Consider the following 143,485-nt stretch of genomic DNA (forward strand, 5'->3'; position numbering starts at 1 on the left):
CTTGAGATGTGAGGCAGGGTCACAACTGGCCACTTGGTTCTCTAGTGGAGTTGGCAAGTTGTAAAAAGACACTTGGGACACGTGGCAGGCGAAACTTCTGTGAGCACCAGTGCGCCACATGTCAGCCTTGAGTATTTTATGCCAACCCTCAGTGCCCTGGCCGCAAGGACTGATTATTGCTGTTAATGTGCTGGCACATCAGGATCTTTGTTTGTTTTGCAGTGGCAGGTGACTGTTATTTTTGAAAGGGGAAGCTTGTGCTTAAAATGTGCAAATTGACCATGTAAAGCCCTAAAGTACTGGTGACACACTTATGTCTCCATATTTTCCTTTGAAGCTGTTCTGAAGTGATTTATGGAATTCTAAATGCAAATGACGAGCCCGTTGGGCCAAGCCATCTTGACGGTGCCCGCTTGGCTGCGTTAAATGAAGCCACATGTAGTGTGAGTCATTATTCAGGCTGTACAGAAAAAGGGGTAACTTGGCCAATGTGAACGTCCAACAATTGTACTGGCGTTGCCCGGCATTGGAATGGTGGAGCCTTCTCACAGGCCAGAGTACTGCAGTGTCTGCCTACCAGGCCAGCACGGCACCTTTTGCAGCCAGCAGGACCACCGTTGCTGGTGGGCTGCGGCAGTTGTCACACTTCTTGCGCACAAGTAAGCGTCATTTGCTGGCACCATGCCGAAGAAGTTTGTGCTCCTTGCTGGCTCACCTAACCACTGTGCTGCTTCATGCGTGCTTGTGTGCTGACATTTTAATTTTACCAATGGGCGCACAATTGTAATGCTATTGCACTTCGAAAGCCTGCCACCGCTTACTAGCATGCCAATACATGCTATCGCTCACTGCTGTCTTTATCCGTGTCTTTGCGCAAATATTTGCGTGCCATCAATGTTGAAAGAGAAAAACCGCCAAAAAGTTTTTTAAAAGCTGTCTCAAGCTATGTGCGATGTGCTCGAAAAGATTGCCTCTGACTGTAGCCCTTTACAGCTCATTTTTATTTTGATTGTACATATTTTTTTTAACTATTTGTAGCTTACGAGGGAACTAGTGTTAGTAGGAAACTGTTCTGCTTGACAGGGTGGTTTCAAAATAAACAGCGGAAGCAGCACTGAACAATGCTTGATGAAGCGTGCTCATGTAAAAGAAAAAAGGGAACTGAGCTTCCAGTCAGCTGAGCTCACTAAGGATTGCCAGGAGTGTCCTGCGCGGTTTGCTTAGTACTTTCTGCCACCAGAGTGGATATTCACATTGCACTTGTGTTTCGATAACATCAGGATGGTCGATTGCTAATGGGCTTTTACACAGCTTTGTAAAGCAGGCAAAGTATACAATAAATTCTGGCAGCTCAACACGAGTGTGTTTACAAAGAGTTGACAGGCTCAGATATGCACTACTTTATTGCTGCTTCATTACTTCGACAAGGCAAACATTCAGTTTTCAAATCGTGCTTTCATTCAATTCTGCCAAAATTGTCTCTTCAGACACTTCTCTAACATTTAAAAAAATGCCACAAGGTAAAAGCTTGATAGTTCTTTTATCCTCCTTTACTTGCACTCTACATTTTATGCAAGGGAAAGCAACTTCACTTTATGAGTAGCACTTGGCCATAGTTAAAGGGGCCATGCAGACAAAATACAGGTTTGGTTTATTCGAAATATTCGGTGCATTAGTGCCCCCAGTGCTTGTCCGGGACCGAACGATGCTTTATTCACTGAGAAATTAAACAATTTAGGCCATAATTTTGATTCTCTCGTTGAATAGTGTTTTGTGACGTCTGCGATGACGTATCTAGAGCAAGTACTGAAGTGAACGTAAGTAGGCAGACTAGAGCTGGAGTGAACATCCGAACCTTTGTTTGCTGTCAGTCTTCCTAGATGGCGCCACCTTACCGTTCAAGTCCACTCTCCACCCTCGCTTTGTTTTTGACTGGATTTGTCTCTGGATAATGTCTGTTACGGTGCATAGTACTCGTTTCGTGAAACATTGGGCATGCTCGACAAATGGAGTCGCAGAAGACAGTGTTTGTTATGCCAGTCGGCCAGTGTAAGCTCAACGCACTGGACGGCTGTGCAGCTATAACCGGCATAGTGGGCACAGTACGCACTGGTGCTTCTATGTTTACGTGTGCGTTCGTAACTTCCATTCTTTACCCCACCATTCTTACTGCTATAAATAGAATATGCATTAAATTTAAGTGCAAAAGGTCGTTCTGCAAGCTATAACCCCTGTTTAATTTTCGTTGGATTTTGCCAGCTGCAGCCAATCGCACAGCTGCCCATAATACGTCATAGGTTCTAGTGCGGGAAATGAGCTAGTGGGTTGCATGGCAATTGTAATTTTTCCTAACTATATAGCTTATTTGAGTGAAGTTTTCGCTAAATAAGTGGTGTCAGTGTTGTTCTAACGAGGCAATCTTTCGAAGGAAGCAAACTTGAATTTTGTCTGCATTGCTCTTTAAGACTTTATGTGCTGATGCTGTTGGTTTGGCTAAGCGACCCATCAGTAAAGCCTATAGCCAATTGTATTACGTTAATGTGACTTCAAATTCACACTGCTGTGTGTGGAAAGTTGTAGAGCTGAGCTGTGTGTAACACAGTTCAGTGACTCCAAAGACCTTGTTTTTTCTTTTTTTTTTTCTGTTCATTTTTTTTTCCCCTCATTGCTGCGGTCCGCACAAATGTAGTGCATTAGGAAGAGAATTTAATGTACAAAGTAAATGTCAGATGTGGAGAGCAGTTTATGCATGGCATAGCTGGGTTTTGCTTTCATGAAAAGAAAGGGGGTCGATGTTGGGGCTGGGGTTTCTCCTATGCCTATGTCACTGTGCGCAAGTGTAAAGAGGTGGTGGTAGTGACAGGGTTATAATACTCTGCTTTACAGGGCTCTAAGCATAGGAGGGCCCAGTTCCGCCAGATACGCACAGGTAAATCAGATTGGCTGTAATTCGTGTTGATAACCTTGCACGGAAAGCACAACATGGCCTACTACAGCACCAGCACACCAGGTGCAACCTCCTGTAGATGACAAAGGTCAATTTGGATTGAGGTGTGGTACCCGCTGTATGTTTTGGTACGCATGTAACTCGATGCTGTGTCACAGCATGCAATTCATTTTGTTCTGAAGTGCTCTTTTCATTCCTTCCAATATTCCAAGTTTTCAGTTAGGGCTTCAGGCGCCTAAACACGTTCAGAAAATCGAATTGCCTGCAGTATCAATCAGCATAGTGCAGTGTTAAGCCAGAAGGTCTCTTGAGCATTATTCCCAACCTCTCATGCCCAACAGTGAACATTTTTCATCTACATTTGCAAATTCTAGCAACAAACCCTAAGGCATTGTTACCACTTGCCAGTTTTTCACCACAGTTTCAGGGCTGCTTAATTTCTCTAGCTGTAGTGATAAAATGTGAAGTTAATTTAGTTACAATAGTGCTAAATGAGCAAAATTATTTTATTTAAATTAAGTACTAAAACAAAATTGCAGTGAAAGAAAGCAAGGGTTCCTTGACAGTGATGACTAACTATTAGACACTGCCATGGTTTGATGTCAGACACTGCTCAGCATCTATGCAGCAAATGTTCAGTTTGAATTGGTGAGCTAAAATTTTAGTAAGTTTTCTACAAGTACAGTTACCTACCTATAAAAATGTATAAGTGTGGGTAAATGTCAATGTTAAGAGAGGGTTCTACCAACAATTGTTAAGAGCTGGTTGTGTAGAACGTTAACAAAATAAGCTTCGAAGTAGTTGATGACAGTGCAGGTACCAAAACAAATTACAATATGCTTGTTTCACAGCAAGCCACTATGGTGAAGTACATCTGCAACGAAGTGTGCAATGAAGCACTTAGTTAATTTTGAGGGTTAAGGTAATGACAATACAGGAGTGCACTTTGTACAGGGTTCACAGTGTCCTGCAGATTTTTGTGAAAATTTTGGGCTGTTTTCCAGTTATTGGTTCACTCTAGTCAGATCCAACTGTTTTAACCTATAAAATGAGATTGCAGAGTAGTACTAGCTGGTGTCTTTTACCACAAGCACACACGGAGGAACTAACTGTGCCATGGTGTTTGTTGTTGAATCCAATATTCTGTTCTAACTAGCATTACTATAAGTGGCTTTGGCGACACCCTCGTCTAGCTTAGCTTGGAGATTATATGATTTGAGGCAAGTATGCGTCATCACCAGCGCTCATTTCATGTCCATCCAAAACGCAACAGCAAGGAGTCACAGGGCCAGCACCAAAATTATGTGGAACAGCGGTCTAACATCAAGCTTCAAGCGTGTGCCAACATTTCAGTGAATGAGTTGTTAAAATGTTGGCACTAGTTGAGGGCTGATCCCTTGTATTTCTCTCACTTTTGAGGTAGTCAGATGACAAAATTGTGCACAGCAGGTGGCATTAGATGTTACCTTAGGGTCGTAATGCTTCCTTGCAAAAACTGAAAAACTGAGCGACGCAAAGGCTTTCTTAGGGACCATAGGAGCGGAACCTATGCAATCCTGTTGCTCATTTGTCCCATGCCCAACAGCCTAAGAGATCGCAAGATGTTCACTTACAAATGCTTCACGTTGAGTATCCTAAGAGGGGTGTACCCATGAGGCTGAAGGCTATGAGGGAAAGGACCTCTGGTTAGGCATTTAAAGGTAACACAGGACCTAAATACCCGTTTGTTTAATGTATAAATGCATTGAAGGTGTGGGTCTTCACTGCTCTTAAATTTAGTTTCCGAACAGTAGGCATCTCATTGTCCTGCCCAGAAAAATCAGTGTAGAGACGCAGGTGAGCTCTGCCTTGGTTCAGAAAGGTCCGTGTTTCGTATCTCTGCGGGCTGCCTGATGCCTTGTTGTTACATGTCCCCCTTCGTGGCACGCATAATGGGAACATATGCCTGCACTCACTGTTGCACAATGACGGCTGATTAGAAGAAAGAAGAAAAAACACTTGCTGAAAAAGTTCTGCACCAGGTAGGCATTGGAAGATGTGCAGCCTTTCAGTGCACAGAACACGCCTCGCTTGTTGCTTATTACGCCATTTGCTTATGTGACGAGTGATGTATGGCGAGACAAAATAATCGCGTTCTCCTCGAAACTGTTCGCTGCTCAGAACATCAATATTGCTGTGGCAAATATGCAAGGCTTGACGTTGCACAAGGCATAGTGACTTCACAAATAACAGATAAATTAGATATGGTCAACAGTGTGGGAAAAGGGGCAAGGTTGTTTAGCATCTTAAATATTAAATCGCTTGTCAAAGTGGATACAGAAGTCTTGGGAAAGAACACAAAGGGGCAGTCTCGATGATGTGTGGACAATACAACTCAATATCAACTGTACTTGAGAGAGAGAGCTCACCAAGGATGCTTTTGTCAGAGATCGTGATTAGAAGTATCCCATACATGCCAAACTACACTTTTTTTTTTTTCCCCCATCTCTTGGTCAGAGGTTAACGCAAATCAAGATGGGTGACGGGAACTTGACAAAAGAGCCCAGCCGATTCACTCAGATTGCACCAGCTATAAAATTATATTTTAGCATCGTGTTATGCCATTCATGCACTGATATTGAAAAGCTCGCGGTATTCCAAAGAGGGAAGAGGGTGTTTTTAATGTTTTGCAGGGTAACACAGTTTGAGGAACACTGTGGTAGTCCAGACACTTGGGTGCACACTGTTCCTTCAGCTCTTCTTTGTGGCCGTTCAAATTTTGAAGCTTTCTAGTGTGCACTGTCGCGTTTTCGTAATTCATGCTGTTCTGGTCAGGTCTGCTTCACAATGCAAACGTAACAGCCGATTGCTGGTGCTTGTATCATCCACACATTGTTTGTTTAAACTGGCCTTCCTGATTCTTTTATAGGGGTTTAGTACCTACTTAGTGCTGTAAGTGAGTGTACAGATTCTAGATCTGGTCGTTTGTACCTATACATTGTCAGCTGTACAGTGGCTGGTGTGTATGCCTATATGACAGTGTTTCGTTCAGTTTGCTTTTGCCCTCTTTTCACATTTCTCGTGAGAAAGTTGTCAGGAGATTGTCCGAGAGCAAAGTATGTTACAGATTCGACAACACCATGCAAAACTGTGTGGCTAGGAAGGGCATCACTGTCAATAAGTGTGTGCTGGCTGAAAAACAGCATCGTGGGCATAGCCCTCATTCGGAGATGCTTCATGCAGTCATTTATTACATATTTTTTTCGTGCTTTGGTTGCAGTTGATACTGATCTCTCCGGAGTAAAAAGGAAAAAAAAGTAATGCAGAAGCGTGAAGGTCCTGTCTACATGATGTCACTGTATTTTTTATGCTCTTTTGGTGTGATGTGTATTAATTAGTTTGTGCAGACACGTGTTACTAAAGTTTCCACTTTTCTATTGTGCACACTGAATATCTCAAACCTGCCATTTGCTTCCTTGCATGCTTACTGAAAAAAAAAAAAAAGAAAAATGAACTTGAAGTGGGTTTGGAGTAGCCAGAAGTCTGTCACAGAAGGACACCTGTTGGACGGAGTTGTGTTTTCTGTGGCTTTGATGCGATGTGGGTGTGACTGCAGAGAATTAGTGTGTGTGTGTGTGTATGTGTGTGTGTGTGCATGTAGCAATGCGCAACTGTGAAACTGCTTAGGAACAAAAAGATTTTAGCCTTATTTTTGTATCGTGAGAAAGTGGCAGCTGTGTTGATGAACAACATAGGTAGCATAAACTTACTAAATACCACTGATAAGAGAGATACAGGGTGTTATGACGATAATTGGAACACTAAATTTTTTTCAAACTTCACACTCGAAGGTTGCATTCTGTGGTCAATTTTGCTTGACACCGGGAACAACGACGGTACTTACCTGTTTATTCTGAAAATAAATAAAAACGATTTTCACCTATGGGAAAATGGCGGCCGATTTGGACATGCAAGCCAGTGCAAGCTGATCATGGAACAACGGCGCCACCTGGGGTATGCAGAGCGAAAGAGACGATGGGTATTCACACTCTTTCTACAACAAGAAGGAGCCAAATGAGGTAGCAGACAGTCAGAAAATATGAAACCAGGTTTTCTGATCGTCTGCTACCTCATTTGGCTCCTTTCACGGTAGGAAGGAGTGAAATGAGGTAGCAGACAATCAGAAAATGTGAAACCAGGCGAGGAAACAAATCCACCAGTTATAGGCAACAATGAACAGTGGGGGTATTTTATTGTGATTGGTTTCAGCTGTTATGCAACTGTTTGTGATCATCGTAAACTTGGGATGAAATAGGTTTTATAATCATCTGCAGCCTCATTTGGCTCCTTCCTATTGTGAATCCCCATCGCATGTTTCGCTCTGCATACCCCAGGTGGCGCCATCGTTCCAAGATCAGCTTGCACTGGCTCGCACGTCCAAATTGGCCGCCATTTTCCCATTGGTGAAAATAGTTTTTATTTATTTTCAGAATAAACAGGGAAGTACCGTCGGTGTTCCCAGTGTCAAACAAAATAGACCACAAAATGCGACCTTCGTATGAAGTTTGAGCGCGAACCAAGCAGTGGTTTGCTCTGGAAAAAAATTTTAAGTGTTCCAATTATCGAAGTAACATCCTGTGTATTAGCCTTAAAGAAATGTTTTTAATACTGCTGGGGAAATTATATGGTTGGAAGAACATGTCTTTTTTTTTGACACTGTCTCTCGCTCGAACTGGCTAAAAGGAATTTATTTATAGTTAATGCCTTGAATGTGTAAAGAGAAATTTAGATTCAACTTAATTAAGCACTGCAAGTTTTCAACTTGTAACTTTTGTAAAGCATGGGCACTTGTTAGCTCTTGAGCCATGCTGGTGTAATGTTTGCAGTGTTTTCTTGGTGGCTTGCCCCTTCCCTCCTTCTTTTTTTCATCATTGATTGGTGGTAACATTGCAGCAAGCCAGTGCTGAAGTTAGCAAGGTAAAAATATATCTATACATTTGCCATTTGTATGTGCACACTTGTGAAGCAAAGTTGCACTGTATTCTTGCTGGAATTGCATTCTTGCAACTAGTGTTTTCAGCTGAGTTAAATGTGGTGTGGAGGAATGAAAGTCCTTCACTCTGGTTTCCCACAACCGGCAGTGGTTGGGGGCTGCCTTCATCCGAAACATCGCACCGTTACAGTTCGGCTACCTACTTAATAAATCTCCCCAAACAAGCCTATGCGTTTTTCACGTCAATTTGTGTGCACATAGCACTTTGCTTTATTTTGCTCAGACCAAGTGTCGTGATACAACAGTTATGAAATTGATGCTGTGAAACTGGGCCACCCAACCTGCTGGTTGGGTGGCCCAGTTTCACAGCATCAATTTCCTTTTTTGAGAATGAGAAGGTGTATTGAGAAAAACAAAAAGAAAACCCCAGACACCCTTATTGTTCAGGGCCACCAAAGTTGCCTAAAGTTTACATGAGCACAAGAATTCTGGTGACAAAAAACACGTCCACTGCTCATGATGCACGCTAGCAAGCAATCTACCAACGCAATTACGACCGAGTGTATTTAGTAATTTTTATTTGGTTTTACCCGCCGCCACGGCTCAGTGGCTAAGGTGTTGTGCCCAAGGATGCAGCTTCAATCCTGGCCATGGAAGCCGGTTTTAAGATGGAGGCAAAAAGCTAAAACGCCTGTGTGTCGAGATTTTGGCGCACTTTAACCCTTTGAGGGTCGTATGTTTCGCCAAATGCTACCCCCCAGGGTCGATTTTTTTTGTTGCTGGTATAAATTCTTCAGACAAATCTATTTCGAGAAAAAAATTGTAATTTTTTTAGGGTGATCATAAGGTGACAAAATATTGTTTGTGTTGTTACATACACATGGTTTATTAATGAATTACAAAAAAATTGTTAAGAAAGTTTCGCAGGCACAAGAAGCGCACGAAGCGCATGAGTTTCACGGACGCAAGAAGCGGGAAGCGCACAGAAGACGAAACCGAAACCAGCCGCCACGCACCTACATGTGACCCGATGTGCAAGCAATAGCAGGCACACTGCTGTAGTAAAGCATAAAAAAAGAAAAGATCCAGCGGCGCAACAAAAAAATTTCACGTATTTCCGCAGTGTGGCAGCACATACCAACCCAGAAAAATGATTGAAAAAGGCGCGCTTTTTAAAAATACTAGCGATGATGTACATGTACATCATTGACCATTTTGAAGGTGTTTGCCGGGGACGTACATGCACGTCATTAACCCTAAAAGGGTTAAAGATTCCCAGACTGTCAATCATAGCCCTCCACTACGGCAGGCTTCGTAGCCCAGGTGAAGCTTTGGCACTTAAAACCGTGTAATTTAAATTTATTGTTTTTTTCACCTCGCTTTTTCTCTTCTATTTAATAATCCTGTAAAGTCTGTAAGGACTTTCTTTAGACAGAAAGCACCATAATAAGACGTCTGCAGAGAAATGGGGGTGCTGCATCTTAGGCAGTCCGGGACTCCCAGATAGTCTGCGTAGTCCAAAAGAGCAGAAGCTACAGATTGCGGTTTGGACAGTCTGCAGTGAATGCGGCACTGATAATCGCAGAGGCTGCAGCCCCTCACACCCTTATACAGCAGCCATCTATACTTAAGCTGTTGCACTTTATTGTTGTTTTCCCAGAAAGGAATGGAAGGTTAAGACTGCTAGAAGATTTAAGCCCTGCTTTATTTTGTTGCGCTGTTTTGATAGCTTCAATTCCTTTCATGACTGCAGTGGTTTACTGACACAAATTTAGGTAGTCTGGCTGTCTTCTTTTTTTTTCTTTTCGGATTCCTGTTGCCGTTGCCATCTTGTCTTAGCAGCTTAAGTGGCTGCAGTTGACATAAAAGCAATTAAGCCAGATTACCCTACTTCTACTTGGGAACCTAGGCGCTCTTATGCAATATGTTGTCTTTCTATATCCGTTGGGGGGGCTTTTTTTCTGATACCTTAGTTCATCTTTCCCAGCGATAATCAAAATTAGTCATCTGCCATTTTCTTATATAACTCCTTCATGAATAAATATCAATGCACCCTTTTCCCTGCAATGCACCCTTTTCCCTGCGTGATAACGTGTGAAATGTGTATATTTGAGCCCATATCTCAAGATGCATTTAGGTGTGTTTGGTCGCCCGTGTGTACGAGATTTCGGCGCACGATAAAGATCCCCAGGTGGTCAAAATTAATCCGGAGCCCTCCACTACGGCGCGCCTCATCGCCTGCGTTGCGTCGGCGCGTTAAACCCTATAATCAATCAAATCAAATCAGGTGTGTTTGGTCACCTGGAGCTGCCTGAGTGGTGGCTGCACAAGAAGTTAAGAAGTTTGGAGGCTCGTAAGCATCCGTGAATCTGCACATGGCATAACTGAAATCTTGTCAATTTTAACGTCTGTGCAGGTACATTTCAGTTTTGAACAAGCCATTGTGTGCCAGACAATGTGCCTGTGCACATTGTCTGGCACACACTTCGGGCAAAAAAAAATCCCCTCTTGAAACAATATTTTGGTTTGACCGAAGTACCTATGAGGTCTGCGAGGGACTCATCATGGGTTCAGGAGGAAATACTAGTGTGGCGTCTTTTTTTATTTTCCATTTGAACTATGGTTTATCCATGATTGAATGAAGGATAGTTCTTCACATGTTACTTGCCAGTGCCAACTATAATAAACCGTCTCAGGTTAGGAGGCTGAGGTGATATCCGAGTGAAGGTGTCTGCAGGGTATGTGCACGGGCCCTGTGCAAGGGTCAGCATGATTTGTTTGTCTGGAAATGCATTAGCCACGTGTGGCTATTGCACTCTAGATTACCTTAGTCAAACTTAAAGCAAGTTTCTCCCTTTTTGTGGATTCCGAAGTCTGCAGGGTCAGCTGTGTATGGAGATTTGCATACCAGGTGAACACATGATTGAATTGAAATTTGTACTCGGCATCCTCCTCCTAATGCACGATGCATGACCGGCACTACAAAATGAGGACACCGAGTGTGCTGGTCGTTCATCGTGAATCTCCACCAGCTCACCCATATTGCAGTTTTCTTGGTCTACCTCCTAGTTTAAAACAGAACCACCTTAACATGTGGGAATTTTCGTTTTTTGCTGCCATCAAAATCCACCACCTCGTGCTCGGTAGAGCCATGCGGTGGGGCAAGCCTCGGAGGAGGACAAAAGCAGGGTCTCTCCTTTCTTGCGCTGTCTGTAGAAACTGTGTGGGGCAGGTATGGGCAGTGTCATTTGTGGGACCATTTTTATCTGCTTCGAAGTGGGGACAGTTCATTCCAGAGCCATGTGTTCCAGAAGTTCGCGGCTTGAGTGGGATGCAGCTTCAAACACGTCTAGGCATAACTGCAACCCTTACCACTGAAGGCTAAGCTTATTACAAAGCAAGGTGCTTGTAACTGTACTTTATTCCTTTTGGCATCGTGAACCACTGAACACCTCTCATTCTTTACGGCTGTCAGACTTGCTGCCTGACATTGGTGGGCTATGTCTTGGGATTTTGTGGTATAACTCTTGCTCTATCAGGCAGAAAGCATGTTCCAGTCCTCACTGTCCCTCAGCACTCAATTCAAAATCTCTTAGCTGCATTCCCATACAATGGCCGTGCCACTTGTGGGACATTTTTTGCCTTTCAAGCTAGGACCACGTCTTGGAACGAGGTCTGATACTCTGTGACGTGGCAAGCATGAGCCCAATTGAGCGCACACGTCCCCTGCTGTTGGAGCAGTTGGGAAAATATGCACCCAATTGTTTTGAGGGAGGTGAAAATTACTGTGCGTTACACTCAAGTTCACCTTTGCACAAGCATGCATCTCCACTGTTTATCCCCCCCCTCTTTTTTTTTTTTTTGGTTGGAGTGGCCACTTGCTCGGCATTTCGAGGCAGCTCCAATCTTTCTGGTTGCTGATCTCAACTAATCCCATCATATGGACGACACAGTGGGCCCGTTCGATTGTCAGTTTAGAACACCATGCAGTTGCCCGAATCATCAATCCTGGCAGTCATTTTTCTGTGCAAGTTCCTGGGGAAAAAGAAAAAAAAGGCCAGCCAATTAACTATCACAATCATGTAAATAGGTTAGGAGGTCTTCTTCATGTCCAGGTGAGTTGTGGTGTAGGTTCGGCCACGCATGGTTACACAGGCTGGAGGCTTAGTACTGTGTCACAAATCAGGCTCTATGTTAACAACGGAAATGGTAAAGGTTGATTCAGCTGCTGCTTTGGTTCAGAAGTGTGCTTCAGCGGGCTTTCACTAGAGGGAAACTTTGTAGGCATCAATCCGGTGAGGTTTTCAGTCTTGCACTTTTAGCGCTGTAGGTTTGATACAGCAAAGACAAAATCTTCCATAAACACAATCTCTTTGGTGAAACAACTTTGGAAAGCTTTTAGAGGCCAAAGTGAAGACAATGCTCTGAGCTTCTAAATATTTCTGATGGCATGCTAAGAGCCAAAATACTACCGCTTGTAAATTGTTTTAGCTGCCAAGCTGCACTAAAAGACTGCAATGAAGAAATGTTTTAAATACTGAAGAAATGTTTTAAATACTGCTTATGCACCTGTCCTGTTCCTAAATATGCAGTTTTACAATACTATTTACCTAACTACATCTGTTTTATGGCAGAGCATACCTATATGTAAACGGTATTTCTTTTTTATCGTATGGATGTAGCTGCAAGACATATTGCTTTTTCGTGTGTTATTTTCAGTGCAATGCAAGATTAAGCTGTAAAATGTAAATACATGTTGAAAAAATTTATGGTGGTGCCCCAAGGTAGACAGTTTGTCTAACAAAGTGAAGTGCCAGCCTGTCCTCTGCTTTTGAAGAGGAATGCACTTAGGATAGTAAATTACACCGAAAGCGCAGCAAAGGTGCACTGAGTGATAGTGTGCATGTGAGTGAATGTTGTGGCTTGCCGTTTTCAAAATGTCCATTAATGCGCCACAGTTGTGATGACAGTGATCATGATGTGCACTATTTTTATACTGGCATATTGGTATGCGTTCACCCAAAAGGTGTGCTTCACACACTTACGGGTTCATAGTTTCTGTTTATATGCATTCTTTGTTTGGTTTTGAAGGTACTAAGCTGGCAGTATTTGCCACCTATCCACGCGGCTTTCGGCTCATGCTGGAGTCTTCAGATGAGCTCTTTGAGCATATTTATTGCCTACGAAGCTTTTCCGACAAATGAGGCTTCATAAACAACTGAGGTTCTAACCTTGCACTTTTGTCTTGTCTTTTTGCTGACATAAAACATTCATGAGAGGCTATCAATGATGGCTGTCAATGATACGTTGCAATTAGTTGCGGGTAATGGCAGAACCACTCCTTTTTTAATGCTGGAACCGGTAGTAGGCTGTTTATCAAAGAGATTCAGTCTGCGCTGGGGGCTGACTTTTTACATTGTTTATGCTACTGCTCTTGTTAGTGGGGCATGACACTCCTGCTCGCAGTAGTTGCGAGTGGGATGAAATTCCACTGCTTCCCAAACCAAAGGACATCATCGTCTTCCTCACCATACACCATTGTTGTTGTAATGCTTACAGCATGGCATATTGCTGACCAGGATGCAAAGGCATGCCAATTTTAGCACGAGCTTTTAGCGCGAGAGTGCGCGAGATGTGTGCCGCTCGTAAAAAACCTGTCCTGTGTGCAAAGCCAACCTGAGTGAAAGGATGCCAAGGAATCAAGAAAGAGGAGCACGTGCAACGCCTGGCACGCACAGTGTGGTTTGCCTGCTTTTACACGTCAACTGTGTACCATGAATAGCCACACTATGATGGCTCTCTTGTGCAGATGAAGAGGCCATCATAACAGAAGGCCAAAACATCAAAAAGAGTTACACTAGGCGCTAACAGCTGTACTGTTCCTTTGCTCTCTATTTACAACCGTCTCCAGTGGATGCTGCCAAATTCTGTATACAGCCATTGCACCACTCCATAGTAAACTAATCCAGGATGAAAGAAATTGCATCTTTCATACACAGTACTTTATTACAGGCATGTAGGGTTTAGGTATAACCAGTCCTTTAACTCTGATATAACCAAGGTTCGCACGGCCTGTTTTACGTTTGGGCAAAATAGAAGAGTTGGTATTAGGAAGGGTGCCCAGCTGTAAAAACCTTGCCGAATGTACAAACTGCAAGTTCTTTGTGTGTCTGCAGTCATGAAAAAGGCTCCTCCTCATCTGAAGTTGGTATGCCTGGGTGACTGCACCAAGAGCCGTTGCAGCTTGAGAAGGTGCGCCTGCAGGCTTCCCAAATGAGGCCACCACAGGTATCAGGGCTAGGAACACTGGTGGGAGGCCTGACAAAAAGGAGGAAGGGCGACATCCTGTGTGCGCAAGAAAGAAGGTGGGAGGGAAGGCGTGCAAGTCTTTTTTGCAGTCGTAGAAATGCAGTTGGAATCGTTATATCATCCAAGCGAAGAATTTGGTTAAGAAGTGCGGCTCGCAGAAGTGTGGAAAGTGCAACAGTGGCTATGTACAAAGAGAATGGCGACATTCAAAGCTGAAAGAACTTTACAGGGGAAAACCCTTCGCACACATCGCGAATATTTTAGAAAGAACCTTCAGGGCAAGACTAAGCGCAGAAGTAAGAGCCAGGAAGTAGGTTGAAACAATTAAAACTTAATGGGGCAGTTAGGTGTGCTACCGATGCAGTCTTCAGCCAGCAACAATTAAAGGGAAGTTACGAGAACACAGCCAAGCTTCACCAACAGGTAAAAGAGCTTTATGAGAGTCCCAAGAAGTTTGGAGGAGTCTTCGAAAAAAAAAAAGTGCACTCGAGAAGCATGTTCAGTTATCAAGAAATGTATGCACTGAAATCTAATGACTGGTTTAGACCTGCTTTGGCGAAATGCAGCGTTTTTAGATGACAGTAGTACTCAAGGCTCAGTTCTGTGTCCATTCTCTGCTAACACAGTGATTAACGTTCTCTCCGAGCAGACTGGGGGGAAAAAGTCTCTTGGTGCATACTGCACACTAGTGACATTGTCCTTTCTGCAACATTCAATATACAGGGCAGAGCCAGAACATGAGGAAACAAGGGGCAATTTCGGAAGGAACAGGTTTAAAAATTGGAAGCAAAGTGGGAAACACGGCATGTGATACAGAAAACAAGAAATGCAAATGCATGGATGGTTTCGCTACCAAGAGGTCAATGCATTTCAAGACTCCCATGAAATGGGAAATGTAGAAGTCACAGCAGAATCCAGGTGGTATGGAAAAACTTCCAAGAAGCTTCCCAAGTGCTCTAACAAGAAATGATCAGGCTGAAAGGTCATGCACAGGACAAATAATGGTAACGCTAGTGATGCTGTACATAACTGAACCTCGCCCAATGGCGAAAGGGTTAAAAGGACAAAAAAAGGGGCCACTCGGAACGACGCAGACAGACTTCCATTGGAACGACTGCGTCTGAGGTACTGTGAAGGCCACGGGCATTGAAGGTTAAGTTCAAGGAGGAAGGTGGCTGGTTTGGTCACATAATGAGGAGAAATGCAGCCCTACCAAGAAAGTAAATTGAATGGAACGGAAATAGCGACCCCATGCAAGAAATTGGGTCAGACGGCTGCACGTAGACAAAGTGGCATTGGCCAATGAGCTAGGTTCATCGGACATCTGCAGATGCGCTTTGGGGCAATGTGGGTCTCTATGCCATGCTTAGGACTAGTATTGGCGGCCAGGGGCACCCCCTCCCACCGGCCTGCCCTATCAGCCTGCTAGCACCCTCCTCCCCCTCTGGACACCCTTCTCTCCCAAACTGAGGCAACGTGCGACGCAGCTTTTCTCTCCTCAGGGCTTTTCTGCGAAGGTCTGGCACCAAGCAGGTCGGACAAGGAAGCTCGTGTTCCTCGGCCCCGAGACGAGGCGAGTCCCCCACTACGGGACAGATAGAGTCCGGCGAGCACGGGCAGCTTAACGAGCTTGTAGAGACATCGTCTCCTGTCCAAGTTTGGGACAGCCTGTCCAGCGAGTGTTCCACATTTTGACCGAGTAATAAAGCCTAGTTTGCCGACATCGCCTGCCTCCGAGCGCATCCTTCGCACATTCCAGTGAGTCGATCAAACCCCCAGCAGCATCCTCAATGACGCTGCATTAGGGATTGCGGCTTTGGTTCTCGTGCTCTAGCTTGCTAGCCGGGTAGTACAGTTTAATTATAGCCACGACCACAATAATGCAAGTCGTAAGTTAGCTAACTGATACCTTCGCGTATTTGGTGCATACATTTATAATGTAGATATGTTGTCTTGAATAAAATAAGCTGCATTGCTGACAATAAATAGTAGAATAATAGAATTCACCTTGTGACTCTTGAGGTTTGAGCATTTTATTGCACTTTATTGTCATTTTAAAAGATCAATTATCTGAACATGCTGGTGTACAAAATGGATTCTGAAAAACTGGTTTGATTGAAGAAAAATTTCATTTGTCAACCATGCTGTGTTTCAGTGTGCATGTAGTGTTACAAACATTTACATTTTGTTCTTATATGTTTGGTTGGCTGCATACAAGATGCGAGGCTCACTGTCACGCAACAAACCCATAGTATTGAAGAATGCAAAAGAACTCAATGGTTGGCAAGCTTTTACGATATAGTGGAATCCAAATCATTCTTTGCCACTTCATTCACATCTGTTAATTACTAGGATTGGTGTCCACGCTCCATCACAGACTCGCATGAGCATTTAAACCTTCTAAAATTAAAGCGCTGTGTCACTTAAACAAATTTTAACTTGTTGTTCAGTTAAAACTAACAAGATTGCAGTGTAACAAAAATTGATTCACTAAAATACACTTTCTTTAAAAGGATCCCGAGGCACACCTTGCGAATGCTATGAAGCACATAAGGTCCGCCGCAGAGCGCAATTTGCGTAATCTCCTCCTGCAAGGATTTTGCTGATACGATTAGTGTTAATGGAGTGACCATACATCAAACGAATGCACATTTCTGGCCATCTCTCCTGCCCCATTTGTAGTGCTGTGGCAGGTACCGCTGTGCTGGTCACTGCCCTGATCCTGTGAATTTCGGCAAAAGCACTGCAGGGACGATGGAGTTTGAAATAATTAAGTGCAGGAAAGACGTTGTATACTTTGCAGCATGACAGCGAGCTTTCTGTTGTTCATGAAAAAGCAATACCATTCGGCTCAGATCTTCTTAAGCACGTAACTTCATAATTGCACGAGTTTATGGACCACGTTCAAAACGCTTTTCGGTAGCTTTATAAAGAAATACTGGTCTGTTTTTTGTGTTTGCACTGGTAGCAACCAAATAAGTTGAACTGAAACGCAGCAATGGGGACATGTTTTGATGTAAATTCTATTTGTGCTATTTTCTCAAAAAGCTGCTTCTTACGCATAAATACAAAACAACAATGGCTAAAACACGTGAAGTTTGCACAATACACAGCTCAAGCATGGCAAAGGTGCAGCGTTCAGGGTATACAAATGTGAGGAGAAAACTTCTGTTCCAACAGTGCACTTTTGCACTAACAATGAGCACCATAGAAATGCCACAGAAGCATTTTGATGGCTTGCCTTATAATGAATTTCAATGGCTAAGTTAAGGCTACCACTGGAACAGAGGTAAAATGTTACACTCCCTGCACACAGCTAAAATAGAAACAATGCACCATTCATATCAAGCGCACTGATTCATAACATGGTGTGCAGCCACATTAGTTCAAACAGTAGTGCATAAAAAATTACATCTAGGCCATAAAACGACGCGTGACGTGCAGTGCAAGTAGGGTTGCCACCTTTTCCAAAAAGAAAACTGGCTGGTGGGGGTAAGGAACATCAGTCACAGTTGAGCTTGCATTGTGCTATAATTAGAAAAAAGAAATAGGGAATAAATTGAACAAATGATGACAAAACTTCAACTCTTCAGTTGTTCTTAAATTGCACTATTATCTTCTGGCTAGGGTTGCCACTTTTTTTTCAAATAAGAAAAGCTGCAGTGGAGGAACGGAAAGAATGGATGAAATTTCGACAATCTGTAAGGGTGGAGGAGGGGGTTTGACATAAAACGTGTCGAACTGGCTCCTTACGCCATTTTTTTTTTGTTCTAGTGTGGATGGAGAAGTCTACAACACAACCCATCGTGTGTTCACAGTGAAAGATGACTACAAAAAGCCATCAAAGGAGGTGGTGACTGTATAACGCAGTGGTGAGACTGGCACAGTAGAGTACGTGTTAAACGTAATTCTGGGTAGTAGCAGCTCCAGTGCACTGTTATTTGAAGTCTTCAGCCACTGACAATAAACCAACAAATGCCTGCCAGTTTCAGGGTTCAACCGGCAATTGACAGTATGAACACAAAACCGGGCTTGCCAGTCACAATCCGGCCAGGGGGGCAACCCTACATACAGGATCTCACAAACACAGGATCTCACAAACATGTCATAATCATGAAACTGCAGTAAATTTCATTGATAAGAGTAAATTATAAAAAAAAAAATATTATTTTATGCTCTTTGCAGCCTCACTATTTCTTATTTGTGAATGTTGTTAAACCCACATAAGCACTACACTTGATGTACTGAAGACTTCGAAAAATCAAGTCTGTCTACTTCAAATGCTGTGTCAACTGCAATTTTTAGGTACATCATTGGGTCATTGTTGTGGTTTACAAGACACACTGGGAGGTTTGATGTTTTTGTGAATTTAGCTATTTTCAGCCTCTCAAAAACTGGACAAAATTCCGCTCCCATCTTTTATAGGTATACTAAACCTTTCAAAAATGGTTCAGCGATTGTGAATGCATGGAGCTAGGGTGAAGCTTTAAAATCATAAAATTAAAAAAAGTGTAAAGAGGTCTCATTTCGCGACCTCTCACACATATCAACCTCTACATATTTAAGCTTTCACACATATATTAACAATATTTTGCATAATGCCCTTATAAAAAGGTGCTGCATTTTGCACCAAATATCTATTATGCTACAGCAAGCACATGCTGAACAAGCGTCTTGTACAGTTCCAGTGGTTGTACGGCTGGAACATAAAGGTTTGAAAAAAAAAACAAGAAAACTACACTAGACCGATTGCATCACACAAACAGACAACTAGCTGCACAACCGCTTAACACACTTCCAGCGGGACTCATTATAATCAGGACCACGACAGCAGGCCTACAACACTTGTCTTGCAGGATTGGAGTTAAAGCGACCTTCAGCTCGAATTCACACGTCATACGTTGTGCATTTTGGTGCAGAGGGCACTGAGGAACGTGATAGAAAGCTGGAGGCTGCCACCTGGTGCAATCTTCACTCCTTGCTCCACACTCAACTTCAGTGCTTCATCCAAGAATGCTGGCCGGCTCTCCTTTGGGATCCGCACCACAAATGGCATGGCCCAGCTCAGGAATTCTGCAAAACATGAAATTCAACATCAGCACTGCGTATCGTATGGTGCTTGTTGTGGCAGTTATCAAATCTGTTGCCATATAAGCCAGCTGTGACAGGACCAGGGGCGGACTTAATTCCCCCGGTGTCTAAACAAAGAATGAATAGCACACATGCACGCACACGCACACACAAAAGAAATTAGGGTGCAAAAACAAGAAAGAAAACAATGTAAATGATTGACAAAGATTTCTGTTTCGCATCATTTGCCAGCTAAAGACGGACTTTCTGGTTTTAGTTAAGATTTTGCCTGCAGCTGCCACGCATTCAACATGTCGTTTGACAATGGTTATCTTGTAAGGCATGCATGGTTAACGAATCCTAGATTATAAACTGACCTTTAGGCAGGCTGACTCCCACAAAGTTGGCCCACTTGTAGCAGGAAAGAATTTTTCTCTTTTAAACGTAAAGTTCACCTAGTACCATGATAAAATTTCCATAGCAGTCGCTGCATCCGGTACAACATGTGCGCGGCACGCAACGCCTTTCTTTAGGAAAACAAAACCTGCGGCATATTTTGCATAAAAATGTCGTGAGGGCTATGCCAATGTAACTGCTTTTTTTCATGGTTGGACTGCATGGCCTGGTGAAAACTAAGCGCAAATAGGGGTGTGTGAAACAAGCTAGCACTAAAATAGAACACTTAAAACTAAAAAAGCAAATAATGAGTTTTTCAGAAAACGTACAGGAGTCGCAAACTTTTATGCGCAAACTTTCTCCTCGCAAACTTTTATGACGCACTTCCCTGAAGGTGGTTGTGCTTGAATGAGATGGCCTACCTTGGAACTGGGTACTGCTGGTGAAGGTAACCTCAGTGGTGCTGAGTTCAAGTTTGTTCACCTCCATTCCAACTTTGCGTGCTTCTTTTTGAAAGGCTTCCTGGGGATCCTGCCAGTGGCACTGTGGGGGAACCAGGCGCATTGCATCCTGGCAAAGTGATGGCGCAGTTAACATGTGTGTGACAGTATTGGCACCTTTTCCACCAAGAGTGCAAATGCGCACCTTGCAGAAAGATACTATGCCAACAGAACTGTTCTTTGGCACGTTGATGTTACAGCACTGAGTCATTAGAAGGATTAAGCACCTGCTCTACTCCAGGCAGAGTTCGCAGAGTTGACATTGAAAGCCAAAGTAACACAAGTTTTTTCCTCGCAATGGCCCTCAACTTAAGGAGTGTATTGGTTTGGGCGAGTTGGTAGATCTGGCGTATTGAAGCGCAGCAAAGACGAGGACAGGAACACAGACGACAACACACAGAGCGCTAACTTCCAACTTTAATGACGAAAAACCCAACCACCACATATATAGTGCTCCAAGCACCGACACCCCCTTACACGCGAAATTTTGGAGGCGAAAACCATCGCCGATTTGGGGGATAAATCCATTTCGAAGCCGTCAGTTGCTCTCGGGGCAAAAGAGTTAGAATTTTTAAGGTCAAACCCGTGAAGTCTTGTGCAGAGCGTTTCTCTTTCGCGCATGCGTCTTCTGGTTGCCCTCGCGTCAATTTGGCAACTTCCCATTTCTAAAGTTCTTTCGTTCTTTTTTATCGGTTTTTATCGGTGTACTTGCGTTGTATACTTTTATCGTCTTTTGACAATGTTAAACTTCTCCGCAGTTTTATTTGTGTTGTTGTGATATTGACTACATCCTGGTTGGTTCAAATGAAGCATGTTGGCTGATAGTGAGCACTATATATGTGGTGGTTGGGTTTTTTGTCATTAAAGTTGGAAGTTAGCGCTCTGTGTGTCGTCGTCTGTGTTCCTGTCCTCGTCTTTGCTGCGCTTTAATACGCCTCAACTTAACCCGAACTTTTGGTGACAAAAGTTAAAAAAAAAATAAATAAAACTTTATAGTTCAAACTTGGTCTAACACAACTTCGTGAATACCACTCTCTAATAAACGATTTCTTGTTCTTGTCTTCCACAGCTTCAGTAAAACCAGAATCCCTCAATGCTTTTCTGGTCACGAAACTACGCCGTAACGCCTAGTAACGCTATGGGAGGAGGGTTGCTATGTCGCCGAAGCCGACGCGTTGCGGCGCTGGGAGCACAGAGGGGCTACCTTGCGCGTCTGATTGCCACATGCCGCGGGTTCCACACTACGGCAGCGAAGCAGGCTTTCAGTGCTACGCACAAGACACCGTTTTCATGTCATTTCTGCTCAAGGGACCGGCGACGGTTGCCGTGGCGCGGGCAAAGGCGGCCGCTCAGCTGATAAGCAGCTTCCCCGCAGTCGCGCTGTGCCGGAGCTGTTGGCACACGCCTCCGGCGGAACCGCGGCGGCTCCTACACGCGTGACGGATGGCTTTCTCGCACGACACTCTAGAACTCAATATGGCGGATGATGGACGCGCACGCAACTCTACTCCCCTAGGGGAAGACGAGACCTGCGTGCTGCCTGCTGCGTCGACGAAGCTAGGCCCCCACGGAATCCGGCGGCGTCGGCAGGTTGTTTTAGCAGTTTCAAGAAATTAGTCGATCGCAACTTTTAGATAACCAACTGATAGCAACTCTCAGCGCTGGCCATCGACCCTCGGGCGGCCTCTAAAGTATTGCTCCGAAATTATGCTCGGTGCCGACGAAATTCCTGCCTTTGTCAACACGGCGTGTGCATTACCAGAGTCTCTCAAAAGCATTGAGGGGCTCTGGCATAACAAAAGGAGCTGTCAGTCCCTCGTCACAAAAATATCCGCCGTCGTGGTCAGTACTGTAGACCCGCAACGAATTCGAACCGCACTGCGTACCTTGGACGGTACAACTTCCCCAGGCGCCGCGGAGCGCCTTTCCATATTTATTCATTTCTGGCCCCACGAATGACGCCGCATCGAGCGTAACCCCACCGACCAGGACGCACCCGCGCTTTGCACGCTCGGTAATTATTAGAGACCTTCTACCGGCGTCACAAGGTACCCTCGTCGCCGCTTGGACCAAACGCCGCAAAAGGACCTTGATAACCTTTCCCCGGCTGGGATTACTTTTCTCGGCTATGCGTTCATTAGTGCACACTCTACACACGACGTCCGAGATGTTGTTCAGAAAATGTTTCGCCTTCCTTGATCGCTCTCCTGTTATTTTTGCCCATGTTTTATTTATTTCCCTTCCTGTTTGTTGTCTTTTTTAAATCTTATATTCATGTACCCAGTGCATCACCAGAAGGCCCAGGCCCAGCGCTGTTGGTGAGCGGTTCAAATAAATACCTAAGTAGCGTGCCCGGTCCGGCGATGAAGTACACAGTGGCTGTGGAGGCCCTGAGGTTAATCTATGGACGGCGACGTTTGGTTACAATACAAAACTTGCCAATTAATGAACATGCATAATTTACAAGAAATCACAGAAGTACTTAAACGCACTCAGTTAAAGATATTTAACTCACAAGGGTCTCCCGGCATCTGGGCATTTCCAAAAAAAAAAAACGCAAAGGCATTTTCAAGTGAGGAGGTCCTACTAACACCACACTCTAGGCCCCTGATTGGCCACAACAACATTCACCGAATGTTTGTGCACAAATGATCACGTGATCCACACTCTCACTCATTAACATCGATGAGACAGGTACAATAAAACTGATAAAACCGGCTAACTAAAATCAACTCCGAGCGCTCGCCATCAACCCTCGGGCGGGCTCTCTAAAAGTATCGTTCACACGACGCCCGCCGAGCGCCAACAAAATACCCACGTTTGTCAACGCGGCGCGCGCATTACAAATTGAGCTGCCAGTCCCTCGTCACCTACATCCGCCGTCGTGGCGACACTCTAGCCCCATAACGAATCGCAAACTCATTTCGTACCTTGGACTCGTGACACGGCGGCGCGCCATTCCCTATCCATCTCTGGCTCCACGATTGACCTCGCAGCGAGCGTCACCCTACCGATCAGGACGCACCCGCGCCTCGCACGCACTGATGCGGTAATTACCACCGACACTACACAAAAAGACAGACACCATTGTATGTCAAACTAAATACGAGTGATCGCACACAGTTGTCTGCGCTGTTAACAACTGCCTCGAACGGGCAGCAGCTTCAGCAGTGCGCTTTGCGCGCGGGTGGCGCGGGCAGCGCGGGCGCGGAATTTGCCCCCTCCCTGACAGCGGCGAACCTCGCGGCAGCTTTTGTCCCTGCATCAAACTGCGGCCGGAGTTTCGTGACCAGAAAAGCATTGAGAGACTCTGGTAAAACTAACATTTCATTAAAACAATGTGCAACAGAAAATTCACACAAAACTTTCACCAGTTGCTTGTAACAAATGTGACATGGTGCTCTTATTGCAGCCAGGTGATGCAGACTACAGCAGAACAAATGAAAGAAAGCAATTGATTGTAGAGGTAAATTCCACCATTCTTTTCCTCACCTCTGGCCTAAAGAATGCATCCTTGAATAAAGAACAGGTTCAGAAGGGAACCAGCAAACAGACGCACTTGTCTGTTGTTCGCATGAGAATAGTTTTGTTACAAACAGCATTCTAGACAGTTCAGCCTAAGTAATTATTCCATGGGCGAATATTCAAAACTTAGAGTACTTCGCAAATAGAGTTTGCTATTCGGTTCGCAGCGCAGCTTTACTATCCAAAGTATTCAAAGTCTTTGAATATCAAAGTTTACAAATAACAGAGCAGTAAAAGTTGGCTCTGCCGCACAACATGTGAACAGCGAGCGCCTGTGAGTTGGCTTTTTTCGCACGATATCGAAGCTGTGCAAAGGAGCCTGACATGGGGAAGCCCTGCACGAAGCAAGTGCATGTCACTCCGGTGTATGTGCAAGTGCATGTCACTCCGATGCTAAGTAAAATGCTGCTTGTTTAATATTTATAAGGGAAAAAGAAGCTTCCTGTCAATAGAGCAGCATGAGTGAGAAAGAGGAATCAAGTGTTATTACTTGTTGGCATTGCTTGCAGTGAGGTCATACCACTAACCAGCACGTCTCTTTTCAATGACTGGAGGGACCACATCCAGTCAAATCTGTGTCCTGTATTCACAGCATGTTGAGGAATGTATGCAGAATTTTTCTTGCAGTGCTCTGCCATCTGATTTGATTTCCAGCAAGTTTTTACCATCTGTATTCGATTCACAGCCCCAATTTGATATTTGAACACCTCTAATTTTAACTTATCGCTTGAGGAAGCATGGTATACTGCTGGCCACTATTTGAAGACCTAATTCCAAAATTTGCCTGTCTGAGCACTTCTCAACGCTAGAGATATGTGTTTAGAATAACCTCATGCTACAATTAGCCAACCCAACCACAATTTCTGATCCAGTTATTATTGTTTCTATGTTGTCATATAATTTTCTTAAAGGGATACAGGATCCATTCATAAACATAGTGCAGTTGCTTTATCACGTTAAAGATTACAGTGTGCAGGTTATATTCTGGGATATTTCGACTTATTTATGTGAACTTTTCAAAAAAAAAAAAAAAATCCAATCCCCTTTATTTGACGACGACGATGGTTGAAATGAGAAAATCAAATGGCGAAGTGCTCAAGTCAAAGCCGCTGCAATCAAAGTCAAAGCATCAACGATAAAAGTGCAAACCACTTGAGAGTCAAAGTCCAAACTCAGACGGCAGCAACTGAATCCCTCACGAGAATGCTGAGTGCCCCATCCAACCATAGTTGTCATTCAAAGTTAATGTATATTCAAATTCACTTTACATTCCAAACTGCGTGGACCGTGTCAGAATGCAGCAATCAGTAGACATCGGCTTCATAATGCAAGGGACCCAGGTTCGATTCCGACCACGGGAAGCGTTTTCTAGGGATGAAGCCCCCTAGGGGCTCGGGCTGTCCACGTCTCATGTCGTCATCGTTGTAACCATCGTCTCATGTAGTCACGGTACTAAAACACCGGGACACTCGTTTACGCCTCGCACTAGAACGCTTCGTCCTTCAAAGACACGAGACTTTTACGGCAAAGCTGTATACCTTTACCCCCAACGGTTTCATCTCCATGGGCAAAAACACCAAGGCTCCAAGAATACACTTATACACTGCATGCTTCACTCCTCCTCAGGTTTCACATTAACGGAGATAGCCCGGGATTTTTCTTGTGCCATCAGCATCACCACCATCATCACCATGTGCCCTCCCATTGTGTAAAGTTGGCTTTCCTGCAGTGCGTTTTAGGTAATGACACTGCCATCAGTGAGACCAAGAAAGCTTCGATTCGAAAGAAAGGGCATTCAAAAGTGCCATTTCTCTCTAACACTCCTTCTCTCTGATTTGGCACACTCTTGAACTATGCTTGAGCAAAGTTAACATTAATTAAAGGATACGCAAACACTAACGTTTTGACTGAAGACTGAAATACCACAAGCATTGTGCGGAAGTTGCTCGTGAGGTGACTGCGAAGAGCACCGGGCATTCTCACTTCTCTAGAGTTTTAAAAATAATAAACTACAGCTCCAGACTTTTACTAAATCCTAGAATAACTAATTAAATGAGTGCAAGTGCAAAATACATCCACAAATAGGAGCTCAGAAAATTCACTATGGGTTCCTTTTAACTTGAGGGTTACTGCATAACATGTACACTAGTGTATTTTTTAGGCAAGCTGAAAAATTAGCCCACAAGCACAAGATTGAATATAAACTTCTGTTACATTTCTTCCAGCAGTAACCACAACTTTTAAAGGGACAGGTGACCACTTTCGTGGAGTGCATGTCCTCCAGCTCATATGAAAATCAGCATTTTTAACCACAAGGAATTTATAAATACAATAAATTGGTGGAAATAACTTTAATTTGGCACTAAACTTTCTGGTATCTGAAAGGTGCTGCCATGTAGTGCCTAACGTGACACTATTGTTCATAGAAAACAGCTCTGTTTCGGTTTTAATGCATGATTCAAAAACTGTATAAAGAAATCGAAAAGACCACTTATTATTGTTTCATTTGGGGACGAGCTTTTAAATACCTCTTTTCATGTCATGTACAGTTAAAAGTACGTTGCCACGTAGCTCGCTGTCACTGACAAGTTTTTGAATACCTCTTTTCATGTCGTACACAGTAAAAGTGTGTTGCCACGCAGCTCACTGTCAAAGTTGCCAGCATTTTTTTGGCAGCATACTTATGGTTGGTATATCTAAGAATTACACTTTCAAACGTTCTAGGTCTTCATCAGGAAAACTGTTTTGGCTCAAAATGTTTTAAGTGATGCCCTTTCATTTAGGATAGAGAGCATATACTCCACAAAAATCAGTTGGCTGACCCTTTTAAAACTTTTGCATCTCTTAGTGGACTATTATTTCCCATGTGTGATCTAAAATAAATACAATAGTACAGTACACTATGACACTAACAGCACTTCAACTGATGACCATAGAGAATATGTGATGACAGGAAAATGTAAGCAAGGCCAGACGTACCAGCATGTATGCCTTCCATCGGGCACTGTCTGCGAGCTGCTTGAGTACGTCAAAAAGACAACAGCGCACGGGCAGAATCAAAACGCAGCAACCACGAATATCGAGCAGCAGGGATGCCTGGCGTAGCCCACTGCCCTCACTGCAGGGCATGGCTCCACCATAGTAGAACAGCTTGCTGAATGCTCCCCGGAGCTCTACTGGCACACTCGATCTGAAAGGCCCCCAAGTTGGCACTGACTGCAGAAGCGAGGCACTGGAAGCATTGGGTCAAAAAATGAAAGCACCTGTGCAGTGCACCAGCTGCGTGCTAGTTGGTGTTCACGCACCAAAACAAACTAGTAGGCAGCCAGAACCAAACGAAGCCATTGTATCAAGGCAAAAATATTAGATACTCGGTAGGTCGAAAAGCCAGCATCCCTGGCACACGGAATGGCCAAAAGATTGCACACAATATGGCCGACAGCTCAGAGAATAAATAGAGCAAGTGAGTTTAAAAGAGAGTTGGGCAAATTTGGGGCTGGGTGGAATTCGAACCAAGACATTCAGAATGCAAGACTGGCACACACCCCCAAGACCACCACAGCTTGGTGAATCTAATGGTGGACTTCGTGAATGTGTTGTGGCTTTTGACGTCGAAATGTGTGTTAGAGACACGTACTGATGCCTACATGAGAATTTGAGCATGCTAATTACAGAAGTAGCAACGAGGCAAGCAGCCAGGTACGTTGGGTGATGCCAATGCAGGTATGTGTCCCGTCATAGTTAACATAGAGGAAAAAAAGCGGAAAGGGCAAAGGATGATGATGATAATATTAAAAGACAAATTCTGCAATCGAACACTTATGCTTTCACAATCACTATGTCATAAGGAGCACCCAAGGTGTCCTTGTAATTTTTTTTACTGGTTACTTTATCGTAACGGCTCTGTTCCTGTGATATTATCCAGTGTGTACGAAGTGCACAAACAATATCTGCTGCAGCATCAAATTGTGAAATTTACTCCGCCACAACCTTAAACATTTTTAATGTGTTTGCACAACTTATTTTACATCATGAAACAGCTACCTTTGCACAATCACTATAAAAAGGCTGCATATACCGTAGGGACTTTTGCAGCAGTGTGAGGTATTTTATGGTGGGGGGGTACATTGGTCCTGACAACCGAAAACTTGCCAAACAATCAATTTTCTGTGTTAATTTTATTTGCAGTCTGCAGGCCCCTAAAAATGTACCTGCAAAACATTTCAGCTGTATATTTATTATTCACTAAGCCGTCATACTTTGAAGTACCCTAAATGACAATTTTTGTATGTGTCTAAACGTCATGCCTTATTTCCTTGAAGTTGTTTTTTTACCCCTGATGTCAGTTATTGCCCATAATATTTTACGATGTACTGATCCCATTTGCACAATTACCACTGCATTTTTATGAACTGAATAAAGCAATAGAAAATCATGCAGCCCTCCGTCTATCCGTCTAACGACGACAATGGTTGAATGCAAAGCTTTCTCGTGAGGTATTCTGTAATTGGCATCTGGGCTTGAACTTTGACTCCCATGCAGTTTGGATTTTGATCGTAGCGACTTTGACTTCGCCCTTCACCATTTGATTTCGCACAGAGAAAGCTTCGCGTTCAACCACTGTTGTCGTTGGACAGAAGGGTGCATGTTTTTTCTGTCTAATTTTGCAGGCCCATGCAACTCTCTCCAAATCCAAACTGCTTCGACCGTGCCAGAATGACGCAATCAGATAGACGTCGGCTTCATGACGCAAGGGACCCAGGTTCAATTGCAACCACAGGAAGCGTTTTTTTCTTCTTTCCCTTCATCCACAACCATCGTCATCGTCAGAGAAAGTTGGCTTTCCTGCGGTGCGCTTTTCATGTAACATACGCCATCAGTAAGACATGGAGAGCTTCATATAACATTTTTTAGCTAATGCAAAATTTTGTGCAATCCATGTTACAAAAATGTTAGTATCTGCTGACCTGACATTTGATATCGTAGTAACTTTTACAGTAACAATGGTAAAATAATTGCTGCGGCTTCATTGCACTCTCTTGTCTTTCCAGAGCACAAAGGAATGCAAAGTATTCTAGTGTTTAGTAGGTTGATAATAAAAAATTTAGGCCAGAAGGCGCAACTGTGAACTTGGGCCACACAGGTGAGAACTGACTGCATATTTGTGCCGCTTAGAATGTTAAAATAAACTGAACTGTGTAAATCTCAAGAGTATACGTTTAAAAATAGCAAGCATCTCCTGAAGGCCAGTGTACCCCCTTAAATGTCATTTATTATACGCACAGAGCGTTCAACCAAACATTCTTCAACCAAGTATGCGGGTCGGCAGCAGGCACTTCAGTTTACTCCGTTGGCAGGGTACGAGGCCTACCACATGGCATAATAAAGGCTTGAGAGTAAATATTCAGAATGGGCACAGGTCCAACTTGTAATACCCGTTAGCACTGGTAGATAGAAATTCCTACAAAGTTTTTATTTTTCACCAGGTAACTCCATTGAACACATCCAAGAAAGAATACAAAAAAAGAGCTTCACTTTAATATTTAGACTGATAGCCTATGGCTAGTGTCCACTCCAATACAGAAATGCTTTATTGCATAGCAAAACAAGGCAAAATGCCATAATGCAAGGTATAAACCGATACCACACTACCAAAGCAAACCATACACATTGAATGGACGTGTAAAACAGTCTACATATAAACTCGAAATTTCTCGCAAGTTTAATTTGATTGCCAGTACATTCCAGATTTTGCACTGACAAGCTCAGTCAACCTTTCGGCATAAACATTTTTAGCAACAGGTTGGTTGAAATTACCATTTGTAGCCTGTCTCATGTTATCATCATCATCATCATTTATTGTACCCTTAAAGGCCCCTTGCGGGGTATTACATAAGGGGGGGGGGGGGGGCGAAATAATAGTACACACATAGCAGGAATTCAGACAGTAATACAGGAACAATTCCGACATACATTCGTGTAAAGAAAGTGAAGACGTACTGAGAGTCAGTGGCAGGGGGAGATTTAGATGACTGTCTAGTGTACCTGGTGGAGAGGTCTGGGACGTGGCGATATGTGATATCCCGGTGGTGACAGTGCGCTTGAGCGTACACAATGGCCTCCGGGGCTCGGTCAATGGCCAGCAGGTGGGCAAAGTGGCTCTCGCACATGGGCTGCAGCACTTTCCGGCTTATCAAGCCCAGGCCGCACCCTAGCTCCAGCACTTGCTCCTGGGGGACACAGGGTGCGACCTGTCAACACTGCGCCCTTCACAAGCCAGGAAGCACAGCTGCCAGCACTGCATACCTGGGCTCGTTGTTCTGCCCAGTGCAAAAAGGCAAATGCGCACCATTCTGTTTGCACCGTGACCACGCACAAAGACAAGCTATAGCGCAGCTGCACGGGTCAAAACGTTACTAATGAACATTCATATACCTACAGCTTGACAACATGCAGAAGGCAGGGTCGAACTAAAGTACTAGACAAATTTGCAGCGCAAGAGATGCCAACCTTCAACTCCATTTCTATGGAGTGGTGCAACTTGCCAAGTTTATAAACAATAGTTGGTTTACACATCAGATTGTGGATAGGCATGAAAGGCACATGCGCTCGAAACTTGTTTGATTACTAACCTGAGAGAGCCACGTCATCTCCGAGGCATAGTTGCTGTACTCATTCTTGATGTACTCCAGCGGCAAGGGAAACGATGCTACTCGATCCATTGCAGCACTTCCTGCAAGGACGCAAAATAATAAAAATACTGTTTTTATTTAAAAATGGGGAGAAGGACACAGAAATCCATGTTTGAAGATTCTGTTTTTTAAGTCGTTGCTTAACTGCTTATGTATGCTTTTTACCGAGAGATAAAAAATTGCACAGAAAAGCAAATTGCATAGTTAAATTTCTACAATATGCAACAAAGCTCTTTCAATTTGCAAAAAGAAAAACAATGACACATGGACAGCGCAGCAAGCTTTATGTGTTCTGTAAACTCCATAAACTTCCACTGTCAAAGCTCATACTGCCTGAGACATTTGCCAATGCGAGATGACGTTATTTATTTATAGAAACCAGTGTATTTACCCTTGCGGTGAAGCTACAAAAGGTTGCGAAGACTAGCACATAGTTTGAATAAGCAGCTATAGGCGTCTGCCTTTCTGTGCTTACTATTGAGAAATATCAGAGGGGTGCTTTTCTTCACTGTTTCTCCATTGCTTTTCGTTCTCCAGTGACATTTCCTTACTAATCATTGAAGTGCCACACAAAAACAGGTATTACTACCCCATACATTTTCCTGCACTATAATTAGTGACATCACAAATTGTAAACGGTGCAACTTAAGATTAGCAGACTGTGCTTCAGCATTTCTCAGAAAGAAAAAGAAAGAACAGTAAAACAGGGACGAGATGAAAAATAAATTTCATGCAGGTTGTCAAATTTGGTCAAAATCTTCTGCTTGTTGTATAAGCACGGTCAAAATTCATGCAGGTGCAGATGAGAGCCAATATCTTTTTTTTGCCTGTTAGGCACAGTGCACTTGAAAAAGGACGCAGAAGAGAAACATGTGGACACACCTTTGCTCCGTGCCCTGTTTCAAATATGCTATGCTTTATTGAGAGTGCTGGAATCCCAACTAGCCCACAAGTGCACACTAGGCCTGTGCTATGAAAACTTTATTATAATTACTATTAATGCAAAAGCACGAGTTGAGTCGATAGGTAAAAAACACGGCATCCCCGGCACACAGGCAGCACACAATGGCTCAAGGAATAAAAAACAGGGTAACTGAGTCGAAAAGCAAATTGGATAAATTTTGGTCTGTGTGGGATTTGAACCGGGGGCCGTCAAAATGCGAGCTGAGCATGCGTCCCCAGCACCGACACAGTTCGGCGACTTAAGATGCATTAAGGTGGACGTGGCGAATGGACTGTGGCCTTCGACTTAAAAACGTGTGTTAGAGAGATGCACTGAGTGATTTAAGCAAAACTAGTTACAGAAGCAGCAATCAGGAAAGTAGCGAAGTATGTTCCCGCTAAATGTCCTCTTCGCTTGGTGATGCCAGCGTGCATGTCTCAAGCCATTGTAACTGATAGAAGAAAAAGATGCAAAGGGAAAATGATAAAGGTAAACCTAGTGAATGCATTGCAGTCTTCGACTTGGAAAGGCGTGTGAGGGACATGTGCTGAGGCCTACAGGAGTGGTTTAAGCATGATAATTTCAGAAGTAGCAATAAGGGGAGCAGCGAAGAACATTCTCACTAAATGCTCTCTTTGCTTGGTGATGCCAATAATGGGTATGGGGCAGTCATAGTAACACAGAGAAAAAGAAAAGGATGGAAAGGGAAAAGGATGAAGATAATAATAATGAGAGGAAACATTTGGCAATTGCATATCAACACTTTCTCAGTCACTGCGTCATAAGGAGTGCTTAGGTACCATCATAATTATTTTAATTCCTTTTGCTAGGAGTGCTCACTTTCTCGGACCCAAAATCCTTTGCGGCCTATATTTTTCAACATAAGGTTTGGATGAGGTTCTAGTGAAACTGAACAGAGCATTTCTCCACACTGTGATAAGCTTTGCATTACGAGATTTTGCTCTCAAATAATCTCAAATTAATGTTGGATTGGTTGCTGGCACACATATATATGTCGCATATTCTAACGGCAGTTTCGGGGAAATAAAAATTGTTAGTTTGTTAAGGAGCAAATATCAGCCCATATGCATGCACAAAAGCCAACATTTACTACAGCGAAGCCAAACTAGGGATAATAAGGAAAACCTCTGATGTCTTAACTTCAAGGTCAGAACGCGTAATAGGAAGCTTCCCATACAAAAACAAAAATGTTTTCCTTTTCCGCGATGTTGACGAATTCCGACCGATCATGATCACTGCAAGATGCTTGTACTGGCAGCTATAATGCGTAAACCCTGCGCTGTTGAACCGATGACCGGAGGGCGCACGTTATATATTTCTCATCGCGGCCACGTGTGTTTGGCGCGCGGCAGATGTAGCTATAAGCCACCGTACTCACGCCGTGCGGTTCCAGTGTAGAATGGAACTTCTATGCAATGCCAATTCACAGAGTCACCTTGAATCACAGGAGCGAAGTCGATACGACATAACGTGAAATGCGATTGTAATATACGAAAAGAACACGCGACATTAGGACGATCATTTACGTCTAGAATCGGCCAACGCGGCAATCGAAAGCACATGTTGTGCAACTTCCACGAAGAAAAACGTACCTGCAGAACTGAACCGAACCGCAGGATTCTTCTTTCGGCGCCACAGACGCAAGCAGCGACGCTTCCGAGAGCCTCTTCTGCGCCTTGACTAGCGATCACTTCCTCAAGTTCATTACAAACGCGCACATACGCAGCGCTTCCTTCACGCAGGCGTCGGTAATCGCACGATCCGCAACTGTCGCGACGCAGGCTTCGCTCGCGGCGCCTTAATGATTTCGACCGCAACGTTTCTTGCGAACGGACCCCCTCGAAACGCTTATCGCACTCGACAAAGCGAAGGGTCGCGCTCCGTGCAAATACACTGTCGCCGAGCGACTGAGGCACAGGTAACACCCGCATTTTAATCTTAAACAATCCCCAAAATGAACGTGAGAAGCTTGACACTTTATCTTGTGATGCGACGAGGAGCGTCTATGCGGAGTAAAACGGGAAATTATCTCGGGCGATGTGGAGTGCGCGACTTCAAGGTTGATCGCTGGTCACCCCAAAGGAGTCGCAAAAGCCATGGCAACGAAAAGGCCCTCGCAGTAAAAAAGTATCGGAAAATCTAGGTAACTTAGTAAACCACCAGACCATTGATTTAAATTTTAAGCAGTAAATTTTGCCCAATAAAATACAAAATAACAATCTAAAAACGAAGAATCGGTCCTAAATAAATAACTGCGCGGCTGCTACGGCGCTCGTGCGAAGAGCGTCATGGCAGCCTCGCGTCGGCAGGTATTGCATACCGGCCGAACGCCGATCAAGATCGTCAAGTGGAAGATCGAAGCTGGCAGCCGGATTTCGCACGGCACAGGGCTCTTGCTGTACAAGAAAATTGGCGAAGATTCTGATGCAAGCGAACTGTGCAAGCTCAAATCCGAGTGCGACGGCACCGTCGACGTTCTGATCGCCCAAGAAGGAGCCGTGGTAAATTCGGGGTACGCTCAACTTTGAGTTTTTTTTTTATTCTAGTTTCTTTTTTTGTCGTCTGCACACGCGTGCAGCAATATGTAGCACTCGATTGTTTTTTCCAGAATGTCTGTTGACTGCACAAGCACTGTTCCAAACGTGTAGCGCGTGCGCGCGCGCGGGCTCTTTCGAACGTTGATTGGAGTCGTGATGTAATGGTCAAACGCCAAGCTAAACCATAGTCATATTCAGCACGAACGGACCAAGCGAGAGGATTTTCGCCCCACTGTTCGTATAGATTCTCGCGGATTTTGCCCGTCCATGTGATGTTTCTGTGTTGTTTTGCTCTGAACGCTGCCTACGCATTGAGGATTCGAACACTGACGTGCGCGTGTCAGAACGTGGATTTCACAGAGACGCCGTTTGACCTTCGTCTGTTCCAGTGACCCCCTGTTGGAGTTGGCCCTATGTAGGCACCCTGTTGTCATGAAAGATCTGTGCGCCGAGTGTGGAGCAGATTTAAGACAGTAAGTGAGACACCACCGTGTTCGATGTCAGCGCGTGCACGGTCAGACGACGTGTCCTTTCTGTACAGGTCTGGCGAAGCCGTTCCGACGCAGGCAAACATGGCCTCTGTCAGCATGATCCATAATGTACCTGAACTTCGTGTGACTCAAGAGGTGAGGTTCTCCAAGCGGCGTGATAAGTGTTGGCTGTTTCCACTGCCATCTGCACTCCAGTGATGGAAGTGCGTTGTGCACGCCTTAGCGAAGTGGTGCCGTGCCTCTTTAAGAGGATGGCTTGCAGTACCATGCTGTGGAAAATGGTTACAGCCAGTTTTAATGGGCTCAATAAAAGTTTTTGTAAAGGAAGAATTTGATGCATCGTTATATGCTGGGGGGTGAGTCTGCACTCTCTAGGAACTCAATAGTAGTTCTAAATGCATTAGCATTAAGAATTACTTTGGGGTTCCCAAATAGGGTGAGGGCATGCCTGGAGAGGTGTATTTTGTTTGAATGTATGCAAAAACTTGGTAAATGCTGCCGCATTTACTTAAACAGCTTGGTTCAGAGAATGCATAGACTAAGGTTTCTCGGCTTACAAATGTAGCGGTTCACAACACAGGTTCAATGCCCACAATACTATCTTAGTCGTGACCAAACAGATGGAGTTACTAAGTTAGAATTGTCTTCACGATGCGATTCAGCACAATTTGATGCTCTAGTGGTGGTGATGTCCTGGTCGGCTTTGGGTCCATGTTGTGCAATGCATCTTGGATGGAATCAGCGCAGACAACAGGGGACGCCGAGAAGAGCACACAGGACAGGTGCTAATCCAGCGCCTGTCCTGTGTGCTCTTCTCGGCGTCCCCTGTTGTCTGCGCTGGTTCCATCCAAGATGCACTTCCAACTTGCAACACTTGTGCAATGTGGCTAACACTAGTTTCTTGCAGTGCTAACTGCCACAAATTGGTCTTACGGGTTGCTGCACACATGCATGCAATGCACCAATGCAGAGCTCAAACTACTGGCCTCAAGAAATCTGAAATGAGCGCGATGTTTCCGTTTTCCCCACCCTAGGAGAGTCTTGCTGGAGGCCAGCTGCATGCTGCTAGCCACCTGGCATTTGCTGCTTCCTCTCGTTCAGTTACCACGCTCCTCAATTCTGCTCTTGCATGCAGGTGGCATCGCTTCTTACCTCTGGTTTTTCTGCATGTGGGCTTGAAAGCAAGTCAAGGAGGCAAGCGGGGATAAATTGGATTTTCTAAATTTCACCACCTACGACTCACTGGTTTGATTCCAGCATCAAATTTTTTCTTTTTCATTCTTTAATTGGATGAATGGCCAACCCTGTTGGAGCACAGCTAGCGGCCACAATCACCGTTGGCTGCGGAAAATGTTCCTCACACTGCTCTCGCTGTAAGGAAAGTCACTGGAGACTACTCAAGAATGTCCTCTTTGAGAACTGCATGGTTCAGTGTAACAATCGTGCACATTTGTACAGCATTTTGAAGGGAATGATTCCGCACTGCTTGTAGTGCGGAATAATTTGAGATATATATGTTCCCTGTAATTCAGTGCGACATTTGTCATGGCAGCCTCTAATCCTGCATGAAACTCCTGTGAGAGACTAGATCTGCTTATTGCACTGCTGGTGCTGTTTTGGTGCTGTCTAAATCTGACTTGGCTCATCAAGTGTCCTTTGCTCTGGTGCTTCGACCTTTGTTTTCCAGCAAGCCCGAAAACTTGGCAAAGCGGATGAAGAAAGGTTGCGATCACTGCGCAAGCTCGTGCTTCTTGTGGATCTTGACCAAACGTTGATCCACACAACGAGCGACGATGTGCCAGCAGACTTAAAGGTATTTTTCTCCCCCTTTTCTGCCCCTCCTGCATTAAAGCTATGCTCCCTGTAGATTTGCTTACTAGACTGGCTTTGTAGGATTGTGTTTGTGATGCTTGTTAATGGGAAAATGAATGCACTACCAATTAGGTAGCTTGCTTTCTGCACATGCAACCTGCTATGTGTTCCGATGTTTTTGTGCCCTCGCTTCCCTATTGAAGAAGATAGCCATTTTTTTTGTGTGGGCGGCCATGACTATTGATTCCTGTTTGTTTGAACATTCTTTTATGTGGTGCTGCAATGGCCAGCTAATTCCTGACAACTGTGGGTGTGTGTCAGGGTGTGTCTACAAGTAGGAATATCCAAAACATTTTTATATTGAAGTGTATAACGCGGTACTTGATTCAGCTTCGAATCGGATATCACCAATAGAAAATTTTGAAGTTCGAAAATACAAAGGGACAGTTCTTTCAGTGAACGCAGATACATAAAATTGTGCTTTGTTAAAAACTAGGAATGCTCCGCTAAAACACATGCAAAATGTACGCTGCTTTGCAGTGATTCAGAGCTAGTTGGGCACTGGATGTATTGCACTTGGGCACCCATGATCAACCGCTGCAAGAATGCAGCGGGGTTCTCTGCTATTTGTAACTTAGTGATATAAGGATGCAAATGTGCAGCTAGAAGCGGCAAATGTAGTAGATATTTCCCAGCAAGGACAAGCAAAAAATACAAATTAACTGAATTTATTCAATGGAGAAGTTTAAATTAGGCGGCTTTAAAATACATTGAAAACATAGCGGGTCAACCAAAATTTCAAAATTTGTTTGAATTAACCAAAAGTTTGAATTGTCGCGAGTCTACTGTATATGAGACATAAGAAATACGGTGAACTTGTTTAGCTTTGGGCTCCTAGACATCGAGATAAAGCTTCCTTGACAAGAAGGCGTTGACACTGGGCGTTGACACAATGTTTATCACACACTTGTGCCAATTTCGGTCTCAACTTTTTTATACATTTACATTAGGCATGAAAAGTATTTTGTTGGACTCATATTTAAGATGCTTGTTAACCATGGTGACATTCGCAGCGTAAATACTTTTTAAAAATATAATTTATGCGTTGTTAGTGCTGGGACAGGGAGTCGCAAGAAAGTTCAAAAAGGGATGATACTACCACGCCATGACAATATGCGGATGAGGGCTCAAAAGTGCAAGTCAATATTGCAGGCCTCGCACTGCCCAAAATATATCACAGAGCTAATCTCTCTTTATCCTCTATATCAAAGTGGGTGCGAATCACAAACGTCACTGTTCTACACAACAAAGGAGATGCTAATGAAATTTATAATTTCATATTTATTTGTTTTACCAGTATTTTCCAAGTGCTAAAAAAAAATTATACATCACCGTCTTTGTAGTTTATTTGAACAACATGATGTAATTCCGCCTGCTCAAATTTGTTTTCGAAAAACATAGATCTACTGAACTTGCCCTACTTGAGCAGAAAGAGTATCTTATACAGCTTTGAGAGGGAAATGTTTGGTCTTGCTTTGAGTATGATGGCATTTGATTGTATTCAACATTTAATATTACTTAAAAAGCTTGAGATACACGGCATTCAAGGTCGTGCATTAGAATATTAGGTCATACTTACGACATAGGCACCATTTGTTCAAATGAGCATGCACTGTTCTGACCTAAAACCAATCCAAAAGTTATTCCATAGGGCAGTATCCTCAGACCTTTCTTTTTTATCATCATCATCAACGACAACGGCCCACCTGGGTCCACTGCGGGATGAAGGCCTCTCCCATTGACCTCCAACCGCTCCTTTCCTACGCTGCTCGATTCCATTACTTGCCTCAGAACTTCCTTATTGCGTTCCGTTATCAAGTTATTGCCTTCCCTTTCCAGACCGATCTCTCGGTATCCATTTTTTTAACCTGGTGGTCCACTGGTTGTCACTTCGTCGCTCTACTTGGCCAGCCCTAGTCCATTTCTTGTTTGAAATATGATATCTTCTGCTCTAGTTTGTTCTCTGATCCAGGGAGATCGTTTCCTCTCCTTTATCGTTGCTGCTGTGTATCACTCTTCGTTCCATTGCCCGCTGAGCCGACCTACGTTTGCTCCCCATTGTTTCGTAAGGCGCCAAGTTTCTGCTCCATATGTCACCACCGACAGGATGCGTTGGTTGTGTATTCTTTTTCTGAGTGATAGAGGTAGTTATTTTTCGTTATTTGGCAGTGCCTGCCAAGTGCACCCGAGCCCATACCTATTCTGCGCTGGATTTCTTTCTCGGGGTTGGGGTCAGCACTGACCACCTGTCCGAGGTAGTTAAATTCTTCTACTGGCTGTAGCGTTTCGTTACATATGCTGAAGAGGGCTCCCGCGGTATGCCTATTTATCATTACTTTAGATTTATTCAATGTTTACATGAATCATTTAGTGAGCATAACAAGGATGCCAAGTATGTTTTATGTGCTGATGACACTGGTATATTCTCCTCGGCATTCAACTATTGTGAAATAAACAGTAAAGCTAATATATTCCTTTAAAAAATTCACAAATGGTTGACACTGAATAAGCTTGAAATAAATGTAAATAAATCAAATATGGTCCTTTTTATTCCGAAATCTAAACACATTGCTTCTCCTTGAGCCTTACGTGTCGGGATAAAAATATTGTAGTACGGTAGAAACCGGAATAAAAGTCGAGACTTTTTCCAGACAAAATGTTGAAAACTCCCCTCACGCTTCATACAGCAGGTATTGGCCAATGTTTTCCTTTCACTTAAAGCGAAGGAATCGACCTATACTTCCACTCGACCTATATTCCGGTTTATACGTTACTCACGAAATACGCTCTGAGATAGTCGCATTGATATTGCGATCTTGTTGTCAAGCTTCTGGGTATGGTGTGCAGACACCGTGCCATATAACGGTTCAGTGTAAAAACTATTATTTATAATACACTCTTACTCACCTCTCTCACTGCTTTTTAGTTTAGGGTACATCGACTCATGCTAATTTACAGAAGCTATCTGTTCTCGAGAAAAAGTTTGTCCCTACACTTTTTAATCCACCATACTATTGCCATGCACTGGAGTTATTTTTACAAGCAAACATAATACAAGTGCCCTACTTATATCGTTATTTGTTGATTTAAGTCTGGACATGAAAAAAGAACTACATTAAAACAAATTTCTTGTGTGCATTGTTCGATTTAACTGAAATCTAAATCCATTTCACTTCTCGTCATAGAAAACTATGGAAGGTTGTCACTCCATGCTTATTGTTTTCAAGGGAGAGTTTATCGTTTTCTATACCAACATTGCTAAGCTATTATGATAAACCCAATATTTATTTACATTATATCAGTTTTCAAGAACTTAGGGAGTCCTATATCTTCCACCTCTACACAGGTAATGAAAATTGTTTGAATACCTTGCGCAATTTTTTTTTGTTTACACTATCGCTGTGGTTGTACTGGTTATGTTTGTACATTGCAAAACGTGTGCATTTGTTTTATGTTTCAACATGGAAGGGTTTGTCAGGCATGTTTGAAGTATTCTTTTTCTTAATTGTATACGTACACCCTCCCAAATATTTAATATTATGGGAGCGACGCCTGATCAGAATGTCATCTCCTTATTGCAGTATCAGTGGTGAAATAAGCGAGTACATAAGTGCGCATAGAACCATCTGCTGTATGATTCATCTGCTACGCTGTTTTCGTTAGAGCATTACACCCCCTGCTGTTATTTGGGAGGCCATTTCACTAGCCCGCAAAGGTAGCTAAGCAGCACAAGCGTTCCTGACGCACGTGCTGGGCAAGTGATGCAAAAGAAAAATCAAATGCGCATTGGAGATGCGCATAACCCCAATTTGTTGTAAACAAAGTCGTCCAGATACTGTGGCAGGGGGCATGTCACTCACGAGGAAACAGCGTAGCAAAAGATGCTCACAGAGGAGAGTATGCGCTTGCATGTACTCTCACGCGCACATACTTTTTGCGTCACGCGCACATACTTTTTGTGCGTGTGTGTACTCTTACCTATTTCACCGCTGCACATGCCGATTTCATTCTATTATGTTGTGTAATCAGTTCTGGTGCATGTTCCTGTGTCTATTGCCATGTAGAGGGGCTGTGGACTTCTGTCAAGCTGCTTCTTGCAGCAGCGTTTACTTAGTCTCCTCCATCATTTGATGGGGAATAAAGCATTATTATTGTTGTTGTTATTGTGGTGGTGATAATGATAGGGATGATTATGATGATGCCTCCTCGATTATCAGTCCCGTATTGTCGGCGGAGTGCCCGGAACACGGTCTGGTGCTTGATTTTCCCATGCATTTATATGAGACTTCCGGGACTGTCCGTGGACTATCCAGGGCTGGTAAATCGAAAAGGGCCAGTAATGAGGTGGCAGGATAGCTTCTGTATGTTTGTTTTATGCCATAGAAAAGTTCTGCTAACCCTTTTAATTGAGCCTTTTATTTTTCTACTGGTTGGTTACTGAAGCATTCTTGAAATATTGTGAATTTCGGTATTGGAAATCACAGCTATTCGAACAATGTCATTCTTCGCTTTGAAACCAAAAATCACTATTTGCACACCCCTCCTGATGAGCCATTTGTATTCTTCGTTTTTTAACAATGCCCTTCCTATTTAAGACGGCAAAGAAAAAAAATGCATCAAATAAGGGCTTAATCTTTTCTGTTGAATTATCAATATCAGTTTAAATATTTTTTATAAGGCAACATTTATGTAACAAGCAGTTTATTTAAAAACAGTGGGAATGGACCCGGTCGGGAAATCTAGACAAAGAAATTCTGAAATGTGTATTTAACAGTACAGTGCATATTTTAAGAAAAAGAAAGAGGTACAAGTCTGAAAAGTATGTCTGAGGACAATTTTTTTTTTGCTATATTAGGTAGTTGGCTAACTAAACTTATATGTAACCTTCCACCACTGTTTGCCTCCATGCCCAGCTGCAGCATTTAAACCCCAAATTTGAGAAAATGGAATTTGCAAGGTGCAAAGGGGGTTGGGGGTGGGGCAGCCATAGTGATTGTGTGTGTGTGTTAAAGGGGCGGACAGCCGATTTCTGTGGAGTGCATGTCCTTCAAGTCATACGAAAGCCAGCGCACTGTACCCTGGGGTAACCGCAAGGGATTTCTAAATAAACAGGTGGAAATAATTTTAATTTGCACTAAAATTTCTGAAGTCTGAAAGGTGGCGACATGCAGTGTCTAAACGTGACACTACCTGACGTGTCCAAACAATTCCATCGATTTCAACGTGCGATTCCAAAACTGCATGAAAGAATAGGAAAGGTTGCACATTATTGTTGTTCTAGCTGGGGACAAGTTTTGAAACACCTCTTTCACGCTCACGTGCAGTTAAAAGTATGTTGCAGCGCAGCTCACTTGCATGGTTGCCAGGATTCCTTTTGGCGAGACAAATATGCGTAGTAGATCTGAAAATTCCCATTTCAAAAGTTCGAGGGCGCTATTAGCAAAAGCATTTCGGGTTAAGGTGTTTTAAGTGGTGCCCTTTCCTTTGGGATAAAGAAAATATACTTGATAAAAATCGGTTGTCTGCTCATTTAACAGTGCATGCTGTCTGTTGTTGCGTCAAGATTGAAAAATTGGTCGCGAGTAAACTGTACATAATACTCTGTTGATAGGCAACTATCATGAAACCACTGGCCATAGACATTCAACTATTGCAGAAATAGCAGTACCATTGTTAACCATCGGTCTGTCACAAGACGAGTACCGTATTTTCCGGTCTATAAGTCGCACCTTTGTATAAGTCGCATCCCCCTCAAAATGTCAGTTTTTCCGAAAAAAACGTATATAAGTCGCACTGGTGTATAAGACGCACCGGTATATAAGACGCACTTGTTAATTAGGTAAACTCACAGTGAATTAGATCGTTAGAAAGTACAGCGAAAGTACATGGTTGCGGCAGCCGCCGCCTATGAACGCATCCCCCGGTAAGGAGGGCTAGACACGGGCATATAACACCCAAAGTCTACACTGAACCAACTTCTCAAAAATGGTTTATTGATACACAGATGGCATGTACTTACGGACAGCGTTTATGCAAAACCATGGAAGTCTTTTTCCTCAGACTCACTAACAAATAATTCAGTATGTCTCCAGTGGGAGTTCCGCGGGCACATCACTGTCGTCCTCCGGCTATCTAATGTCTTCTTCGCCAACATCATTACCACTCGCGGACCGGCTACAACTGTTTTGGTAGAAATGGAGTACCAAGAGTCGGAGACCCATTTGGCCACCTCTCCAAACGTTGCGCGTCTCTTGCGTGATGTTAAGGTGGCTAGAATTCTAGCCACCTTAGTGATGTCATAAATCAGCGCAATAAAGGTGTCATGGCGGACGGAAGTGACGCGACTGGAAGCGGCCCGAAAATCGAAACTTATCAGTCAGCTGTCATTTTAAAAATTAGCAGCACGTTTACCTCCTTCAGAGTAACTCTCTGTAATAATTCATAAGCTGCATTTTGTTTTTGCAACCCAGTGTGATGTTACTTTGAATTTATTCTGAACTGTAGTTACTGTGCATGGCATGAAGTGGCGTGCGGTTGTCGCAGGCCATTATCATTGTTTTTGACTAGATAAAGCTGCAAATTCTTAGGTGTAACGTCCCGAAGCGACATATGGGCTATCAGAAACGCCGTAGCAGTGGACTTGGGATTAATTTACACCATAGAGCTGTGTCTCAACGTGCGCTGGCCACGCGCGGCCGCCGCGAACTGGAATTATTCCATACATAAGTCGCACCGGTGGATAAGACGCACCAATGAATATTTCTGAAAAAAACCGCGACTTATACACCGGAAAATACGGTACAGTACTTCATCCGAAGCCACCCAAAACGACTGATATAATACAGTGAAAAGGTTATTCTGGTAGGCAGCAAAAGATATTTTATTGTCAATAATGCTACTCAATTGACTATTGTAAAGCTATCAGTAGTCCATCATGTTTGTCACTAAGAATGGTTTTTCATCACTTGTGCATTGAGTGTAATTTTGTCTTAATTTAATTGCCTGATGAGATGCGATAACTACTAACTTTTTTGTACAAAGTCAAGAAAGGGGATTTCTGAAGTACGAATGTGTAGGGACTTGTTGAAAGAAATGGCAAGTGCTACTATGGTCCTAAAATTTTTATGAAAAAACAGTTTTATGTCACTGAAAAGAAACCCCATGAAAAATGCAGAAAAGCTTAGAATTGCAGCCGCCGTAGCACATTGATAACAGTGGCACCCATGCACTTGTGATGCATAGTGTTATGACAAAAAAATATGCATCGGCTCACGTCAGGATTCTATTTTAAGGCATCTTCTCGCACTGAGCTACTTCTAAGGTACTTCTTGCACTGAGATTGTCAGTGTGAGCTGGGACGCTAACTGTGCACACTGGGTGTGCCCAGGACGTGCACCACTTCCAGCTGTATGGGCCGCAGTCCCCCTGGTACCACACACGGGTGCGACCCCGGACGCGGGCCTTCCTGGAGGAGGTGTCCAAGCTGTACGAGCTTCACATCTGCACCTTCGGGGCCCGGGCCTACGCCCATGCCATTGCCGCCCTGCTGGACCCCGATGGAAGCCTCTTCTCGTACCGCATCCTGTCGCGGGATGAGTGCTTCAACCCAAACTCCAAGACAGGCAACCTCAGGTGCCGCTTTCGTCAGTGGTAGAAAAAAAAAAAAAATTGATATGCTAGTGTACTTCAAAGGTTAGCAAAGCAAAATGAGGCACATACAACCTAATATAATGATTCGATTTCACTATCTAGATTGAGAGCGCACAGCTTTCAAATTGGGATGTTATCTTGCATATAACCTTGTTTTACGGCCTGGGTCACTGGGATGAAAATTTTAACGGGACAGTTGAATGTAAGGGTGTGAATCGGTTTATACAGTAAATTTTCTTCCCCCCAAAATTGCAAACTGATTTCTTGTAGTGTTTCCCACTTGTAAGTTTCTTCAAAACGGAAAAGGAATGTCCTAATCTTTGTCTTTGCGACAAAGCGTTCTTTCGTATTTTTGCTTATTGCATTAATAAATAAAAATTATTATAACTTACGTTTTGGTATGCGTTCAAAAATGAAGTGTGTTAAGGCAAAAAGTGTAGCAAAAAGCCTTCATTAAACTTAAAATGCTACCAAATGTTCATAATTTCCAGCTTGTCGCTGGTAGGCACTGATGTTTCTGTTACTTGCGAGGTATTGGCCTCACCTTCATCAAAGAATAATGATCACAAGCAAACAATAAAAAATAAACTGGTTGAGTGAGTGAAGGTCTTCCATAGCTCCAGGCCGCACCTAGAGCGATGCAGACCATAGTTGTTTCTATCACAGTAAAGAATTGCTTACTCATGTGGAACTGGTGCTGAAAAACTTTGCTTTGAAGGTTTCTCTAAACCGTATTCTATGGCAAATTTAGTCTTGTGTAACTGACCGTTTGGTGTGATAAATGTTACATTTAAAATGTATATGGACTGAATAAAATTGTGGTCACGAGCGATGACTCACTCGGTGTAATGTGTCCCTCAGCGTCAGCTGTTAGGGTCCTGCAAAATGGATTTCTTAATACTGCAGCTTTGCCTGGTGGCGTAATCGCCACCATTCCGCCGCTCCAGTTCCAATCGATTGTGCAGTGTTCTTACTTGGCTAGTTTCGTGGTGCTTCCTTGCTGAAACAAGAAGGTGGCTAGTCGAATAGTGGAGCTTTTCTCTGCATGCCTGGACAGTGTGCGCCTCTGTATATTGAGTAACGCTCCTTTTTTGCCAATCACATTCTATTTCAGGGCGCTGTTTCCTTGTGGAGATTCTATGGTCTGCATCATTGATGACCGGGAGGACGTGTGGAATTATGCTCCCAACTTAGTGCCGGTGAAGCCGTACCTGTATTTCAACAAAACTGGTGATATAAATGCACCGCCTTGTGGCTGCCCCGAGCCCCGTTTCTTTCCTACTGAGGTAAGCATTGTAGTGATATTCTGTGAACGTCCCTTGGGCATGTGTACATGGGGCACATAAATAAGGCGTGCAGCTAGGTGGCCCTTACAGATCACAGAAAAGTAAAACGCAACAACAAAGCAAAGCAGTTGCATTTATGAAAAGCATTGGTGAAAGGTTTATTGGTGAGTCTCTAAGAATGCGCGACATCTCATCCCTCTCCCTCATAAACTCGAGGGTCAGCGGGATGTGCACACCTTGCTCCGGCTTCAAAAGCTGTTCCTCGCATGCCCCTTGCACACCGTGCCAACTGTGCTTTATTTCCCAAACATATCAGTGGTCACATTTGCTGTAGCCGCTGCATCAGCTGCCTCTCACCATTTCACGATGAGGAGCATTGAGGTGTCGGGCGACGGGCGAAAAAGGGGGCGAGCCATGCTTCGACTTGTCTCCCTAGTAGCCAGGACGGCAGCTGTGGGAATGCAGTGCCACCGCAGCCATTGCCACTGCTTGCTAGGCTGATGTCACACCTCTCCACATGCACTCTGTGGCTCTCTGTTCTTCTGTCACTATCTGTTCAAGTGAAAATTTTTCCTGGAGTGCCCATCGATTGCTCAAGCAATGAAAAATGAGAGGCATTTCACTGATGGGTGCGGCTGTAGTGCAAGAGCAATTGGACACGCGTGTCCTGGCCAATGCATTTGACAGCAGCGAGCAGAGACAGCCGAACAAAGCAAAAGAAAGACAAGAAGGAGAGGAAAGAACCGAAAAAAAGAGGCGGGCATGTCTCCATTGCTGCCAGCTCCATCGCTCGCACATGCTACTGCACCTGGGCATCGCCCAGCAGTGAAGACGAGCCCTCCCTCTCTTTCTCCACTCTCCCGTCCCTCTCTCTCTCTCTATTTCTCTTTGTGCATTTCGTGCCAACTGCAAAATTTAGCCAAATTCTGGTGCTCGTGATACACTGGAATATCGGTGCTGGGGTATTTATTGAAAATATATTTGTATTGTATGAAATTTGTACGATCAAGAACAGGCTAAACAAGCATAAGTATGCAGAGAGAAGGCGTATTGATTTCTTCTACCTGCAGCTGTAGAGGTCCGTAAGCTTTCTGTGCACTTTTTGCTTCCCTTGAGATTGCCGAGCAAACATTCTGAAAGGCTTAGGAAATGCACCCCCAATTTCCTCACTTATTAACTGCAGAATAAATGCCCTTTGCTACACAAGGGAAGCCTTACACAGTAGCAGTATTTCCCCTTGCGGTATTGATTACAGCAGACATTCCAGGGTTTATTATTCGATGGAGGGACGAAATAAGAATTGGAGGCGAAGAATGGACTTGGACATCGCAAGAGACCAGGGGGAGAGGCCTTCATCCTGCAGTGTACCCAAGTAGGCTGTAGACGATGGTGATAACATGTGGAGTTGCACAACTTTCGTTGCAAGTCTGCCTTTGCCAATCCAAGGTCGTTGACGGTGGTGAGATAACAGACAGCGTGCGGGCGAAAGCAGTGCGAGGAAAACGTCGGCAAGCAAACGGAGCAGAGTGTTCGGTTTAAACAAGGGTTCTGGCTGTATTTTTGATTAATAATATTGATGAGGTAATCAAAGTTTACTATTTACTCTTAATGTGTGACAAAGTAGTAGCAAAAGCTATGCCATCTTGGTGAAAGGTGGTCAAAATGCCCTGAATGACGTCGTCACAACTAAACAAAAAACTTCCAATTGTTTTCAAATTTTAATTTAGCATACTTCCGGGTTAATCAGTGCATTGAAATATGCTAGGGTCATCGTCTTGTCCTCGGCGGCATACATACTGCAATATGTTTTAGGAAATTTGCACTCCAACTCACTTTTTGAGCCATTATAATGGGGAAGAAAACGAAATTTGGCATGGTCATAGAGTTGTCTTAGCAGTCAAACCTGCTATGTAATTTTTTTTTTTTTCAAATACATGTACCAGAACATGAGTGAGACATTTTCCCAGACCATATTTATTACCATAGGAGCTCTTGCTGATTCGTATCATCCATCCTGGCTCAAGGATGCATTCGCAACTCTCCAAATTTGGCCCATTGTACGCAGTGCACTTCAGCTGGGAAATTTTTCAAAATTGGTTCGTCCCCGAATACTATCAAGCTCCATCATACCCACACCAGGAATATTTTACCGAGTAATATTGACGTGCAAAGGCCGCCAATAACTTTGCTTGGTGCTCTTTCGCCTTCGCTGCCTTTGCACTGCAAAAATGCACATACTACTATACTAAAATCGTGTTGTCCAAAAGTTCGATTTAGCCAGCAGCGTATCATCGAGATTCTAGTGTCGTCTACCTTCGACCCACAAGTGAAGTAGTGACGAGCAGTGTGGTGCACTGGTCCTCGTTGAATGCCTGTTGAATGCCGTTGAATTGCAGTGTGCGAGCAAAAGAAAGGTGCCATTCTTGGAAGGATATGTGAAGCACAAAGTCCTGACGCCCGGCAGCTGATTTTAGAGCATTGAGCAACACATACAACAGTGCTTGTTGTATGTGTTGATACTTTTCTGCATATGGCTCCAGACCTACCAAAGCGCACGTGATACCGAAGCTGCCCTCCGAACAGTAGTGAAGTGCCTGCAGTTGATAAAATGAAGGTTCACTGGAGAGCGCCACTGAGCTACCATGGGTCTTATTGCAGGAGGACATTGGGGAAGCCAGCAAAGAACCAGCACCGAAGAATGGTGGTCCTGACCAGGAACCAAAGGCAGCTGGAGGAGATGCGCCTGCTACAGAGTCCGAGAAAGCTTTGCAAGATGAAGCTGTACCAAAGGAAGCATCGGATAAAGCCGCCACACCGGCAGAAGAAACTGCTCAAGCAGATACTGTGCCAGAAGATGGTGCTCGGAAAGACAAAACAGGGGGCCCAGACAGCTGTGCTGGAACTAGTTCCAGTGCCCTGCCGGAACACTCTAAAGGGGGCACCAAGTTGAGCGAGGCAAAAGGTTCCGAGCCCAAAAAGTCTGCACAGATTTGGCCCGAAGAGGACTGTGATGACTACCTGCTCTACCTGGAGGAGATATTGCGCACCATCCACTATGCTTACTACACCATGTATGACCAGTACCAACAGGAGGCAGGCCACGTCCCTGACCTCAAGCATATCGTTCCATACGTCCGCCGCAAAGTCCTCAAGGGAACCCACCTGGTCTTCTCTGGAGTGGTCCCCACCACGGAGGTGAGTGGTGGTCTTGACTGAGCCTCTCTGCAGAGAGCAGCAGCGAGCCTGCTTTCGGGTGCACCATGCCAGGAAAGCAAAAGAAGCAGCGAGCCAACCTGAGCGGGTGAGTTTTTCTGCTCTATGCAGCCTCCTGAAACGAGCCGAGCGTGGCAAGTTGCCAAAAGTCTGGGTGCCTTGGTTTCGCGGGACCTCGGCCCTGGTGTGACCCATCTGGTGGCAGCACGATATGGCACGGCCAAGGTACGTTGTGGCTGCGGCTCCTGACACAAGGGGGGGTAAGGGAAGCAGGGAACTGTAAGCGCTGCAAATTGGCAACAAAGAGTGCTGCGTGTATTTCACTTGCGCATTAATGCCCATGTGTAGCAGCTGGTAAATGCATTGCCTTATTAATATTTTGCAAAAATATTTTTGTGATTGCTATTATAAAATTATAACTTAACACCCAGCCTCATTGCGTGCAATGCTCTGAAGTGCAAAATAATGACTGTCCTAGGCAACAGTTTGTCGCTTGTTAGCGAGCTTTTATTGCACAAGAAAGTTGGTGCTATCATGAGCCCTACAATGGGGAACACGTGGCAGAGCGTCTGACATAGCAGTGCCCAGTGGGGGCTGCCAAATGTAGCTCCCGTAATTACCTCTTGTGGTGCTCATGATGGTTTTAGAGAAATTTGTGTGCCACAAGACAAGCAGTGGCCAACGTATTACATGGGAAATTTTATTTTTTGCATATATATGAGGTGATCCCCTCTTGCTCCCTGCATGTTCAGTCAGTAATTTTGTATTGACAGCATAAATTTAGTAATCGGACCATAACAGCTAGCAATATCACAGCCATGGTATCAAGGGTAGGATCGTAATAGGAACTTAGGCAAAAAAAAAGTGGGAGGTGGGAGCCACAATGATCACCGTGTAGGCAGCCCAGCAGCGGCTTCTTGAGGGGAGGGCTAGAGTGTCATTGTCTGGGCCGTGACGAATTCTAGTGTCAGGTCCGGGTGCACCCGCCCTACTCACTGGCTGAGTGGCTAAGGCATTGTGCTGCTTGAGCCCAAGAACGCGCATTCGACCCCAGTCGCAGTGGCTGTTTTTTTTAATGGGAGCAAAAAAATTGACTTATGTAGAATAAACTTTACATTAGTAAATAGACAGTCCAGCTGTCAAGCTTGAGAAATTTTATGCAGCTCTGTTGTGAGAACGCCCGTGTGTGAAATCTTAGCACACGTCAGGTATCCCCAGGCGGTCTAAATTAATTCGGGGCCCTTCACTACGGCGTTTCTCATAATTCAGGTGTAGCTTTCGTGCTTAAGACCCCAAAAATTAAATTCCTACTCAATGCCTCCTCAATCACGAGCTGGTTTTTTTTCTTCTTGTCCTCCTGCAAACTTGCATTAGACATTGATGGATGTAGGTCGTTGAACATTTTTAGTGCTTCTTGCTTGAGGGATGGTTGAGCCTTGCTGGTGCTGAAATTGGGACTTAAACCACCCACGCCAAGTCACCGTTGGGCTGATTGTTGCATTGATGCAAGTACAAACTTCTGCTCCCTAACAGTGACACGACGTAGGCGAACTTTCTGTTTTATGGTGGGTTTTTAAGTGTGAATGCACTTTATAAGCGACCCTGAATTCCGGTGACCGCCGTCCGTCCACATAGCAACAGCTGCGGGTGCGCGCTCCTCGTCTTCCTTGGCAACGGGGGGAGATGGGCGCGCGCTGCCTGGCCGCTGACAAGGCACATACCCACGTGGGGGATTGGCCAGGAATCTCCTCGTCTTCCTTGGCAACGGGGGGAGATAGGCGCGCGCTGCCTGGCCGCTGACATGGCACATACCCACGTGGGGGATTGTCCAGGAATCGGGCGTGAGAAGGGCTAATGCACCCGCTTAAAGGAGTACTGACACGAAATTTCAAAGCTGAGATCCGCTCTAGCAATCAAGTACAACGACAATACAAATAGGTGTCTGTGCATGGCACATACCCACGTGGGGGATTGGCCAGGAATCGGGCGTGAGAAGGGCTAATGCACCCGCTTAAAGGAGTACTGACACGAAATTTCAAAGCTGAGATCCGCTCTAGCAATCAAGTACAACGACAACACAAATAGGTGTCTGTGAATAAATGCATCTTTCTTTCTTTGTAGTTGTGTGTGTGTGTGATCTCTCTTTCGCGAACATTACCGAACCGCGCAAATTCAACTCCTGCATTCGCACTTTCACATTCTTCCCCTCGGGGAAATGCGGGGAAATTTTTGTTTTGTTCGTTTCTTTTAACTTAACAGATGTTTATTAGATTATTTGGAGAAGTTGCTGTTGCTGATGGTTTGTTTGCTGCAAAACATAGGCATGGCTATTATTGGTCAGGAAAGTCGCAATGAAAAAGCCTGAGATAAATTATGTCTTCAACTTCTGGATGCACAGGAGCCTTCCTTATGCATACCTATTTTGGTAACTATTCATAAGCACTGCTTTCATGTTTATTTTCTTTGCATACCTGCCAGGTTTCCCGAATTTTCCGGGAGACTCCCGAATTTTCATGGTTTTGTACGATTGTACGACCGAAACAAAAATCTCCCGAAAATGCACCCGTCTTCGGCTTAATCCTTTTCCCAGTATGGCCACAATGCGCCGGAGGTATACCTGACAATCCAACCCGACACCATTTGGCATCGTTATCAGTGAAGTGCTTAAAAAGTGTAGTCGGCCATGTGCAGACGGTGAACCTGTTCGTCCCATTGTTAGTTTACTGTTTATAGAAACGCAGCATCGCCGCAACTTTCATTTACGCACGAGCACGGCCATTCTGAAGGTTTAGCAAGTCTCCAGTGGTGTAGCTTGTTGTTAGTTTAGACGAAACAGCAAAACAGTTCAGTTCCTGCTGTTTTGTATTGCGCTTGCAGTATGTACTATTTCCAGAACTTTCTGAAAAGGGCGGGTTAGCAATGTCGAACATTTAAGTGGTGTACCTTGTTGGTAGTTTGGGCGAAGAAACAGTTCATTTCTTGCTATCTTGTAAGTAAATAAAAAAATGTGTGTAAAGTTACCCATTCTGTTGTTGCATTCTGTTGTTGCCCCCCCCCCGGTAAGATCTCCCTAATGCCATCCCGGCAAATCTGGCAGGTATGTCTTTGTATATGAGTGGTTTTAAAAATGCAAAATCACCTTAGCATTGGAAACAGAAAAACTGTGACGTACAGGGACATTAGAACATTTGACTTGTGACACTTGTTATTGGAGTCCATAATAAGTAAACTTTGATTGCTCTAATGCAGACTTTGGTGGTTGTGCCACCTCTGTTTATGCTAAGTGAAGCAAGTGACCGTCACACACTGAGCGAGATGTATCGTACATGTTTTGTCTTAGTGTAGCGTGAAAGTTGTCGAGGAATGAATCCATTGTAGACAGGTTAAAATTCAATCAAAACAAGGCCACATAACTTCCAATGCTATGGGGAAATTTGCTTTTAGTTAAGCTTTTAAAATTTTAACTGAGAGTATAAATGTTACTGTCTATGCATACAAAATGGACATGGCCTTGTCTTTCATGTGTCCTTGCAAGGCTATTGAGCCAGAGGGAAGTGTGGCATTAGTGTCTACATGAGCCATGCTTCGAGTGGATAAGTGTTCCATTTTTACTTGGCATGGCTCGTGACCACACCTGAAAGTTGTCTGCAGCTGCAAAATAACACTATTGCTAAAGTTGTTTTCTCAGTATGAAAGCATAGAGCTCTTTAGATACTTGTCACAGAATTTTTTAAAAGCTTTAAGCAAGACGACCGAGAGAAAAAAAAAAAAAAAGCCAGCACAGAGAGGCTCGTGCAGCTCGGGGTGCACAACACTTTAGAGGAAATCATCGAAGCGCAGCACACGGCTCAGACTGCCAGGTTGTCGTCTTCACCCGCTGGTGGGGAAATTCTGGCTGTTCTGGGCTGTAATCCATCCCTAGAGGAGGAGCGCAAGGTTGGCCTTACTAAGGAGCAGAGAGCTGTTATAACCATCTCCCCGTTTCCCCGCAACATGCACCCGCAGCACAGTGCAGGCAGGCGAAGGGCCAGAGGCGAGGTCCTACTAAAACAAGTTCGCGACGACCCGCACTCCGCGTGCTTTGTGGACGCCGCGCAGTACGGCCGATCGGCAATTTTCTCGGCAGTTATGGTAGATCACAGTGGCACCGTTCTCAATTCTGCATCTTTCAGGGACACCACCCCGGCTAGAGCCAAGCAGTCCGCGGTGGCTCTTGCTTTACTTGACGACAACCGGCATCGAATTTACACCGATTCCCGCGCAGCCGTTAGGGCCTTTGCATCAGGTTCCGTTTTGGCCGAGGTAGCTCGCATCCTAGGAAACAAGGTTATTTCCTCACACATCATCACATGGTTTCCCGCTCACCTAGGGTCGCACTTGTCCTGTTTAACTAACCTCAATGAGGTCGCCCACACCCGCGTGCGCGAGATAACCCACCGCGCCAGGTCGGACGGAGGCGATTCCTCGGGGATTGGTTGGGAGGTCTTCACAGACACTTTATTCACGTTCAACGAGATTATTTAGCAGTATAAGCTGGGCAGGCGAACGTTTCCTCTTTTGCACGAGAAACTCCCCAGGCCGCAGGCAGCCACGCTCAAAATGTTGCAGACCAGGTCTTATCCTAGTCTATCCACTATCAGCTTCTACACGGACACTTTTGAACCGGACTGCCCGGATTGTGGCGAACGTAGCAATTAAGATCATATGCTCTGGCGGTGTCCCTCACTTCGGGGCCCTCAACGCATGACCGAGGAAGAGTGGCGCTCCGACTTGGAGAGCCCCAATCTACTACACCAGCTAATGGCCGTCCAGAGGGCCCACGACGCGGCGGTGAGGCTCGGCCTCCCCGTCCCCATGTGGGAGCGGCCTGCAGCGCTGCCGCCCTGAACGGCGGCAGTGCTCCTCAGGACCTTCAATAAAGTTTATTGTCTGTCTGTCTGTCTGTTGCCCTGTTGTTGGCAGGGTGTCGGAACGAAATGTTTTTCGTTCCGGTTTCTGTTTCATTCCATAAATAAAAGTTCCATTTCGGTTCAGTTCAGGAATGAAAAAAATAATGGTTTGTAATGGTTCATAACGATTTGTGTTTGCACGCAAGAAATTGAGATTTGACCCTCCGCGGTGGCTCACTCGCTGTGGCATTGTGCTGCAAAACACAAGGTCGTGGGTTCAATCCCGGCCGTGGTGCCTGCTTTTCTGATGGATGCGAAAAGTGAAAATGCCATTGTGTCTAGATTTAGTTGCACATTAAAGATGTCCAGGTGGTCAAAATTAATCTGGAGCCCTCCACTACGGCGCACCTCATTGCCTAGGTGCAGCTTCGGCACATTCAACCCCACAGTCAATCAAAATAAAAATTGAGATTTATGAAATTGTGCTAAAAAATAGAGAATTGTGAAATTATGTTAAAAAACATTAAGGGATGCTTGTTAATTTTTTGGAAAAATTTTCATTGAATAGCTCAGCTGCACAAAAAAAAAAATCTGAAGGCGCCTAAGCACTCCTTGTCGTGTATGTACCTCTTGATGCTGCCAATGATGCTCCAAAGTTTCCACCCTGGCCTCCAGAAACTACATGCTGGCAGACCTCTACCTGGTACCCAGGTTTGACTGAGACGCTGTCGAAGAAAAATCTTCGAGTGCTATTTTTTGGGGTGCCCCATTGTTAGGTGCAAACACTCCAAGCCTCCAGAAAACCATTGTGCTGCGTGAATATGCTCAATTCTTGAGTATGCCACCTTGGTCTGGGACCCCAACACTGAAGCTGTTCAGTTTCAGTTTCAGCTTATTAGCGATTCCAAAAATTAGGGATTAGTGATTCTCATGAATTTGAGGCAATTCAAAATCCTGCTGTGTGCTTTGTTGCTAACACGTACAAGTTTAAAACGCTGTGTCTCATGGGACACTCTAAAACTGCGGCGCACCTTTTCTCTGTGTTTAATCTTGGGACATTGTATTAGAGGAGGTAGCAATGGATTAACATCAGTGCCTTCAGCCCCCACATACACATCCAGATGAAGGGATAACAGCAAGAAAATTGGTGAATACTTGTGGTGCACGTCAGCATATTAAAGATGTGAATGCCCTGCCTGACACTGTTCTTTCTGCCACTTATGAAAGGGTTTCCGCTGTGCTCTGGCAGCACTTGCGTACAAGCGCAACATCACTTGTAGCTGCTATACGGGCACAAGTTACGGGCACAAGTTACGTACAGCAATAGTTGATGTAGTGTATCACTCCACCGAAGTCACGAGCCCGGATGTCGACACGCCCACATGTTTTGAATAGGCAATATTGCTTAGCCCTTTGAGGGTCGAATTTTTTTGAAAAAAACTTTCCCTGGTGGTCAAATTAGTTTATTGCGGATTTGGAATGTACAAAATGTCTAAAAACTAGATTAAATGGTAAAAAATTATCAGGAACAGTATTTTGGGGTCAGCATCACTTAGAACTGAAAAATGTTCAATAGTATTTCAGGGTGTGGTATTCCTTGAAACATGGGTCTACGCACAGTGCCTTATCGCAGTCTGCACGCATAAAGCACGTGTCTGAAAATGAGCTGTCTTCTTCCGAAGAAAGACTGTCTTCCGATTCAGACTCGGTGAAAGGAGCAAACTCAGAGTTAGAAGAGTCAACGCGGTCGGTGTCATCAGAACGGGCAGTTCATTGGGCCATATCGCCGCTTTGCCATGCATCTGAAGAACTCGAAGGCAACTCGGTAAACGAGGAGAGCGAGAGTAACTCGTGCGCGCCGGTGATAAACAAGCTAATAGCAGCGCCAATATAGATAGAAATCAACTTCCGCCGCCCCCGCAACGGAGTCTCCGAGTAGGTTACTTCAGTTCCAAGCAAGGAGGGCAAGAATACCTAGTGAGCGTGGGTAATAAACAAGATAAGAGCAGCGCCAATATAGATCGAAATCAACTTCCGCCGCCCCTGATAGCGAGCGCCGATCAAGTTTTGCGCGCCTCCGATGCTATCACGTGGCGAAACTGAAACCACGAAACACGTTGACACGTACAGACGCCGTAACGCGCCGAAGCCAGAGAGTTCTGTTTTTCACCGCAAGAAGGTAGCACAATCAAATTTCAAACACTTCTTGCAAGTCCCAGGAGGTGGCAGCACCTCCCAGGGAGCATGCATCGTTAATATGGCGCGAAATTTCAAACGGATGCTCGAAATCGTACCCGTACGGCAAAGACCTTGTGGGACGGAAAACCGCCGCAGTACACGTACGGCAAAAACCCTCGAAGGGTTAATGCATGACATCGTCTGCTTTTTGTCATGTAGTTTCTTTGTCGTCGCTGCAGTAGTTTATAAGCAGATCAAGTCTGAAAAATCAAGGAAACGGCTCATGTCACGTTCAAAACACTTGCAGTAACACATTCTTTGCACTGTGCGGAGGCACAGCCGACTGCGGTGATGAGACGCAGGGGCAACTTCTGTTGCCTTTCTTAAGATGTCTTCGACTATACAAGGTTACGGCATCAAAAAGTATCCATTTGGGTGAAAGCACTGATGCAAGCAGCATCACCAGTGAAATCGAGACCAGAAGTGGCATCTATGGCATCACATCCTTTTTGGGGACGCGCAATAGAGTATCGTAGTGAAGCAGCATCAGGTGTGGAACTAGGAGATGCTGCCAGCAAAGTGAGTCCAGAACAGGCAGTGGAGCTCTTCCTTGTTCTAACCAGCTACCTAATCAACTAGTATCTAACCAAACAACACACAGGTGTGGCTGCCGTTTTTTTTTCCATGCTTTTTTGGAAGCAGGCCTGTCTTTATGATATTGTTCACACCAGGAGTGTTGAAACAATAGAGACATGACTCGTTCTTTCTTTGACTGCCTTCCATCCATTGCCTCGCAATTCTGGGGCTCTAGTCAGCATGCACCGTTTGGTGCATACATTGCCCTCAACCGGATGGCTTGCTTGAACAGGTGAACAAGGCTCGGCGGATGCGGGGCGTGCGCCTGGTGCACCCAACGTGGCTGTGGTGCTGCTCTGAGCGCTGGGAGCACGTGGCAGAGGGCCTCTTTCCTGTCACCCCACCGAACCAGTCTCCCCAGAACCTGTCACCGGGCCTCGCATACGAGCTGTCTGAGGTAACTACATTGACCTTTGGAGAGGTCACAGGCTGCTTCGCGCTGGTGCTCATCGTAAAACTGTGTGTCCTTTGAAGGGACACTACAGTGCAAAAGCAAGTTGGCCTACATTGGGTAGATTAGAGCGTCGGCAATACGAGTATACCACTTGCAGTGGTAGCAGTTACCTGCTGAATTTGCTTGAATCTACTGCTCATGCAGCCATAATCAAACCAGAGGTCTCCAAAACTCAGCCCAAGGGCCGAATTCGGCCTGCAAATACCTCGGCTTGTGGCTGGCTCTGGACCCCACTAAGCAACCTGGCCCCAGCCCACCTCTCACTGCTGTCACTGCAGCCCCGGTGTCTTTCTGTAGTAACTCGATTGGCTTTCTAAGCGGCCCATAAATTTTTGAACACTCATACTTTTCATACATCTAATGAGAATGCCTGAGTTAGATGGACTGGTTTGACCTGCTGAACGAGGCTTGTCTGTGAAACGGGTGAACTGCAAGCTTTTTCTGCTCTTGTGCAAAAACTTGCGGATAGGCAGGAGCAGAGGGCTTCCACCTATCCACAGATTTTGCAACCACATTATTGGGGACCTTTAGAAACATTTTAAATTGTTTTCATAGCGAGAGCTGCACGGAGGGACATTTAGCATGGGAAAGCAGCAATGTTGGTCGTTAAGATGTGTGTAACTGACGTATGTTCATCCCATCAAATAAGTTTGTCGCTGATAGCGAGCCAATGCCCCATAGATCGGGGAATGCATGGTTTAGATAATAGGACTGTCAGCACACATTTCCTGGCAGTGATGACAAGCTGACATGAAGCAGCTGAGGCTAGCAGTTGCAGTGGAAGAGCAATATGCAAAAGGAGGAAGAAAGTATGACAAGTGTGTATAATGTGTAGTTAATGGTACCTGTTCAGTGGGGCTGCATGCATTGTGGTGAGGGGTAAAAGGAAATAAAAAATGTAGATAACGAGCACGTAACAAACTACTGTTGGTCACATTGCACAGCAAGTTCCCACAGCCAACCAGAGTACTTTCTCTGTAATGTCGCTACGAGGAACAGAAGTAGTGCTAGCCACATGGCATAATAAGTGCGCACAGTCATTTGGAGCATTGCCTCTGGGACATCTCTGCTGTGAGTACACTTGTCTTCGGCTGGAGTGCATTCTGTGCTGCCTTCCTGCTGGTAACAACCTGGAGTTAGCCACATTGCACTGTCAGAGCCTGTAGTCAGCCAGGGCACTTTTTCTGACATCTCCTTCATGAGATCCCTGCTGGTAGCACACTGATGTTAGCGCCACAGGTGCTCACAGTCATCATGAGCACTTTCTCTGTGACATCTCTGCATAGTGTGGGGCCACATTCCACAAGTGCCTGCAGTCAGCCTTAGCACTTCCTGTGCTGGTGTTCACATTGCACAAGAGCTGGTAGTAATCCGAAGCGGTTTCTCTATAATGTCACCACTGGTAATAAACTAACCTAATAATAAACTAAACTAACTAAACTAAACTAACGATGTGTATAGACAGCCAGAATATTTTTTCTGCACTGTCTCGCTGGTAACAAACAAATGTTATCCACATGTTAACTGGAGCACTTTCTCTGTGCCATCAGTGCTCGTATCAAAATTACGTTTGCCGCGTTGCACTACTATGCCTGCACTCAACTGAAGAGCTTTTTCTGCTACTTCCACCCTGTGACATTTCTCCTCTAGTCTTGGCCACATTGCACAAGTACCTGCAGCTAGCTGGAACGCCTTCACAAGTTTGTGACGTTGCTACTCATAACAAACCAGTGTTTGCCACATTGCATGTACTTGTGCCCGTGCTCAGATGGCGCGCTTCCCTTCTACTTCATTGCTGTGATGTTCTCCCTTGTAAGAAGTAGCCACATTGCACAAGTGTCTACAGTTAGCTGGAATGCCCTCACGAATTTGTGACGTTGCTGCTCGTAAAAATATGTTTGCCACGTTGCATTACTTATGCCCGCACTGAGCTGGAGTGCTTTTTCTACTGCACTTCTTTGCTGTGACATTCTCCCTTGTAACAAGTAGCCACATTGCACAAGTGCCCGCAGTTTGCTGGAATGCTCGTTGTGACGCTGCTGCTTGTAACAAACTAGTCTTTGCCAAATTGCCCTACAAGTTCCCGCACTCAGCCGTGGTGCATTTTTTTGCTGCTTCCGCGCTGGGGTATTCCCCCTCGGAACAAACTAGTCTTGGCCACATTGCACAAGTGCCTGTAGCTAGCTGGAATGCCCTCACAAATTTGTGACGTTGCTGCTCTTAACAAACTAGTGTTTGCCACAATGCATTACTCGTGCCCTCACTCAGCGCGAGTGCTTTCTCTACTGTACTTCCTTGCTGTGATGTTCTTCCTTGTAACAAACTAGTCTTAGCCGCATTGCACTACTGCCTACTGTTAGCCAGAGTACCGGTTGTACTCAGGTGGTACCGTTGGGTGCCTATGTCTGTTAACACTTTCGTGACCGCGCCTATTCCCATCGATAGTATGCTATCGATGAACACAAATTCAAATTTTGGTGCTCTCTGAGCTCTTCTGGACTGCTAACGCCATCCAAATAGTAAAGGAGGAAGTATTTTATCAGTTTCGCTTTTGAATTTAATTTTTCCGCCGCGGGAGGGATTTTTAAATGTCCTTCACCGGCGGGGACACGAGCTCACGTGGTTTGAGTTATGGCGTCGCCGCCACTCGCTGATGCTTCGCGTGAACGGCGAATTCAGCAAAAGTGGGTACTTTGACCGATATTGCATATACATAGTACAGACACTTTGTTCTTTTTACACGCCTGCAGCACCTCTGCACAGTGTTCGCGTGAGGGCAAAGAATCGCCTAAAAACTGTTTCCAAAGCTTAGCACCAGCACCTGGAAAAGGCCTAGCGCATGCGGTCAAGTGTGTAAATATGCATGATAAGCTGAGCAAATAAGGCAAGAATATAACTAGTAGCCATTATTAACCAGCTACAAAAATCAGTCGTGGCCTAGGCTCTTTTTCAATCCTTTCGTGACGAGGCGGAATTCCCCGAAACCGTTCGTCAAGCAAATCGGATCGCTGCCCGACGTTCCCCCAAGGAAGCTTCCGCATTTTTTATGATTTTAGTCTGGTCATTGAAACAGCTGATATGAAATAATCTGGCGGCCAGCTTTGAAATCGAAAGTTAGACCAGTTGGACTGCGCACGGTCACCGGCAGATTGCACACAATGTATGGGAACCAACCCCTCTACTTGAGGTATACCTTTTTCACCGAACGGAACGAGAACAATGCATGCATGGGAATAATAAAGACCGAACTTCACTGAACCCGAGCTCTTTATTACATAAAAAAAAAACTGACAAGGCAGACTAGACTCCGGGTGAACCACTTTGCATATTCGATAGCGCTGTTGTTCAATCTCACGGGAGTCGCGTTTATCGGCAGCGGCCTTATTCTTGACGGTCGAGGGGACTGTCTGCTTAGACAGGCCTCTACTTCTGGCGATTTCAGCCTGTTTTTCCTCATGTTCGACAGCGTTAATTATGCTTAACCCTTTGAGGGTCACGGCCGTACATGTACGGCATCGGCAAACACTTTCAAAATGGTCAATTACGTACATGTACGGCATCGCTTGTATCTTTAAAAAGCGCCTTTTTCGCCAACTTCTCTTGCTTGCATGTGCTGCCACACTTCGGAAATACGTCAAATTTTTTTCTTGCGCCGATGGCTCTTTTTATTTTTTTATGATTTACTTCAGCGGCGCACCGGGTATTGCTTGCGCATCTGCTAACGAGGGGGCGCGTTGGGTATCGCCCACCGAGTAGCCGGGCACTTCTCGCTTCTTGCGCCTGCTACAGACCAAGGTCGCCTGAGAAACTGATGAAGCTCTTTTCTCGGTTTTTTTGTATTTCATGAGCGGTGCGCCGTCCATCGCTCCCGCATCCGGCCGCGCGTGCCGGCGCGCACCGGCGGGCGTGCAGCGGCTGGTTTCGTTATCATCCTCCGGGCGCTTCCCGCTTTTTGCGCCCGCGAAACTGATGTCTATCTGATTTTGAACTCAAAAGGTGCCGGCTTGTTACTCTCTCATTTATATTTTGAATTTTTCTTGTGTAACGCCATAATAAACCACATGTAACAACATAAAGGATTTTTTTTGTCACTTTACGGTCACCCAAAAAAATGTTTGATTATTTTTTCCCGATATAGATTCGTCCGTAGAATTTAAATCAGCAATAAAAAAAATCGACCCTGGGGGGATGCATTTGGCGAAAAAATTCGACCCTCAAAGGGTTAATTTATCTGACAGTGAAATCAGCTACCCTGCCGCTCATACCGCTGGTCGCACACACCCACACACACACACACACACACAAAAAAAAACAAGTCAAGGCCACTGAAACTGGCTTGGCTTGGCTGCGTCAATGACACGACTGCCAACACTTGCCAGACAGAACAGTTTTTTTGCCAAACTAAACAAAAGAAAAAGCATATCCGGTGCCGGCCGCGCGGAAATACGCTATAAACATTCAGTCTAAACAATTTTCGCCTAACATTTAGTCTGTTGTAGCTGATAATCTACTCCAACCAGGTCCGTTATGAGCGGAGTGGACTCCATTTAAAAGGCATGGGGACCAAACAAACCAACAGAAATGGTCTGTTGTAACTGGAAGCCCGTTGATGCCAGATCCACTGTAACGAGCGTAGACTGTAATATGGTCGTAAAAACCTGCTCAGAACTCGTGTTTTAATTCAGTATTTGGAAGCAAACTATGCCATGTTTAACTGCTATGGCAACTCCATGATCATGCCAATTTGCATCATTCGTTACCATACATAGCACTCGCAGTTAAAAATTGAATTAAGTGATGAATAAATTGGAATTGAATACCATGACATCACATCTGTACAGCCGTTCAGTGTCCAGAATAGAAATGGTAAAAATAACTGCAAAGCAAGTTATAATGTGTGTTTTCTAAAACCTACTGCAGTTTGTATGCCACCGAGGAATAAATGGTTACCATAGTGAGTTTCACTATGCCAATTAACCAAAAAGTACGCCTAACTGAAATTTGAAAAGAATGCTATTTTACTATCCCACCTATTGGGTCACTACTATGATGGCATCCTGCAGCGCTTTTAGATACAGTTGAATCCCTCTACAATGAAATTGACGGGATGTGAAAAAAATTTTGTTGAAGCAGAAATTCGTTGAGACGAAATCTGCCCCAACACACCAAGGAAGTGCGAGAAAAATAGCCCGTATATATCCGCATCATTAACAGCATAATGCAATGTTTAGAAAAAGGAGCAACTATCAATTACGTCCTGACAATCAGTTACATTGTTATTTGGATAACAAACGTACCAATGGTTATGTTTTTTACCTGCACATAAAAAGCGCGTTACGCGGGGGGAGGGGGGGGGGGAAGAAATGCAGTCGCGAAACATATTGCTGTACAACAAGACGTATCTACCGAAGATAGCTGCTAGGCGGTCGGAAGACCCCTCGCGCTTGTGGCAGGAGCATTATCCTCTGACTGGGCACGGCGACAACTGACCTTGGCAGGCAAGCCGTGCACATTTGCATTTATTGCGACTGTGCACTTGTGTGACTAAGAGAATGACGTGGGTTCAAGGCTAAACACGAAAGCGTTATTTTAGCTTTACTTTGAAGAATTGTAGAAGGAAAACTGCAATGACAGGTGCTCACAACACATACATGACAGCGCCGCACCAGCAGCAGAGCACATTTGTGCGATGTCAACTGGATATAAATCGGGTGTAGCTCTAGCTTGGCGAACCAGGTCTGCACCTCTTGTAAAGACGGTCAGCCACATCATTATCACCGGCAAACGGTGGTGTCCATCTATTAGGGCCCTATTCTTGACTGCACAAATTCATGGTGAATGCGCCATGTTTTTTGCGTAAGCGAAACGTAAGCAATCAGTGACGTATCCATGTGTAGCTATAACGACTTGCAGTGTAATTTGACGCTTAGCTCATAGATCTCACAACCAAGCTATAAAATATTGCGCATAAAAGATGTAAAAACACTTGCCATGAAGCTGGCAAGGGAAACATTTGTTCAGATTAAAATTGGCGTGAACATTACAAGGTGATCGTTGATCCAAAAGCGAGCAGAAGGCAGATGTTGAGTTACACATCCCACAATCTTTTAACCGTACCTATTTATTTCTTTTAATCGCTTTTAGTAACATAGTTGAGCTCTCTGCTTCAATGCAGGCTTTGTTGTGTTATCACCTCCCCACACGGAGCACCTTGAGTAATCTTGGTGACGGTATTGGCGACATCACGGACCCCGAGCCCTCATACTCGCGCTGTAATCTATCGTGGCTAGGAGTTTTATGGTGAAGGGCAGAAACCACAAATGGTGACCATCGGAGCCCAGGTCAAGCACCGGTGGATGGGCTCCCTGTCTGTTTACCAAGCAAGGAGCTCCGGGACCTCTCTCGGTATCAGGGTAACCCGAGTGAAGAAAGTACCCCCGTCCCCTGCTATTATACTATGCTACATGGTATTGTCTAAACCCCCCCCCCCTCCCCCTTCAACGTGATTGGTCCCTGAAAAGGGGCCGCACCGAAGTATCTTTTCCCCCTTGCCATCCAGGATCCTTAAAGGAGTGCTGACACGAAAATTTTGTTACACTTTTATTGCTTTTATCGATGCTTAATGGCCTGGCGAACCTGAAACAGCACTTCAAATACTTCAGCGCGCGATAGTTAATTACATTGAACGGCCTGAAAATCGTTTGTTTCAAATTCCCGCGCTTTCATCCCGAACGGCGCATATGACAGACTCCCTGCCTGACCTCACCGCTTTGTGCGGATGTCACCGGCGCCCGCTTGAGAGGGTGTTGCGCCCCCTCGCCGCTCGTGGGGCCGCGTGCATGAAGTGACGTCAACGAGCTTTTAAGTGTAAGCGACCCTGAACCTGCGTCCACCGGCGATGTCCGCGCACGTGGAGATGGGCGCGCGCAGCCTGGCTGCTGACATGGCACATACCCACGTGGGGGATTGGCCAGGAATCTCCTCGTCTTCCTTGGCAACGGGGGGAGATGGGCGCGCGCTGCCTGGCCGCTGACATGGCACATACCCACGTGGGGGATTGGCCAAGAATCGGGCGTGAGAAGGGCTAATGCACCCGCTTAAAGGAGTACTGACACGAAATTTCAAAGCTGAGATCCGCTCTAGCAATCAAGTACAACGACAACACAAATAGGTGTCTGTGAATAAATGCATCTTTCTTTCTTTGTAGTTGTGTGTGTGTGTGTGTGATCTCTCTTTCGCGAACATTACCGAACCGCGCAAATTCAACTCGTGCATTCGCACTTTCACATTCTTCCCCTCGGGGAAATGCGGGGAATTTTTTTGACAAGCGCTGCCGCGTCACTTCTTTTGGCTCTCCCTGGATGATGTCGCGCTGATCTCCATTTGCTGAGTGCCGCTCCGCGCGCTGCTCCTTCGGCGCGATAAATGAGATCCAATTAAACTATGTTCTTCGCGTCGCAGGCCGCTCATATTTCATCCAGGGTATTCTGTTGAGTGAAGGAAGCAAACTGTGCAATAATATTAATGCCGAAAATTGGCGTCAGTGCTCCTTTAACCTTTCCTGTACCGGATAATTATTCTCGATTTCTTGTCATGGAATCCCTCAGTCCAGCCCACCCTCTTGCATCGCAGTCAGTCTTCTTGATCGCAAAATATCTTGAAGCCATAATTGGAAAATTGTATAAGGCCAAAAAACAAAGGACTGGTGAAGTCCTCATCGAGGTAAATGACAAGCAGCAGTCCACAAAGCTTCTAGCTCAAACTAGGCTGGCTGATCTGGACATCAGGGTCACACCCCGTTGGAGCCTCAACAGCTCGCAGGGTGTGATATCCGAGCCAGATCTGCTGAACGAAACGGATGCGGATCTCCTTGCGGGCTTGGAGGACCAGGGCGTCACTGCCGTGAGACGCATCACCATCGGCAGAGATGACAAGGAGATTCCCACCAAGCACATTGTCTTGACTTTTGACCGCTCAGCACTTCCACAACATATAAATGCAGGCTTTATCCGGTGCTCCATCCGTCCCTACATCCCGAACCCACGGCGCTGTTTTAAGTGCCAGCGGTTCGGGCACGGTACAAACTCTTGCTGTGGCCGAACAACCTGTGCAAAATGCGCGGCACAAGATCATCCGAGTGACAATTGTCCATCCGACACCCTCACTTGTGTGAACTGCCGTGGGCCGCATGCGGCGTACTCCTGCCAATGTGAAAAACTTCAACTGGAGAAAAATATAATAAACATCAAGGTAACCAAGAACAGCTCCTTCCCAGAGGCGCGAAAGAGGTTCGCCTCTTCCCTCTGGGTAAGTATGCCGACGCAGCTCGCCAGGGGGAGTGGCATCTGGTTTCCACAGGGACCCAGTTCAATGAGTCTGATCTGGTCCCGCCCGCCCAACCCGTTACCACACCGCCTGCTAAGGCAGCAGAGGTTGTGGTGCCAACCGCTTCCATCGGTACCGATGCCGCTCCCGCCTCTGCCTCCTCCTCCTCCAGTGCGTTGGAGGGTGCCGAGGGGATGGACACAGGGGGTCCCACATCGGATCCTACCACTGCCGCACCGCCCTTGCCACCTGTGGCGCTCCGGACGCCCTTGGCGGTGGCGGCTCAAGCAAAGGGCACCCCAAAGAGTGCCAAGTCCAGGGGGCCCTGTCTGTTGGGCACCCCCCTGACATCTGACGAGGAGATGGATGTGGGGCCGTTTCTGCCTGCAACGCAGCCCGAGGGGCCTCCGACTTCCAAGCCAACAGAAAGGCCCAAAAAGCCCAATCCCAGAATAACATCCCCGAAAGACAACACATGAACACACACACACACACACTCCAGTCATCCTTAAACGTAAATATTGGGAACAGAAAACATTCAGTGGAATTGCAGAGGCCTCCTTAAAAATCTTGACGATGTTTACGAGATGCTACATGCTAATCGGCCAGGCGTCATGTGTCGCCAAGGAACACACCTCAATTCCAAACAAACAAATTTTTTAAATAGGTACAGTGCTCACGGATTGAAACGCGACACGGCGAGCGCATGGCTGCCGGAACATGCAGCGCCGCCCGTGGACGCCCGTGGAAGCTAGGTGTTGCATTGTGGTATACCGCGAGGATGAGAGCGTGTTGACCGTAGGCTTACTGCTTCCGGTTGCCAATGAGCGGGGCTGTGGTTCCCCGCAGCGACAGTGGGGCGCTGCGAGCCTGGAGCACTGGAACGCGTTTGTGCGCCGACGGTAGGTATCCCGGCTGTGGCAGCCGATTTCGCGACTTCGTGTGAGCGCGCTCTTGTTACGCGTGCCCTTGCAATGCGGCACAGTAATGCTCATGTAATGCACAGTCACCCTCATCTGAATAAAAGTAAATTCTGTGCGAAGGAACAGCAAACATTATTCCAGGATGCAAACTAAATAAAAGGAAAGACGCCTTTGCAGGCACGTTCGCGTGTGGTGCAGTGCGTTAGTACTTCGTCGGCTCTCCTCTTTTTTTTTAGTTTATATCATGGAATAAAGTTGGCTGTTCCTTCGTTCAGACGCTCGTTTTATTCAGATAAGCGTGACCGTGCCTTACATGCACATTATCTGTGTTGCATCGTAAGGGCACGCGTAAGAAGAGCGCCCGAGCAGACGATGTCGCTAAATTGGCTGCACGGATCGCCGGGCGGCTATCACCGGCGCACAAACGCGCTCCAGGCTCGCAGCGCACCGCTGTCGCTGCGGGGAACCACAGCCCCGCTTATTGGCTACCGAAAGCAGCAAGCCTACAGTTAAAACGCTCTCACCCTCGTGGTATACCACAATGCAACACCTAGCTTTCACGGACGTCCACGGGCGGCGCTGCATGTACTGCAGGCCACGCGCTCGCAGTGTCGCGTTTCAATCCGTGAGCGCTGTACATGGTATTCAGAAAGGACAGGGTTGGCTGCACACACTCTTCGGGTGATGTGGCCATTGTCGCCCGGAAATCATTAACATGCCAGCCCCTCTCTTTGAACTCTGTCCTTGAGGCTGTAGCCATCCACACGATATTTAAAGGGACACTGAAGTGAATTTGTCAAGCTCCCGTTTTTGCTTGCACTGTGTAGACTGGCTCAAATTAGCACACTTTTCATCGTTTATCCGGTTGACAAATCGGTAATTATTTTACAAAGCGCGAAAGAAGAAAAACTACCATGCGCGGTTTGCGGCGGCCGCACAAACTAAGCTGTGACGTTGGGAGGAGGGGGCGCCGTGATTGGACGATGCCCAAGGTTAGCAATCAAACAAGTTTCGGTTTCGGTCTGTAAAACAACATGTTTGACATTCGATGGCGTCGTTGGATGGGCATTCTCAATATCCCAGTTATCGTAGTACCGCGCTTCTGCCATGTTGTCGGCTGTAAAATGCATAAGATAAGCCTCCCAGGACGGCTTGGAATCGTAGCATTCACTATCTGAGGCCTACGCAGTGCATGAACGCCCTCCGCGTCCCCGCAGACGCTCAAATGTATGCGCTTTTCCCCCATATTTGGAGCTTGCCTCGCCCATGCCTGTATCGTAAAAAGCGTGTTCGCACCAGGCCAAGGGTCTGTTGATTCTGGCCTGTGCCCACTGCCCGCAAGCAGTCGGTGCTTATGGCAACAGCACGCCAATGAGCACTCGCTAGCGCGGCAGTGCCAGCCTGTGCGAGTTCTGTGGACTAGTTGGTGGAGCAATGAACGTTGCGGCCCAAAAAAAGGTGAACTCAGTATAGAAAACATCGGCGAAAAACAAAAAAGTGAACTCATAAAAAAAAAAAAAGCATGTACCCGCGGCGATTCGAACTTGTGAATGGCAAAACACTTGCGATGACATACCTAGCACCCCAGACAACTAGGCCACAGGCGGCCGCTGGCGGCGATGGAAAAGATAAGGTATATAATGTATAACCAGTTTACACTTTTATTTAGTTTTAGTATTTCAAGCAGCTTAGGTGACTATTTGTTGTATTGCGCTCGTGCAGTAAGCGTCCCCCGAGTTTCCACAATAGCTCACGTCTAGCAATTGCATTTTGTAGACGGGAAAGCGTTCGCAGATGTGTAGTCGTGCTGCTGACCGCTCTGCTTGTTCGCCCAGCGCAAAAAAGTGCTTCCCGCACCCTAGTTTTACGCTGTACGGTAAAAATATCAGTTGATTTTATTTCCTTAGTACCTATATTGACTTCGCTCACTCTTCTCCCCCTTCAAGAGGCCTTATATTTTCCTACTGGCGTACCAGTCAGCGAAGCGTCGCATGTGCGCTTGTGCAGCGCTTGTGTGAAGCGACCTTGACTTGGAGCTAGATACAGTGTACAAACTAACGAAGTAAATAAAGGTGCATTCTTCCATTCCCAAACGTGTTGTGGCTTAGTTTCAACTGATTGAGCGAATTGCGACGACCCGTTGGCGGCCGGCGGACTAAACGGTGGGCCGACTGACGCGGTCGCGGAAGGTCGGCGAGCCGTGCAGTAGCGCAGCCAATTGTCAGCTCCTCTCCTGCTGTCGCACGCGAAAACGCCACAGAAAATGGGCGAGCGCAAAGAGAGGAGGACAGCATTTTCGAATTGATTTTTCTACTAAATAAATTTGCGTAAACGCGCACAGAGTGGTCGAAACAGGGCCCAGGGACTCCGGACTACAGTTTGCGCTCGTAATCCCACATTGTTTACAGATCACTTCAGTGTCTCTTTAATAGGTTGATAACGGTATGCTCCATCTACATCGCCCCTGACTTCCATCTTTTCAGCTCTGATTTCGAGGGCCTTGTAGGTCAGCTACCCGAGCCCTTCATTCTCATAGGCGACCTCAATGCACATAATCCACTCTGGGGCTCTTCCCACATGGATGCCCGTGGTCGCCTCATTGAGAAATTTTTAACATCTTCAGGAGCATGCCTATTTAACAAAAACTAGCCCACATACCATAGTATTGGACACAACACTTACTCACACCTCGACTTTGCTATTGGCTCTGCAGTACTCTTTCCATCTCTTGAGTGGGACGTTGGCACTAACCCATATGGCAGCGACCACATCCCAACCACATTAGCACACATAGGTAATGGCCCAAACAGTTCCCCTTCCCATAAAAGGTTCAATGAAGCTCGAGCTAACTGGAGTACATTTACAGAAACATCCAGACTACATCACACATCCATTACACACCTACACGGGGAAGAAGCTGCCCAACTATTTACGGCACATATTCTCGACACTGCCGAAAAGTCCATTCCCTAGGTGTCCGGTGCCCCGCGCAACCCCAGGAGGCCCTGGTGGAACGAGGACTGCAGGCAAGCCCGGGAGGCTCAGAACAAGGCATGGGGTGTCCTTCGTCGGTACCCCACGTCGGATAATTTTGTCTCCTTTAAATGGGCAAGAGCACTTGGGAAGCGCGTGCGCCATGAGGAAAACAGGGAGAGTTGGCGCACCTTTCTCACATCCATAAATGCATACACTGATACTCACAAAGTCTGGGCACACACACGAAAACTCAAAGGACAACAAACACACAGCCTGCCCCTGGTTAGTACAACAGGGGACACACTGGAAGACCTGGCTAACACACTCGCACAACACTTTCAACATGTGTCCAGTTCAGCACACTACACCAACACTTTCATGAAACACAAAACATCCTGTGAGAAGAAGTCCATGCGAGATAATAAGTCCACCTCCTCTTACAACACCCCTTTTCACTTCATGAGCTGAAGGTTGCACTCAGTACTTGTAAGCCTTCAGCTCCAGGTGGAGACAACATTACTTACACTATGATACAACACTTACATGCAGACACACTTGAAACACTCATTCACCTCTACAACAAAATATTCTTTTGGGGCGCCTTCCGTGGTCTTGGAGGGAGGCCATCGTAATGGCGTTTTTGAAGGAGGGGAAGGACCCTTCCTCTCCCGCAAGTTACTGTCCCATTGCACTGACAAGTTGCCTGTGTAAGCTCTTCGAGAAGATGGTAAACAGGAGACTGGTGTACTTTCTTGAGTACAATGGCCTTCTCAAGAGGTGCCAGGCAGTCTTCAGAGCGGGACGATTCACCAACGATCAACTAGTTGCATTGGAGTCGTATGTCGAAGATGCTTTCCTCCACAAGCAGTATTGTATGACAGTATTCTTTGACCTGGAAAAAGCATATGACACTGCGTGGCGGTACGGCATTCTCAGCGACCTGAAGTCCTTTGGCATGTCGGGTAATATGATAAACACGCTTGCCAGTTACTTGTCCGGAAGAACCTTTCGTGTAAGGGTGGGAAGTGCACTCTCTAAGGTTCATGTGCAGGAAAATGGCATGCCGCAAGGCAGAGTTTTGAGTTGCACTTTGTTTCTTGTGAAAATGAATTCACTCAGAAAGGCATTGCCACCATCATTTTCCTGTTCAATCTATGTAGACGACATACAATTATCCTTTAAGTCTTGTAACCTGTCTATCTGCGAGCGCCAAGTCCAGCTTGGTGTTAACAAGCTAGCTGCCTGGGCAGATAGCAATGGTTTTTAAGGGGAGACGCGGGTCTTGGAATCCCGAAATTTGGTCAAAAAATCGATTTTTAGAAATCGCCATTTTCGGAAAGTAGAGCTATTTTTCTACGGGTTAGCAAAATATCCAGACCCAGGAGTACGTATTTGAGCCATAATATCAATTTATAGCACCGACGCCCGCTAAAATCGGCCAAGATTCGACGCGAAAATAGCATTTTTTCGACGACTCGCCCCTCGGGTTCTACATGCGCCACGGCTTCCATCTTGGTCTCATTCGAAAGCGCGTCTTTTCGTTTTCAATTCCCCGCCAGAACCACTCCGTTTCGTCCGTTGGTTGCGAGTAAAACCGGGGTAGAAAAGAGCCGGATCGCGCCGCCTAATTGGTTACTGACTGCACGTGACCGCAGGGCGCAACCTCATTGGCTGGGCGCCGTGGGTCGTCTGCTCGGCACTCTCATCACAGGGCAACGGCTCATGTATTCGTCTATGCGAGGACCGGCAAAAGCCCCGCATGGCGTAAAAATAAAGTAAAGATGCCTATCGATAACCGAAAGGAAGAACAGGCATTATTAAAAGCGCCTGAAATACGATTTTCTGCTCCTGTGACGACGACTTATCGCGAGAACGGCGCCGAGACGGAGGTAGGCTTAGCGCCCGCGCGGGCTGCCGAGACGGTAGCGTAGCGATATGATTACGCCTGCGGGGGCACTAAGGTGCGTCTATCTTTCGATCAGCAGCAAATAGAAAGAAAAGAAATGATAAAGTGGAGGATGCCGCATGCCAACGTCGCAAGGGAACTGTGTTCATTCTGTTATCAACGATGCTGCGGCGGTTCGGCCCGCACTCCAGCGCGCGCTTCCTCGTCGGCAGGTTACCATATAGATGAGCGATTTGAGAATTATAAATGTTCGCACTGTGCACAATGTACGTTGGTGACGTGATATACGAGTAGATTAAACCGAAAACGTGGTTATCCCACTAGCCAAGCACATGCACGTTACAGAACAGTGGCGGGCATTCCGTTACCAGCCCCTTCGCTGCAACTCACTTCACGCGATGCAAATCCGATTTGATTGCTACAAATGAAGCAGTAACATAACAAAATAGCGTTTACAACTGTGGTGCACGCTCGGCACCTCAGCCCTAGTCGCCAAAGAGAGACGGCGCGATGCCAACAGCATAAAAAGTGAAGCAACGTTCTGGCTTTGCTTTTGTTCAGTTTTTCTGCCAGGTGCCATCTGAAGACAGAGGATTTCATAATTTTCCCACCAACTGATTTCAGCAAACTTGGTATGCTCGTGTTGAGCGAAACGCGAGCTACATTCTAGAACCTTTCTTTTTTTCATATGCTCAATAGATAAAACTGTCACTTGTAGTAAAACTTCAACTGCGATTTTCTCAGCTTCCCTTTTTTTGCATATGTGCCTAGCCTTACAGGGGTTTTGAGGTAGTTTTTTTCAAAGGATTTCTACAAGTGTTATACCGTTGAATTCGGGATAAAATGAACTGCATGCTGAAGCTATTTTAATTGGCTCATTTTGCCTCAAATAAATGTTATGAGTAATAATTAGAGTTCATTAAGTTTTCAGAAAACTGTACTTGGCATAATTAGATTAATTCTATCCAATCAACTATCTTTACAGGAATATAAATAGCTTCAGCATGCATGGCAGGTCTTAAGCTACACATCCATACCATTTATTTTTAAAAAAATTGAATAAAAAGTTCCTTAAAGGCCCGTAAGAAATTACTTAATTAGGCTCCAGTGTTTTCTTTATAACTCAAAAAATAATTCTACCACTTGAAAACTAATTACATATTTGAAATGAGGAAGACAAAACACATATGCACAGTGATTTTCATTATCACAGACCAATTAATAAAAAAGTTCATTTCAAGACCCACGTCTCCCCTTAATGTAATCCAGGAAAGTGTACTTGTGTTTTGTTTTCGGAAAGGCGTGGCATTCGGCCGGATCCAGACATCAAACTCAATGGTGTCTTGATTCCAGTCAGAAATGAACACAAGTTCCTAGGTGTAGTCCTTGACGAAAAGCTCACATTCATCCCACATATCAAGCAACTGAGACATAAATGCTTGAAGGCTATGACTATACTCAAGGTTCTCTCACATACTTCATATGGTGCTGACAAACAACAATCTCCACCCTGTATTATGCGACACATCTTTTGCACATATAGAGAAAAACCGAGTGCCCACATGTGCAATCCTGCAGCACTTCTTGTATCTGCAGCAAAAATACCAGTGTGCTGAATTTTATACTGATGCCTCCAAAACGGCCACTTCTGTGTCATGCGCTGCGCATGGACCCGGCCTTAATGTCAGTAGAACTCTGAATAGTAATACATACTAGTATCTTTACGGCAGAGGCCTAAGGCAGAGGGGTTCTCAAGCATGTTGGTCCCAGGGAACCGTGTTAAGTTCCGTTAAGTGCCAAGGAATCCCCCCCCCCCCCCCCCCCCTCCCGCCATTTTTCATTCCGTTCATGCTACATTAACGTGCAATAAATTCAAAAGCAAGCAAGGGTATCGTTTTTTTTGCCGTCGACTTTACGCGAATGCGTACGCTAGCGGCACCTATCTCCAAACAGGAGAAATGCGCGTGGGGGTAATATAAGGCCGAGATTCAAGTGCAATAGTTTAACCATGTGGCCCGTTTTCGGAGTCTGGCTGGCTACAAGCTGCTGGCGAGATTTATTGCGCAGCTCGCGCATTTCTGTTATGCGCCGAGATGTGCTTACAGACACTCAGGCGTGAGTAATGGAGGTTCCTTAGATCGATCGCACCTCAAGTTCACCACATAATACTTTGCGACTGTGGAACCAGGGAAAATTTATCAGTGGCTCGCGGAACCCTGAGGAGGGGCCTGCGGAACCCCTAGGTTCCGCGGAACCCACTTTGAGAAACCATGGCCTATGGTATACTTCTTGTTGCTAATCGTATCCTTCAAAGTCATAGTCCGAAATCCATTATCTGTACAGATTCCCTAAGTGTTGTGCGTGCATTGTCACCAAAGCCTTCCAAAAACCATGTACTCAATCTTGTCTTCAATGCCATTATGTCTGTTTATGCCCACAAATTTGAACTGGTTCTTTGCTGGGTCCCTGGCCACTGTGGTATAGCCAGGAATGAAGCCGCGGATCAAATGGCTGCTGCAGCTACACTCTTGAATAGAGTAGACATAACAACATTACCCTATACCGACATCAAGCCACACATCAGACAAGTTCGCAAAAAATGGCAAACACACTGGAGTGCACAGACAGACAACAAGTTACACGTAATAAAGCCACACTTGGGACAATATCGCCTTTGCTAGATTACGGAGGGCGCGCACATGCAACACACTCCTACCTGCTCACTGGATCTCCAAGACCTCTGTTTAGCAGGTGTGGAGACGGCCTATCCGTGATCCACATCCTCGTACAATGCAAGGCATTAAAAGCAACACGACACAGACACTTCTCACAAGTATACAGACAACACATTCCACTACACCCATCGTACTTTTTAGGAAATGACCCCCATAATTACCCACAAGCGTACTTTTAAGTTTCTTAGCGATGTCCAGTTTTTACACCTCATCACTTACCATGCATGTTAACACCATGGCCCTTTACACCAGTCATCTACATTGTCTTTTATGTCATTTCACGTATATTTTTAGTTAAATGTTTTACATTTGCTATCACTTCGTCCTCATAAAATAAATTTTCCTTGGCGCTCTTTGCCCTTAGCCGGCCTTGCGCCATAAAAACCCAATCATCATCATCACCACCACCATCACCGTCCCGGCGGCTATCACCGCCGCAACGCTATCGTCTGCTGCTATGTTTCAAGATTGTGGTGTGGTCACAGAAAAAGACGGCCGTGACGATCGGTTGTATGACGCGGTAAAGGAAAGCTGTACAGCTTCCTCAGAAACTTTGCAGTTGAAGAACCCGGTGGTGGTCCCGGGTTCGAATCCTGGACCAGGACGAATTTTTTCTTTAACTGCGAAGTTTCTGAGGATGAGCCAGTAAATGCTTGGTTCGTTGCTTCTTGCTTCAATGCGCCGATGTTGTGGCGTGTAGAAGACTTCCGATGGTCTGCGTTGGTGCCTGATGGTGACGGCACTGATGACACGACGACGTTGAGAGTTGTTGAGGGTTTTAAAACTGTATATTTACACGGAAGACATGTACAGGATATTTACTGACTGAAGTAGACAGAGTAAGAAATAAAGTGGGTTCCTAGGTCAGCTAAGACTTTGTGCCCGCGGCACCCCCCGTCAGCGACGGACCCTGACTTAAGGCTACCCAAGTGGTGAGATCCTCCCTAGCCTGACCTGGCTAGCCCGGCAATACGCTGGCCGTGCATAGCACATTAAAACCCTGAGGATTCGACCCCGAGACCTCGTGTCTCGTGGTTTTAATGGGTTACTTAGGCCCCACCCCCGATACACAGGCCAATCGGTATCTCCTGGGCACCTGATAGGATGGATTAGTAAATCCGGGCCTAAACCACGGTGGGCAACGCCCCCCGTAACCCTCAAACACTGGTCACTCTCTCTCTCTCCAGAAAAAAAAGGAAAGGATCAAAAGCAAACCAAACAAACACGATAAACACTCAAAAACCCGCGAAAACACGTGCAAGCGCCAGGCACACGCTTCCACGAACGCGTTCTGCATCGCCTGTTCCCACGCATCTCGTCCGAGACAGGACAGCTACTCAAGGCAGCTGAAACCCATAAACATCCGTCTTAACGACCCGGCGCGTCCCCAAGATTCTCCGCCGTTGACAGGCGATGCCCCGTTAATTGGACCGTGGGCCAGAAACAGCGCGTAGGGACAAACGGACACGGCGGCCGGCTCAGGCGTCGCCTCTGCCGCGCCCATCCCGGGCCGCAACGTGCGCACCCTCGCACGCCTACACTCCGCGCGCGCACTGGCCAACAAAAGGAAAGCTATCGCCATAAATCGGCCACTGTCTAACCACAGTTGACAGCTCCAGCTCCCCGTCTCCAGCCGCTCGCCGGACCAAATGGTTTTACAACCTGCTAATGGCTAAACGCACGTGCAGGCGGCCCCCGAAGCATCCGACCCACGCTTTCCCACGCTCGTACTGTGCTTTGCAACACACTGTTCAAAACAACGTCGCAGCCCAGCTGAGGCTCAAGACAATTCGTCTCCGCGCAGTCGGCATGATCCAAAGGCCGGTCACTTTTAGCAAGGTGACTGCTATAAAGCCCTTCATGCGCCCTTCAGGGAACCGCCGCTTCCCACGTGTTCGACCTTGCAGCGTCGCTGACGCCTGGAACCCTTACAGAGCCGTGCGGCTGCATTGAGGTGGATGTCAAATTTTCCTTTGCAGAAACTTACTCCACCTTTTGGATTTCCTCTAAATCTGGTCGATTAACCCCTGTCCATTAGTTCAAGTTGTTGATCAATTCGCTCTTGCACTACAAATGGCTAGCCTCGTGGTTAGCTCAGTTGGTAGAGCGACTGCTCCGGTTAAACGGTGGTCCCGAGTTCGAATCCTGGACCAGGACGAATTTTTCTTCAATTGCGAAGTTTCTGAGGAAGCTGTACAGCTGCATTGAGGTGGATGTCAAAATTTTTTTCGCAGAAACTTACTCTACCTTGGGTATTTCCCTTAAATCTGGTCGATTTCCACTGATTACGTCATGTCTTCTCAACCAATCACAGAGAGGGCGTGACGTAAGACAGGCCTACATTGTAACGTCTGCTGCATTTCGTGTAGTTTCTGGTTGCAGGCCATGGAATACAGTGTAGACCGCTTATAACGTATGTCGCGGGAGCCGCAAAAATCCGCACTATAACCAAAACACACGCGAATTCAACCACATCGCCACCTATCTCTCAAGTCAACCTATATTTATCATCACTCAAACGCACAGCACTTAAAAACGAAGGCACGGTCTATATTTCGTATTATTTTTCACATCAGCCGCTGCTGCAGGGCAAAAGCGCAGTCTCACAAACGGCGAGCGCGGCTTTAACTTCCGTTGTGTTTGTTTTGAAAGACCATGGCTGCGTTTTTAGCGTCTATGAACAGACGCCGCAAGACGTGATAAAAACGCCCGCGGGATTTATTTTTTTTTTTTTACCCCACCTTGCCGAAGGCGGCAGCTTATCAGCGCAACGTACTGGTGGTGGAAATCTTCGGCTTCGCACGGCTCGAATGTTCGGAAAGGGAAAGAGCGGTGGCTTATCTGCAACAACGTTCTAAAGCGTGAACCGCGTGGTAGATTTGGTATCGCGAAAACGTGCAGTGCACGCCAGCGCGGATACAACTGGCGTTGTGTGGGCGGCGCGGTAAGAGGCGGCAACATGGCGTCGGCACTGGCCATGAAGCGGTGCAGGCAGTTCCAGTAAGTTCCAGCGACCGCTTCTAACCGATCGCTGAAATGCCGCACGGGGCGCAAGCAAAGATGCTCATGCAAGAAAAGAGCTAATAATGTGGGCGAAAAGTGGAATATAAACTGCCATCCACGCTGCTTGTGAAAGCGCCCATCAAAAAGTACCGCGGTGGTAAGCCTAAACATCTCTGGCGCGGCTAGCCGGCTCGGAGCGGAGCGCTTCGAATCTCCCGCCATTAGGTACGCGTCTCCCCATTGGTGCAAGTCGTCAGGCTCCTCCCACTGCCACGCGAAGAAGCCACCGCGAGCGCGGAATCGCCGACACGAGCACGAAAAAAAAAAAAAAAAAAAAAAAACAAAAAAAACTTGCGCGCAACGCCGATGTGCACGATTCGTGCGCGAAAACGGACCATGCGGTTCACGATAAATAAAATCAACTTGCCGCGCGCGGATGGGGAGTCTGTCGCTATCTTCCGAGGTGCATCAAGCAAGGACAGTTGTGGTTATCAGGTACGCACGAACTAAAGGGTGCCTATTTTTTTTTCTTTGGGTGTCTACGTTAGAGGAGGGGCAAGGGGTGCACGCTGCATCAGATGGCCGATTTCATCCTTTCTTTTTCTTTTGCTACCCTAAAATGATGCCTCAGCTGCGCCGGTCGATCAGCAGACCCGCCGAAAAACCGCACTATAAACGGTATTGTGCTTCGGCCAGCCGCATCTTAAGCGGTATGCTTATGCATTGAGTTCTATGGGAGGCAAACCGGTGGTTGCAAAAACCCGCGTTATATCCGGTCCCGCACTATAAGCGGTTACGTTATAAATGGTCTACACTGTACATGCTTTCAGTAGAGAGAAATAAGGCAAACTTTAGAACTGGTGCCCCTAAACGTCATGAAACGTCAAAATTACAAAAACACACACAATCGCTTTGTGAACTGGTAGGATGTGGTCAAAACTGAAAGCCAATTAGAAAAGACTTCTGGCAAATTCACAGTTCACGGTGAATTTAGTTGGCCATTAGTTTGTTTTTGTTTATGGGTGGTGGTGTGGGCGCACGGCACACGTTTTCGGTGAAACTAAGCGCCCTGAAAGGGACATGAGGTGACGTCCTGCCTTCATTTATTGAGGAGGGCCGAGCGGTTAGCAGAAGGTGAACTGCGGCGGAGACGGATGAGCCGTGGCGCCGGTGGTGATCCTGCGTGGCAGAGTGCGGGCGTGGTGCTGTCGGCTCAGTGTCCGGATTTCAACTGCCGGCCCTCCTCAATAAATAATTCATAATTGGCGACCAGGAGAATGAGCCTGCACCACAGTTCAAGGCATTCACGGCAACCATCTCGGCGGCATCACCAACGCTACGTCAGCGTTGCGATCACGCCCTAGGACACGTCAGCCATGGCTTTACCACGCCGGTCTGGATTCCGAAGCTCATCTGTCCAGCGGCCCAACCTCACGCTTCTGGGACTACAGGAGTTCTACGAGAAAGATCCTCCGCGTCTCAACACCGCGAGCCAACTGGAGGGGGAGTAGGTGTAGCAGCTCAGCCACGGCAGCCGCGGGAGCTCGCGCTGCCAGAGCAGTGCACCGCGTGACTACAGATCCTGTTCCGAGCCACGAGGCACGAGTCACGCGGCTGGCAGGTGGAATCGAGATACGGAGCCGCAGAACCGTGCTCGCACTCTGCCACGCAGGATCACCACCGGCGCCATGGCTCGCCCATCTTTGCCGCAGTTCGCATTTTGCTGATCGCTCGGCATGTCACAATAAATGAAGGCAGGACGTCTCCTCACATCCACTTCATAATTTTCAACTGCCAGCCGCGTGACTTGTGCCTCGTGTCTCACGGCGATCTGCAGTCACGCGGTGCACTGCTCTGGCGGCGCAAGCTCCCTTGGCTGCAGCGACCGAGCTGCTACAGCCCTGAATGTATATAATTTACATATAGCTGGTGTTATGCTTATTTTATTGTAAAATAAATGTTTAAACCCATCCCTAACGAGCAAAAATTTCGTTGAAGCAAAAGCAAGCCAGGCGAATGGTTCATCGTGGCGAGGACTGGCTAGCTGATGGGGAATTGGAAATATTTTGTTGAAGCGGAGTTCGTTGTAGCGGGGCTTGGCTCTGTACACAGTCTCCGCAGCAACGCGTGACCCCATTTGATTGCCACCACGTGGCGGCACACTCGACGCGTTTAGCTTTCAGAACGTGGCCTGTCGTGTCAAAGTGCACATTGGGGGGAGTTTGAGCATGGGCAGCATTTTTGCTCACACGTGCATTGTGCTTCCGAAATTCCCGTGGCTCTGATTTGGGAGCTTACGTACTGTGCTACTTTGCTACTTTTAGTGTTGTATTGCGTATTCGGCCCACCACATCAGCTTGTACACAAATTTTCCCATTTCAGGCACGTAAGTATCTACATTTCAAGCCTGCCACATCAGCTTAAATTTTGAAATTCTAGACCAACCCTCTCCGAAACAATCCCTTTCGCGTTATGTTTATGGCTGAATGATACATTGCAAAGAAGCACCCTACTGACATAAATTCTTGCCCTATGAAGCACTTAGTGTTAAAAATTAAATGAAATACGACTTGCTGTTCAAGCTAGCATTTTAAAATTTAGAAAAGTAACCGCACGTATCTTATGTGAGTTATGTATGATTGCTTTGTTTCCGTTATTAACACTGTTTGAATTGGGGGCACTCCATCTGAGCACTTATTAGCACTTATTCTCCACCTGAGGTCTGCGACTTCGCAAACTGTACCTGTGACCTTGATGTCCCTCTGAGGCATGGTATTCATGCACTTGTCAGTCATCAGTTGTATACCTGGCATGCTGCACTAGCACTTGTTCATCAGCATGCTGGACTAACAGGGTAAAACATTCAGCGATCATTTGTGTGCTTTTTTCAAGCAATTTTCACAGTCTGCTGCATTAGGCTTCGCCAGTGTTGCATTGCGTACTCAGCTGACTGCATTTTCCAGGTCACATCTGCCTAAATTTCAAAATTCTGGCACATCCTGCTTGCGAATCATGCCGTTTGTGTTCTGTTCGCCGAGCATTTGCTGTTGCAAGGCTTCGGCGTCGGAAAAAAAGTGAGTCCTAACGGGCGTGGTATGTGGCGAAGCTCAGAAGTTTGCTTGTCGTGCCACAGAGCCAACTGTTATTGCTCTGTCATTCATAGATTTATAATATTCGAACACTTCGAATACATTGAATGGTAAAACTGCACTGTGAATTGAATCTAGCTGTAAGTCCTGTCTATTACGTGTCATGATTCACAAAATGTAAAATGTCCTGCCAGGAAAAAATAAAAAATGCTCCTTAATTGTTCATAACATTCTCAGGGTCAGAATTATTTGGTTATGCAAACAAAAACAAATTAATTCATTTATTGGGCATTGTAATGTTAATAAACCATGGCTTAACAATGCTTCAGAATGGGATTCATGCGAGAATCGATATCGCGAAATATGCTGGAAAATGGTTTGGTTCTTTGGATGTTTTAGGAATGACTGAATATAAGACCTCTTCTTCTGAAAGCAACTTTGTGAGCATGATCAAGACAATGTGTGCATGTGAGCATGATGATGTGAGGCAGTGTGAGCGTGATCAAGGCTGCGCAGGCATTGAGTGGTAGAATATGATTTTTGAATGAATGGTACTCAGAAATTTTAGAACTCGCAGCACGAAAAACAAGTACGAGATGCCCAGGCACTGACCTCTTCCCTGTGCATCTCGTCCTCCCCCTTGTCTTTGTTTGTTGCGCTATGAATTCAAGAGTATGGAAAACCAACTTGCCCAAGCACCATAGTTGTCACAGGACATGTTTCAGTGGCGAGGTAATATGGAAGACTAATATTTTAATACGCAATACTTTGCGATACGTTCATACCCAGAACAAAAGAAATGTGTTGAGTTATTCTGAAAAATGTCGAAGGGTGGAATTACTTTTGGGGGGCAGGTACCAGCACAGTGTAACGAAAATTTGTCTAATTTTTGTTTGTTTACTTAGAATGCATTTCTGTTTGTTCTTTGTGTTATCCAATTACTGATATTTCCACTTCACTACTAAAGGCCTGCAATGTTGTCTCCTTTTCTAGATTGACTAAGGAGTGTAATTAGGGCAGTTGCATGCTTCTAGACCTTTTACTTCAAAATTTATTCATGCCAAAGTTTATGGTTGTGGAATAGGCATTGAAATTTAAGGCCTTTTTTTTTTTTTTTCGAATTTTAAAATTCGACCTAGAAACGTAAAACATTCCTTATTGCACTCCTAGATTCACCGGAATTATGGCTGCATAAACCTTTCTCAGCTTTCTCTGGAAACTTTTCGAGCCCTGCATCAACATAGAGTGAGTATTTGAAACTAGCTGCAACAGTTAACCTCAATATAACAGTCGTAAAACACGGCAGTTTACTTTGTTGCATTTAAATTCTGCACCTAGCACGCAGAAACATTACCGTTATACTTGCCAGTTGTAAGGACTCATTCAGAAGACCCTTTATTTTGTCTGAATTTAATCTGTGACCTTATTTTGCGTTTGTTTCCTTGATAAGCACGTTCTCGCACTGCGATTGGTGGTAATATTTGTTTTGATTTTAGTCAAATTGCATTCTCATACAAGTAGTGAGATTTGAAAAGGCAAACACCATAGCTGTTGCGCCTTTTTGCTGTTGTCTATTTGCATATGGCAGCCAGTGCCAAAGTTTGAGGTTGCAGGCGCATTTAGCTATGTGACCTGCCTGGCTGTCACGTCAACAAACAATGCACAATTTTCCATCAAACAAAAGTTGAAACAGCTTTCAGAAATGTGATCCGTGTGGTGTTTCTTTGGCATGAAGAGGCCATCCGAAAATTTTAAGTGGCCTGATGCTTTCTTTAGCTCATATCCCTAACTTCTCTCCATAATGCTTTGCAAATATGCCCCTTAAACGGGCTGTGAGTAACCTTGTAGTGGTCGTGTCTTTTTACCTGATGTCCAACCGGGTAGGTAACTTGTCACCTTTCACCAATAAACTCAACCAGTATTTTTCACATATGGTGATAAAACTGGTAGCAATGATGCTCAAAACCCTTTTTTGCTATCACTTGATGCTGGCTAGTTAAACTTTCACTTATAGCATCATAAAAGTATCTTTATGTCGGCATGCTACAAAAGAGGTTTCTATTATGTAGAAGTGGGAGGTGACAGAGGGGCACAAGTGGACTCCTTAATTAAAGGGGCCATAAAAAACGACTGCATTGTCCCGAGAACAGTGATACCAATATTAATGCAAACTTTAAACATATAATGGAGATAGTCAGCAAATCACATGAAGCAGTGGCGGCTCCCAAGCCACTTTCTGGCAACTTTTATATGTCACAGAGTTTCGTTTGTTCGATTGGTGGCAGCTAACTGAAACCATCGCCAAGAAACCCGATTGGGCGATTGTATGGGAGCCTTTAGTTCTGTTTGATCATATCACTTGAATGCAAACATTCAGGGGACACACGGGTAATTATGTTTTTAGTGCTGGCCAAATTTACAGAACTCCTGCCCATATCACGTCACTGTAGTGCAAAATTTGACAACTTTGCAGTGCTTCTTGGGCTTTTGGGTGAAAGAAACGTCTTTCGTGGCTGGAATGCATCTGAGTGAGGTACTGAAGGTCATCATACTTATACGTAAAACTGCGCATACGGACGGGACAAGGAAAAGAAGAGACATGACGCAGTTGCGCAGGATGCAAAACTGCACAGGATATTCACAGTTTTACATATAAGTATGATGAACCAACTAGCCCAACAATATGCATTACTGAAGGTCAGTTCTTTCAAATTAAAGTTGCATCTTGTCCTCATGGCCCCTTTAGTGACTGAAGCATCATTACCCTGCTCCACGATAAGAATTGAACAGGTTGCATCTATTTCACATTTGGCTCAATACATTTGAAAGAGCTGGTAAAACAAATGCAATTTAATCTGCTAGAAATCGCAAAGCTGTTCCGGAAATTTAATTTCCAGAATCTCTGTTAATAACTTCATTGAAAAAAAAAAAAATCCTGTTAAATTTTTAATGTTTATTTCCCAAGAGGGCTATTCGCTCCGAGCGCGAACACAGTCGGCTCCTGGCGGCGGCGGGACGAACCGCTCCTAGTGTGGATAGCGCTCTCGCGTCGTCTGCTTTTTCACATTGCGTGCGGCGCAAGACGCGTGCTGCACCCGACAAAACAACCAATATGTGTGCTCGTTTGGCAGTAAGCAATGACATAGTTACCTCTGCTTGCGCATTTCCTCTAGAAACGCAATAATCGGCGGCAGTTGCGGCTAATGCACTAGTTTAATTCCACGAAACATCTTCGCCGTGGTCACCGCTTGAGTGTGAAACGTGTTATAAACATTGCTTCCACACATTGCACTTTTCTTATTGTTGAGTGCAGTCGTCTGCCATTGCGGGAACTTTGAAGGGTACTTTTTGAAGGTGGCGTGGTGATTATTTAAAGGATATAAGTTTAGTACGCGAAACGGGTAAGAAGCGACAAGACCTGTGCATACGCGTGCAAATTCCACTCCCTTGTAAAACTGCGCTGTGTCCTTATAGAAAGAAGAAACAAACAAAAACATTTACACTGCACACGACCCATGCGCTATCGCCCATACATTACCGGACACGTATTTTACACCCGCAAGCGCCTGTGTGATCGTGTCCTTCCCGTACCTTTTCTAAAATAAATACCATTTTTGGACAGTCGTTGTTTATACTGAGGAGGAGGAAATAAACATTTATTCAACTGTATCGAGTTGCTAATTACGTATTATTTAAAATACGTTTTTATGAATGCGCAAGACTATTTACAGGGGATTTTTCGGTAAAATTAAGCAGTTGTGAGTTTGCGTTTGTCATGTGGCATTTCGTGTGTCATTTTCATATATATCATTTTCAAATCCGACGTGAATCACCTCGTCTAGAAACGTGTATCACTCAGCATAACCAAATGCCTAATATAGTCACGTCTTAACCTCTTAAGGTGGACCTAAGTTTAAAGAAAGAGGAGAAAACGCGTAATATAATGCACGTTGTTGCCCACATGTGTGAGGGGTGTGTACTATGACTCGCTGTTTTTTTTTAAATTTTTCCCCACAATGCTTGCTTTCAATACAATTTTGAAAAAGGCGAGCCACAAATTCTGGACAATCTTGGACCGAAGGGGGGTTAATCAGTTTTGAAAATACGTGTTAAAGTACTGCTTTTTCACCGCTACAGTACACGACGGCTAGTGTAGTTTCGATTGTAAGTAATACTGATAACCATAGTTTGGCTTTTCGCGTTACATGCGTTCTCTTCGCTGCTCTTGCAACGTTGGCAGGACCCCCCCCCCCCCCCCTTCCCCCCCCAAAAAAAAACGAAATGCACAGAATTTCATTTTTTAACCAATCCTCAAGAATTAAATGCCAAGACGAAGGCGATATTCAGTTTACAATACAGAGTAGTTACCGGGAACCCGTTACGCTGATTTGCAACGAGACATAAAAAGGAAATCTTTTACTACATCTGCAAAGCGCAACTTCATTTATTGCCATCTTTAGGGTTCGTAAGCGACCTTATACGCACGAATGCAAACACATCTCGCTGTTGCAGGCACCTGTTAGATTTTAAAAGGAACGCAAATGGTCAACAGAGCAGCCGTAACAGAAAATTTGTGCTCACTGTGAGGTTCCAGAAGCTTGGTTTGCACACTGTAAACCTGCTTGTCACTTTGCGAAAACCTAGCTAAACATGAGATGATTGTACTGCGTGCGTTGACAATTCAATTCGACAGTTCACTCGCGACGAAAGCCGTAAATAAGTGATCCGAAACCGTTATTCATCAAACCTTCCTTCAGAGTCACTAAAATTTAATTTAAAAGACCCGTTAGAGCGGTTACATTTACTATATCTCTGCACTGATCGAAATTCAATAATTGTATGTTGCCTTTCGAACACACAAAAAATATCGTAAGCTTTTAGAAAGAATGTCGGGGCAGGTAGGTGGTGTTACCATTTCAGGGCATCCCACAAATGCAAGAATGCGTCATGCTACCAGTGAAAGCGATTGAGATTGCCGTTGTAAACTGAATTTCAGAGATCGAGGCTCTATGATTTGTTTCTGTTTATGATTTTATTGAAGGCTCAAAGCCATAGTGTGGAAAGATCGAGCTTGCTACGAGCCACGGCGTACAAGTTCATTGTCACTATTACGGCCATTCTGAGATTCCCGATGAGTCGTCGCTTTTTTTTGGCGTAGTAATGAAAACTTACTGCTGCTTCCATGCTATACATTGAACGTTGAGGAACCGAACTACAGCATACCACTCTTGTTTGCACCTTTCGTGCGCATATACGGCGGGAAAAAGGCACGAAGCGCGCCCACAGTGTGCATTCTTATAGGCCGCTCAGCGGAGCATCCACACTAGCAGCGCGACGCTGTCGCCACCTACATGTCGAGCTCGCGGCGAATAGTTACCCTGTATTTGTGCATGATGTTAGTAGAAAAATTTAAATGAGGCCTTTGGTAAGGATCAGGGCCTAGGTACGTTAGATGGTGCTTGTCTCAGTTGAAAGGTGTATATCCTGTGCAACTCTAGAGTATAATTGGAGGGGGTTGCCTGGGCAAGGGTAGTGAGACGAGTTGAACATTTCCCTGGAGAAAAGAAGAGCACAGTGAAGGGGGTTAGTTTGCGTGGAGGATGGATGGGCGGAGGACCTGCCCGTCAGAGGTTGGCTTTCTGAGTATGACAGTCAGGGATGGAATTGAGTGGCTGCTTGGCTGCTGTGAAAATGTGTAATGTGTTGGAAGATGCCAAAGCAACAGCTGCCACTTCTTTCACTAGTTGTGCCAATGTGCCTATAATTTCTTAAATGTGTTTTTATTGTGCTACACCCTCATATTCTCCCCACACCTCCCCACCCTCTAATGCTTAAACAATTTGGCAGACTACATAGTTCTGGTCTTTGGTTATACTATAGTTCTGGTCTTTGGTTATACTGGATGTTTGAAAACCTGGCACCAGTGCCATTTATGCTGGTGGTTTACACAGTTAAATGGACAGTAAACCTCATTTATGCGGCATCACCAGGGGCTAATTAGTAAAATTTCTTTTTCTGTTTTCACATACGTGTTTACTTATTCTGATGTAGCCAGACATGACACAAGGTTTCTGTACTTGCTAACGTTTATTGTTGCAAACTTGTGCTCCTATGTAAACTGTCAAAAGAAGACTTTGAAGACACAGTCAAATGGAATGACTTGAGCCAGGTGCAGACGAATGACAGCAAGAACAAGCAGACAGGTCTCCTGAGCAAGAAGAAATGCCAGCTGGGTAGCAGTGGGAGTCCACCGTGATAAGAGTTATTCCCCTGTCAAACGTGCCTATTTAAGTGCACTCACGCCGAGTGCACTCGGGCTCCTCGAATGACACTTTGGCTGCACGCTGCTCAACGATGAAACAAAGTACCCCTGGCCATGACGTGAGTGGCAATAGCTGGCGTAAATATTCTGCAAAATTGAAATTCTCTGTATTTATCACGTCAGAAACCATGTAAACATTTCCATGTTTACATGGTTCACGTCAAAAACCATGTTTGCATTCTGAAAATTTGCGATCGGTGCCTCGCGCAAGTCCACAAAAAACAGTCGGGACGGCGACTGAACACCGGCGCTGATATCTTCACTGTTATTCATTGCGCAGTGAATCGCAGCAGCATTATCTTTTGGGGGGAAATTATCTGAAAGCGTAGAATATAACAGAGAAGACTGAAACGAGTACACAACCACAGGGCCACAAGAAATCACCTACGAGTTTGCCACAGAGACCAGCCGCCTGGAGCAAAACCCCACCAGGCGGCGCTGCCACGTCGTTGAGAGCGAGGTTATTTATTTGTTTGTCGTCCCTGCTTCTCTTTTTGTGAAAATAAATCAACAATATATGTATAAATAACTTTAAACAATTATCATGTAAACGCTCGCTGCTTTATGGTGTTATTCCTGATTTTCGCACCTCTGCTGACGAATAACTCACTGAGCGAGCCGGCTCCGGTAAAGTGTGTTTGGGGAACACACTCAGCTCAAAGTGCGTTCCGTGGAAAGTGTCATTCGCGTTTGCCGTTTAGCTGCTCTTAAATGATATTTTAACCAAGTGCACTCTGTCGAAGTGCACTTAAAGGGACCCTGCAACACTCTTCGAGCAGTGCAAGTAAACCTGCACGACGCTTAGCTTACATTACCAGAAATACGTGCACGTGAAGCAGTGAGCACGGAAGTCGCTGTGAAACACGCGGAAAAACCAACTGCGCTCTCTTCAGTTCTCCTCATTATGCACCCCTGGCATGGCCTAAATGACGTCATTGAGGCCATGGCTGTCCGATCGGCTGTCACTGGTCAACTTCGCGGCTAATTTCTCGCATTTCTCGGTGACGATACGCCGTCGTCAGCGCTGTGTGCGAACCTCTTTTATGCCTGAACCTGTAGGCACAGTTTTGCCGTTTCTTTTGTGCTTTGGGGGCGCGCGGAGTTTGAGTGATGAGCTCAATACTTCCCTTTCAACCAGACCACTCGACAACAAGCATTTATTGCTTCAAAAATGCCCTACCAGCCGGAGCACGCGCTTGCGAGCAGGCAGCCATACCTGCTTTTTTGTGGCACCAGACTGGAAATAGACCCCTCCACGTTGCGGAGAAAGGGAGAAAATTCCCTGGCCTGTCATATATCGGAGACCGCGGAAAAGAATGCCGCGAGCCGCCCCCCTCCGGGAGAGAGCGCGCAGCTTTCGTCACGTTGTCTGCAGTCGAGTTGAGAGGGAACGATTATGTATGCGCAATTTCTCATCGCGCGTAGTTTCGAGGATAGTGAACGGATTTTCATAATTCTTGCGGGAAGAGGTTGCTGGGGCAGTAGACTTTACCCCAAAATACATTCCTAGTAGTCGATGGTACGTGTTGCAGGGTCCCTTTAAATAGGCACGTTTGACAGGGATATTACTTGATATAGGAGCTGCAAAACTCCCCATAGGCCTCGTGCATCAAAAAGCGGCCCTACGGTTGGTCCACTGCTTAGGAGTTTCTGTTCCGTACACTGGCACTGCCTGTTGGCTACAAAGTGAACTACACAACATGTTTCGCTGTTGCACCGCTGTGGGGCACTGCCCGACTCTGACATGCCGCGATGCCGTGAATCTCTCTGCATTGTTCGAAGTTCAATTCAGAGCTCTCGGCGCATGTACATTCCCAACGAATTGCATTAAACAAGCCTTTATTGTTAAAAGATGTCAACATTTTGTTTTATTAAACGAATTCAGATTTTTTTTTCTCTTGCCGACATGCAACCCAGAAGCCAAAAGAGCGCACTGTCGTCTGCTGCAGATCATCTGCTGTCTTCTGGCAGCAAAAGAAAGTTGAATTCACTTCGACAGCTTTATGCACGCTGAAAAGGTTTATTTAGAGCCAGTTGATCACCTACTATATTAGTTTCGGCATACAATGTGCTGTAGGCCGAGCGACAACTGCAAATTAGTTCTTCATGTGCTGTAGGCCGAGCGACAACTGCAAATTAGTTCTTCAGGTCTGGCTAAGCCCCGGGTTTGCAGCAGACGTGGCCATATTTAAATTGCCATGAGGCAGTTGTACAGACGCAAAGACAATCACAGCATAAAATAGATCAGAGTCAAGAAAGCAATGAATAACTTACAAAAGTACAAAAATAAAGAATTATACACCTTTAAAATAATGTAAAGCACAACGTAAAATTGTCAGTTGGCATGATTAGTATGCTTTTGCATAATGTATAAGCTGTCCGTGCTGGCGCCACCATGCACATGATCTAAAGTGTGGGGGTCCAGGTGCGGGTCATTTTCTGAGGTGGAGTTTTGTAACTGCGTGCATCAAAAAGCTCTGCACCGTGCCGGCATGTCGGCACACGTGAGACATTTCGTGGGAAACGGTCGCGCATGCCCCATCGGGGTAATTCTCGGGAGCACGGCAGCACTTGCAGACATGGTGGCCACCAATGATCGGCAGCTACGTAACCTAGCCCTAGACACATGTGCGGAAGAGAAAACACGCCGCAGTGATTTACTGGGTACGTGCAGAAGAGGTGAATGGAGTCCACAGGATCTTGTAAACGTCAGCAGACCCTTATCTTTGTATATACATGTGAAGGTCACACCCATGCAAAAGCTTTGACCCTCAACCCAGGGGCTGAAAATAGCACACACAACGCAATTGCTGCACAGTATGTTTTGCATAAACTGCTTTTCCAAGAGGTCTTGTGTGTGCTTGTTACCTTCAGGACTTTTATGATTAGTGCAACGATCATGTGACACTGTGGGCCGGTTGGGAGAACACTTGGAGAAGAATGTAGCTGCCATTCCAGGACACAGAACTTCTGCCTGCATTCTCTTGGAAGTTGGGAGGGCATGAATAGGCCTTGTATAGTGAAAGCAGTAGCATGTACATACATTTTTACAGCAGCAACACAACAAGGTTTTTGGAGTGGCGATGACGTGCAGAAAGGTGGTTAGCTGGCTAAGTTGGTGTGTTGACAAAATAAAAGCAGTACACGAAAGAGGCATGCATGAAAGGAACCAGAAAAGACTAGTACTGCTGATGATGATTGGTTTTTCATGGCACAAGGTTGACTATGGGCAAAGAGAGTCAGAGCACTGATATTAGCATGACCGTGATAGCATAATGCAGCTTATCATGTGCAGTTTGTTATCTGTGTAAAAGCCGCACCCCACCTAAATTGGGGCAAATAAAAATGCAGCCGTTTCACTTTTCCTTTATGTGTCAATTCGCATCAGGTCATGCGTGATCGTGAACGTACATTTATTAATAAAAGGGGCGTGCAGCAATTTGGTGAATGCAGCGTATCCTGATTGTGTCACTTGAACTAAGCATTAGATTCAAAAAGCTGCACCAGAGCCAGTAAGAAGATTAGTGCACACTCAGTACTGGGGCCACTGGCAGCACATGGCCAGCACGTGGGACAGATGTCAGAAAAGGCGCCGCAGGTGGTTCCTAACTGAACCGATTTTCGGTTTTCCCCTGTTTCGTTTTTGATCATCACAGCAGTGGATTCAAAGGGCTATGGTTTTCGCAAGTGTGACTGCTAATGTGTGTGTGGTGTGCCCACTTGTCAACATGCACGCTTGCCAACAGGTCAGCATTCCAAGGGCGAGTAACAGCTCTTTAGGATTGCACTTAGTCTGTTCAAAGTATTCAGAACATTTGAATAGGCTGCCTGAGGCAGGGTGACAGCTGTCACCATGCTTAAGTTATTGCAACGTGCTGCCGTAATTCTACGCAGATCTTGTGTTTGTTTTAACCATACAGCTTTGCTGGGCTGCTACTGACCACAGGCACACAGAACAAGGCTTGCTTCTAGGAGCACAGGCTCTGAACTTCACTTCCTTTTACTTCTTGATTTACTTCTTTCCTTCATTGATATGCTGTCCTACACAGGATGAACTTGTGCGACCCTGATTATTTCTTTCGATGAGAAGCCTGCAGCCTTCTCATTGTTATTTTTTTTTTCTCACAGCCTTCCCGACCTCCTGCTGCTCGCAAGCCCACAGAACAAGGTTCGCGGCTAGAAAAACGAGTACGTGTTCTAAATTCACCTTCCCTTGCGATGCCCTCATTCTTGTTTTCTTTGGCTTGCCAAAACTCTCACTTTTTTCTTTTTCTCTGAGAAGCCTGCAGCACATACCACTTTCAGAGCAAATATTGTGCATAGACGCAGAAGCCTTACTAGCTGCTAGGCAAAAACTCTCTGTCCTCCTGACCTGCCTGTCCTTCTCGGTTCTCTCCTCAAAGCTGTGTTGATATATGGCTGCATAAGTAGCACGAGCACTGTTTCTGTCCTTTCTCACCCAAGTCAAACAAAGAACTTGAGCACTTCGGGATGCATGCTATCGGCTATGTTGAAAATACCTTCGAGCGGTATGTAAGGATGAAAAAGCCATTTGGTAAGTAAACGCCACATCTTTGCTGAAGGGGCAGCTCTTCAGCATGGTTAAAAACTTGCGCTTAGCTTTTGTGGGTGCAGCATGCATCACTATTTATTGCCAGTTGGAGCTCACTTCACAGGTTAGCAGGCAACATCCACCTCGTGGTGCTCCACATTGGGTGCGGTTCATCCACACTCATCCGTGCTCAACAAACATACTTTGTGAATGTGGCATACGTTCTTCATAGCTTCTCACAGGGGTGCTGGTTGCAGCGGGAGAACCTGTTCCGAGGGACATGCTCATGGGGTCACGCGTTGTGTAACAGCATCCTTACTGGAATGCTAACTATGAAGGGGCTTGCGTGAGGGTCACGATCCCCGCACTTTCTGGTGCCCACTGGGAAGCTCGATTGCTACTTCGTTGCAAGAAAGGTCAAAGGTGGAAGAGCAACTTAAACTTGGAATGAGGACACAGACGTGCAGGACTGCAACACACGAGAGCGCATTGTCATGTCACGTGTCATACCCACCCACGTCAGGTCATCGTTCTACGTGCCAGTCCCGCCACAGTGGCCAAGGAATTGGGCTCATAAGCCCAAGGATACAGGTTCTATCCTGGCTGCAGTGGCTGTTTTTCTGGTTGAGGGGAAAAACAAAAACACCAGTGTGTCAAAATGTTGGCACACATTAGGGATCCCCAGGTGGGCAAAATTATGGCACGCCTTATAGCCCAGGTGTAGTGTTGGCACTTAAACACCCAGAATTTGAAATTTGAATTTTTTTGCTTACTGTCAGCGACCTCATTTTGAAGGCTTTTCCACTTTTGCTATACAGGGCCAGCTAATACCTACTAATGCTTTATAAATTATTAGCAAGAGAGAACTTCGGATGCCTTATGAACAGTGAATACATTGTAGGATTTCTGTGGCCTCACTTTAAATTTTAATAGTAATTCTCTGGTAATGTTATTGAATTCAGTGTAACTAAATTAGTTTTGTAGAGTAATTTTGTCCTTTTTGCCATGTATGTTTATGCGGTACCATGTGTGTGTGGACGAGGGAAATTGGGGTAGACAATGACCGCTACGCAAGTTGGTTTTCACGGCATAGTTGCGATGTCCGGAGGCTTTCAGTTGTGAAGATGTTGCTGCCGATGCGTAGCTGCTATAAAAGGCGCACGGTCGTAGCATGTGTCCACATCTGAAAAACATCGGGACCACTCATGACTGTGTATAACTTCAGCCTCTTCGTTGGCTTCCTGCAACTTTTGAAATGGTTTTGTAATTATTAATGTTGTTACATACTTAGATACACTTGCCTGAATGCCGATTAAAATTACAGTAGAATGTCGTTGATACAAATCTCGCTGAACTGAGAAAAATATTCGTACCAGAAATTCGTATGAACCAACACAGACCATAAAATTGAGCTCCAAAAAAAGTTTTAGTTTATTTCTTTTCTTACTTTCGCGTGAAGAAATTCGGGATGCTTTTCTGCTTTTTTTTTAAACCTCCGTGTCGCTGAGCAGTCATTCCTGGAGAGCATAAAACTTCGCACTCTGCGCTCGTCTCCTCACTCGTGGTGCCCAAGTTTACTACACACCACAATAGTAAAGGCGTGAACTGCATTACGCGTTTTTGCACGCGATTCGTGGGCATCGGCGTTGCGCATGAGATTTTTTTACGCTCGCGTTGAAGATTTCGCACGCGTGGCAGTGGGAGGAGCCTGACGATTTGCGCCAATGGGGAGGTGCACGCCTCATGGCAGCAGTTTCGAAGCGCTCGAGCATTTGTTTCTCTATGCGCCGAATTCTACTGGGTGCGGGAAGGCATCCGGAAGGGCGCCAGAAGGCATCCGGAAGGGTGCCGGAAGATGTCTGGCGGGGTTGATTTCCCGCGGGGTATCACACGATTGGCGCAGAGTGAAAACGCCATCCAGCCTGTGCCACGCAAATAAGTTTTGGCAATAATTTGGTGACGTCACATAGACCCCGCTGGAAATCAACCCCGTCGGATATCTTCAGGCGCCCTTCCAAATGCCTTCCAGCACCCAGTAGAATTCGGCCCTATGGCTCGAGACAGCTGGCTGGCTCTGCTAGAAATGTTTAGGCTTGCCACCCCGCCAGATATTTTATGGGCGCTTTCACTAGCGGCACGGATGTTTTATAGTACCGTTCTCGCCCGCATTATCACCTTCTTTACCTTACTGCACAAGCAACTTTGTGTGTGCCCTGAGAAGCATTTTAAAGAGTGGTTAGAAGTGATCGCTTGAGCACCCCGCGCCACTTCGCGGTCGAAACCACCGCCATGTTATCTCCGCCGGCCGCGCAGCATGCGGGTGGTTCCGCAGCGCGTTTTCGCGAGCAGAAAATGCTCCATGTGGCTCACGCTACACTTGATCTGCTGCGCGTGCTCACACAACAACCCGGTCGATCCTGGAGAAAGTGACAAAGAGGGGAGAGAGAGCCCGTACATTGCCGTCGCTTGCTCGCTTGGCAGTCGGGCGCCTCACCGGCTCGTTAGTATCATTCGCCGGGCCGTGCAGGTCCGTTCATAACAGCCGAAATTTTTCCCATTGCAAACAATGCAATTTCGCCAGGACTTCTCAGAAATTCATATCACCCAGAATCGTATCATCGAGATTCCACTGTACGTTCAGAAGGATAGGGATCATCTGGAAGAAGAGATGGTGGACGAGTAAGGCTGAGTGGCCGTTGCTTCCCCTGGTGTGTCGTGGTTACGATTGTAAATAAACCTCACTGCTTCGTAACCCATAACAATTTTGGTGGGGGTGCGGGGTACGGCAACACGGAAGCCCAGGACTTGTGCCGAAGCCGATGGGTGGCTGGACTACCTCCACCGCCTCCTATCATGAACGGGAATCAGCAGCCTCAGCAACCGGTGCCTACTGGGAGTTGGATGCATCACAGAGAACCCTTTCCGTTTGCTGGTAGAGCTGGTGAAAATGTCGACGACTGGCTCACGCACAACCAACACCTGAGTCGATATAATCGGTGGGACAGTGCCCTAAAGTTAGCCAGCATTGCGTTCTTCCTGGAGGGCACTGCGTTGGTATGGCTTGAAAAACATGAAGAGACGCTGATGAGTTGGGACCACTTTGTAGAGCAGATCAAGGCCGGTTTCGGCAATTCCGTTGCCAAGAAAAAGTGGGAGAGCAAACATTACTTCAGCGGGCTCAGATCCTTGGGGAAATTATATTGAGAAGTGTTGAAGCTCTGCAGGACTGTGGATTCGCAGATGTCTGAGGATAAAGTAGGTCATTTGCTTTTAAGGGCATTGCAGAAGATGTCTCCAACTTTTCGATTGGCCAGAATAATTTAAACACGGCTTCAGATGTCATCCGACACTGCTGGCATTTTGAAACCCTGGTGATGCGCCACATCGCTCCAAAGTTTAATAGACTCCCCAGTGTGACCACCATCTCAAGCTGTGACTATGATGGCCAAGCCAACATGGGTGAAGCCATGCGCCTCATTGTGCACGAAGAGTTGTCGCGCCTTCAGGACACTACGTGTTGGGGTAGCGGTTCGTATACAGGGGACATGCATCACGAATACCATGAGGCCTCTCTCTCACCGGTAAGCCCTCGCTGTGAAGAGCCAGAGTTTCCAGCCTACCGCGATTCCACACTCTTAAACCCAAGAGTACCAGAGCGGGCCACATCACGAACAGGCCAATTCGTCCAGAAAACTCGAACTCTGATCAGCGCTTGCCAATCACTGCAGCAGCTCTATATTCCAAGACTACGACCGAGAGACTGCTTTGGAACAAGGTCACGAGGGTCCAGTTTGTTACCGTTACGGCGTGATCGGGCACATTTCCCGATATTGTCGACAACGCTGACAAGGTCTGCGATATAACCTGCCAACACCATTTCCTCTCCCTAACGCCGACTATTACTACAATGATCTCCGCTTGTCGTTGGGCCAGTCTCCAAGAAACCTTTTCGCGCCTGAACTTCCGCCACGGAGAAAGAAGTATTTGAGGAGGAGAATCTGCTGGGCTGGGACAGCGCGAGCGGTCTGCGCGTTAATGTCACTGTCTGGCGAGGAGGAAATGCAGCTGGCAGAGCAGCACAACAGATGGCGCGTCGAGCGCGTTGCCATAGTTTACATGTTCTTCTACGGAAGCGATGCACAAAACTCATAATATCATCGAATATATTGTAACAATTGCCAGATTTCTTTCTGTAAAATAAATAAACAGAAGTGCTGGACATTCTAGCAGCAGTTATTAATAAATACTGCCCTAGTTACATGCCATAATGGCCTTGAAACGAAGTACTACAAGGAATCCCCGAGCAGACGACGTCTGCCGACGCCGCCTTCTCGCCACGAGTGGTTCACTCTCGGCGCTATCGCCTCTCGCCGGCTTCTGAGATTTGCTGCGCTTTTCATATTGCACAAAGGAAAGTGCTTTCCATCAGTGCTTCTTGAGGATTGGGCGGAAATGTGTCGTGCCGAACTGCAACAGTGGCTACGCAGCCTGCAAAGAAAAGGTAATTACCTTTAATGTTCCCAGTGACCCGGCACTGCTATTCCCAGAAAAGGTCGGGAGCTCACGTCTTGTGACTATGTTTGCGCCATGGAGGAAAGAATACTCAGGAGAGGCCCCTAGCATCCCAATGCATTGCAAAAAGTGTGGAGGAAGTGACGTCATTTTTCTTGAGTCCATAGACAGTGTTGCCTAGTTTCTTGCGGCTGCGGTGGCTAAACCTGGCAAAATGCCATGGACAATTTTTTACGGCGCTTTGACTGTGGCTTCCTCGCTACGTTGGCAACACAGCGCGGCAGCCGCTGGGGCGTCGTCGTCGTCTGCAATCTGTGCACTACAGCTGATTTCGCACCGTTCCCTACTGCCATTTCCTTTGTGGTCTAATGTTCCTTCGAAAACAACACCCGATGGTTAATAATTACCGTAAAAACCCGCGTATAATACGAGGTGTAATTTGGGGACAGCAGAATCAGAAAAAAAGTTTTCATCCGCATATAATGCGAGGTAAAGAGCACAGAAAACGTTTATTTGCACTGCAGTTACCGTTCAGTCATTGTCAGTTTTCGCTGGCACTGTCTCCCGACGTCCGTTCAGTCATCGTCAGGTTCGCTGCCGCTGTCCCCTGAAGTCGCCTTGTCGGAAATGTCTTCCCACAGAAAGTGGTCCTCAGTGCCATCAAGGGCATTCGAGATGCCGCATTTCTTAAAAGAGCGACTGATGAGCTCCTCTGGGATGCTGGCCCGTGCATCTGCGATCCAGCCACAAAGCACCGCTGGATAAATCCGCGTCAGCCATTCGGTAGCTGTGTCACTTACAAGTCTCCTGACCTCATCCACTCTTGGTAGCAGGACCTGATGCAGTCTTTGAAAGGCTTGTTGATGCAAACGTCTAGCGGTTGCAGCTGGGATGTCATTCCTCCTGGCATGACAATGAGTTCGGTACGGGGTTCGCGCAACACCTTTTCACGAAATCGGCCAGGTGGCAGCGAAAGGCGTCCAACACGAGCACTGAGGGGAATCCCCAACAGTGCTCCAGGCCGCCGACACCACACAGACTTTATCCAGTCAAGCACCAGTTGCTTTCTCCACCCACGAATTTTGCCTTCGGTGACGCCGAACTGCCGTCCTGCGGCGCAATTTCTGGTGGTCTCGGCATATAAAATAACTTTTCTTTTAATTGCAGCCGAATACTGTTTTCGTGCACCCGACATCGTGATAGACTTGCGGTGAACGTGCCTAGATCCTTCGCGTGGTAAAAATGATCAAAATGGCGCCAGCAGAGAGAAGCAGCAGCCAGCTAACGCCACCGCAAGATGGCGCACCCTCCGCTGAAACCAAAAGTGCAAATTTTCGGCTGAAAACTTTGGGATCCACATATAATACGAGGCACAAATTTTACATAGTAAAATTTGGAAAAAAAACCTCGTATTATATGCGGGTTTTTACAGTAGCGTGGTCGGTGAGCATAGTTGCCGTTATCTTGTGGCGATATCTCGTTGATTCGCGCAGTGGTTTTCCATCCTTATCGGTCGGCCTGTGAAAAGGTGGGCGTTGGCAGCTTCGGCAGCGTCGACCCACTTTCTGCGGCGATTTGCTTCAGTTGGGAATCTATTCTCAACGAACACAAAACAAAGTGAGGCAGACATGTAGTGCTTCCGTTTTGCTCGACAAATAGCGCATGGGCGAATATACTTACCTGTAAAACCGCGAGTGCGACCGGCAACCCGGTACGCGACAGTGAGGCATCTTGCAAACCACTGTAGCCACTTATTCACGTGAAGTGAGATTAGACAGTTTTAGTTTCACGAGTTTACAGAGTTCATGTGCGCAAACGTGAAAAGCGTACGTAGTCCACGCGCATGTAGTTCGCAACTCGTGCGCGACGCTCGCCACGCGTAGGGTGCCTCGTCCATGTGTATTCTTCCGTCCCGTGTGTTTCTGCTGCGCTACATTTGATCACTATGGATTCCTACTGCCATCTACGAACAGACACTGCAGTAGTCACTCGTGATACCGTGAGCCTGTTGCTATGACGACGACAAACGCTACTTTGCCAGACTTAAGAGCTGAAAAAGTGTCCTTCTATTTCAAAAACGAAGGCCGTTTTTCGATTGAAACTTTGGTTGAGGGTTAGAATGGGCAAATTGAAGGCGAAATCAACAGCTTAGAACATGACATCGCCCCGAGGAATTAGCGACGAAGCTGTTTTCGCTGCGAAGCGGGAGGGCAGGGCGCCGCCATGTTAGTCAAATCAAACTGGAAACAGCAGAGGATAGTGGGAACAAGTGCGAGGCTCAATGGGCTCATGTCATGGCGGCTGTGGCTTCACAAACGTGACGTCAGGGCCTTTCCTGACCTTTTCTTTCCTCCATAGTTTGCGTAAAGCACTTCTCGAAGAGCGGCTAGAGAGGCGGTGGTGTTACGGCTAGCTTGGTGACGAAGTACTTCTAGACAAACCTAGACGGCCTGTCCTGTTACCAGACGCGGTGCCATCAATATTTCCGAGCTGTCCCAAATACTTGTCTTCTGTTCGGAAAAAAGAAAGCCGGCATAGCCGGCAGGCGGATATGCATGGACTGACCTTAAACTGGCGAGCCTTTCCGGAAACCAAGCTGCGCGCGTTTTCTCTTTGGCGCCTCGCTACAGAGGGCGCGTCGATGCCGTGCTCGGCGCCGTGACTTCATCGCGCCACCGGAGGAAGCCCTGTTTCGCCTCCTCAATTATTCCTTCTCCGTGAATTCCGCGCACTAGGTCTCCAGCCTCCAACAGAAGTGTAACACTGCCTGTATGCTGCCGTTCCCCGCCTCCGGGAAACTAGTTAGCAGTGCCGAAGGGGGTGAGGCCACCATTCGGCACTTATACAATATGCCTCCACCGGTTCTGATGCTAAAAAACAAAGTTGAAGTGGTTATTGACGGCGCTCCTCCATTGACGTTAGTGACACTGGCATGACGGTTTCTGTATGAGTCTAGCTTTTAAAAATCAACTGGGACGCAAAGTGATGCTTGACTGGGACCATCCAGTAACTTTTTGTGGTGTTGGTGCTGAATGTTTGTGTCCTCACGGTGTTTGCTCTGTTACTGTCACTTTCAGTGAACACGAATTTAAAACTGTGTTTACTGTGCTCCTGAGGTCCACCCATGACCTGGTATTGGGTATAGACTTTTTAAAACAGTGTGGCGCAACCATTGATTGTGGGAGTGGTGAAATATATGTCGGTGGCTCTCTTGTCGGCGCTTGTGGAGGACTGTCAGAGTGCAAGGTCTGGCACGTCCGTATTGGAAGACACTGTTATTCTGGGACTCTGTACTGTCTTTGTGCCAGTAAGAGCACTAAACGCAACTTCTAACAAATTCGACGCTATTATTGAGGCTGTCGCCGTTTCTTGCGCTAAGAACATTGTTGTTCCTCGCTGCATTGTTCCCATCGAACAAGGGCGCTCTGCGCTATGATAAATTACTTACCTAAGCCGGCGGTGATACCGTATGAATTGAAACTCATCCACTTCAACGAATACATGACAAGTTCAGTAGCTGTTTTAAGCAAACACGCTGATCAATCATTGCACCTGTCCCCCATGATCAGTGATAGTCTGCCGTGGTGTGAACGATCTGCCGTGCTTAATGTCATTTCTAAGTATGCATCAGTATTCAACTTCTCAAGTAAGGAAAAGCTGTCCTTGATTCCACCCTGTTGCACTGCTCACTCCATCAACACCGGGAGCCTACAACCAATTCGACAGAAGCCGTACAGAGTGTCCCCATCAAAACGCAGGTTGATCAATGAAGAAGTTCAAGACATGTTGGCGAAGGGTGTCATACGGGAATCATACAGTCCATGGGTGGCTCCGGTCATTTTGCTTAGAAAAAAAGACTGATTGTGGAGGTTTTGTGTTGATTATCACCAGTTCAATGCTATCACCAAGAAAGGTGTGTACCACTTCCACGGACTGAAGACGCCATCGACACTTGCTGTCCGCTTTGCACTTTTCGTGAATCGACTTACGGTTGGGTTATTGGCAAATCCCCGTTCATCCAGCAGACAAGGAAAACACTGCCTTTGTAATGCCAGACTGCCTTTACGAATTCAACGTAATGCTGTTTGGGATTTGTAACGCACCTGCCACTTTCAAGCGATTTATGGACACCCTTTTGCGTGGTTTAAAGTGGAACGTTTGCATGTGTTACCTTAATGATGTCGTGGTTTTTGGTCAAACGTTGAAGGAGCATAACGACCGCCTGGCTATGGTACTTGACTGTATGGAGAAGGCAGGATTGGTGCTTAGTGACTCAGAGTGCAGTGCGCAATTTCGCCAAGGGTTGGCTGTGCTGTGAAGCTGTGCGGGTGCTTGAGCGGGTGAACATCGATGGACGCAAGGTGACAATCAAGTGGTTTCATCGGAACTCGCCACCAACCACAACGAGACGACGAACGCAGTCGCGCGAGGATTAGCTGGCCGCGCGGCAGCAGTGGAATCGTCTGCAGAGTGGTGGACCGAGACGAAGGACAGGTACGATACCTTTCAGGGTATCGCCAAATATTATAGAAATAGTAGGAGGGTGCTGGCACCGCCTCACCCCAAGCTAACCAGGGAGGAAGCGTCCACGTTCAGACAGCTGCAGACGAATTCACTGATGACCCTGGTCGTCATGAAGCACATACAGCCAGTACTCTATACGGACGACACGTGCGTGTTGTGTAACATTGCTAGGGCCTCGACCGCCCACTTACTGTGGGACTGTGAAGTGCGGCCTAACGAGGCGGCAACAAGGATAGACCTACTGCCGTGGATCCAAGAAGCAGTGCGCAGTTGTGACAAGGACACTCAACTATCAGCCGTCCAGCAGGTCCTGGCGGCCCTCGGAAAGCAGCACCGGAGCGAAAGCTGCGGGGCAACGCCCTCCCTTACGGGGCAGCGGCGTCCAACCCCGTAGCGAGTAGTGAAGGGGTGGTCCAAGTAGGGATGACGTCGGGATCGAGTGGCTACGTCCGGGCGCAGTGTACACACTGTGTCTGTTGCAGGCATTCAACAAAGTCATTCTTCCTTTTTTCCTTAACTCTAAAAAGGGCCGCTTTGGAATGCGAGAAACTCTTGTACTCAGTCTTCTGGTGGACAGCAATGGTATTTGACCTGACCTGAAAAAGATTGAAGCCATTACCTCTTTCAAGCCTCCAGTCTCAAAGAACTATGCAGTTTCTTGGGACTATGTTTTTATTTTCGTTGCTTTATTCCTGGTTTCGCCAATGGAGCCTCCCCACTGACTGTTTTGCTTCAAAAAGGTGCCCCTTTCCATTGGACGTCCGAGTGTAAATTCGCTTTTTACTAATTGAAATTTCTCTTAACCTCCATACCCATGCTTCGCCACTTCTGCCCCAACGGAACTTCACACGGATGCGAGTGGCATCGGCATAGGTGCCATGTTCGTGCAGCCGTGCTCGTGCAATTGCAGCAGTGAACATGTCATTGCCTATGCCAGTCGCTCCCTCAGCAAGTGTGAGCGTAATTACACTGTGAACAAATAGGAGTCTTTGCCGTTGTTTTCGCTACTCAAGATTTCTTGCTTACCTCTGTGGACAGGCCTTCACAATAGTCACCGATCATCACTCGCTATGCTGGTTGGTCAACCTGCTTGATTCGTGCGGTCAGCTTGAGCGCTGGGCCCTGTGTCTTTCAGAATTCAACTTCACTATTATCTATAAGATCGGTCGGAAGCACGCCAACGCTGATTGTCTCTCTCGTCTGCTCATGGAAAAGACCGACAGTGACATCGATACCGTTGGCAAGTATCTTGCTTCTGTTGAGCCAGCGTTTCCTGACGTGCATAGATTCTAACTTGAACAACAGAACGATAAGATTTTAGGGCCATTTTTCGCATCTGCACGTGACCCAGCATCTCCACAACACTTTTGCCTCAGTGGGCGTTTGCTTTATAAAAAAGACTACTCTTCTGAGGGCTCTCGTCATCTGCTTGTGGTGCTGCAAAACCTGCACCCCTTAGTTCTCCAAGTCGTGCAGGATGATGTCACTTCTGGTCATGTGGGACTTGTACAAACACTCCATCGCTTACAGCAGCGTTTTTATTGGCCCAAGATGTGTGAAACAACCGAACGGTATGTGTCCAGCTGCTCCATTTGCAAGCATCACAAACGTCCGAACACTGCTCCCGCTGGTCAACTTTACCCAGTAAACCACCTACCGCACCTTTTGAGAAAGTCGTGATAGACCTACTGGGACCATTCCCCTGGTCTTTGTGGGGCAATCGTGGGATCGTGGTAGCCATCAACTACCTCTCACGTTACGCCGAGACCTCTACCTTACCATCCACTACAGCTTCGGCAAACAGCAAGCTTTGTCCTCTGTTCTGTTATGCTTTGTCATGGGCCCCCTCGTGTTATTATCAGTGCCGAGGACGCCGGCTTACTGTGGATGTTATTGAAGAGCTTCTTTGTCTTTGTGCTACCCACAGTATATTCCACCCCCTATCACCCACATACCAATGGCCTCACCAAGTGCACAAATCGGACACTAACATGCTTTCCATGTATGTCGCTTCCAATCACCGGAACTGGGATGCTATCTTGTGGTTTATCATGCTTATAATACCACAAAGCACGAGACGTCTGGCTACAGCCCTTTTTTCCTCCTCTACGCTCGTTTGCCTCAAAGTGCTCTTGATACCATACTTCCTTTCCACGACCATACCAGCCCTGATATAGCTGACATTCTTTGCCGTGCCGAAGAAGCCCGTCAACTTGCCAGTCTTTGCATTCTGGCCTCCCAAGGGTCTCCAAAGCGGTGTCATGATCACCGACACCAGGACATTTGTTACGAACCAGGAGATTTGGTGTACCTTTGGACGCCTCTGTGCTAGCGCGGCTTATGTCAGAAACTGGTCACCAAGTACAGTGGCCCTTTTGTTGTGCGTGAGAGGTTAAGTGATGTTAACTATGTCTTATCCCGGCTCACTGCCAGCGGTCGCTTTCGCAACAAGACTCAAGTTGCGCATGTTGCTCGCGTGAAACCATCTCATTCCCCTGAAACCAATTGACTCGCCCAGCGGGCTTCATCTGCACCGAGGGAAATGTTACACCCATATATAAACTTGCCTGAATGCCGATGATAATTACATTCAGAAAGATGGGGATCGTTTGGAAGAAGAGAAGGTGGACAAGTGAACGCAGAGCGGCCATTGCTTCCCCTGGTGTGTTGTGATCACGATTGTGAATAAACCTCGCTGCTTCGTCACCCATAACAATATTACTGTGCTTTTTTTTTTTTTTTTGCTTTTTGCTTTTTCTGGCGAAATTTTTACAGCCACATGTTTTCCTTTAGGGTACTCCACTTTCACTGCTCACAAAGAGTTGCTCTTGTACCTTCGCTCTTGTACTTCCAGTTGATTCAGGGTTGAAAAGTGGTCTGCTTGTAGGTTGTATGTGCCCATCATCTGCTTGTGGCCTTGCATAAACTGTTTGGTTTTGTCTTGAACAAGGCTTGTGTACAGATTGATCCTTACCATATAGACTTGTGTGATTGCTGCAGGTTCTTTTTCCGAGATTTGGGGTGACCATCAAGGATGCAGTTTTATTTTGGGAGAGGGGGTGTACTGTTCCCTTTTGTGAACATTATTTGTTAACAAAAAAAAGCATTTATTCGCATGTTATACATGGAAAAGCATTTGTGGCCTTACCATTCGTCATTATCATTGTTGGGGCCCCCTTAGCCCCTATGCCTCATTTGTACATGTGGCAGCGTGGTCACGGGCGTGCTAGCTTCCTTGCTGGCTGTGCATGGCGCGCCGTACCCACGATACCACATGACCTGCAAATGAGGATGCCGGAGGAATGACCCGCATGGGTCTCCCTGCTAAACCTTCTTTCTCGGACGAACACCCCTTTCCGCCAAGCCTTGTTCGAGCGTGTCCGATCCGGCGGGGAGCTGGCTGGGCGCTTAGGTCGGTGTGAGTCGGTTAAGGAGTGCCTACCCTCACGGCCATGATGACCGCAAACCCAGTTGGCTCCACGTGAGCTCTGCTCAGGGATTCCATCTTGACCGGTCATCGGGAAGGCTCTTTTCCCGCAGCTGCGCTGACAGATATCTGGGTTTGGGTCCCTGCGGCTTGTGCAAGCAAGGAGCACTACTGTCCGTGAGCGACAGTCGTGTTGTCTGGTATGTACCCTGTATTTGCCAGGCATTAGTCTTACTTTGATTGCCGGAGTCTGTCTACCACGCGTGAGTACTCGAACCTGTGCGTTAGTCTTCGGATTCTACTGGGGCTAGTGAACAGCTGGTAGTACTTTCTATAGTGAAGCTAGCCGGGGTTTTCTGTTTCCTGTATGTTAGCCCACATCATTGAGACGTTATCATTCATGTGCATTCATTGGCCCACTTGTTCTTCTCACACCCCAAATAAGGGTGCTTTTAGCGTTCACTGCGAAGACAACATACAATCTTATTTTATTTGGGTAAACTAGCTTTTGAAAGCTTAATCAGCTTTATTCCAACCTTAAACATTGTTATTGATGAAAAAAAAAAGCAAATTTTGACAAGCTGTCAAACTTCTGCTATGCTATGTGTCATTGATGGGATAAAAACCGGATAATGAGTGTGTTAACTGCATTCTAGCATTCAAGAAGTTTGATCAGATGGAACCAGTGGCACCACTAGAAGGGAACTATCATAATTTTTGGCACTAGCTTTTGTCAGCGGTCATTGATAGCACTGGTCCCTGTGACGTAATAAAGCTGGTGTGAGAAAGGGGCCGGTTCTTTGCCACTCTTTCATCCATGTTCATTATTATCCAGCCTCATAGTGTCAAGTTTGCACTAAAATTAGCATAAGTGTTATTCTCGCGCGAATTAACCAAAGGTGTATTTTTTCCTCGTAGTCCTTTTAAAATCGGTTAATTGGTGTGGCTTATGGAGTGGCAGTGCTGTGGTTACTTTTTATGGTTTGTTTTTCCGCTTTTATTTTTTAAGGCTAAGGTTTCAGCCATTACACATGTCCGTATGGTGTAGAGCTTAAAATGATTTATGAGTGCCTGTACCTAGAGCCACCAGATAAGCTTTCAAAGTGTAGCTTATTTAGTGGCTCTACCTGTGCCTGTGCAACTGGTGCTCTCGTTGACTTTTTGAGCCAATGTTTCCCCCTTTGTTCCAACCTGCCAGGCTCCCCTGCCTGTGCCTGCCCCAAGCCCAGTGGAAAAGCCGCGGGCAGAGCTGCCGCCACGGCTGCCTGTCTACGACCCAGTGACTGGGAAGCGGGTCTGGCGCAATGGGGAACGGGATGGTCCGTCAGCTAGCCCTCCGCAAGCTCCATCACACGAAGCATCAACCAGGTTCGTGCATTCGGAGTGGCATTCTTTTTTTTTTTTTTTTTCCCTCTTTAGCCCTTGGGGATCAGAAATGTGAGGCAGACTGATGTTTATTCCCTGCCTATCAGTGGTGTGAGTAGCTCATATCACTGCGACAGTCTGGCAGGATACGTTGACTCTCCCAACTGTGCATACGTACCCAGTCTTGCTCACAGTGCTAGGGGCAGGATTTAGGTGTGGAGGAGCAGCTGCAAAACCAACTCATCCCAGTAGGATTTTTCGAAAGGTATAAGGCAATGCAGCATTGACTGACTTCGCACTATGGTCTCATGCTCGGATGAATTGCGAACTTATCACTATGAGGCACTTACCTGTGTCGCATAAACTGCAAGCAGAATTAAGTTGGAATGGGAAGGCCGGAACCCTCCTTCTTTTCTCTGATATGGAAGAGATTTTAAGCATCCTCCCATTCACTAAGGATATGGGAGAGATTTTAGGTGCAATACCAGGAGTGAGACAGCTGTACATATTGTGCAGTTTTGATACAAATCCATTTTCCTATGCCAAGCTGCCCCAAAACAGCCTGAAAAGCGAGGATTTTGATGCTTGTGTCAGTTTCAGTGGGGAAAAATGCCAACTTGACAACATGATTTTTCAAGCAGCCCCAAGGTGATGCTGTTTCTAGTGGTTTAATTGATTAATCAATCAACAAATAAAAAACATTGGGATCACGTGACGAAAAATGTCCCAAAGATCAAGTATTTGAAAGTTCAATTCTGTTTTATATTCTGTATGTTTCCAAAGTTTTCTCATTTAAAACCATTGCAAAGTCCCATAGAAAAATCCTTGTCAGCTGAGGTGACACTATTTGCGCAAGTTGACGAAAAAACGGCAATTTTTGGAGCACTGTATACCTCGAGACAACATAACCTGGCGGCGCCATCTTCATATGGGTAGTTCGGCTGAGCCCTCATCTTCTGCATTCCGGTCTCTTTTTTTATCGTCTTTCACAAAAACACAAATGGCAGTAAAGGAAAGGCAGTGAAATTAAGAAAATGATAGCTTCTAGAGCGCGATGAGCCCACTGGCAAGGTTTACCGGAACATCATAGCACTTGGTGCGCTTCGCCGATCTTTTCCCTTGTTTAGGTTACACGGGAGGCATGGTTCCCGTTCAGTCGTTTTATCTGTTGCGGTACTGAACAGCGACATTATCAGGGTGATAATGCTTGAACGTGTGCAAGATTACAGGGAAGTTGTGTGGCTCGAAAGACCGAGTTCATCAAAAACTTTGTGGTGCCAGCGACTTCACCGTCCTTCGTCCTTGAGTGAAACATGTTGCATGTGTGTATAATGAGGGTTCGTGTGGTGAAATTTTGGACAAATTGCAATGTTTTAAACACCGAGCCGCGGGAATGGGGCATTCGACATGCCAAAAGTTGCAGCTCAGGCAGCATTGCCGCAAAGTGTTCAGGCAGCACCCGACAGCGGAACTGGTTACGATTTCACGCGAGTAATAATCATTAATGTGTCTGAAGTGAAATTTAGTGCCAAAGGCGAGGTGGGCAAACATAGCAGAATATGATCACGGTGAACATGCACCTGGTGGATTGAAATTGGAGGGCTGGTGGGGTGTAACTACCGTCACCTCACTTTGTTCAACTTTTGCCGTGGCTCTACACCGAGTCTGGAATTACGAAAATAGTAATTTCAGCATTCAAATTATCATGAAAGCACTTTACGATTGCAGTGCTTTTTAATTTGATATTTTTAACGACTCTCTACATTGTGTATACATACAGCCTCAATAAAATTTAAGAAGTTTGTAAGAAGGTAGTGCAGTTCATACCTTAAAACGTGTGCTGTTAAAAAAAAAACTTTCTCCAAAGGCTGTTTAAGTGTTGTTTGCCCTTCAGTCTGGTTAAAAAAAGTGTTCTTGTCCCCCCCGAGTTGCTACAAATTTGATTTTTTTAAGACTCCTAAGATGACATATTAAATGTCATTAACTTCTCCAAATTACCTAGAGTTCCTCCGCTCCAAAATTGAGATTTTGCTGCTCCAGAAAGTGCTCCCAAATCTGTTACAGCTGTCTCACCCCTGACAATACACAAACAAGTGTGCATGAGCATGCACATTCTCTCAATTGTGAGCACATTCTGCAGTCTTGCAAATGCCTTTGGAGTCACAAGTGCTTCAACTTTTCATCACAGAACATAATGTACATCTAGAAAGAGAAAATAAAAACCTGCGTATAGTATTGGCCAGCAGATAATGCCAAGTAAGATTCAGGAACAGCAAAGAAAAAAAAAGGAAAAGAAAGAAAGAAAGAAAAAGAAAGTTTAATTGGCATAAAATGTGAGTGAGGCAGACTCGGTGAAAACATTTGTTTGCATTGCACTACGAGCTTCATTCATTGTCGCCCGTAGTTGCACCATCATCAGGCAGTTCCTTGTCCCAGAACTCTTTCCAGAGATAGTCGTAATTTGTGCTGCTGAGCGTGTTCAAAATACCACACTTCTGAAAAGCGCAACGCACAAGGTCCTTTGGGATGCACACCCCTACGTCTGCAATCAACTTGTACACCGTGGCTGGTGATGCCCACTTCAACCATCCAGTCGACACCACACCAGGCTCACCTGACTGCATCTATTCTGTGTAGCTTGACCTGGTCCTTGAAGGGCTTGTCTGATGACAAGTTTGGTGCAAGACTCTCTTTTCACAAAGTCGGCTAAGTATCACTGAAACATGTCCAGGACGAAGATGGATGCGAACAGCAGCAGTATCCCAGGCTACGTACACATCACGAACTTGATTCAGTCAAGCACGAGGCCCGTCCAACCTTTCTCTTAGCCCCTCAAATATTTGTCGGTACCTCTTTGCTCTTTGGCATTGTCTTGTGCTCGAAGACAACGTGGTGGCCATCCGCCGCGCACAAGCTTCCCTGGGGCCCTTTTTATGCACAGTGAGAGATGGAGGACTGTCCAGATACATTTGGTTGGAATTGTTAGTCTGCCCTAGCTGGAACAAGGTCTTCACCTCGCGCAGCGTAATAATGTCGCACTGGGAAAGCCACGAGCAGTCCTTCAAAGGGTTCAGGCAGCTTTTGCGAAATCAACATTCACCAGTGTAATGAAAGCGTAGCAACAGATCCTGGGCTTGCTCACTTAGAAGTTAGAGCATGGGATCCCTCTTTCTCTTGCAAACCTGTAAATTTTCTATGCACGTAGCTCTGTGCATGGCATGCTATACAGTTAAACCTGAATATAACAAAGTTGACAAAATCTCGCAATTTTTCGTTACATCCAGGTTTTCGTTACATGCAGGTTTCGATTTAAGGTTCGCGTGAATGAAGCAAAAACAAAACCAGAATGCGGGACATCAGTGAGGGTTAAGTCACCCTTCAAGGACTTACTTCACTGTAGAAAACTGCGTGATTTGTGCCTGGGGCTTTCACACGAGCATAGGTACTACGCGGTGCTCCAAAGAGGCAAGGTCACTTACCCCGTATTCACAAGCCTATCTTAATTATAACGTTTCCCTTTCGAAACTTCTTGGTTCCAAATGCATTTCAAGAACCAAACTTATGCTGAAAAGGTCGCCTTTTCGCGAATTTGATGCTCACTTCCGCACTCAAAATTTTTGAGAGGGTGCTAGCTAGCTGCGATGCTAGCTGAAAGGGTGCTAGTACCGGGCAGCAATAGCATTTACTTGCTTGTCTTGAAAAGAGAAAAGGTTTCGTTTTCTGGTAGCAGAAATCACAGGCGAACCAACACCACAGATAGCAGTGGAGATGCGTGACTACACGCCGACAGGCAGGCCTAGGACCTCAAAACTTAAGGGTCAAACCGACACCGCACTCAGACGTGGGAACGCACTGTCGTTTGTGGTGCGGGTGAAAAAAAGTGAAGTGTAGCTACCCTTCCGACGTGATGTCACGCTACAAAAGTGAAACCTCAAGTGGGTGCTACGTTAGCCATGAGATGGCGCTAGCCGCTCTGTTCATCATCATCATCATCATCACAACTAATTTTGTTTTCAGCAATTCTAGACATTTTTGTAGCTGCTGGCTCCTTAAAGTGGTGCTAGCATTCGGTAAGTTAGTGCGTTTCGCCAGCCGATTTTTCCGTAAAAGTGCAAAAAACAATGACCTATCAGCTTAGCGAGTTCGTTACATCAAGGTTAACCGCCGCAACGCCTTCGTTACATAGAGGTCGCAAACACATTGGCTTCAATGGGGGTAGCAATGGGGAATTGAAAAAATTCGTTAAATCCAGGAATTCGTTACATAGAGGTTCGTTACATCCAGGTTTAACTGTAGTCGTATACACTCTGTCAGGGCAATTTAATTGTTCGGCAATGCTCCATTCTTAGGCCCTTGAAAGCTTCTTCATGTGCACTGGCACACAAAAAGGGCCTTCTTTTGCCACCGCCAAGCAAGAATGCTGGCCCGGTTGCCAATGTCCTCTGTGGGTAGAATCACTTTCCTCTTGAAGTTTGCCAATTACTGCCTTCATGGTCCCGACATTTTGCTACTTCACTGTTTCTTTTCACTGTTTCCGTTTCCGCATGCACTTAGGATAGATGTCTCGTGTGCTGCTGATAGACGTATTTAATTTTAAGACTGGAGCTAACTCTCTTGGTTTTTTGGCCTGCTGACATTCGGCAGGCACACTAAAAACAGAATTCGCACAGGTCCTTGAAAACCTTAAAAACCCTTGAATTTAAAAGTGTCATTTTCAAGGCCTTGAAAGTCCTGGAATTCTTTAGCAGTCCTTGAAAAACCCTGGAATTTTCTTGTGATAATCAGTGGTGTTGCCTTCACAATAATTTAAAGTGTTTATGATGGATTTTAAGTTTCAACAAATGTAAAAAAGATCATAATAATCAAGTTTCAGTGTACGCACAAAGCTTTCAACACGTTTAGCATATTTTTGTTAAACACAAGACAACATTGGAAGCAAAAACTTGGCAATCCAATCCATGTCATGATACAGTGTGACGGAATCTGGCTTCTGTTTCTTCCATTCTATCATGTGGATGCTCACTCGTGGCTTGTTTGCTGCGCCTCATTTGCTCATTCTGAGTTTGCTTTCGCACGGCAAACGGCATACGTGGTCATAGTTAGTTCGTCATTCCCGGGAAGTGCACCTTTCAGCAGTTGTGCGTAGAGAAAGGACCCACACAAAGACTGGGTTCCACCACACCCAACAAGTGTGAATCCCCTAGAATGCCGACCATGCGGAAAAAAGTTTGACGTTTCGTCAATGCGAGAGTCCGCGCTGAAAAGCCTTCAGCAGAGTGCAGAGCATAATGGCAACAAGAAACAGCAGGCGGTAGTTCCTTAAAAAGTACCTGGTGCTGTGCATGAGTGCCCAATTCGTCCATGGGGTCCCAGCACAATCACTGTGTGCAAGGTGCATAAATTGGTGACAGATTCAGAGATTTTGTGGGCGATAAAGGTCATAACATCTGGTCCCTGTTAACGTCGTAATTGCACACAAATGACCTCTTCAGTAGAATGTTCCGAGATAGCAGTGTGGTGAAGGCCTTTTGCGGAGGAGAGAAGCAGTGCACTTGCGTGGCATACCGTTGTCTTGGGTCAGTTTTTTTTCTTTTTAATTTTTTTCATCCACGCAATGAAACATAAAAAAATGCGACTGTTACATAATCCTGTTTGAGTACGCTAATTATTGCTTACATAAATGCAAACAGATATTCCAAAATCTGGAATCTCAGAACAGCATGCAGAAGCAAGGCAGTTGAAAAGACACATTGTCAAAGAGGAGATTAACATGAGGAACACAAAGGCAAAGCATGCAGCAAGTTCTTGATTTAATAGGTACCTTTGCCAACATAGCAGGAGGTACTGGAGACATGACGTATACGTTGTGAAATTAAACGTCCCCAGAAAAACAGCAAAGAAGAGAAAAAAACTTCTGAACGCCAACCAAGAAATAAAGAATAAAGCTAGAGGAGCTTTCAAGAACTCGTTGGCACTTATTTGTGTATTGTGCACTTATGTTCTTAGGTATTGTGCAATAGATGACTCTTGCATTGTGTTGAAAAAGTTATAAATAATCCCAGATAAAACATTGTTTGTAACCCTTGAAAATGTGTTTTTTGAACCTCAAAAGTAAAAAACCCTGGAATTATTGCCTTTGAAGCCTGTACAAACACTGTAAAAACACTCGCATGGTGAAATATAAAATTTTATACCTTGAGCATTTTTCGTGGTACAGAGGTTTACTTTTACTTGCTGCCCACTCCTGGAGAGCCTAGCAAGGTAGTAGAACTAGGAAGGAAGTTGCGAATGCTTTTTTAGTCAAAGGAACCCACAGGGTATAAAAATATTGATTTTTTTTTATACCCCGTATTTTTCTTTGTTTTCACCTGAGCTTAACAAGAACTGTTTTCACCTGTACCCTTTGGAACACAATCTCTAAAAAAAAAATGTGGTCCTAAAATAAGAAATTTGAGAATGTCATACCTCTCAGAACACTTCAAGAATTACGATAAAACAAACAGGGTCAAAATCTGTCCAGTAGCTGTGCTATTCTTTCCACGAGCAACGAAAAATTTTTAAAGCACACTTTCAAGAAAATGTCTCTCAAAGTTTGTGGAGACTTTTTAAGAGAACGTTATAGAATTTCTCGAAATATGACCAAGTACAGGATGAAATGACAGCATCAATGGAATTTTTGGGAAACCAACACGCCAAGAGCATAGAGCACATGGACGCTGCTGTCTTGGTGAGTGCTGTAAAACCAGGCATTGTGGAGCAGGTGTACGTCATTTCCCATTGCAACATTTACTCTCCAAAGTAAAAGAATCATAGGTATCGAGACTTTTTTTTTTTTTTTTTCCCCATTTTTGGCATATCCAGAATGCAAGAACATTTTGGTGAACCCATTAATTTGAGACACACCCGCTATGGTGTCCCCTTTATAATAGTGTTATCCCTGCTTCGTGTGGCTCTGAATCTACCTTCTGATCCTCGAAAACGACTGTCCATGCTATGGAAAACAATGCCCGCCTTGCCTATGTTGTGTGACAACGTGACAAAGGACACAAAGGGGGTGTCCGATTCTGCAAGCTTATGAACATGCTGCCACCTCCCTGGTTTTCTGCATATCAGAAAGCATCCTTCTCGAGCTGCATGAAGGGTTGCCGTGAAATATATGGCCAGTGGTGCAATGAAGTACATAATCGTGTCTATGGCGTGTCAGGGGAAGGCATGGAGCAGAAGTGTAGACATTCATCACTGAATGGGTGTGTGTCATCGATTTCACTTGATACTGGTAAAGTCATCGACGTAGACTGACTCGTCCAACAACTCTAAAGTTTATAAACCAAAGCATTAAGTATAAAATAGTACATTGAATGGAGAGCAAATATTCTGGCAATGCTGGCAGCGTGGAAGTGGTGGGATTATATTTGCATGTTTGAGAGGTCTTAAACATGGGAACTCCAGTACGTGGAATTTTATGGTGACGGTAACTCCAAAAATCATGTCACTGTGAACGATATACATGGTAAAGAGAGCATCTTGTAGCTTGAGTGTATTTATTTATTTATTGTAAGTGCTCACCAACAGCGCTGGGGCTTCTCAGGTAATGCGCTGTTTATGGGAGGTATATAAGGCATACAAAAAAACAACGCACAAAGGGTACTCAACCAAACATGGGTAAAAATTATTTTGTATAAATATACAAAATTGGATTGTGAACAAAGGTAAAAAATTTTTTTTCTGAACAACATGGGCCATGCGGGGCGCAGTGGTCTGCTTGGCACTCACAGGTGAACTGGGCTCACAAGGCGAGGGCAGGCATATTTGAGTGAATACAGTTGAAGAGGAAAGTCGGGTCATGCCTGCAATGCCTGGTAGACAGCTGTTCCAGATTTAGAAGCTTGAGAAGCTCACCGTGCGGATAATGGCTTATTGATGAGGAAAGTGAAAAAAACACAGCGCAGCTTCAGCCAAAGGGAAAGTGACTGATTTCCTGATTGATTGACTACAAAATTACAATGGACTTGTCATCAGGGCTTATGTTGGAAACCTCAGATTTTTGTTTTGGGTTCAGACCAGTTCTCAGTTGGAATCCTTTTCGATATAGGGTTGTCCCAGCGAGACTGGTCTTCCAGCTTGTCCAGAAGTTTGGTCTCAAACAGCTTCATCAACTACTCTCGGTAGATCATCATCAATCAGATTTCATTCGTATGATTCCACCAAGGACTCTCCTGTTGCGAGCTTACTGGCTAAACTGGGTTCCTCCGGTTTTTACTGAACAGTTGGAACCTTTGATGGCATCCCAATTACCTCGGTATGGTGTTGGCTTTAGCAGACAGGGCAGCAATGGCAACTAGCGTGTCACTTTTCGGACCAACGTGTAGCGCCGCATCCTCAGCTAACATGGGCAATTTAACAGCATAGGAGACACTTGAAAAAATCACCACGAACGGGTCTGGAAAGAGCAGGAGACCAATGTTAGATCACCTAGCGTGCAACGACGGGCGTTTACCACCTGTACAAGAAAGTTAAACGAATTTGTTAAGCAGCAGCCATGCAGCCGCTCCCCTTTAGCTCACTCCAGGAAGGCGTGAATTACACAAGTTTCACAAGAGCAGAGACAGAACACTTCACTCTTGTTGCATTCTGGAGGTGTGGAGGGAAACCGTGCAATAAATGTTGTTGCTGTGACCCTCATAAACTGCTCTCTCTCTCTCTCTCTCTCTCTCTCTCTCTCTCTCTCTCTCTCTCTCTCTCTCTCTCTCTCTCTCTCTCTCTCTCTCTCTCTCTCTCTCTCTCCTCTCTCTCTCTCTCTCTCTCTCTTCTCTCTCTCTCTCTCTCTCTCCCTCCCTCCCTCCCTCCCTCCCTCCCCCCCCTTCCCCCCCGGCGCTGATTCGATGGAGGATGCAGTATCTGAAGCGCAGTGTATGAAGAAGCACACACATGATGAAAGGCATTGTTGAAAGAGCTTGGTTACTGCTCAAACCCCCTGGTTTCAGTTCTTCCAGGCTGTGCTCCATTTGGTGGTGTTTCCAAGAAGCTATTAGCCGTGGATGAGGAATCTTTGTTGCCGCCAACCATTTTCATAGAATGTTCAACATTTTGTTATAATGGCACCTTTAAGGGCAGCTTGTACGCTGTCATGATAGTTTTACAACAAGAGTGTAACTCGGTAAATGAAATATGACATTGGCAAGCACAGCTGGTGTCCCATGAGCTATGAGTGCTGTGCCAGATTATGTATGTGCATACAGTCGAACACGGATATATCGAACTCCAAGGGGATCGGGAAAAAATTCGATATATCGATAATTCGATATATAAAATACGCCTATCTGAAGATTATCTGACAAATCCGCACATCACTGAGAGTTTTCTGAAGTCGTGGAAAACGGTAGTTTACAGTTTTAACCCTCAAATTACGGAAACTCCGAACCGCAGCATGATGACCACCGCACTTTATTTATCACTGAAATGTCTTTGAGGTTCGCTTTTTTTTTCTTCTGCGTCGTAAAGGTTGCCAAATTGTCTTCAAGATTGCAAACACGCACAAATAATAAAATCAACGCTGTACACTGCGCCACAACAGAGGCGAATAACGCTGACGGAACCTCGGCTGCAGTAGGCGGTTGGGAACGTTGTCAGGCACTGAGTGCCGTTATCTTCAGTATCCGAACTGAACACCTCCCCCATCTGGAGGCGTGCAACGAAGTCGCTTTGCACCCGACACGCTCCTGAATAGCCGGGGCGGGTTGTGCTGCATTCGCCTTTACGTCAACGTTGATGCGTGCATCGCCCTCAAAACTACTGCGAGGAATTCCGAACGCCTTTTCAACCAACATCTTTTCAGCAACGTGCGCCCGACTAATTCCCGCCTTCGTTGCTCCGAAATGAATGCCTTGGACAAAACAAACATACAACGCCACATCGGTCCCCCTGCACGAGCCACCAAACAGCTCAATCACAGAAAAAGAGTGCCTCCGGTCAATTTCTTTTGTTCCTTTATGTCCTTTCGCCCCAACCACTATCCGCGTTTTAGCTATCATGGAGCTGCCCCTCGTGCTAGCGTGAAAACAGTTGTTGAAGGCCATCGAAGCGACATAATGCCGCGGACGCCGCCTCTGTCTCACCAAGCCAGGCAGCTCCTGCGATGAGTCAACATTATCAACAACTCCACCCCATCAGAGGAAGCAAACTTTCAGGGGCACCTTCGGCGCGGAATTCGATATATCGAATTTGCCCGAGATCAGGAGTTCGATACACGCACACAACAGTGCTATACTTTTGCATGGGATTTTCAAAGGGTTGTTTGCACTGTTCGATATAGACAATAATTCGATATATCCGTGTTCGATATATCCGTGTTCAACTGTATAACCGATTTACATCAGTCTTTTGCCTTGCCATGGCCATCTGAGTAAGCATAAGGCATACCTGGAATGTTTCAGGGCCGACAAATCGCACTCAGCTCCTTACCACATGCTGGCTTAGCAGCACTGGTCTGTGACACACTGCTGGCACGTAACACTGCAGTCATTGGAAATATTTTTGCACGGTTGGGAACCCCATGCTCTCTGTGAACACTGTCACTGCTTCATGTAAATATGAACAGGCCTGATTGTAGCAGCGGCAACAAGAAGCCGGCCAGTGCGGCTGTTTCCGAAACGTGCTGGTAGAGGGCCTGTGGGCCTATGGCCATAGCCATAGGCCATGGCCACTACTTTGAGTGGAACAGTTCTTCTGTTGATGTTGAAGACATCTCTGAAGCGAACATTGAGAGTGGTCATCAGCTGCTCTGTGCCATTCCCTGCTTTGAAATTTCCAACACAGTCCTGATGCTTCCTGAGTGAAATAGCCAAGGTTGATTTTTCTACACAACTGAACAGTGAAGAGGCATTTGCAACTGTTTTCTTTTCCTTCTTTTTAATTAGCACCAGGTAGCTGGTTTCCTATGCAATGCTCATAAATAAACGGTACTGTGTTGATTCAACTTAGGGTGTAGTGTAAATATTTTTTGAACGAGTAGTATGCAGTTGCTTTTTAGCACAATAAGATTCGTAATTAGCAGTAATAAGAATAGGCACTTTTGGTAAGAAAACTTCAAAAAAAAAAAAACACGTAACGGGTTAATTCGCCTTGTAGCTTTTACGAGCTACGAGAACCTGCTGATCCTTTAGTGAAATGTTGTGTGCTGATTCACTGAAACTGAGCTGCCTAGTCTCTGGTTGCTTGGGAGCATTGAAAGCTGGTGTGCTATCCTCTGTAGTAGCTGTACGAGGTAGGCGCCAACCGTAAGTGAAGCCCATCAGCTACTTGGTTGTAGCTGTAGCTGCTCTGCTAAGCTTGTGTTTGTTTTGCTTTTGCAGATGCCCAGTTGAAAGATCGGCTGCAGACAGCACAAGTCCTACTCGTGGTGCTAACTCTAGCAGGTAAGTGGAGGTGAAAGAACAGCTGTGCTGCTGTTTGTTAGCTGTATGTGTCACAATGAAAGCACTTCCAGGTGGCTTATGCCCAGTTATGGCGAGGCCATTTTGAAACCTTCCAAACTGTCCTGTGTTTTGCTGCTTTCGGTGATGCATGCACGCATTGTGAATATGAATCTGTTGATGAACACATTTGTGTCACAGAGGAGCTGACGAGCAAGGTGCATTCAGTGCTTACTACATCATGAAACAGCCTCCGGGATAGCTTTACAGCTGTGGAAGTTAGTCATTTTAGTGAATTTGCTGTGCAGTACCACTATATAGCTTGCAGCTAATAGTTCGGGGCTGCCCATTTTATAATTAAAGCTGCGCAACTGAGTGTTACATTTCTGGTTTCTTGACGCAGCAGAGTAGAGCCAGTGGAAAGGAAACACTCGCAGCTTGTTGAAACAACAAACCCGTACCTGAGCATGTCGTCGGAGCAACTGCAAGAGATGGACCAGGAAGTGGAGGACGAGTGCAGTAATGATGACGAGGACGACTATGACATTGAAAAAGCCAGCGAGAGCCTGCACACAACTCAGGAAGCCGAATCAAGCCAAGGGTCCACCGATGGTGCCATGGCTGACAAGTCCGACTCAGAATCATCGGCAGAGTCCCTGTCGGGTGACCAGTGCCCACGTGGGTGGAACGAGAAGGATCGCAAAAGGGCCCGGGACAACGCGACCGATGATGAGGGTGCCCCGTCGTCGAAGTTTCCCCGTAGTGAGCTGCCAGAGGACAGTGGTCAGTCAGACATTGAAGACTCATCTTGCTCGGGCGAATCCGTGGGCTCTGTTGATGAAGAGCTAGCTGCTGCAGTGGAGAGGGAGTTTCTGGGACTTTGAGTCGCTGTTGAGGGCATTGATGCAGTGCCTCCTCTCCATGTGTCACTGTTGTTAGTAATAAAAAGGGGAGGCCATGGGTGTGCTGATCGTTACGTAATTGTGGCAAACAGCCAAATGTGTATGCTTGGTGGTGTTGTAAGTACTCAGTGGTAAGGCATTGCTCCTCACGGCAGTTCGCAATAATGGTTACTATTTTCATACCGGCAGCAGGCACACAACTTGTTGTGCCAGCTGACCTAAACTTGTGATGAGCAAATTTCCTGACCTCCAGTACCCTGGCCGCTAGTGGGCTGAGTTTTCGAATGCATTAAAGTACTGTAATGCCCCTGTCACACAACAATTCTAATGTCATTTAAAGTGAATGACATTAGCTGTTAATGACATTTAGTTTGGCCGTGCGGGTCTACACGGCGAAACAAATGTCATTTGATAGTGAAAGCTGTGGCGATTACAAAGCTCGCAAAATTGAAAATAGTCCAAATGCGTCTAAAATATTTTCGTACATAATAGTTTAAAAGAGAAGAAAATCAGTTTCAGATGACATAAGTAGACATCACAAGCTGAGACAAGTCTGCAAAAAATCTGTATTGGGGTAGCATGGGCTTTGGGGAAGAAATCTATTTTTTAAGTAGTAGTTTGTATATAAGTTTACTGACAGTTCTTACGAACAGCACTCTATGGTTTATTACTAAACTTCCTTGTCTAGTGACGTGCTGCTGCTGTGGCTACTCATTTGGCTGCTGAATGAGCTCCCTAACCTTATTAGCCGCTAAATTCCATTCGCCTCAAATGTCATTCGGTATTCTCGTGTAGTGCCGGACTAATTTCATTTAGAGCAAATGACATTTGCTCTAAATGTCATTAGATCTGTTGTGTGACAGGGGTGTAACTGGGGCTGGGGGGCATGTCGATTTGCAGAGACCCTCAATGAGCAGTTGCAAATAGCAGGAACAAGACAGCCGTGCCTTGCACCTTCATTCAGATGTGTGTGGCGTACCGTGTTGCTGCTTTAGAGACCACGCAGTGTCACGTGACCCCTACAGAGGCATGACAAAACCCCTCGGGTTACCTCATCACTAGGCATGTGCGAATATTGATTTTTTGTGTTCGAGGTGAATGCAAAGCAAATGCTGATTTGCTTTGAATAGTTTAGAATCAAATAATTTTAATATTTGTGAAAAAAGCAACCACTGACAGTTAGTGGACATACGATGAACTTCGCCAAGACCAAGAAAAAGACCTCAGTTGGAGCCAAGAGAAATGGTTTGCATGTGATGCACCAAGCAATAGTAGCTTCAGGTTGAGGGCAAAAAAAGAAAAAATTACTCTCGTCAAGAGCCACTGCTACTGAATCAGGTGACCACACACAGGCACACCAAGCACAAGCACAGAGAAGAAACTTCGGAGTGTTTGTTTTTCTGTGTGCCAGCCGTGCTGTTTATTTTGGTTAGGCTCGTGCAGATGTCACAAAAAACAGCTCCAAGCTTTGCTCACTATCAGCTGTGTCAGGATCAGCCTCATGAATTTTTTTACGCACATGTGCACAGAACATAGGCACGGTAGCGAAAGAGGAGAATGCTGACACTCTCCGCTTCCTGTATTTTCCAGTTTATAATTCGGTTGTGCAAAGGTTGATGCACAGTAGGACAGGGCAATGGAGGTATGCGACAGCCCGACGCTAGGCCAACGACACACTCTGAGGTATAAAGATGCTAACCGATACCTGCAACTTGACATCCAATGAGAGTGACATTGCTTGGTATGTTGTAAGGCTCAACTTGAAGGTTGCCTAATGTTAGGCCTAAATGCCGGGCGTTAGGCTTAATGTCATGCTTTGAGGTCTGAGGCACCCATTCGAATAGGATGCACAGTAGAGGGAGGGGGTGATGCATGTATGCGATGACCGGACGTTAGGCCTAATGTCATGCTTTGAGGTACCCACAACTCGGTGTACAATCTGATGTTAGGTGCAAAGATAGGACGTTAACCCTAATGTCATGCTTTGATGTCTTGCGCTGTCTATGAGCACCCATTAAAGCAGTACTCGTTGTACTCAATGTACTTTAAGCTGCGGGTACTGGTTTAGAGATGTGAGCGGTTGAAAAAAAAAAGCGTCTGGAAAAAACAAGTTTTTTGCTTTTTTTATTTAAGGGGGGACACTGGTCTTAAAACAATTTCTTTTAATTTTCAAGTGAACTCTGTGAAACTTGTCAGTCTTGCTGCTTTTTTCCCACTGATTTCAAATATGCCAGTATTTTTTCAGTTGGTCAATTAGTTCCCAAGATAATTAGAGATAATTAGCCATTTTTGTCCCCACAATTAACAAAACAGTGTTGGTCACAAAACTGTAATCTTTATATTTTCCATTACTATGAACCCTGCTGAATGCAATCTTGGAAACAGTTTTTTGATGCATCGCTTGGAACTAATTTTACAGCTCATTAAACTTCGGTGTTTGAAATGGGCACTGAAAATGGTTCCTTGCCACTGGTGCTACCGAAGTTTAATGAGCCGTAAAATTAGTTCCAAGTGGTGCATCAAAAAACTGTTTCCAAGATTGCATTCAGCAGGGTTCATAGTAATGGAAAATATAAAGATTACAGTTTTGTGAGCAACACTGTTTTGTTAATTGTAGGGGCAAAATGGCTAATTATCTCTAATTATCTTGGTAACTAATTGACCAACTGAAAAAATACTGGCATATTTGAAATCAGTGGGAAAAAAGCAGCAAGACTGACAAGTTTCACAGAGTTTACTTGAAAATAAAAGAAGTTGTTTTAAGACCAGTGTCCCCCCTTAAACCAGGATAATATTGAAAAAAATAAACATGGTTTTTCCGGGGAAATTTGTTGTGATGCGACAAATCTGCAGTGAGGGAAATGCTTTCTGAAATCAACGCCTTGACGTGAAATCATGCGCAGATTTTGGGAGCGGAAATTTATCGGGCACTTATGTCTCTTTAGGGATTTGAAGGCGAAAGCCAGTGATATTGACTTCTTCACTGCTGCATCGTGTTGGTGGTGCCATCACGTTCACCTGTCATGCGGCACGCATCGGGATAATTCTTGTTCTATCCTGGCATGGTACAGGCTTAGGGCTGTAGTTACCACACTTGGCTGTGGCTCTTGAAGACCATGGTTCACATCCCATTCGAACCCAAATAAGTTTCCATGTATATTTTTAGATGCAACGCATCTCATGCTCGCCCCTCTGTCCTTCCTGTGTCTGTCCGGCGTTGTCCGCAAAGCTGCGCCTCTCCTCTCCCCGATAGCGAACACTCTCTCCCAAACAGCTGCGGGTTGGCGCAGCGCGCTCTCACTCCGTTGCTAGGCGCCGGTGGGCGGCACTGCGCACGTTGCGCATGTGCAGTACTCTCTCTCTCCGCGCTCTCCTCTCCTTCGGGCGCTGTGAATATAAAGCGGCATGCCGTGCTCCGGCGGTCTCAGTCGACGGTCGTCCGCCCACCTACCCTTCGCGTGAGAATCCCTGCTATAAGCGTAATCAATACAATGGAAAACGCCAATGGAACCCCCCATGAGATGCGTTGCATCACACCAGGGTTCCCACGAGGGGAGGTGGGCGTAATTTTTTACTTATTTTCGTTTACAGCAGCCGTAATTTGGTTTCATTCATGTAGTCACCAGCAACTAGTCACTTTTCATGTTTAATGAGACATCTAAGGATTTCGCCTTGAGAAGTATGTCTATTATTTTATAGATCTGTGCGGAATAGTCTTCTTTTTTATTTTTTATCTTTTTCTGAAGAAAAAAAGGTGAAAGAAACCTGTTTTTTTTCACGCCCCTCAAAATTTTATGAAAACTTACATCTCTAGTACTGGTTGGTGGCGTAACACCTCAAAGTGAAGCATTAGGCTTAAGCTCCGGCACATGCTTGACAGTTGCTGCTGTTATCATATCAAAGTGATACATATTCACAGGGTTTCACATGCATGTAGTGAGGGACTGGACATTGCTTCATAAATGGATGCGTATGCGGCTGCTGCATGTGTTGCTGCAGATGCTGCTGGGGTATGCACCAAGCAATCGATGAATCAATCAATTGCTTACAGCTCAAGCACTAGGAGGGCCAACCACAAAAAATCTGTGCCCGTACTCTGAAGCCTAGAAAGTGTTAACACGTACACAACATAGCTAGTGAAGGAGACAAGTTGGAGCCATGCTAACAAAACTCTACCCCTCAAAAGAAGATAAAAAGGCAGTGCCGCAAATACATTTCTGTTTATGTTGTGGTGTCTTAATAAGAGTTTACACAGTACTCGCCAGTATCCAAGCGCTGGCCACGGCACACGACTGGCTTCGGTAAACTTGTGTTTAGCAACGGAGCGCCAGCGCATGACAAAGGTGCGAGGGAGGAAGAAGAAAAAAGAATGTGGGCTCTGTGCTTGCATTGCAGAAAGAATGCACCTCACATACATGTCATTTTTCATGGGGATAAAAGCAGCCTGCCCTTCACTGTTCATTAGTGTCAAATGCTTTGAATGCTGAAACTTTACCAAAGCAAATACTGAATAGTAATATTTTATGGAACAATTAAAAAAATAATATTCGCACATGCCTACTTATCACCCTTCTTTCTCCTGTCAGGTGCTGTCTTACAGTAGAAGCAATATCATGGGCGTATTTCATTTCTTAAATGTGCTTATCTTGACAGTGTGGTGTCATGAGAAAAATTGCCTCATGCTGCAGCAGATGAACAAGCTGTTTCAAATTTCAAATTTTTTACCATCTCCCTTGTGTGTTTAGTGTGGTTTGACATGTGCCACCCTTGCTTCATTGATTGTGCGACTTAATTTTGCCGTGCTCTGTCTGCTGGCCTCAACGCTCAGCGAGTTCTGGGTGTGGTCTCTGTAACAGCGAGTGCTGACCCCCATTATTTGTGTCGGCCAACGTACAGACCAATAGTGCGTGAATGCTGGAAAGCTTTATTTGACCCTTCCTCTGCCAATGATTGAGAAGTAGAATTTTTACTACCCCTGGCATTCTCCAGCTACTTGTGGAACTAAATTCGAGTTGTCCGAATTGTGCATTGGTGTTTGCTACCGGCAACGTAATTCAAAGTGAGATCAAAAGAGGTGTTGGTAGTGCACAAGCTTCTTTTCTGTGATCTTCATACCTTGAATCTCACAGAACATCTTTATGCAATCAAACATTCAAAAAGAACTGCGTTGATGGGCCCTGAAGTAAATTTGTCGAATTTTTATGTTTGTGTGGCTGTGTTGCGCAGTTTACACATGCAGTCTATTATTTGACTATTTAGCCAACATTTAGAATAGCCTTAGTTTATCTGTAAGGGACAGCAGAGGAGAAGACACCGTGCGCTGTTTGCAGTTGCCTCACAGCTACCATACGTGTTTTCATGCTATCTGAATCGGAGCCTTCATAATTTTGACTTTCACCAATTTCATGGTTAGCATCAACTCTTCTTTTTAGCACAAGCTTTACAGGTTAAACATGCTAGCAATTCGGTAAATTTAGCCTTGTGGACTGGACTTTCCGGAGCATCCTCATAGCCTATGTCAGCAAATCAGCAGGGAGGATGGTGCGAGGGAAACAGCTTTTAGGGGTGAATTGAGGCAAACAGCTTTTAGAGGTATATAGCCAAGTTGTATACCTCTACCCCCAAACGGTTTCATTTCCGTTGGCAAAAATGCCAAGGCGCCAAGAATACACTTATACAGTGCACGCTTCGCCCCTCCCTAGGTTTCACGTTAGTAAAGATGGCCCGGGATTTTTTTTCGATTGGATTTTCTTCGCGTGAATTGGCTGAAAAACTCTGGAACATGGCTCACAAATTCTTAATTTTAATTTGATAAATTAGACAGAGGATGGAGAGAGGAAAGTAGACAGATACGGCACTTTCTTTCGCTCTTTGTCGTAAAGGAAAATACAAACTTATCGTATTTGAATGAACTAGCATTTAGCTCAAGTGCCCTAAAGGCATTGTTTGCACCGAGAAAATATACAAAAATGTCGAAAAACTTTCAGATTTAGTACTGCACAACGTAAGCAGTGATGTCATAGGGGAAAATGAATAACAGACCGATCATGCGTTAACTTCACATTGTAATTCATGTAGTGTGATGAAACATAACTATAGGCACCTCTGCAATCACACAATCAAGTTTCTTGGCGGTGGCAATGGGCGGCGGCTGCCAATCACACAAGTTCCTGTTACGTTGTAGGGGCTGGGCAAAAAAGTGGCAATAAAATTGCCACTGCTACATCTGTTTTTCCCAACATTTAGATTAATTTTTTGAAGTTTGCATTAAGATTTGCATCGTTGTTATTGGGGATGAGGCGGTCAATGCAAATGCAAGCTTGAATTTTGTTTTTGTAGTCCTGTTTTTGCTTCCAATTTCATAATGTACCCACTAGCCCATGTTTGCACTGACTTTGTGCAATCGACACCCCATCGATCAATATGGAGCCATTGGTTGTGGAAAGTCGGAGAGGAGCAGTCCTGCCTGCCTGACACTGTGCCACTGCTCACTGTACAGAAATTCCTCATCGGCGTACCCATCTGTTGAGCATTACTGCTGCTGCCTGTGATTCTTCATGTGTCAGACACATTTGTACATGATTCTGTCAGATCATTTGTGCGTGTTCATTGTACAATTTGCTTGCACGCTTTAACTGAAGGCCAGTACTTTTGGTCAGTGCTGGTTTAGCACAATTTTTTTTTACGTTTTATATGTTGAGTGCTGTTCAAACCCAGTTTGACAAAGTTAGCACCAGAAGTGTAAATGTCATCTAAAACATTGTTTTTTAAATTGGAGAATTGTTGAAATTGGGTTTAAACTGTAGAATTTGTATGCATATTGTATTTTTATTGGTCTATTTAAAGTGAAATTATTTTTCTGCTGTATCCGATTTAACTTTGAGCCTTGTTGGTTTTAGAAGAATGGCATTGCATGTGTAGTTATGTGCTAATGTAATTAGCACAATTATGTGTAATTATGTTGCATGTGCTAATTTGCTTGTCTGTTTCGGGAAAAATTGTTTTTTGTGCTAGTTTTCAGCATCATTTTTTGCAACAAATGTTATTGATGCAGCTGGAATCCAAATTTATTTTTCAGTGGGAAGTGCAACGTATTTCATGGAAATGCAAAACAGCCCAGTGGGTTATATCACAAAAGCATAATTTGCTGTTAAATTAAAAAATTTACAGCAAGTTTTGTACATTGGTTTTGTATGAAACATTGGAGTGTGTATTTCCCCAATTGGTTCATTTTCAGTTAAAGCAGTCTGGTGGTCTACAAAACTGAATGAAACACAGTCAACTTGTTTATTTGACCGCTAAGAGTGCCAAAATTCAGTCAAAGGAAGTTCTGAATATTAAGTAGTGTCGAAGCACATATCTTTATGCCCTAACTGCACTAAAATTTGAACTAAGAAATAAAATCAGAATAATCTACGTTGAACAAACAAGAATTGACTGTAGTTTTATTTATTGGCTTAAGACTGGTGAACACATAGGAAACTGCTACTGCTGTGTACAACTGAATGAAACAGAGCCTTACTGGCATATTAAAAAATGACAAAGAAACTTCCTGTGTCTATACGTTTATTGTACAGTTTGCTTGGCTGCCTCAAGAAAGAAGCAGCATCGTTACCTTTTTCTTTTTTGCCGCAAATGTCATTTAGGGCGATGGACAGTATATCTGTCCTCATTTGTTCCTTTCTAGAGATAAAACTCGAATGCCAAATGCAAATGTTATGCGCCCTTCAGGAAAAACGATAAAGTAAAACTGCAAAGAAGACTGCATAGAAGGCCAGGGTTGAGCTGATTCATCTCGGAGATTTCACGGATTAGACATGGAGCCTGCTCCCAAGGGGTGTGCAAAAGCAGCAGCAGGAAAGTGGCCTGCAGGGCAGGCGTCATGCATCTTCATCCATGACACTCTCGCCATCGTCGTCCCCTACTATGATGTCGGTCACGCGGTCAAGAAGAGGGCCCTCCAAGTTGCGCTGGAGCAGGTCAAGCAGGTACGACTCGTCCAGGATGATCTTTGAGACCAACGCTCGTTCTAAGTTGCGCACATTCATACGCAGCCGCTTGATCTCGTGCCACTGCTTCTTGGCGATGGCTATCAGCCGTTCTCTGAAACAAGGGTGGCACACTGCTTATCGGAGAATGAGTGTGCACAGGCAGTCCCTGAAAGGCCACTGCCTATCTTAATTATCAGTCAAGCCATTATCAGGGAGCAATTAATTCCAACCTTGACCTAGCCACTCACCGTCCAAATGTAGGCAGCGCAGCCATTTCATAGTCTTCCACATCGACCTTATCTGTGGAAGTGACAATTTCTAGGCTCTCTTCTTCACTGCCCTCGTCCCCTTCTCTGCACAATCTGCCTGGTTTCCCTGCCAATAGAAAATAACCTTTTATAGGTATGTATGTGCCAGTGGTGTGGGACAAGGATTACGAGAGCCATAATGCCTTGGGGACCGTAAATGTTTGGTTCTTGTTTGTTTTTGTCTGGTCTAATGTTTTTAATGACCAAAAAAAGCAAGGAAAACAACCTAACAGAATCAACAATAGCTGCGAAGAAAGTCTTCATCAACGTAGCTTCAGGCCCAGCTCAGGTAGAGCCGTAGGCGACTTTGTAATTGCCCATGCTCCAGCAGGTGAAGAATGCACTATTCGATTATCACGTCTCGTTCCTCATCGCCATCTTCTTTCTGGAATGCTAAACCTCGACCTCCTACATGGCTGGTGTCGCCCACCACCCACTGCTCCTGCCCTCCCACAGCTGGCTTGCACCTCCTGCTTTTCATGTGCCAGCTATCCTGACACCCTGTTTCAGGGCCTCAGTAGTCGAGTATTACAGAGTGGGACTCAACATGTCTCATTGGCAATATTCCGTTTTGAACTTTGCACAGCCTAGCTGTTCACTTGGAACACCCGTGCTCTTAAATTCAAATTCAAACAATTCCATTTCTGACGGTTTTACACACCAAACCTACATTCAGGCTATGAAGTGCCCGCAGTGAAGGGCTCCAGATTAGTTTTGGCTACCTGGGGATAATTTTCATTTTTTGCCTCCATCAGAAAAAATGGCTGCCACAGCCAGAATCAAACATGCGTCCTTATATACAGCAGCACAATGTCTTAGCCACTGCGGCGGGAACTCCCACTGTTACAGAAAACCACAAGACAAATGGCCAAGGCGTGCAGAGGGAACCACGATTCTATTTACACAATGATGATAATTTTAAGATGTTTGGAAATCGGGGGACTCCATCATCATTTTCAACACTTGCTGCTCCCTCAAGAAAGTGCCAAAAGGAGCCCGCTTTTTGACAACCTTGGCTCAAGGGTAGCGTTGTAGATTCCAACGCTCATGGCCTGGGTTTGAGCCTTAGCAATTGCAACCATTTTAAATGCGGAGCATTTCTTAGGCTTGCCTTGTCCTGCGTCGTCGATGGCGGCGCCGTCCACATGCTCACTGCGCATGCGCAACTCTCCTCCTTACACCCACAGCTCCGCGATACTACACTATAAAAAAAAAATAGTTAGCGGCGCCCGGTTTTGATCCCACGACTCTCTGGCCGCAATGGGAGGAACGCGGTGCTCTTCATACTACGCTACAAATCCGGGACAGGAGCAAGTGCTACGAACGCGCCTTATGTCCTTGACTCATTCAAACTACGTCAAGAAGCTACTGATACAACGAAGGCACGCGAAGCTGAACGTCAACGGAAACGACGAACTGAAAACTTTAAAGGGGGATGCTGAATTTCCCGTGGGAAAGCTGTGGCGGGAAGCGCCACGTGCCTTGCAGCTCAACCAGCCCCGTCCGCAGCGCCTCTGATGCTGATTGTGGCAGGATGCCCCTAGGGATTGGCCAACCAAAGAATCCATCACGAGATAGGTTCGCGTTCAACCACCGTCGTCATCTTCCCGTAGGGGAACCGCCGAAGAAGAAGAAGAACGAGAAGACAAAGCTGCGAAGAGGAGGGCGTGTACATTGCTCTCAGCCGGTGCACCAATGTCAACAACCTTTACCTCACAAAAGCTGACGGAGACTACCGATTCTACCACAGAGACAACATCGACAAGAACATGATGGACGAGTTTCGGCGCCTCGAGAACCACCGCCTACTCACCGTAACACAACAGCACTTGCGTGCCTTTGCCACCGGTGTGGACCCGGACGCGGAATTCCCTCTGGCGTTAGTAAAAACCAGATCACTCAACATAACGGCAACACAATGGAACCACACGGAACCGCCACGATGCTTCGCATCCTCATCAGGGTTCCCCACGGGAAGATGGAGTAATTTTTTTTATGGCAAAGCTGTTAGCCTCTTGTAGGCCAATGCTTCTTATACCCCTGCTACACTGGGGTCCAAATGTCATTTGAACCAAATGTCATTTGACTCAAATGGGTTGCTTCAAATGCCATTCAGAATCCGCCGTGCTACACTACAATTTCGATGGCATTTGAAAGCTTTCACAACTGTTCGCTGTGCTGTAGTGGCGCTGTTGTTGCCCCGTTCCGTTTTCGTACATTAATACAACAATCAAACTTAGGAGCAGTCCGAGGCAGTAAAATGATATCAAATTAGAAGAGACACCAGTTTTGACTCTAAATATGGCTGTCTTGCGTTGTTTTTGTTTGTGTTTTTGGCAACTGACCCACTGGTTTTGAGAGTATGAAAATTAAATATGTTGATTTCGTATTTTAAGTAAATAAACAGTGAACAAAGTTTCACAAACAACAATATTTTGTTTGAAAAGGTAAAAAGCGCGACTTGGACAACGACAGTAGAGAAGGACGACGGGACAAGCGCTTGTCCCGTCGTCCTTCTCTACTGTCGTTGTCCAAGTCGCGCTTTTTACCTTTTCAAGCATAATGCACCAACTTGCCCAACAGATTTGTTTAATATTTTGTTTGTTTTACGTACGGAAGTATTATATTTTTTATTGCCGATCGAAGACGCTGCGTCCGAGAGTGCTGGAAATGGCATTTGAAATCTTAAATGTCTTTCTCGGTGCTCATTTGGCTCAAATGTCATTTGAGCCAAATGACATTTTAAAACCTAGTGTAGCAGCGCAACTTGGCATTTGAGTCAAATGACATTTGGTTCAAATGACATTTAGACCCCAGTGTAGCAGGGGTATTAGTTGTTCGTGTGCAGAAGGGAAGTGGAAGCAAAAAGAATGATTGCGACAGCTGCTCATGTGCCCCTGGAGAGAATTCTACACAACTGCTCAAGGTCACACAGGAGGGTACCTCCCGATTTGGAAAGGATGTGTGCAACGTAGCTCTTCTGTAGCACAGGATGGCTCCTCGATTTTCACCATTTTTTTACTAAGAAATGTCCTCTCAGGCATATTCTATGCATTGTTCTCTTAAATAAGGATTGCCTGGTATCCTCTAGGTCAGAGGCCGGCAACCTGTGGCCCTCTTGCGGCCCAAGGGGCAGTAGTATGCGGCCCCCAGCACATAATCAGAACCCCTATCCCTCCCCGTCACTTCCTATCTGAATGCCAACACGCCAGTTTTAACCTCAAATGGGGTCAGACAGGAGACACTGATCACTTCCAGTTGGCATTGTCCCTCAACTTCACACTTTGCCAAATTATTGTCCATTCGCTGAATTTTTTCTTTGCCTGCAAAGCACCCCCCCCCCCCCCCCCCCTTGCCACCTGATTTGCCGTCTGGCCCTCCACCTCAAAAGGTTGCCGACCCCTGCTCTAGGTCATTGTAGGTGCGGTGCACAGCCTATTACCATGCCTAACTAACCTGTTTTGCCAGGAGTGCCGGGTGTGCATATATCTCGGAAGAGAATGTTGCCTATCGGCAGAAAGGCATTGCTTTTGCTTTACACGCCACCTGTTGCCATCTGGCTACCTCTGGTTGGTTAAGTAGCTGTAATCATCCATCTGTGGGCAGTTTTGACAAGGAGGAATGGCCACTGTGCTTTCTGTTCTACCACTGGGCACTTTGTAGAGTTTATTCAGAGCCGGAAAATGGCACTTTGTGCAGCATGAAGCAGGTGCACGACATGCTGTTACGACCAGTGCGGCATATAACAGCATGTCTCTCTTGCTTTTCAGTTGCTGTCCTTCCATTACATTGCCACATATTCTGTCTAATGAAAGCTTTTGTCTGGTAAAACTGAAACTTGGCACGAGGAAAAATACAACAAGCAAATTGGAAAACTCGCGTTGCATTAAAATTTTTCACCATGTTACTAGGTTATGAGATGTGCTGGCTGCCAACTCCGAGAAGCGAGCAGAGATAACTGCAGATTTTCAACTCCAATTGTGTATATAGAGTGCACATTATTGATTTAGAAGCAAACTAAAGTGTAAGACATTGTGGCTCAAATTAGGATGAAATGTGGTTGGGCAGGGCAAGGAATGTGATGAATGAAGGAAAAATGGGTGACACAAGTACTGGTGTTAACCAAGAGCTACGGAAGGAAACCAAGGTAGGCAGAACACTACATGGAACGACGAGATAAAATTGGTGAGCATGGGAAGGATTCAGCTGGCACAGGATGAAGATGGGTAGAAGCCATTGGGAGAGTCCTTGGTACTGCAGTGGACACCCAATGGCTGACACAGATCATGCGTGACGTCGCTAAACTGAGGAAAGGTCAGCAGACAGCTGGGTGCTCCAGCCCATTAAACTATGCGTCACAAAATGACAATGCGGCAGTGCGGCACCCAAAAAACAATTTGCAAGTTTTTTGTCACACAGCTACAGACTGTTTTACAGAACTATTCCACAGAGGGCTATGTCAAAAATGTAGCAGGGCTAGTTCCAGTTGCAGCTACATAAATGGGGTCACGAGAGGCACCCTCGTGAGAAAGCCAACGGTGGTGTTTCTCTGATTTACGTACATGTACCCCAACATCAGCCGGCAGTTGAATAGTCAACCTCTAGACCAGCAGCACCTCATTCAGTCACCGCTTGTGCTTGTAATCCTCACAACCCAAGTAAAAAAATTAATTCCGACCCACTTACGTCGTTGGCCCTTCACATTGCCCTCTTCTGGCCCCTTTAGTGGTAATGGAAACACTGTGGGAATTGCGTTCCACAGGAGTTGCTTTGGTACTTTCAGGTCACCCTGAGGTGTTGAGAACTGGGACGGGAGAAAGTGCTTTTCACAGAGGACAGCTCCACGCCGAATTAGAGCCCGCCTGTGGTACTTGGTCAGGTGGGCACAGCCGCTGTTGATGCACCACTGCCTTGACCTGCAACGTGTGTAGTACACAACGTGTCTGTACAAATGCTTCCGTAACAGCATTGCGTGTAAGCTCATTGTGCCCTTTGGTGTTTGCCACAGTTGAGGACCACGAGTTGACAACACCATGGTTTTTCAATACATACACAACAGCTGGATAAGAAAAATGAATGAAAGTGCAAACACACAACACATGCTAGCACTGATAATCAAGCAGGGAAGTTGCATCACAAAAAGCAATAAATCTGCGAAGAACGTATCAAGCGGGCTGACATCAGTGCACTGGAATCGAAAACACAAGATGAAAAAACCCTAACGGGCTTGCTAAACAGATAGAAAATACCGCCGGCAACATTTAGGACGCCAGGGCGATTATATGCCCTCAGGAGTGTCCCCCCACTACAAAGGGGCAGCCACCAAGCCATTATCATCATCATTGGTGTATTATTAAATTTTGCGGAGTAAATTTCCGAGATGATCGTCGGTTTATTTGCACGGCCAAATCCATGGGCAATTGCGGAGGGCGTCAGTGGGGGGGGTCCTCGTCGCCGCGTGCGCCATAGCAGCTGCATGCACGCGTGGCAGCGCACGAGAATGGTGCTTTGGCCATAGAGAAATAAAAAAAATTAGCTTTGGCCTAGTTGTAGATAGGGCGCCTTGGATGGATGGGGCGCCTTGAGACATGCCCTGGGGCCAGCACCGCGATGCGGGCATTGCTTACGATTCCCACAGGAGAAACCGCAATGGATGCTGCCTAGCTAGCGCTGTCGAAGTAGCCGTATCCCTCACGTAGTACTACTTCTAGTACTGCGCGGCCTACGGTATGCTTCACGTGTTATCATAATGTTTGCTTCAGCTCATCCGAGAACCATACACACTGTACTAGGAATTCTGTTACGTCTTTGTTTGTTTGCATCTCGTGCAAGGCTGTTTAGGCACTCACAAAGTTCGATCCGTGGGGAAGGTGAAGAACTGTAAACATGGGCTTTTATCTCGTGAGCTTTTGCAGTTGGCAGCCCAACAAGTGCGTCCCGGCGTAGTCATGCTTTCTCAGCGCTCGTTTCAACGAAAAGCCTCAAATACCTTGTACTATAAACTGAAATTGTAATTAACTGACTGCCATTTAACAGTCTTAATCACAAAGCTATGAAATACGTTTTCCGGTCAAGTCTTGAAAACAGAAGCCGCAACCAACGTTCTAATCAACCGGTACCGGTAGCATGACACACGGTCAGACTCATCAGTCCATCAGGCACGCTTGTTTGCGGTAGTGTAGTAGCAGTACAGAGCAGTAACGCTGGTAACGCCTCTTAGGAATTTGAATATAACTATGCAGTTAAGGCAGAGATCTTTAGTGTCTAATTTTTTGTTACATTTTTTCCCCTCGGGTACTTTATTGCATCTCCGGCTCTGCGGTTCGAGAGAACTTGTCAAATTGTGTCATGCAGGTGCTGTTGCTGCAGGCGCTGCAGCAATGGGTGGTTTCGTCCGTGTCATTTCAGCCGACTGCTGACATTTCATAGACGTTTTGCGTTGTACGCCTCTCATTTTGTCCCACTAGGGAAAATGGGTACGCCTGTCCACTCGTCTGCCAGTCACAAAATCGCCGAGGGTACAGAGGCACTGCGGCAAGCCGAAAAATGGTATTTATGCCACCTAAATTCATGCTGGTCGTTAGCGCCTAATTTGCAACAGTTATGAGTGCTTAAAATTTTGGTTTCACGCTGAACTGTCGTTTTCAGCTTAAAAACAGGCCTGCTGAAATGGAAGCCAGACTTCGATAATGCTGCGAACGAGTTCAGTAAAGCAGGTAGAGTCGTATCAAGAGCGCGCCACGTTTGACGTGTTCCTCGCTACTTTTCGTTTACTGAGCTTTTTGTTCTGTAATTTTCTATGAACAGCCACATGCTTCAAGGCAGCGAAAGCCCTGGATCAATGCAAGGATGCCCATCTCCGCGCAGCTGATTGCTACCTCAAAAACGGATCGTATCCTTCCGTGAGCCTCGTGTACACGCGCAGATAAGCTCATTTTCGTTCCCCCGTACGTCTCCTTGACTTTAGCCTTCAAGTTTTTTCTCCAGTGGCAAGTAAGTAAATTGTTCTAAAGTACTGACTCCGCACGGCCGTACAGCCAGTATTCTGAGTGCATTGAAATCGATACTGCATTAATGAAAGCGTGCCTCCGTAGCAGTACCTTGCTATATATGTATGCTAATGTTTGGTAAAGGCATATATAGCTGCATCTAATGCGGAATAATAACAGTCGCCATATATGCCCGATTTGCATTGTGATTTATGTTAATTGGAAAGGAGAATGTAGTAACGGCTAGGCACAAAGGCAGAAAAGTTGGCCACAAAAGGAAGTCTCTGAGGAACTACTGTGCACTGTGTCTGCAACGTCAGCCCTTTCACTGTAAAACGAAAGTGCTGAATTTGTAGTTACTGTAGTGAAAATGGTGATAAGTTTCTGTAGTTCAGTTAATGTAACACCACAATGCAAGCAGTGTGGAATCCAGAAACAAGATAGGTAGTGAGTAAGAACCCAATAACGTGATTTCTGTTTTGAATTAGAAGTGAAGCTTTGCAAGTGGAACAGACATGCAGTAGTCTTGACCTTTGTTCGCAAAGCACTCTGACAGCTCTGCTCGCTCTTTGCAGGCAGCTAGAACAAGCAGCATTAGTAAGCCGGGACATGGGCAGTCTGAATATGACAGCGGAGCTGATCGACAGAGCATCTCGGTTGTATATTGACTCAAGGAGCCCTGACACAGCAGCATTAGTTTTGGAACGTGGCGCAAAGTAAGTCCTACAAGCTTGCAGAGGTGGCTGTTACCATCGACGTTTTCCACCTTTCCTTTCCCGTGTTGCCATTAGATGCCCTGTACAGACCCTAAGTATCGCATTACAGTTTTGTCTCATTGTTTTCCGTGGAAGCAATGGGTGCATCTTTCCAGCATTCCCTGCTGCCAGGAAAGCAGCCAACTTTCATTTGAGGCTCATTTCTGGCTCTGCAAAAACATGCCGAGGACATGAAAAAAAAAAATGTGTCCTTTCCTGGTCAATTAGACCCAGGCAGCAGCGGTAGCCCGGCGGCTTTCCGGAATGAAAAGATGCCACCCACTTTTCTTTTCTCAAATAAACGTTTTTTTGCTCCTCCTTCTTTCACCAGGTGAATCCAAGATTAGCGCATGCGCAGGGTGCTGCCCCTTGGTGATAGCAAGGTTATAGTTGTGTTAAAGGTGGTAACGCATGTATGAATTAGCAAAGGCACGGCACACAGCACACACTTCGTTCCTGGGTATAATAGTATGCCTGTCAGGCAGACAGATGGGGTGCTAGGTGTGGTTTATTTTTTTTATGTTGACGCCTGTTGGCCAAAAAGTAATACGGACTGATTGGTATGTTCTAGGTACTGATCGTTACGATTGGTATGGTCTGTGCCAGTAGTCACAGGTCGTACTACAAGCGGAGCGAAGGTGGCCAAGTTGAGGATTAAATGTGGCGCGACCTGATGCCGAGTGCTGTTGCTGCCAGGCTGTTTCTTCTGCGCTGGTGCTCTGCTCTTTTAGCATGGCATTCAGCCACAGAATTAACTGCTGATGGACTGGCTCTGTACATGGTTATAACTGTGGTTATAGTGCTCTGCACAAAGCTTATTATGGGGGCCTTGGAGCATCAGTGCAAGCTAGTCACCTGACAACAAGCACCGCAGATGCAGCTTTCACACGTGGCACATTTGTGCATAAGAAAGCATTGAACTCAAATCGGGATCTTGTGCGACTTCGTTGTGGGCCGTCTTTTTTGGTGGCTTTCCGGAACGGCGTGTTCGCACGAGAGGCAAAGCTCATTTGTGCCGTCATCACCTCCAGCTTTGTTCACAGTGCACCACTTCTTTGTTTCTCTTCTTTTTTTTTTTCTTTTTTTTTTTCTTCTGGCTTTTGTTTGTCTTCTTTAGACCAAAAGCTGTGAGGCTAAATACCGTAGTTAGAATGCATGTAAAAAATAAACGCTGCTGATCCCCCGTTGCCATAAATTCCCACCCATTTATTTCAATTCTTCCTATTTCATGCAGAAATAAATGCCATGACGGGAAAAAAAAAATATTTAGCCTTTTTCCCTTTTCATGACTGTACCCTGAATTTCAGCACTGGCATCCACATCTTGTATCGGGTGACATCCATTTCGATGGAAACAATCCTTTGTAGCAAAGTTTGTTGGTCCAGACTTGGTGTCCAGGGACATCAGAACAAGGGGGTTGGCTCCAAGGCAGTTGTCGTTACCGCCACATTCCCGAAATATTTTGAGTGCACATGTTTTTGGCGACACTAACTGTGAGGGTAGTGACTGCTCTACTGTCCTGTAGTACTGGGCCCTATTCTCAACTTGGTGGATTATTTGAGTTCGCCATCTTGACCGGAAGCCTTTTGTGATTGACATTTCAGTTTTGTTGCGTGCTTCCGGCTGGCAGCGGGGTTGTGTGTGCTTTCGTCATTTTGATGTTTCATGACATTTGCCGGCACTAGATCTAAAGTTTACCTTTTTACTTACTACTGAAGCTGCATAATTCTTGCCCGACATTGAAAAACTAGACAAAGTGCAACAAAATGCCTGTTTGCCACGTCCTCCTTGTGATTGATTGAGAAGCGGGACGTATTATAAACTGTTGGTGGAAACGTGAACGTCGCACATTGGCAACTTCATCGTGCATAAATGTCAAACGGCAGTTGCTAGTGCCCCAAAATGGGGGGCAAAGAATTTCACACACTTTTGGCACCGTGAAGTCCTCGTGAATCTGCAACAGGCACAGTTTCGCATGAGGCACGGTTTAAAAACTGTCTGCTAGCACAAGAAATAATAGTTTTAACTGCTTCCAAGTCTGAAACAACATAGCATAAAAATAACGGCCCATGCTGGTTTTTACGAATGGCAATAAAATAAGTTATTGGTTTGGTATAACAGCAACACCAGGAAGCAGTAGATGCCTTTCCATTACAAAGAACCTAACACACTGCATTTGCCCATACTCCTCCTAGTAAGCTTCTGGGTCACATGATCAAAAACAAGAGAAAAATAAAAGACGATGATGTATGCATTATTTACTGATCGAGTGCGAGCTAGAGGAATGAGCTAATCGGCAGCATCAGTATGCTTTGCCATTAATCAGGCGTACTGTTTTGCTGTGCTTGCCGCATCACAGAACCAATAGTCACACCCTTCTTTTTCTGTAGTCATGGCATAAACTTCTTGTGACAAAGCAACAGACGATAACGAAATGGTGATGATGGCCGCCAAGGTAATAGCGCTAACACAGCTTGCAAGTTGACATTGCAGTGGAGAGCTCAGTTATGTTACTAAAAGCAATTTAGAAAAATAAATAGGTATTGGGAAGGAAAATCGTGTGATTTTCGCCTTGTGGTGTTGACGCAAATGTTAACCGTGATTTTTTTTTTTTTTTTTGCCAACCTCAACATCCGTAGCAAGTGTTTCTATGTCTGGTGATGTACCATTCTGTAACAACAATAAAATTCTATTCTATTCTATTCTATTCTATCTTTTGTCTACAATATCTAATAGCGTGGCAGTGGTCTTTCTAAGCTAAGCATCAAATCACACTGGATGTCAGTCATACGTGCACATGTCACTGATTTCCTACGTTTTCCCTGCGCAAGCAACATGGCAAATTCATTCATGGAGAATTTACGAAGTCAAGAATAGGGCCCCTGTGCTACTTTTGCAGTAATAGAAGACTATGGGAATCTTTCTATGGGAATCTTTCTATGGGAATCTTTCTATGGGAATCTTTGCATCACAGGGGAGGACTGCGGACATGGTATGCAGAGAAATCTTGAGCACACTACGATGACGAGTGCACTGCATGAATTTCACTCTTATTTTTATCACACCATTACGTGTATTGAGCTAATTGAATAGCATCTACAGTGTTAACTTTTTTTTTTTTTCACTTTATCAATATGAATGAAGCTGGGTAATAAAAGTTGTGCTAAATCCTATGAAATAAAATGCGAATTTGCAGTTGGCGATCTGAATTTATCAGATCTTCAACTTATGAATTTATCAGATGTTCAAACTTAGGCTGCTTTGTATCACAGCGCATGTCACCATTTTGTGTGTATGTTGGGTGGGACACTTCTCCATACTCATTTTTTGTGTTCCTCCTCCATTCTTCTAGAATTGTTGAAAGCAAGTTTCCTGAAGTGGCAGTTGAGTTCTTCAACAGGGCATCTGAAATAGTTTCGGTAAGGCATTACTGTGAGACCTAACAAGAGGAATTCGGTGTGTTCATCTGATTGTTATTGTCTTTTGTTTTCAAGGTTGAAGATCGCCCAAGGCAATCAGCAGAATTCTGTGGGCACGCAGTTCGGCTACTGCTGAAGATGTCAAGGTAAGTGATTGCCCTTGCTTCAGCACTTGATGTATTTCTGCCTCTTCTGTTGCCAAGGGCCCTATTCTCGACTGCACAAATTGCCGGCATTTCGCCCATGTTTTTTTGCGTAAGCACGACGTAAGCAATCAGTGACGTGCTGCACCTATAGCTATGACGACATGCAGTGTAATTTGACGAGTCACTCATAAAGATCGCTACCAAGGTATCAAATATTGTGCAAGAAAGATATAAAAACACTTGGCATGTACTATAAAAATTAAGACAGTAGCTGAGGCTGACAAGAAAAACACATTTCTGGAGGTCAAATTTGGCGCCAACACCACAAGGCGATCGAGTAACGTTGATCCAAAAGCGAGCGAAAGGTGGATGTCGAGCTAAAGAACATCACACAATTTTTTTACCGTATCTATTTATTTCTTTCAATCACTTTTATTAACATAGCTGGGCTCTCTGCTTCAATGCAAGCTTTGTTGCGTTATCACCTTCCCTGCCACCACCGCCGCCACGCCTGGCCACGCCATCGTTTGCTGCTATGTTACAAGTTTATGGCGTGAGTCACAGAAAAAAAGACGGCCGCGACCATCGCTTCTATGACACATAAGAGCAGCGAAGCGCTACGCCTGATAACCGCGGAGCGCACCGATGTCGCCGATTCACTCATTCGTCAAGCTCGACTGCAATCAGCGCTGTAATGAACTAAATAGTCACTTTTCATTGTTATTTTTCTCTTGCGTTCGATCATGTGACCCAACAGCTTACTAGGACGAGTATGGACAAATGCCATGCATTGGGTTTTCTTTGTAATGGAGAGGCTTCTACTGCCCTCTTATGTTGCGGTTACGCCAAACAAATAATTTTTATTTCATTGCCAAACATAAAAGCAAAATACTGCATGTTATTTGTATGTTTCATGATCACTGACTTGGAAGCAGTTGAAACTATAATTTGTTTCGATAGGAAACATGCTTTAAAAAGCGCGCATGCGAAACTGCGCCTGCTGCAAATTGCCGCACATTTCGCGGTGCCGTAAGCCGGGGCAATATTGTGCCCTATTTTGCTTGTATTTTGCGACAAAAACAGCCGCCATTTTCAAGCTGTTACGTAGCATTACGTCACTTTTACGCAGGCTGAAGTTGCCAATACATGACGTAATCGTTCCCGCCAAGTGTTTAAATTACGTCACGCCTTCTCAGCCAATCACAGAGGGGGTGTGTATTATAAGCAGTATTGTTGTTGAATAGCAAAGACAGGCTTACGTTGTCATGTCCGCTGTATTTAGTGTGGTTTTTCATTGCCGGCCAAGAATTATGCACCTTTAGTAACGAAAAATAAGGCAAACTTTAGAACAGGTGTCCGTAAACGACATGAAACGTCAAAATGACGACAGCACACACAACCGCTTTGTCAACCGGAAGCACGTGACCAAAATTAAAAGCCAATCAAAAAATGCTTCCGGAAAATTGCCTGAATTGCCGGCAATTTGTGCAGTCGAGAATAGGGCCCCAAGTTCAACTTACGAATGCAGTCAAGCATGGTGCCAAATCATTCTGGTAACATATGGCTGTAGCCAGCTGCGATGTCAACTGAACTGAGGTGCACTGCGGCCAGTCTTGACATGCGAGGGCGTGCTCTGTAACATTCGCTGAGCTTGCCACGCTCTTCCGTTTGGCTTTCCCATAAGCTTTCCTGCTTGCCGCGATATTGGCTCCTCTTTTTATTTTTTGCCACCCTTTGATTGGTTCCACAGCGCACAAAAAGCGCGTCGCTGAGTGAGTAAACGGGATTGTCTTCCTGGCACTGCGTGAGTCGTCTATTCCTCAGCAGCCATCGGTTGTCCAGCCGCCGAATACGTAACAGCTGGTGGCAGCGGTGGGATTCGAACTCGCGCCTCCTGAGAGACTGGTGAGGTGACTAAGTCACCTTTGGGCTCTCGGGGCTGACCCACAGTATACATTTGCTGGAAAGTGGGAAAGCCAACTTTTCCGTTAATGTGTACTTTTTATTTGATCATTTTTGCACCCGAGGAGTGCACCTGAAAGGAGTTTTTACACGCGTTTTCGTAGGTGTTAAAGGAGTACCGACACGAAAATTTCATGTTCAACTTTTATTGCTTTTATCAATGCTCAATGGTCTGGAGAACCCGAAACAGCACATTAAATACTTCAGCGCGCGATAATTACATTGAACGGCCTGAAAATCGTTTGTTTCAAATTCCCGCGCTTTCATCCCAAAAGGTGCATATGACAGAATCCCAGCATGACCTCACCGCTTTGTGCGGACGTCAAAACACTGGGGAAGCCGGTGGGGGCGTTGTTTCGACCGCGCCGCCGCCGTAGCTGAACGGCTGAGCTGCCTGAAGGTGCTAGGCCTACCATTGCGCAGAAATTCGATGACCGCTTTCAATAAAAGTCCTGATGGCGACTTCTATTGCAATTCCGGGCTATATTATTGCTTCCTTTCCCGTGTGTGGAACTTTATTTTTGCTAGCAGTGCCTTTCTGGGCAGCGCTTATGCCTTTAGCCCTGGCTACGTGCACCCGTTTGTAAATGCGCCGGTGCCCAGTCGCCGCTCGCGGGGCTTGCATTAAGTGACGTCACAAGTTTTTGACGAGCGCTGTCGCGTCGCTTCTTTTGGCTTTCATGGGATGATGTCACGCTGATGTCCATTTGCTGAGCCATGAGTGCACCCAGGATTTTTGTCTGGGGGGAAGGGGGGGGGGGGTGAAATTTTGACAACAAATATAAAATATATAAATGTAAAAATATAAAAGAACAAATATAAAGACAAATGTAAGTAATACAAATAAATAGAAATAAATAACCATAAAGCAGAAAATATATAAAGCTATAATGAGTAGGCGAGTTTTTATTATTTTACGCGAAAAAATTAAGCAATAAATCAGCCGCCATAACGTATACAATTCGCCTGCAGGAGGATATAATAATGGGTGCACCTTCACATAAAAAAAGAAAATACGCGAAGCCTTTTGCCATTGCCCGAAGCCCCGGACCCAGGTTTGGAAGTAGAATTGGAAGGAAGGGATGACGGGAGATCAGGTTGGGGAGGAAATAGAATTAAAGCATTCCTGAATGCCTTCTTCACTGATGAAGTAAAGCCAAGAGTAAAGCACGTGCAGCCTCCTCGTGACATTTATTTTTACAAAAATGCAGTGAGAAAAAACTTCGCAGTACAGTTGACTATTATGTAACGACGAATATTGTCCCTTCTCTGTCGCTACTGTAGCATGGTGATCGGCAGGGAAGCAGTCCAGAAGTTTCAGTATTTTTAAGTAAACTGGTTCAATATACTAATAACATTGGCAGATCATTAACACCTACAAATTTCAAACAATACACTTATTACATGAAACGAGAAAATAAAGAGAGTGTACGTAGCAACAAAATTTGGCCAATAACTGCCGCTCGGCAGCATGTTGGTCGAGCGGTGAAGCAGTCGAGACGCTAATTTACTGATCTAATTTACTGATGACCTTGTCTGATCTTGAACACATACAAATTTGAAACAATACAATTATTTAAAGAGAGCAAGAGTATTTAATGGGGCATTGCTGACTGGATCGCAGTCTCCTGGCGAGAGGGCCGGACGGCGGGCGGAAGCGTTTCTCGAATGATTTCCTGGTGCAGGGCCCCCTTGCAGCCGGTGGAGCGGGTTTATAGTTACTTCGAGTGGACCCGTGGAAGAAAAGCAAATTCTGGCCCCACTTTCTGCAGCCAATCCGGGAGACGCTTATGGACACCAATCAGCCATGTTCCCGCCAAAGAGAAAAGGACCAATGTCACGCAGACACAAAGTTTGCACTGGAAAACGCGCACTTGCACAATTATTGACGCAAAGAATGTAGTTCAGACAAAACACACCAAAGTAAACAGTGGAAAAGTCAGCAAGGTCGTTTGAACTAGACCGAGTGCCCGGAACCGGCCAGTGCCGACGCCACGGGGGGTGTGGAACGCCGCTGCCGTGCTGTAACCCAAGCTGGGCCTATGGCTCCCCGTAACAGCCGCTTCTTCCGGTCGGTCGGCGCGCAAAGACACGCTCCGCATGCATTTCTTAGAACCTGGGCCTTGGCGGCCGAAGAAGTAGTTGAAAGAAGAAAAAAGCAAATTGAACAGGGGCTTCACGACAAGAGCAAAAGTACTAAACGGAACATACCGTACTTACCCGATTCTAACGCGCACTTTTTTTCCGGAAAAATAGGTCGAAAAATCGCATGCGTGTTAGAATCGGATACGAAACCGAAACAGCGAAAATTTCGTCCCACCCATCGCCATGTCAAGATGGCGCTAAAGCTTTTAGCAACGATTTTTCGGACGCAGGAAGCATAGGCGCCTAGGCTTTTCTATCGGCGTTCATACAAATCGTCAAATCGTTCCACTTGTGCGCTTGATAACAGCAATGGCAGCAGCGGCTCTCACACGTTCAAAACGAGCGGTCGGCTGAAGTGTGCGCCTCTGGAGAAGCTCGCGGGATGGGCATGTGAGGCGTGGGTCACGATCCCATCGACCATGATTGAACGTTAGTTCAGAAGTGTGGCATCGCGAACGTGCTTGACGGCACCGAGGACGAGATGTTGTGGTCAGCGGAGAGCGACGAGGAGTGAGATGAGTGAGATTACTTCGGGAAATAAATCACCCGTTTCCCTCGCATTCGTTTTTCTTTCTCAAACAGTTCCGTGCGTGTTACAATTGGAGGTGCAAGTTTTTTCAGTTTTTTGTCAGGAAAATCGGGTGCGTGTTAGAATCGGGGGCGCGTTAGAATCGGGTAATTACGGTAGCTGATGGTGAGGGTGTGGACCAACGAAAGTTGAAAGAAGAAAAAAAGCAAATTGAACGGGGGCTCCGCGACAAGAGCAGGTGTACTAAACGGAACATAGCTGATGGTGAAGGTGTGGACCAACGACGGGCGGCAGCGTTTCTGAAGTGAGACCCCGGCGCCGGCAGCTGCTCCCCGTGAACCCGGCGGACAGGGCTTTGATTTGTTTCGACCGGGTCATTGAGAAAAAAAAGCGCATTCTGGACACATTTTCCGCAGTCAATCAACCATGGTCCCGCGAACAACAAAGAAACCCAACACTAACAGACACAAAGTTTGAACCTGAAAACGCGTGCTCCAGCAAAAGAATTATTGACGTAGACAAAATAGTTGAGACAAAACAGGGAAGCAAAGAGTGGAAAGAACAGGAACGGCCGTTGGAAGTAGAGAGAGGGCTCGGAGCCCGGAGCAAACACCACAGGGAGTGCGGAATCTTCTACAACATGGATACCCGATCCCCTGCGACACTCGGCCAGGACGATCTCCTGACCCCGTAATAGCCGCATCCTCCGGTCAGTCGGCGCGCAAACACAGGCTACATGCGTTTCTTAGTAAAACGGAGGCCTTGACGCCTGAAGTAGTTCTAAACAACACGGAAAGGCAGCAAACGCAACGAGGGCTGCGTTTGCTGCTATACCTGCTGCTATACCAGATTCGCTGCTATACCACTATAACTATTCGCTGCTATACCAGATACTAAAAACAAGGCTGTTCGCCTGTCTACCAATTGCAAAATACGGTTTACATGGTGAAGCCAGTTTCGAGGAACAAAGACAGGGCCCAAACTTAAAATACTTCTGAATGTGAAAGTTTACTCACATTCGATCAATCTGCAAGTGAACGAAATCTGTTCGTATAGGTTGGCACAATTTGCTCTGAACAGTCACATTAACACATATTTCTGAAAGCCTATTCAACACAACATCATTGTTATCCATGATCAGTGGTTTTCGTAACTGCACATGAAGCGTTGCTGCCTTCCTCGCTATAATGTTACAAACTCAGGCGATATATATAAAAGAAAACCGAACCGTTTTTTATTCAACGGGAGAGGGAGGGGGCTCGCACAGTGCTTAGTATTGAAGGAAAAACGGTTGTTTAAGCTTTCAAATGAAATAAAATAACTTCGATTTGATCTTGTTAGATTTGACTTGAGGCCAGAAGGCAAGCTCGACAATAGTGAGTCCCAACCTATGGGAAATTTCAGTGTCCTTTTTTTCTAGAAGACGACGAATGATTCAAATCTCGTGATGGAAGTTGCGCACAGAAGTTCAGAAAGTGGTATAATCTGGCCCTACAAAAATTGTGCTTCTATTTGCGGTTTAGCGTGGGCTATGAGGCGTGCCGTAGGGGGGAGGGGGGCTACGGAATCATTTAAAACCCCCAGGGATTCTTAAGAATTCAGAAATTTCCTGACCACGGACACTTTTTGTGTCACTAAAATTTTTTCTCATTCTTTTTCTCAAACTACTTCAAGTTATATACGCAAGTTGGTCCGCACAGTCTTAAAAGCACAATCCTAAAAGCTCGTGCTCTAGTTTTCTTTTATTTTTTAATGCCGGTCATACAATATTCTTCTTCGAGATTTAACTGCGAATGTCCAATAATAAAAGCTTCTGAGACTTCACACTTCGCTCAGTGAACTTCGGTTTCGGTTCGGTGGAAGAGGCGTGCGGAGGGGGTTTGGGTCGACGGACCTCTGGGGGGGGGGGGGTTACAACCCCCCCCCCCCCCTCCCCCCCCGTGGGTGCACCACTGTGCTGAGCGCCGCTCCGCACGCTGCTCCGTCGGCGCGATAAATGAGATCCAATTAAAGTATGTTCTTCGCGTCGCAGGCCGCTCATATTTCAGCCAGTGTATTCTGTTGAGTAAAGGAAACAAACTGTGCAGTAATATTAACGCCGAAAATTGGTGTCAGTACTCCTTTAAAGGGACACTGAAGTGATATGTAAACATTGCGGGATTACTTGCGCAAATTGTAGTCCTGAGTCCCCAGGCCATGTTACGACCACTCTGGGCGCGTTTACGCGATTTTATTTAGTAGAAAAATTAATTCGAAAATGCTGTCCTCCTCTCTTTACGCTCGCCCATTTTCTGCGGCGTTTTCGTGTGACGTCGAGAGGAGCCGAGCTCGCAATTGGCTGCGCTACTGCACGGCTCCGAGTCAGTCTGCCCAGCATTTCGTCCGCCGGCCGCCGACGGGTCGTCGCAATTCGTTCGCTCAGTTGAAACGAAGCCAGGACACGTTTGTGAATGGAAGAATGGGCCTTTCTTTACTTGGTTAGTTTGTACACTGTATCTAGCTCCCAGTCAAGGTCGCTTCACACAAGCGCTGCACAAACGTACATGCGACGCTTCGCTGACTGGTACGCCAGTAGGAAAATATAAGGCCTCTTGAAGGCGGGAGAAGAGTGAGCGAAGTGAATATAGGTACTAAGGAAATAAAATCAACTGATATTTTTACCGTACAGCGTAAAAATAGGGTGTGGAA

At 45.6% G+C, this 143,485-nt stretch overlaps 5 protein-coding genes across 10 annotated transcripts in view; 3 read left to right on the forward strand and 2 right to left on the reverse strand.

Moving 5' to 3' along the window:
• Kua (Plasmanylethanolamine desaturase Kua) overlaps positions 1 to 8,144 on the forward strand; it is a 77,444-nt gene extending 69,300 nt beyond the window's left edge. Inside the window, exon 5 of the mRNA XM_077682003.1 lies at positions 1 to 8,144. This exon is cut by the window's left edge and continues 2,496 nt beyond it. The gene's annotated coding sequence lies outside the window, so the exon portion shown is untranslated.
• An 8,101-nt stretch (positions 8,145 to 16,245) lies between these two features.
• On the reverse strand, positions 16,246 to 33,472 carry LOC144150134 (juvenile hormone acid O-methyltransferase-like). 4 transcript variants are annotated; one of them, XM_077681977.1, is made up of 7 exons: positions 32,754 to 32,946; positions 30,352 to 30,452; positions 29,765 to 29,949; positions 26,699 to 26,951; positions 20,117 to 20,264; positions 19,188 to 19,301; positions 16,246 to 17,756 (listed from the first exon to the last, which is right to left on the reverse strand). In XM_077681977.1, the coding sequence occupies exons 1-7, from the start codon at positions 32,935 to 32,937 to the stop codon at positions 17,731 to 17,733; spliced, it is 1,011 nt and encodes a 336-aa protein (XP_077538103.1). In that variant the 5' UTR covers positions 32,938 to 32,946; the 3' UTR covers positions 16,246 to 17,730. The 4 variants fall into 4 exon arrangements, with proteins under 4 accessions (XP_077538103.1, XP_077538119.1, XP_077538095.1 ...); XM_077681993.1 differs by lacking the exon at positions 32,754 to 32,946 and adding an exon at positions 32,968 to 33,472 and having other exon boundaries at positions 16,246 to 19,301; XM_077681969.1 differs by having other exon boundaries at positions 16,246 to 19,301; positions 32,754 to 32,944.
• Positions 33,473 to 33,647: 175 nt separating this feature from the next.
• Positions 33,648 to 118,826, forward strand: Fcp1 (RNA polymerase II subunit A C-terminal domain phosphatase Fcp1). Of its 3 annotated transcripts, none has more exons than XM_077682037.1 (14): positions 33,648 to 33,887; positions 34,302 to 34,385; positions 34,454 to 34,538; positions 36,091 to 36,216; positions 43,663 to 43,907; positions 45,040 to 45,211; positions 47,870 to 48,406; positions 48,536 to 48,649; positions 56,360 to 56,524; positions 80,709 to 80,783; positions 89,989 to 90,048; positions 104,074 to 104,243; positions 115,592 to 115,654; positions 116,058 to 118,826. In XM_077682037.1, exons 1-14 carry the CDS (start codon positions 33,664 to 33,666, stop codon positions 116,533 to 116,535), a joined length of 2,598 nt encoding a protein of 865 aa, XP_077538163.1. In that variant the 5' UTR covers positions 33,648 to 33,663; the 3' UTR covers positions 116,536 to 118,826. The 3 variants fall into 3 exon arrangements, with proteins under 3 accessions (XP_077538163.1, XP_077538156.1, XP_077538170.1); XM_077682030.1 differs by having other exon boundaries at positions 116,055 to 118,825; XM_077682044.1 differs by lacking the exon at positions 80,709 to 80,783 and having other exon boundaries at positions 116,055 to 118,823.
• Positions 118,827 to 123,706: 4,880 nt separating this feature from the next.
• Positions 123,707 to 131,020, reverse strand: LOC144150229 (uncharacterized). Its single transcript, XM_077682086.1, has 4 exons — positions 130,702 to 131,020; positions 129,539 to 129,768; positions 124,793 to 124,919; positions 123,707 to 124,656 (listed from the first exon to the last, which is right to left on the reverse strand). The coding sequence occupies exons 1-4, from the start codon at positions 130,800 to 130,802 to the stop codon at positions 124,434 to 124,436; spliced, it is 681 nt and encodes a 226-aa protein (XP_077538212.1). The 5' UTR covers positions 130,803 to 131,020; the 3' UTR covers positions 123,707 to 124,433.
• Positions 131,021 to 131,160: 140 nt separating this feature from the next.
• LOC144150221 (gamma-soluble NSF attachment protein-like) overlaps positions 131,161 to 143,485 on the forward strand; it is a 17,725-nt gene continuing 5,400 nt past the window's right edge. The window contains exons 1-7 of the mRNA XM_077682075.1: positions 131,161 to 131,401; positions 131,501 to 131,568; positions 131,660 to 131,744; positions 131,828 to 131,845; positions 132,417 to 132,557; positions 135,949 to 136,015; positions 136,091 to 136,161. Of these exons, the coding sequence (XP_077538201.1) occupies positions 131,325 to 131,401; positions 131,501 to 131,568; positions 131,660 to 131,744; positions 131,828 to 131,845; positions 132,417 to 132,557; positions 135,949 to 136,015; positions 136,091 to 136,161 (527 nt within the window). The 5' untranslated portion in view covers positions 131,161 to 131,324. The remainder of the gene's footprint in view (positions 131,402 to 131,500; positions 131,569 to 131,659; positions 131,745 to 131,827; positions 131,846 to 132,416; positions 132,558 to 135,948; positions 136,016 to 136,090; positions 136,162 to 143,485) is intronic.

The sequence above is a fragment of the Haemaphysalis longicornis genome, unplaced genomic scaffold, assembly GCF_048455015.1.
Source record: "Haemaphysalis longicornis isolate Haplotype H1 unplaced genomic scaffold, Haemaphysalis longicornis Haplotype H1 scaffold_1, whole genome shotgun sequence".
Taxonomy (NCBI): domain Eukaryota; kingdom Metazoa; phylum Arthropoda; class Arachnida; order Ixodida; family Ixodidae; genus Haemaphysalis; species Haemaphysalis longicornis.

What these genes read in the sequence shown, in the direction of transcription:
- Fcp1 (XM_077682030.1), top strand. Translation starts at nt 33,664, where the DNA reads ATGGCAGCCTCGCGTCGGCAGGTATTGCATACCGGCCGAACGCCGATC. An exon ending in GGAGCCGTGGTAAATTCGGG is followed by an intron (nt 33,888 to 34,301) that starts GTACGCTCAACT and finishes CGTCTGTTCCAG; the next exon opens with TGACCCCCTGTTGGAGTTGG. An exon ending in TCGCATACGAGCTGTCTGAG is followed by an intron (nt 56,525 to 80,708) that starts GTAACTACATTG and finishes TTGCACTCCTAG; the next exon opens with ATTCACCGGAATTATGGCTG.
- LOC144150229 (XM_077682086.1), bottom strand. Translation starts at nt 130,802, where the DNA reads ATGACTACGCCGGGACGCACTTGTTGGGCTGCCAACTGCAAAAGCTCA. An exon ending in TTCCCCACGGATCGAACTTT is followed by an intron (nt 129,769 to 130,701) that starts GTGAGTGCCTAA and finishes CACACGTTGCAG; the next exon opens with GTCAAGGCAGTGGTGCATCA. An exon ending in CAATGTGAAGGGCCAACGAC is followed by an intron (nt 124,920 to 129,538) that starts GTAAGTGGGTCG and finishes TTCTATTGGCAG; the next exon opens with GGAAACCAGGCAGATTGTGC.
- LOC144150134 (XM_077681969.1), bottom strand. Translation starts at nt 32,937, where the DNA reads ATGTGCTTTCGATTGCCGCGTTGGCCGATTCTAGACGTAAATGATCGT. An exon ending in AGATGACGTGGCTCTCTCAG is followed by an intron (nt 29,950 to 30,351) that starts GTTAGTAATCAA and finishes TGTGTCCCCCAG; the next exon opens with GAGCAAGTGCTGGAGCTAGG. An exon ending in GATGGAAGGCATACATGCTG is followed by an intron (nt 20,265 to 26,698) that starts GTACGTCTGGCC and finishes TCACTTTGCCAG; the next exon opens with GATGCAATGCGCCTGGTTCC.